General features: G+C 35.4%; 5 protein-coding genes, 1 long non-coding RNA gene and 1 pseudogene across 9 annotated transcripts in view; 5 read left to right on the plus strand and 2 right to left on the minus strand.

The window, feature by feature from the left end:
- Positions 1–25,738: 25,738 nt before the first annotated feature.
- On the minus strand, positions 25,739–42,770 carry LOC123546242 (alpha-(1,3)-fucosyltransferase C-like). Of its 3 annotated transcripts, XM_053524519.1 has the most exons (5): positions 42,545–42,770; positions 34,148–34,246; positions 32,754–32,835; positions 30,212–31,457; positions 25,739–29,671 (listed from the first exon to the last, which is right to left on the minus strand). In XM_053524519.1, the coding sequence occupies exons 4-5, from the start codon at positions 31,178–31,180 to the stop codon at positions 29,612–29,614; spliced, it is 1,029 nt and encodes a 342-aa protein (XP_053380494.1). In that variant the 5' UTR covers positions 31,181–31,457; positions 32,754–32,835; positions 34,148–34,246; positions 42,545–42,770; the 3' UTR covers positions 25,739–29,611. The 3 variants fall into 3 exon arrangements, with proteins under 3 accessions (XP_053380494.1, XP_053380493.1, XP_045188374.2); XM_053524518.1 differs by lacking the exon at positions 32,754–32,835; XM_045332439.2 differs by lacking the exons at positions 32,754–32,835; positions 34,148–34,246.
- A 20,399-nt stretch (positions 42,771–63,169) lies between these two features.
- LOC123546257 (E3 ubiquitin-protein ligase TRIM33-like) lies at positions 63,170–81,263 on the plus strand. 2 transcript variants are annotated; one of them, XM_045332454.2, is made up of 6 exons: positions 63,170–63,261; positions 75,558–75,648; positions 76,122–76,220; positions 78,049–78,139; positions 78,830–79,145; positions 80,007–81,263. In XM_045332454.2, exons 2-6 carry the CDS (start codon positions 75,601–75,603, stop codon positions 80,548–80,550), a joined length of 1,098 nt encoding a protein of 365 aa, XP_045188389.2. In that variant the 5' UTR covers positions 63,170–63,261; positions 75,558–75,600; the 3' UTR covers positions 80,551–81,263. The 2 variants fall into 2 exon arrangements, with proteins under 2 accessions (XP_045188389.2, XP_045188402.2); XM_045332467.2 differs by having other exon boundaries at positions 76,122–76,214.
- LOC128548902 (uncharacterized) lies at positions 66,631–69,396 on the plus strand (annotated as a pseudogene).
- Positions 70,685–71,946, minus strand: LOC123532845 (uncharacterized). Its single transcript, XM_045314439.2, has 2 exons — positions 71,715–71,946; positions 70,685–71,362 (listed from the first exon to the last, which is right to left on the minus strand). Exons 1-2 carry the CDS (start codon positions 71,813–71,815, stop codon positions 70,687–70,689), a joined length of 777 nt encoding a protein of 258 aa, XP_045170374.2. The 5' UTR covers positions 71,816–71,946; the 3' UTR covers positions 70,685–70,686.
- Positions 81,264–83,253: 1,990 nt separating the features above from the next.
- LOC128548901 (trichohyalin-like) lies at positions 83,254–86,551 on the plus strand. Its single transcript, XM_053524520.1, has one exon. It carries the CDS (start codon positions 84,971–84,973, stop codon positions 86,549–86,551), a length of 1,581 nt encoding a protein of 526 aa, XP_053380495.1. The 5' UTR covers positions 83,254–84,970.
- Positions 86,552–94,923: 8,372 nt separating this feature from the next.
- LOC123559819 (uncharacterized) lies at positions 94,924–109,170 on the plus strand. Its single transcript, XR_008367329.1, has 6 exons — positions 94,924–95,769; positions 95,890–96,006; positions 96,224–96,766; positions 98,866–99,894; positions 100,369–104,164; positions 104,790–109,170. It is a non-coding gene; the product is annotated as an uncharacterized LOC123559819 (long non-coding RNA).
- Positions 109,171–130,961: 21,791 nt separating this feature from the next.
- LOC123546277 (uncharacterized) overlaps positions 130,962–144,179 on the plus strand; it is a 20,763-nt gene continuing 7,545 nt past the window's right edge. Inside the window, exons 1-4 of the mRNA XM_045332477.2 lie at positions 130,962–131,110; positions 138,045–138,125; positions 138,286–138,364; positions 138,912–139,034. Coding sequence (XP_045188412.2) covers positions 138,323–138,364; positions 138,912–139,034 — 165 coding nt within the window. The 5' untranslated portion in view covers positions 130,962–131,110; positions 138,045–138,125; positions 138,286–138,322. The remainder of the gene's footprint in view (positions 131,111–138,044; positions 138,126–138,285; positions 138,365–138,911; positions 139,035–144,179) is intronic.

The raw sequence follows: 144,179 nt of genomic DNA on the forward strand, positions 1-144,179 counted from the left end.
TGCAAAATACTGATATTTACGAATGTGTTGAAACATTTGGTCGTACGATACGATACGATGTTTGATAAGACTGGCCCCAGCTGGTCCCTTGCTCCAAGATCAAGATCACTAAATAAAAATAAAGGGTCGATTTTTTGTGTCCGTACCATAACTTGTTCACGCATCCTAATATACAGTTATATATAGCAATCATTGTCTCCACTGGTACTTTTATTAAAAAAAAATATGGTTGCCATTATGAATTGGTCCAGAATGGCGGAAGCGGGGGTATAATTTAGCGACCTCTTGGATCCGATCCAGAAACGAATTACACGGACATTAACAACATACTGCCCTTTATTTGTGTGTTAAGGTTAAGAGAGGTAGGTGCAATAGTTTTTAAGAAATCACAGGAACACATTTTAATCCAAAATGACTGCCAGTCGGCCATCTTGGATCCGATCCGAAAACATATTAAATGGGCATTAACTACATATTACCCTCTATATGTATGTGAAGTTTCAAGATAGGTGCAATAGTTTTAAAGAAATCAGAGGAACAATTTTTGGTGGACGGACAGACAGACAGACACACGGACAGACGGACGGGGGTAAACCTATAGTCCCCTCCTGTCTCACCTCATCGACTTTTTGAAGTCGTCAGGAAACATTTCTTCGCGTGACTTCCAAAGGGAAGCGACAGAAGGTAATTTCTTGCGTGACATACTAGGGACCCTGTGTATACTTTCGGTTTCTAATTCTGTATTTTATGAGAGTATATATCTGTAACACCAACACAGAATACTTGCATGTAAACGATTCTGAATCATTCAATTGCATTACATAATTAGGTAGAATAGCGAGTCACAGAACCCTACCCCCACCCAATGGATTAATACATGCATAGCACGGGGTTTGACATTAAATGGCATTATATACATGCAGACTGATCGATGAGACACTTCGGTATGTATTTTTATTTCATTTACGCACTTAATGGACATAAATCGCATACTTAAGTCGCAAAATGGAAAACAGTGTTAGTCGCAAATAAGAGTTCAGATCAAATATCAAAATTGGCAAGTCGGCATACAGTGAATGTTTTAACCGTCTGGATAAAAAGTAATTTCTTTCAAAAACGCAACATCTATGCAACATATTATTTACATATATCTATGGAGTATGCATGCTTATTTCAGAAAACAACATGTATTATTGGATTGCAAATCAATTTGGCATGTTATTAACCAGTTTCGTAACTTGGTCAATTGAATTTCCATGCAATGAGTGTGTTCAGTCAACATTTTGTCAGCATTTTGTAAACATTACTTGTCTGTTTCATCTGTTATATCGCCACATACACTTATTTATGTTCAACTTATCGTAAAACTTAAATACACACACCATGTAAAGCAAAATAATTAATTTGAAGACAATTTCTTACCTGCGGCCTGCCAGTTATTTGTTTAGATCGGTCGCAACAGGAAGAGGGGGTGAACATTTTTACCAACAATCTACCTGACCATTCAATGTTCTGTCATACTGTCCTGTATGATGGATAATCAAAATATTCTGAGCAAGTTGTTCACCTTTAAGAATGAATGCCATTTGTAAAGAAATAAAATAAACAATTGCTAAAAACTGTGTTCCACCTAGTGATGTGAAATTTCAGCCTTGGGACATTATTGCAAATTAATCAAAATGAAGATGTGTAACAGTTCTTTGAAAATGGTGAGTTTTTAAAGGCGTTGAACTGTCTGAAAGTGTGCCCCATTTCCAGATTTCAATGTATATATCAATTACTGATTCAGTGTTCTGACAACTGCTTTGTAGAGTACTGTACATGTTTTATATGGTGTTCAATTTTCACGAAACGACCCTTTTTTCTATGATTTGGTGTTTTTTTTTCTCGAAATGTAAGGCTAAGCATGTTTCGATAGTTCAATGATTCAGTTCATTTAAAACATATTATTTGGTTAAATGTATGCAGTCCATTTCGTTATAAAAAGGTATATAATAGGGTGATTATAATAATTGGACATTAACCAAACAGTGCTTTATAAATTCACCCTGCGTGTGAAGTTTCTCTAGTCCGGGTCAGTTGAAAAGGCTTGTTAAAGCCATGCTGATTTATGAGACATGAACAGAGATTATAAATGTTGATATTTTTAACAGCCATTTTTTCCGCAATATTTTTATGAGTCTTTCGCTCTGGATAGTGATCAATATTTTGCGGCTTTTATGTAGTTATATTGAAATGTTATGCGGAATGTAAGAAAATGGATGATGGTAACTGATGTTATTGGGAATATAGTTTGGTGAAGGGTTACTTATAACGACCATTTTCAAATAAGAATTGGGCAGCTTGATTTATAATACCTATTTTTCCGTTTTCATTGATAATTTGGTACTTATATACTAAAACTATGCTCTAAAACTGTTCAAATGTCAGAAGAAAATAGTGATATCTTGAATTGTTACCATGGAAACGAATCATGTAAGCTATATATCTAAATGTAAAATTCAAAGGCGTTGACACTGGTCTATTTAAGGAACCCAGCTTTAGCTTTTTATCTGTATTTCAACACTATCCGCGAGAATAATAACTGCAAGTATAATGTGTTTTCCATAAAATGCTGTAAGTATTTTTTTTGGCTTTGAAATTTGTTTAAATAAATGCAGATAACACTAATATATTATTTACTTTATAAATTAAACATTTTAAAGCTAAAATAAACGAGAAAGATAATTTTGTTTGATATTTTTCTAAGAAATTACCAAAAAAAAGCAAGATATAATATACTTTAAACATCTCTCTTACTTTGAACGTTAAGATAGGTAGTGTCACATGTAAAGTGTTTGGCATTCTGCTAATAATATTACCATTATTTTCCATATTGGTCATTACCAGAATCGAAAATCTATTATCATACATAGTTGTTTAAAAATTAGTGAAAATGCGTTACCATGGAAACATGAGCACCGCGACATATACATTTTAAGCTTATATTAGAAAGCTAACGTGCATAAAACAGTAAAATTATCAACTACGCAGACTTCTACGGAAAATAGTGAAACCGAAATACACTGAAAAATGTTAAGTATCCGTATTTTCCTTCTTTTTTCAATATAAAATACCTTTGGAGTGTCATGCATTTAAAATCTAGATAAAAATTGTGAGATTGTAGCAGCTAAAACATTAACTGGCACGAAATACATAGTTAAACTAATTTGAATTTACCCTGGTAACAAGGTATACTACCGCCTTAAAATTAGCCTAATGATAAAACATAAATATCGCTGTAACTCTTTAGAAAAAAGAATTAGAGCTTGCAGAAGTTTGAAATAATAACACTAAATCTATAAATGAAATGAAATGATTAGTGTAAATAGTGTAGCTAGCAGATAGTGTGTCAATTGAGTTTTATGTTTTTACGTTTTTACTGACTGTCTTATACAATGTTCGTTATTTCCGGTGTTGAACCCGGACGTGTAGTAGATTTATGACTTACAACACTGCAATGAAATATTGATCATACATTGAAGGGGAAAAGGACCTTAACTGTAGATACCGCTAACGAGGATATTTTCGTTAAAATACCGCGATCCTAATGACACCTCACATATTATTAGGCACCATACAGACGCCGAGAAAGAGTGTTACCATATTTATATAAAACAGGTCATTTGAGGTCTGCTACAAAACATAATAAATTCAGTTTTTGAAGAGTTCATTTTCAGTTTGTTTCTATTCATTCAGTCATTGATTGTAACTGCGCACCGTTTGAGGTCCCCGACCGCTTGTGATTCCACGGAAGCAGAGGTGGGACGAAAGCTTTTATTTGCTATATTATCATCAGCAAAACCGTAGACTAATATGGATTTGGGAATGACATCAAAAAGAGTTTCAATATAGGTGAGATACAGCAAAAGACTACTGGGGCAGACTACATTCAAGCTGGCGGTCTGATAAATACCCCGGTATGCATAGTTGATATTAACCTTACAAGAAGTAAGAGGCCTTAAGTAGGACTCAACACATTGAAGAGCTGTTCACAGACACCAACTGTGCTTTTATGAAATCTAGCATAATGTCTTGGTCGACAGTGTCAAATGCCGCATTTAAATCAATTGTAATAAGGGCCGTGACTGCCTGTTTCTCCATACCACATAGAAGATCATTAACAAACAGAAGCAGTCCATATTCACAGGAGTGATATTTCCTATACGTAGACCGGTTCTTAGGCAAAAGTTTTGACAGACAAGATAAGTTACTCACAGGACGATAGTTAGAAAGCTCTAGTTCAAGACCTGAATTTTTAGCAAAGGTCTAACAGCAGCTTGCTTGTATTTCACAGGAAAAACACCTTGTTGTAATGAGCGATTCGCCAGTTTAGTGATACTGGGGAGAAGTTCGTCTACATGTGACTTCAGAATACGTGTTGGCAGAATATCCAGCTCTGAAGATGTGGTATTTAGTTCACTAATGAGTTTTTTCACTTCATATTGGGCCAAATCGGTAAATTTGTCTAAATTTTGTACATCCCTTCCTTGCAGTTCAAACTTTAGGTATTCGCTTAGGGATTGATGTATTTTTGAGATTTTTGCCGTGAAAAAATCAGCAAATTTTTCGGCCAATGAATTATTAGACTCTCCTTGAGGCAGCGGGTTTTCAGATATGGTACCAGTTAGTTCAGATACTTATCCATACATAGTCTTGGAATCACATTTAGCGTTCTCTATATTTTCACAGAGTGTGTTTCTCTTTTGACGTTTGATTTCAAAATTGTATTCGTTTCTTACTGCTTTATAGGACCCAAACTGATATATTTGATCGTAATGCCTCCATGTACGCTGGAAGAAGGACATTGAAACATTCACAAAATATTGTTATCATTAATGATCCTTCCATATGAGCCTTGCAAGGAGTCTACGTTATTCTATGGTATGGTACGGTATTAAAATCAAATACTCTAAAGGATATAACATGATCTTGGAGTTTCCTTAAGTTAGCTGATATCAGCCATTTTGTTCCGTATCAAGTTCATACAAACTGATGACTGTATGCAAACCACGACTACAGATTTAACTCACTGTTATATGTATGTGCTAAATGTCAAATACTTTAGTAGTCAATCGAAGTTGAATGATTTCACAATAGATGACTGTTCTATGGTTACTATGGTTACCTACTAGCTTATAATGTAAAAAGTTTATTTTGTTCTGATCTGAAGGGTGATATCATTCTTGTATTACATGAACGAACGTTTAACATCTCTTTACTCTAGCGTTGAAAATTGTAATTATATAATTCATTACTTAATTCTGGAGTATGAAATTATTAAATGCTAAAACAAAACGAGCATGGCTATTATCTGTAATACTCTTACTATATATGGGGCAAACGGGTAATGTGGAACAGTAAACATGGCAACTCGACATGGCATAAATCAATCGTCATTGAAAAGAGAAAGCTCAGAATATTTCACTTGTTTGACTATGCACAAATGATCAAGCATCATAAATCTTAAGCAAAACAGCACTTAAATCATGTCTACTGGAACATCAGCTTGACTTGATACTGATAATTCTTACTTAGTTTTGCGTGTAGCATAATGTTATGTTAATATAATGTAATGAGTTATAAGGCTAAGCATACTGAGTCAGAAATATCTCCCCTTTTTCTTTCCTGGTTTTTGTTCAGGTTTACATCAAAGATTTGAATGATGCATACCATTGCATTAAATCATTTAGATATGTAGAATTTTAAGCCAAACAGTATTTAAAATAACCTGCATGTGTATATGGCAAGCCAGTTGTCCAATAATTACGTGAACCCTAGTTCACGGTCGAAAAACTAGGATTAACGATCGATAAACTAGGTTTTTCGAACGTAAAACTAGGTTTTTCGAATACAAACCTATATTTTCGAGCGAAAACATAGGATTACGGTCGATATATTAGGATTATTGAAACAACAATGAATTTCGGGCGTGAACATGGGTTTACGGCCATGTACCTATGTTACGACCGTGAACCAAGTTTACGGACCTGAACCTATATTTCGAGCGCGAACCTATTTTTACGAAGTGAACTTGGGTTTACGAGCGTGAACTTAGTTTACGTTCGATAAACAGGTTTTTCAAACGATAACCAGGTTTTCAATACTAAACCTATTTTTTCGAGCGAAAACACAGGATAAGGTCGTAAACCATAGTTTACGCTCGTAAACGTAGGTTCACGTTCGTAAACCCAAGTTCATAGGATAACGACCGAAATTCATTGTTCAATCGAGAAACCTAGTTTATCGAACGTAAACCATGGTTTACGATTGATATACTAGGATTATGAAATCAACTATCAATTTCGGCCGTAAACCTATGTTTACGGTCGTGAACCTATATTTACGAGAGTGAACCTAGGTTTACGGCCGTGAACTACAGTTTACCTTCGTAAAACCGTGTTTATCGATTTGTAACTATATGGCAAGCCAATTGTCCAATAATTACGTGAACCCTAGTTCACGGTCGAAAAACTAGGATTAACGATCGATAAACTAGGTTTTTCGAACGTAAAACTAGGTTTTTCGAATACTAACCTATATTTTCGAGCGAAAACATAGGATAACGCCGTGAATTATTGTTCACGCTCGTTAATATAGGTTCACGATTGTAAACCCCAGTTCACGGTCGTAAACATAGGTTCACGTTTGTGAACTATGGTTTACGAGCGTGAACCGGGGTTTACGAGCGTAAACATAGGATAACGATCGTAAACATAGGATAACGACCGAAACTCATAGTTCAATCGAGAAACCTAGTTTATCAAACGTAAACCATGGTTTACGGTCGATATATTAGGATTATAGAATCAACAATGAATTTCAGGCGTGGGTTTACGGACGTGAACCTATGTTTACGACCGTGAACCATAGTTTACGGACCTGAACCTATATTTTCGAGCGTGAACCTATGTTTACGAACGTGAACTTGGGTTTACGAGCGTATACTTAGGTTTACGTTCGATAAACCAGGTTTTTCAAACGTAAAACCAGGTTTTTCAAATACTAACCTATTTTAGCGAAAACATAGGATAACGTCGTAAACCATAGTTCACGCTCGTAAACGTAGATTCACGTTCGTAAACCCAAGTTTACGATCGTAAACATAGGATAACGACCGAAATTCATTGTTCAATCGAGAAACCTAGTTTATCGAACGTAAACCTGGGTTCACGAGTATCTGATGTTTTCACTCGAAAATATAGGTTAGTATTTGAAAAACTTAGTTTTACGTTCGAAAAACCTAGTTTATCGATCGTTAATCCTACTTTTTCGACCGTGAACCGGGGTTCACGTAATTACTGGACAATTGGCTTGCCATATGTGTATGAATATAATCATAATTAAAAGTTATTCAATTATTTCTCAGATATGACTGTTGAAACATATGTAAATATCAGTTGTTTTGTCGTTTTAATGTTTTACTATTTGTGTAAATTCAGTACTCTGTGTAATAAAATCTGTAAAAAGACCCTTTGGAAGCAAAGAATGAAACCAAGAAGAATAATAGCAAACTCGGTTTGAATGAGTCTGTTCATGAAAGGTAATAAAGTGTGCAACACCTCTCACGCCCCCTAGTTATTGTGATAGTAAGACATTTAATTCAGTACAAATCTATATATGAGCTTCCTTAATGTGAAATTAAGGTCACGGATTCGTAAAAATTGTAATCAAGTGACTTCAATAATTAAAATTTATAAACTTTTTAAAAAGGTAAAAAGACTTATAGTTTGTTTGCGCGTCCCTCCATATTAACGAAACATTTTAACAACGTTCTATTTGCCACTACAGTCATTGAAATTTATACCAGAGCAATAAATGGTTTCATCTGTCTTGCTTTCATATTGTAATTTATTGTCAACAGGATTTTATGACACTTATCGTTTAATCAATTGCCAAAGAGAGTGGTGCATATTTGTTACGCAGCAACAGATTTCAGTTCAGGTGAAAAATAATATTACACCTGCAGGTATTTGATATTATCATATAATCGGATGTAAAATCATATTGTATTACATCATGAATTATTATTATTGTCAACACACTTGAAAGGCATCCCTTTTCAATTATATGCATGCTGATACAAAAATATGCATTAAGCATAGATAATACAGAACGAAGAAGATACCAGCACATTGACACAAATGTAGTTATAATTAAAATCAAATACGTCGGAGGTATTCCCACCTTCTTTATAGTACTTGGCGTTTTCTTGTGTACTTTTTGTGTATTTCACACTAAAATTATATGTATTAAAGGTAACTAGTTACTGAATAATTATGAATTTGTTGTTCACGTTATGCATCATTCGCTTTCTTTGGTAACATTACAAATAATAGGGAATCGATCCTAACGATTTTCGTCACGAAGGGATCGATCCCTCAACGGTAACATGCGATATACCGAATGAGATATATACTATCGAATTAAAAAATGTGTACTTCCAGCACGTGCACAGAGCGTCTGACTTTGGATTTTTTGGACGAATACGTTTTTTCCTTGTGCCTTATAAGCGTCCACATAACTTGTCCGAACCGCAACGTCTTGCACATCAGTACAAATATGGATGTATTGTATATATACACGTAGTGTGCACATGTTAATAAAAGCACATAGCGAGCACAGTTTATATTAAATGAATTATACCTCTCCGGAGAGTGTGCCTATCTAAGAGGCGGAAATTACCTGTAATACAATACAATATGGGCAGTGTTGTTTTTATTCCAAAATCTTTAAATTGATAGGAAATCGATCCTAGTTGTAGCGACGAAAATCGGGATCGATCCCTCTTCGATATACCGAATGAGATATTTACTATCGAATTAAAAATGTGTCCTTCCGTGATGTCATTAGACAGTTCTTTTCAAATATTATGGGATGAGTTGAAGTCGGATTGATTCCCGGTTGAGGCAGTGCCTTATTTCATATTAAAATGTCTGATATAAGTATCATATGTGTTATTTTCTTAATGAACGTTCACAAGAGCCTTTTTGTAATTTATACTATTATAGGTAGTGCTCACCGAGGGGAGATAACTTTTATTATTTACTCTGTCCGGTTTTTACTATTATAGGTAGTGCTCACCGAGTTGAGATAACTTTTATTATTTACTCTGTCCTGTTTTTACTATTATAGGTAGTGCTCACCGATTGGAGATAACTTTTATTATTTACTCTGTCCGGTTTTTACTATTATAGGTTGTGCTCACCGAGCGGAGATAACTTTTATTTACTCTGTCCGGTTTTTACTATTATAGGTAGTGCTCACCGAGCGGAGATAACTTGTATTTACTCTGTCCGGTTTTTACTATTATAGGTAGTGCTCACCGAGCGGAGATAACTTTTATTTACTCTGTCCAGTTTTTACAATTGTAGGTAGTGCTCACCGAGCGGAGATAACTTTTATTTACTCTGTCCGGCAACATTTTAACACGGTGGCGGTTAATAGTGAGTTTTGGTACCTCAGCGGTGTTATTGCCACAGATCGTTTCAAGGCATTGTTCCGCTGTGGGTAGAACACCCACTTTGAGTGCGGGAGGTCGTAAATTCGCAGCTTCCTCGCTTGGCGCTCAGCATTATGAGGATATTTCCAGGACTGGCCAGCCCGGTTTCTGTAAAATGTGACTGTGTGGAATATCACATCACGTGTCTACGGCATGTCAGCACTATAAATTTGGGCATTGTGTTCACTGCGTCATTTGTAAAATAGAGAAAAGTGGAAACTTCACAGGTCGCTCAACACGACAAAAACGAAAATGTTGCAGGCTCGGTTTGACTGAGCCTGTTCATAAGACATGTGCCACTGGACTCCTTTCTCTATTTTGTCTTTGCTATCTGATTGTTTCACCCTGACTATGTATTATGTATTGTGTTAATGTCATTCCCTTACAAGTTCATACATAAACTACTGTAGTGTTTCGTTTGGTGAGGCTGTGTGATTGCAGGCTATTTCTGTTGGACATTTGTTCTTTTTGTACAATGAAATCGGCACTTTTGCAATACTAACAAAGATAAAGAAAATTCAAATTGCAAATTGATTTACATCAAAACTTCACATTCTTTTCTCCTAGCAATGAAAGTGACCTGACTGTAGCGCTGGAAATGCAGTAACACAGGAGGATATTTTGAGGGTATTTTATGAGTGTTTGGATGCAGCTGTACTGCATTAACACTATAAATGAGTAATGTTCGGGTCATATTCTATAGAATAGATACAGAGCGACCTATGACAATGCCCTGGTCGATCAGAATACACCAATGCTGGGCATATAGATATGGTTTTATAATACTGTTGTTGTGCCCACTTCTTATGTGTGCGTGTGTGCTTTAAAAAAATGAGCTACATAGCCGTCACAAAATTTATCACAATTGTTAATTTATTGACGTTTAGTGTTGACTTTTGATTTTAATTAACACGGTATTTAATATATCATAGTAAGGCTAAATTTTGGGTTCATGTTAGTATGAAACGTCGGAGTGTCAGCATGTTTATTGTTTGTGCATGTTGAGTGTTTGAGCATGTAGAGTGTTTTATCATTTCAATTGTTTGAGCATGTCATGTGTTTGAGCATGCGGAATGATTGAACATGTTGCGTGTTTGGGCATGTGAAGTGGTTGAGCATGTGGAGTGGCTGAGCATGTCATGTGTTTGAGCATATGGGGTGTTTAAGCGTGTCATGTATTTGAGCATTTGAGTTGTTTTAGCATGTCATGTGTTTGAGCATGTGGAGCGGTTGGGCATGTGGAGTGTTGTTTGCGCATGTGATGTGTTTGAGCATGTAGAGTTGTTAAACATGTGGAGTTTTTTTGAGCATGTGGAGTTGTTGGTAATGTGGAGTGTTTGGTCATGTCATGTGTTTGAGCATGTGGAGTGGTTGGGCATGTGGAGTATTTGAGGATTTCAATTGTTTAAGCATATCATGTGTTTAAGCATGTGGAGTGTTTGAGCATGAGGTGTGACTGAGCATGTGGAGTGGTCAAGCATTTCACGTGTTTGAGCATATGGAATGTTTGAGCGTGTCATGTGTTTGAGCATTTCAATTGTTAGAGCACAGCATGTCAAGTGTTTAAGCATGTGGAGTATTTGAGCATGTCATGTGTTTGAGCATGTGGAGTGTTTGAGCTTGTGGAGTGTTTGAGCACGTGGAGTGGTTGAGCATGTCGAGTGTTTGAGCATATCTATGCAATAAAAATGACTTGTTTTGTCCTTATTGCACCGTACCCTTTATATTTGGGGAAATCAGGTTTCATATACAAGAGGGTAGAATGCACAAACAATTAACAGAGACATTGCGACAATACAATATATGTATGCAAGTTTCATAAAGATTATTTATCTTTCAGTTGTTAAAATTTGAAATACGAGAACTTTTACTTTGTCAACGGCTATAATTCTGTTGTTACAATAGCAAATTTGCGCATTATCAAATATGATCATATATATAAACAAATGAGTTCTCCAAGGTCTTAAATTGTTGAAGAATATCGAGGACATGTGGCAATGTGTTGTTACTTTCTTTTAACACCTAGTTATGCTGCGTCTTACAAAAGATTAACAACAGAAATTTATTCATTTTCATTTCCAAGTCATACAAAGTGTGATTTGTAACATCCACTAGATAGTTTTATCCGATGTTTTCACAATTCGACTTCTTCTTAACCGACAATGTCTAATAAGGTAGTGGCGTATATTTTAGTAAGATAGAGGGTTATGTCAAATTTCTATAAGTGCTATTTTTCATATACGTACAGGGAAACTTTAATTCGTTTAATTCTAAATTCAATCATGACTGTAATATTGACAATATTTCAGTTCAATCATATATTCAATTTACCAAACGCAACAATTTCAATTTTTGCGATGTTTTTTTTCTCAAATATTACAAAACCCTATACACAACCCCGATTTGGCAGTCCATTTGATTTTACCTTTGCATTATCGGTTTCTTTAATGTATAAACTGGATTATTCAAGAGTTTGGATCTCGGGCGGGAATTCTCAACGAGTTAAACTTTTCATTATCCTGAATTAAAGGCACTCGCTACAGTTTTTCCGGACGGGTCGATATTTACCCCAACACCGTGCCAAATTGGTTTCGATGTAGCTCACTGCAGGGTTGGTGCGGTCTTCTGCGCATGCCCAGAAGTGATTATCTTATGTCGCTTACGGCAAAAAATTCGCAAATTATTGTATGTTCGCATTCATTTAATGTACAAAATGTATAATATACTGACTAAAGTATAGGGTAAGTATCACCATGATTACAAAATATACATTTAATGTACTTTCAGTTCAAATTACTTCAATCCGACATGTACTGGTGTCTGTTATTTATACCAGCGCTCAAACTCTGCATTGAGTCACAGCTGTTTCTAATCCCGTACCGTACCCGTACCGTACATTCGTAAACTATAGGTTTTGTTTAAAAATAGTGGCGGAAACTTTCATCGTTCTATGCCATCAAAATGCTTCAGAAACACCTTAAAATCGGCTTATTAAGTTATCTGCCGTTTGAAAATTATATATATATATTTCTAAGTCATATGCTCAAACACTGAAAGAGCATTTCGTACTAACCTGCGTTGTATAAATGCCCGCCACACCCCACCTCGTTGTAATAAGATTTAAGCGAAATCTAATATGGTGACCTATCAATTTTTTGTTTGTTTTAGATTAGGTAGACATAACCAAAGGTATGTGCAGAATTTGATTAAATTCTATTATGTGAAACTCGATAAAACTTAAAACTGACAAAAATATGCAAAAATAGCCCTTGGGTCTGCTGAACAAGTATTCCTTTCTTTACAAAATCATGTTCCTTTCATTTCTCTGAGCATGTTTCAAATAGATATATTGTTTTCCGTTATAAAAATGCTTAGATAATCAAAATAATGCAGATTATTGTACTTTACTGAAATATATTTTAGGATTACAGAAATTTTGAAAAATGTTTAAAATAGCACCATATCTAGGGGCAAATTAAATTGAAACAAAGCTGGTGACCTAGTATTTTTATTTCATTTTTCAATACATCATAACATGATCTATTATACAAAACATTTCATCAAAATCTATTATTGAGAAAAAAAAACGAAACTGTAGCAAGCGTCCTTAATCAGATGTTTCATTTCAAACTTGAACGATTTGTGTTCAGAACTGTCGTCATTTGTCACAAGATCAACACAATCTATATAAATGGCACTGAAATTGGTCGAGAACAATACCGGATCAGGTTTTTGGCAAATGTTGACGTAGCAATAACTGATGTCTGTTTTGCCATTTTTACGTTTAACCACGCTATAAGTTGTGTTCAAAGGCTGAAACGTCCTAAAGTGTAATCGTTAATAGATTTGTAAACCATGTATAGATATGCTGATTTACATAGAAATCCATATAAAATGTACATTGTTTTGGATGTTTATAGAAATACTTAAAAAAAGTTTACGTGTGAATGTATCTAAGTATTTCGCTGAAGGGCAACTAAACATCTTTAATGGTAATTTCCCCACATGTCCATTTTCAGCTTGCTTTATTTAGTCATATGCTAACGTGTAACGTAACCCCTGCCTAAATAATGTATAGTTTTAAAGGTCAGGCTGTCGCAATTTTCCGGTCATTCGATCAATATGAGTCTGTATTATAATGAATTACCACTGCAGGACGAAGGAAAATATATGTAATTCTTTGCACATCCACAATTGCCTTGCTCAAAATGAGATACTTCAAATAATGCACTTGATATTATAACTGATGATTAGGGATTCATAAAGAACGGGCAATAACTATTTTTCAGCAATATTGATCTTTCATCTCGTCAAATGTAGGTTAAAGAAAAATGAGAAATTGATATTTTCCATCAATTTCCAAATATTATGTTTGCATGGATATTTCTGAACCTTACAACATATCGCAATTAGCTTACTTGATAATATCATAAAAAGTCGAACTTAAAAATTAAATGTTTAGTTAAGAGTAGTTGAAGCATGAATTCTAAAAATCAAAAACTAAAGATTTTTGACGGGTTTACAGATTTATTCTAACTGATGTACCCCTCCTCCCACACACACACCTATAAATTCCCCTGCAGTCCCCCGTGCTAATATTAACAAAGACGGACACGATCCTTCCTTTGATTTTGTATCCAATTATACCCAAATGGGAATAAATTCATTCCGTATTCAAATAGATAATTATCATTTTAAAATCATTTTTTTTTTATTTCTATTGATTCTTTAAATTCTAAAGTTTTTATTTAAATATTAAGGTGGTAGATGTGGTAACCGCCGCAGTCAAATTTAGCAGAGATGGGACAGGTAGCGGGGAGGGGTGTTCTTTATTCACATTCTTTATCTGTTGTTAGACCATGATATTTTTTTTCGCAATTCAAGTTTATTATAATTATTCTATTAATTGAAGGTTAATGATTTCTGCGCACAGTATATTTTCGATAATACTGTAGGATTTATGTGCCACATGTTTTATGTATTCTATATCAATGCTAAAAACTATGATTTATTTCATTTAAAGTTAAATCATAATGATGTTTGTATTTATGAAGAATGACAGTTACCTTTTTTTATCCTGCAATGTCAGTTATTATCTTGCACGTTTTCTCTCATGTTTATGCATGTATCTTTTTGTTATTTCATATTTCCAAGGAGTACATTGCACTTTAACTAAATTGTCACCATTTATTAACTTTACTCCATCCATTTATCTGTATTTTGTGTGAATGTTAATTTCCTAAAACTATTCCTGAAATTTATGGAGGCTGCCATGTTGTTTACTGCAGCGTGTAGAAATACATCCATTTTCATATTCTAATGCAGCATATTTGTATCATTTTGTGTAATGTTCATTGATAGGATGATAGAAACATATTTTAATCATTAACTGTCACTGAAACTTTACATTATTGTTCATTTTTGTGAAAGAAGTGCGCACTATTTGTTAGGTCAGTCGCGGTGTAAATCTGGAACTTTCAATCACCGGAATTCTCCATTTTATTGCATCAATTACATTTTATCTACCCAAATGTTACTCATCATTTTATTTAATACCATAAGAGATATATTGTCTTTGTGTATTATTGCTCACATTTTATTGTATGTCGTATTATTCGTAATTTTACTTGGAGATTCCGCTTAGCGTATTTTAGGATGAGATTTCCTACCCAACTCTGATTGGCTTGGAAAATTCCTTAGTGCAATCTGATTGGATGAGACATCTCTCCTAAATTCCTAAACAGGTCAAAGCTTATAAATAGAGCGATCTGCCTCACTTTGGAAGAATAGTTGCGAAGGCGCCATTATTCAAATTATTATTGGTCAAAACAACTAACGTACAAATCCTAAATCCAATTTTTAGTAAGTAATTTGGAATCTTTCCTAAATACCGGTTATCCAATCTTAGGTTCATTGAATTAGTATTATATAAATACAACTATAGGTATACTTGTGTACGAAATAGTTTTAATACGAACTTTAGGAAATAAAATCCTAAACTTTTATCATAGTTTTTAGGAATACGGTTTAATATATTTACTTAGGCAACTGTCCCATTTGAGAGCCGGCGCACTTCATGAATATGATTATTTTTTAGGATTTAGGATTGCTATTTGTATGTTATATGTCAGTAATAATGCATTATTGCATTTAATACAGAGTATTACAACTGATATCGTTGTCGTCTTCTATATCTTAATTGAAGTAATACTACTGCTGATGTATTGAAACTCCAGTAGTCCTGTATATTGTAGTGTATTTCATCAAGGCATCCTGACCCCCCTGGCTGAAGTACGCTACAAACTGGCTGTCAGAAATACGGTATTGATGTCAGAACATACCGTCTAACGAACACACAGTTCTAATTTTATGGGCACAATTCAAGGACAGCTGTACCTCATTACTGCAAAACAATTTATTTCTTTTCAACCACCAACCAGTAACGTATACGTCAATGATGTCTTCACCAGATCCTGAAGTCACATTTCAGGCACCATCTAATGTAGTAAGAGGTGACCCGGAAGACGAACTTCAGGTAGAAAATAGTCTTTCTGATGTTGATATGAGTGACAGAGGGAGTGTAACTGTTTCTGTCAACAGTCAACAATTACCTGAAGGCAGACGATATCTCCATCAACGGGATGGTAATAGAACTAATAATCACGGTGGTGACTATGTTCCACTACCACCTCCTCATCAAGTTAACACACAACACAATTTAAAACCTGAGACCAATATGATGGTCACAAAAGTTTTGAGCAATTACCTTTCTCTATTTGAGGATTGCCTTGACTAGCAAGATAGGTTTGGTCATTTAAAGCATCAAGCTTTGTGGCTGCAAAAACTAGACAACAGAAAACGTCAAAAGGGTGAAAGTGTTGCATCTTTAGGAGACGATTTAAGACAGCTGGCACAAAAGGCTCACTCAGATCTTGGAGCTAGAGCACAAGAAATGCTAGCACTAAATGAATTTTATAAATCATTGCCTACCGACATGAAATGCCGGTGTGTTGATAATGAGTGTACTACGGTAAATGAGGCTGTAACTGTAGTAGAACGTTATGAAAGCATTTTAGGAATTCAGAATGCAGCCCCCATTAGAGCTCTTGATATTAATTCAATGCAGAAATCAGAAACTGAAGAACTTAAAACAATGATTAAAATGCTAGAGGAAAACAATATTGTACCTCTTTGGAGTGGTGGTAAGGCATTCCAGATTTGCAGGGTAGAAGTGAAAGATACTATACGCCTGCCTGGTCAATCTAGAATGTGGATTCCCGTAAAATTTCCACATTCTAAACATCTCAGTGAAAACGGATTCCTTGAGCCATCTACTTATTAAATGGCTAAAAATGAAGTCATTTTAATGAGTGGAGTTGTTAAAACAGAGAAAGAGGTTGTTGTTAATGTCGTAAATTACGGCCAAACTTCAACAACCTTATATAAGAACATGAACAATGGTACATGTGAATCCTATTTTGAAGAACAGAAGCGAGACTCAGCTAGGGTAGCTCACGTGACTGAAACAGACGCAGAATCAACCTTACCATACTATCTTAAAGATCTATTTGAACGAAGTTCTAAAGATCTTAATGAAACTGAGAAGCAAGGTTTGGTTAAGCTACTGTGTAAATATTCAAGTACCTTTTCCAAATCTCAAGAGGATATAGGTTTAACTAACAAAGTTCAATACTCTATCAATACTAAAGATGCTCTGCCTATTCGTCAGCCGCAACGTCGTCTACCTTTAGGTAAGCGGGTAACAGAGATGGAGGAAGGCAACAAAATGCTTGAGAGGGGTATTATAGAACCCTCTAATAGCGCTTGGGCTTCCCCTGTTGTTCTTGTTACTAAGAAGGACGGCACTCCCCGTTTCTGTATCGACTATAGAAAGGTCAATGACGTAACGGTCAAGGACGACTATCCGTTGCCTAGGGTGGATGACTGCATCGATGCTTTATCAGGTGCCAAATATTTTAGTTCACTTGACCTCAATAGTGGGTATCGGCAAGTTATTACGAAGCCCGAGGATAAAGAAAAGACAGCCTTTGCTACAACGGTCGGTCTTTTCCAGTTCACTGTTATGAGTTTTGGTTTAGCCAATGCCCCTTCTACAGTCGAACGGCTTATGGAAAATGTCTTGCGAGGCCTCCAATGGGAAGAGTGCCTGCTTTATATGGACGACATTATAGTTCCAAGTAACACCGTCACTGAGGGTCTCGTAAGACTAGAGCACATATTTCAAAGGCTCAAAGAAACTAATCTTAAACTTAAGCCATCTAAATGTATTCTGTTTCAAAAACAAGTTAAATTCTTGGGTCATTTAGTCTCTGAATCTGGTATAGCTACCGATCCAGATAAGATTTCGGCTGTGCAAAATTGGCAGAGACCTAAGAATGCCAGAGATGTCAAAAGCTTCTTAGGTCTTTGCTCATATTATCGACGTTTTGTTGAGGGCTTTGCAAAGATTGCCAAGCCCTTACACAAAGTCGCTGAGAAATCTGCCAAATTTTATGGACCGATGAGTTTAAACAAGCCTTTAAAACCTTAAAACAAGCTCTATTGTCATCACCAAGTTTAGGATATCCTGTACCTGGATCACAATTCATTCTTGATACAGATGCTAGCCACGTATCCACAGGTTCTGTACTTCCACAGGTTCAAAATGGTACAGAGGTTGTCATTGCCTACTTTAGCAAAACCCTAAACAAGCACGAAATGGCGTATTGCGTCACTCGAAAAGAGCTTTTGGCTGTTGTGCACGCTCTTAATGCCTTTCATCATTACATATATGGCCAGAACATTGTCCTTCGAACTGATAACGCAGCAGTTAGCCGGATGAAAAATCTCAAACAACCAACTGGGCAAGTAGCAAGATGGCTCGAAGTTCTAGGTACGTATGACTTAACAGTGAAGCATCGACCTAGTATACAGCACAGGAATGCTGATGCATTATCCAGGGCACCCTGTTCCAAATGTGCCAAGCAACAGAGTAATAATGAAGTACTTGATGGAACCAATGACATTGTACCAGATGTCTCCGCGACAAGAATTAATCCTGATCAGTCCCTGAATATTGACATCTGTGCTGTCCATAAGCTAAACAGCACTGAAGAAGATGTCTGTAATTCCAGTCACTTCTCACGAGCTGTAACAAGAAGCCAAAAAGCACCATTTCATGATTCACTTTGCTCATTGCCTGGGTGGAGCCCAAGTGAGATCTCCGATCAGCACAAAGCTGATCCGGAGCTCAATTCTATCACGCAAACCTTAAAAAACTCTTCTGGTAGACCTAGATGGCAAGATATAAGCTCACAAACCTCTTCAGCAAAATCGCTTTGGAGAATATGGGACCGTCTATCTTTAGAAAATGGAGTCCTAGTCAGAACATGGCATGCCGATGTGTAACATCGTCATAAACAGATTGTGGTTCCAAAACTCAGATGTGCTGAAGTTATTCACCATATGCACGATGTTCCTACAGCTGGCCATTTTGGTGCTGAGAAGACTCTGGAGAAAATACGCCAAACTTTCTATTGGTCTGGCATGAAAGAGGATGTTCAGGCCTACTGTAAACGATGCAATCAATGTGCATCTCGAAAGCCAGCAAAGCCAAACCGGTCCTATTTTGGTTCTTCTTATGTCTCAGAACCTCTAGAAAAATGTTCTGTAGATATTTTCGGGCCTCTTCCAAAAACAAACTCTGGCAACTCTTATGTCCTAGTTATTTGTGACTGTTTTACTAGAAGGACAGAAGCAGTTGCCCTGCCTAACCAAGAAGCATCTACAATTGCAAAAGCTTTTGTTGACCATTATGTGTCTCGGTTCGATGTACCTATGACTATTCACAGCGATCAGGGTCGTAATTTTACATCAAAACTTTTCAGTGATATGTGTGAACTCCTACATATACATCACACAAAAAGCACGCCAATGCACCCGCAATCCAATGGTACTGTTGAGAGATTTAACCATACTCTTGCTGCTATGCTGACCATGTACTGTGCTGATAATCAGCGGTCATGGGATCAGTATCTCCCACAGGTCATGATGGCCTACCGATCTTCCAAAAACTCGACCACTCGTCAAACACCAAACAAAATTGTGTTTGGGCGTGAAGTAGTTTTACCGTTACAGGCCTGCATTGGTCTACCACATTCAGAAAACGTCCCTGATGATATCAAGGTGTCACCAGAGAATTATGTAACAGAACTTCAAGAAAATCTTAGTGTTAGACACAATAAGGCCCGTGAAGTTCTCAAAACCAATGCCATATACCGTAAACGTCATTACGATCTTTTTGCAAAAAGAAGGTCATTTAAACCCAGAGATCTTGTATGGGTTCACGACCCAACACGGCGTCCAGGTGTATGTAGCAAGCTATCTGTCCGTTGGAAAGGTCCGTGTGTAATCGTAAACAAAATTGACGACTTGGTTTATCTGGTTAAACGGTCAGCAAAAGCACCGGCCTCGCCGCTGCATGCTGACCGCCTCATGAAGTACGTTGGCTCTCAGCTCCCCTCATGGATAAAGAAAAAACTGCCTAGTAATGATGCTCATTCGAAGTAAATTTTTAACAAAGCAACAGAATGTCAAGGAAATGTGGTTGTCTGCATTTAGTTTAGCTGATGTTGGTGGCTGGTCCATTTGACAGTGTCTGTGCAACTTTTAATTCGAACCGAGAGATCTCTCATTTGAGTAATGAAGGTGAATTGATCACTCACCAGCGATTTACTCCTTGGCGTCGTGTAAAATCAACGAAGAGACGCAGTTAGTTTACCTTGACATGTTTTTGCTCCACCATTGATGTCTTCTGTTTGATATTCATCTTTGTTATCTGAGGGTTGAGTCTGCATATCTTTTATATAATAAATCTAGTCTTAACTTTTTACTTAATCTTTGCATTTCTTTACACAGGAATGAACTGAGGTGACATAAGAAAAGTGAAGTCAACCTTAGGCACATTCAGCTGCCAAGAGTGCCCGGCAATCTTCCTGTCAAAAAATGACTTGAAAAAGCATAAGAAGACAGCTAAGCATGACCTTGCAGAAAGAACCGAGGGAGTTCCGGCGGGTGGGCGATCTTCGCTTTCACATTAAAACAAAGCATGCAATAGAGCTCCTGGACGCTCCAGAGTGGCTGCTTACCATACGCACAGTCTTCTATTTCGCTCTGGAGCCATTGAATTATCTCAAGGAACACAGAGCGGAAAAGTTCGATGACCCGGCTGCGGTGTATGCAAGGCAACTTGTGACCCGGTGGTTTACTGGCAGGACACCTGGTGTGTCCAAATGGTTAGCTGGATGGGAACTGGCGAAAGGATCTCCAAACACGGGCGAAAAGAGACCCTCAACGTCCTTGGAGTTGATAGATGTTTGTATTGCTCCCAAGGAAATCAAAGCTCACTTCAGCCTAGGGGAAACGTATTTAATGGCGAAGGTGGACCTTTCAATCTCGGAGGATTTTCGAGGGATGGACAGCCTCTCACGAAGGCAGAGGGCAATCCAATGTTCAACTGAAATTCCAAGCGGCTCTTGGAAGGTGCTTAACAACACTGAGACCAAAGCTGAGAGTGCTGCCCTCCTTGGTATTCAGGAACATTACATTTATGTCCTTTTACAAGCACCAGATGCGCCAAGTACAAAACCGGCCAGCCCAGAGGGAGCTAATGACGACCTCGTGCAGGAAGTAATGAAATCGTGTGGTATACTTCCACCGTTTTCACCAATACTATCACCACCGCCAGTTCACCTGGGCCCTGCTGATGAAGGCACTTCCAACGACACGGAAGACCCATTTCCACAGGTATCAGTGCTCTCCACATCTGCCAGTTTATCTCCAGCTCTCCCTGATGTCATGATATCCTTTCCAGACGCTAGTGTATCTACACCTCTAGCTGTGCTTCCATCAAAGAAGTCAACTCCATCTCCAGAGGTACCTACTGTTGAAGTGGTCCCTCCACCACCAGCTGTATCCAGTGATGAAGTGGTCTCCCCGCCTCCAGTTCTAAGCTCTTATGTTGATGTGGGCCCTCCATCTCCAGTTGTTTCAACTGTTGAAGTGGTTCTTCCACCTCCAGCAGTATCCAGGGATGAAGTTGTCTCCCCACCACCAGCTGTAAGCTCTTGCAGCTCTTATGTTGAAGTGGTTCCTCCAGCAAACACATCACAGGAAGATTGCCCTTCAGTTGTCAGCATGTCTACTGTTTACAAGTAATACTTCAATGGAATTGACTCTTAACTAATCGGTTGCCATGGCGTGTAGTCATCGACTTTCAATAGTACATCCCATATTACGGTAAACTATCTTGCAAGCTACCGTATTACAATTGCGAACTATTTTGCTAAATTTTTGGTTCGAGTCTGAAGTATTTTAAAATTCAAACTATTTAAAGACATTTGAGAGAGTATTCTAAACCCTGTTTTATAGGGTGTGTTTCCATACTTCGACAAACGCTTTATTAAAAAGGCTTATACCAACCAAGCTTTTGAACATCCAGTTGTTATGCTCCCTTTCTGTTGGATCAATTCCCTTTAATGCTCTAGAGGAAATTGGCCAATCTATTCGCGAAAGAGGTTTACATCCTACCGGACTAGAACTGTTTTCATTTTGTCCCTGCTTTTCTGTCTGCCTGAAGGGGTTCTCTGTGCCGTCATCCTGAAAGGCATGAGTACTCGTTTTGTCTAAGTTGCTTTTATATTATCAGCTTTTTGTGTTTACATGCCAGCTTTGTTCCATTCGGTAAAGATCACTGAGGGATAATTTTTTCACTGCCATGTCTTGAAATGGGGGGGCAAAGTGAGGCTGGCACATAACGTTACTCCATGTGTTTGCACTGACCGTTCAAGCGGTGCCCTTGTTCCTTGTTTGTTCGTTTCGTCTATTGTGGCTTGTTCGGTGTGTTGTGTGCTTGTGGCTTGTGTGTGGGTGTGTGGTTTGTTGTGGTCGCGCGCGTGGGTTCGTTTGGGGCGCGTTTTCATTTCAACACTGTTCGAAAATTTTCTGAGATGTGTACTTTTCAAATGCAATTGACTCTTTACCACTGCTCAGCTGCAGGGAGTAACTCATGCTCGATTTCTCACTGGTACCACTCCGTTTACTGCTGCTCAAGTGTTGCACCATTCCGATCTTATGAGCCGACTAAGATTGGTGGTCAGAGGCCATCTGAAGTTATCTACAAGTCAACACCTATACTCTCTCCCGACATAGTTAGAGAGCTAGAACTTTGCTGACAAAGGGTTGTATGCCCTTGCCTCCACCAGCACGCCGTGACTGGAATGCCATACCAGACCAAAGCATCAAACTCTGCCATGGTCTGTTATGGCCTCCTGCTAACTGGAAATCAATGTTGGCAGACCAAAGATCATTAGCAGTCGGATTTGCTGCCCTCATCTATTACGCAGGAGAAGTACCACCAGTTTCTTCCAAGACCGCTTTTCACTTGTCACCAGTTATAACTTTTGGTTCTTCTGGAAGTGGCCTTATAAACATATCCGAGGGGAAAGGGCCGTGTTTACAACTACAAGCTGTATCCCGAATCATCAATGGACAAGATGTGTCACCTTATCAGATCCAAATGGACTTCCTGAGCTGTTTCAATACTGGCAGTGGCTACGTCAACCAAGATGTACTTCAAAAGATCAGTGCTTGCCATTAAGACTGAAATGAAATATTAATAATTCATCATTATGTGTGATAGAACTTTAAAGAAATTGAAATAGTAGAACTTTATGACAATTATTTATTCGCCAATGCATGGATTTTTAGTCTTAATTGTAATCACTTTTAGTGTTTTACCCGCAATTTAATTACAAATTACAAATTTATGTCGGTTACTTCAGGAGAAGTAAACCTTTTAAGGTAGGAGAGTTGTAGGATTTATGTGCCACATGTTTTATGTATTCTATATCAATGCTAAAAGCTATGATTTATTCATTTAAAGTTAAATCAATGATGTTTGTATTATGAAGAATGACAGTTACCTTTTTTATCTGCAATGTCAGTTATTATCTTGCCGTTATCTCCATGTTTATGCATGTATCTTTTTATTATTTCATATTTCCAAGGAGTACATTGCACTTTAAACTAAATTGGAGGCATTTATAACGTTTTGATCCGTTATGTTATTATTGGCGGATGTAAATTTAACCGAAATTATGAGTGCAATTTTTTACGGATGTAGATGCATATTTGAATTCTAATGATAATAATCAATTGTAGATTGATACAAGTTTCAACTTAGAAATGAGTGTTCACTTATTTAAAAGAATACATCATGTTTGAGACCTTAGTCTGTAGTAATACGTAATGGACTTTCAGAGCGGATCTGCTTCCTTCTGAGTCGCTACAATTAACATTTGTATCTTAGCAGAAGACCATCAGAAAACAAAAGAAGAATAAGTCGTGTATATGCACAATTATAATTGAGCTTATTATTCAATTTTGGCAGATTGTTACTGGAGTATGAACAGTGTAGAAGTTCGTGCACCATGTTTATGAGATTTTCTGCACATTTAAATGGCAAATTTAAACGTTTTGTCTCAGTTTGGACCAGTGAGAGCACATATTCAAATTCATCTTGTAAACAGAAACTAAGTATATTAAGATTTTATGTAAGATTGTTTTACGATAGATCATCGTATGTTAATTTCAATACTTATAATTCAGGTGTGGTACATGATTTGTGTGCGAAAGGTTTTGAAAGTATAGGTAAATCTTTAGGCTGAGGACTTTAATATACGTTTACTAGGCACTCCTTAAGAGCAAAATCATGAAATATGTAATTTTCTTGTGCATAGTGATTTTATTCTAGATGGTTTTTTCATTATGACTTTGTGAATGAATAGAGTTTTAAAATAATTTGAGCATATATTTTTAAAGCAAAACTAAGGAGATAACCGCATGTCAGACTGAAATAAGTTTTTACAGTATTTATCGAGCCATATACATGTAAAGTTAACTGTTCTTGACAATTTAATTAGACATAATCGTACATGTGACATAAAGTCGATAAAAAAGGATTTAAATGAATCTGATTTCTATACAATTCAGATAAAGCTTATAATTAAAGCAAAATAGACACAATGGACTAAGATTAGAAACAACCTAGAGTACTTTAGTATGTCCTTGAATAGTTCAGTTGTTAAGTTCGTTGAATCAGTTTAGAATTAATACATATTGCAATAAAACATGAAAGAGATCAAGGATATTCAATAGTTTGAAATGTAAATCGAGACTATCTTTTCCTAAATATTAATCAGGTGATATATGCAATAGGTTTGTCTCAAAAAATAAGTGTTGATTCCATATTTCAAGTAAGAACACAAAGTGATATATGTAAACTTAGAGGTTTTAACATGAACTCAGTGGTCTGATCGCAGTCATTCTATGGTTGGAATGTCTTATGTATATCATTGTAGACTACAATACATAGTCAGTATGATTATTTATCTACAAAATAGACACCAATAAATCAGGGTACACTAGGACAGTACATTGATTAGGACTTTTGTGAAACAGTTACTGCTCAAACAGGTACATATTTCATGATGTGTTGTACTTCCTGAGCAGTAGTCAGTACCGATGTAAGTAAAATGTATAATGTTGAGCCAGACTTGCATCTGAAATATCTAGTTACTAAAAACATGGTAAAACCATATTGTTTGAAGTTGAAGGGCCAATAAGCTAGTAAGTTATACGTTAATTTCGGTAAGCTTACTGGGAATTTCTGATAAACATTTGGATTATTCATTGTCTAATAGTTTTCAAAGCATATCGTTGAAAAATGTAAAAATTGGTTTTGCTTTTGTCTAATGATTAAATTAGGACGGCAACATATTTATAGCAATTGCAGGCATATATATGTTCTGCACACAGAATGATTACTGCTTCAGCTATTTCCGGAAGTAAGAGAACATAGTAGAAATGCTAATTGAAAGCGAATGCCTATTTTGATTCGTAGATAGTAGGGGTCCGCGCGGGGCATCCGTCTAAATGTAAGCGCATGGACATCTTACTTTTTGTTTGGAGAGTCATTTTCAGCACTTTCTAACGAATAAAATTACGGCTTTAGTATTGACAGTTCAGCTTTTTCTACGAAATGATATTTGAGCTGATAAACACAAATCCCACAGGGGTCCGTAACGGACCACGGGTACATTGATAATTTTGGAACTTCATCAACTCGCTCAAAAGGCCGTTTCTGATGTTGTCCGAGAGTGTCAGTATATGCCTCGGATGTAAGATATAACCGTATTTGAAAGCTGCAGACCTAGACATTTCAGAAATATTCGTGTAATAAATGTTGATTCTACGGAAGCATGAAACGGCCATCAGACGCTAATACGTTTTATTACGTTAAGGATGCGGAAAGGATATCAACATACAAAGTACATTTGATCAGTACATGGCTTTCTGTTTCTATGTTATTACAAAACAGACATTTACGCTATGTTTTATCATGTCAGTTGCATAATAGTAACGTTATGATATCCCGTATATTACTTAAAACAGCAACTTCAGTCACAAAGAACCGGGTCCCCTAAGAATTTATTATAGATGTCATTCAAATCGGAGAATAATATATACAACAGCTTTTTGAATTTTGAAGAAAAAAATCATTTGACGGATAGAATGAAAGAAAGTATGACATTTTCAAATGTAAGGAACAAGTTTTATATTTGTTTTGTGATTGGATCTAGACTTGGGAATACTTGTTCTTTTCTGACGAAAATAAGAATAAAGCCAGCTTCTCAGGTAAGTTTTGATTAACAACATATTTGTCTTTAATCAAGGCATTCCGTACAATTAATTGTGCCATCAAAATCTTCTTTATTGTGGCAAAACAATTCTTAATATAATGATGATTTTATGTAGTTTTACCAGGAAGGTCTATTACGTATCAGTGGTTCCAGGTTTACTTATTGTAAAGCAGTCTGTTTGCCACAGGTAAAGTGCGCATGTGCATTAAAATCAAAACATCCAGTAAAACATCATGACAACCAATAGCGTTGTAAATTCATCTATACAGTCATCAGTTAGACTTGTGGGATTTCTAGCAATTACCAGTCAAAACTGTCAAAACAAAATTCCAGAACAACATCACTATATTACCCATTTACGGCTCATAATGCATTTGATTATAATTTGGCTGCCATATTTTTGTTGTTGTAAACATGAAATATATTAATTTCTTTTTAAATCTTATTTTCAATAATTGTTGCCACATAAAACAGTCCAAGGTAAGAATGTGGGTGAACCTAGTAGAACGTATTACATAATCCATTGTTTGATTACCTCCCTTTATAATTCTAACAATAAACTTTCATGTGCAATATCAATATTAGTGCTTTTCTAGCCATCTAAGTATGCGTAACGACTATTTGGACAGCTGTTATCTTTGTTTTAACATACAATTTTAAGCCTTATGGAACTTTAATAATAAATATTGCTTTTTAACAATAAGAATGTAAAATCTTTGTATGCAGATGTATATGTGTACTGTGGCTGCTGCTGTCAATGGATTATTTTCATGTGGCTGCTGATGTCAATGGTTTATTTTCATGTGGCTGCTGAAGGCATTGGTTTATTTTCATGTGGCTGCTGAAGGCATTGGTTTATTGCCATGTGGCTGCTGATGTCAATGGTTTATTTTCATGTGACTGCTGAAGTCAATGGTTTATTTTCATGTGGCTGCTGAAGTCAATGATTTTTTTCATGTGGCTGCTGAAGGCATTGGTTTATTGTCATGTGGCTGCTGAAGTCAATGGTTTATTTTCATGTGATTGCTGAAGTCAATGGTTTATTGTCATATGACTGCTGAAATCAATGGTTCATTGTCATGGTGCTGCTAATGTCAATGGTTTATTTTCATGTGGCTGCTGAAGTCAATGGTTTATTTTCATGTGGCCGCTGAAGTCAAAGGTTTATTTTCATATGGCTGCTAAAGTCAATGGTTTATTTTCAGGTGGCCGCTGAAGTCAATGGTTTTAAAACTTTATTTTTATGTGGCCGCTGAAGTCAATGGTTTATTTCCATGTGACTGCTGAAGTCAATGGTTCATCGACATGTGGCTGCTGAAGTCAATGGTTTATTTTCATGTGGCTGCTGAAGTCCATGATTTATTTTCATTAGGCCGCTGAAGTCAATGGTTTATTTTCAAGTGGCCGCTGAAGTCAATGGTTTTAAAACTTTATTTTCATGTGGCTGCTTAAGACAATTGTTTAATATTTAATCCAGAATAAAACTTCAATGGTTTATTTTCAGGTGGCCGCTGAAGTCAATGGTTTTAAAACTTTATTTTCATGTGGCTGCTTAAGTCAATGGTTTATTTCCATGTGACTGCTGAAGTCAATGGTTCATCGTCATGTGGCTGCTGAAGTCAATGGTTTATTTTCATGTGGCTGCTGAAGTCAATGGTTTATTTTCATTAGACCGCTGAAGTCAATGGTTTATTTTCATGTGGCCGCTGAAGTCAATGGTTTTAAAACTTTATTTTCATGTGGCTGCTTAAGTCAATTGTTTAATATTTAATCCAGAATAAAACTTCAATGGTTTATTTTCATGTGGCCGCTGAAGTCAATGGTTTTAAAACTTTATTTTCATGTGGCTGCTTAAGTCAATGGTTTATTTTCATGTGGCTGCTGAAGTCAATGGTTTATTTTCATGTGGCTGCTGAAGTCAATGGTTTATTTTCATGTGGCTGCTGAAGTCAATGGTTTATTTTCATTAGACCGCTGAAGTCAATGGTTTATTTTCATGTGGCCGCTGAAGTCAATGGTTTTAAAACTTTATTTTCATGTGGCTGCTTAAGTCAATTGTTTAATATTTAATCCAGAATAAAACTAAAGTTTCTTATTCACATTTTTTTTTCTGAACAACGTCTTCGATTTATTTACGGAAGGTTTCTCTTTTTTTATTTCTCTTAACCATTTTTTTTTAAATATATATATATACATCTATCCTTTGAAAGAAAGATACATATTTAAGGTGTAAATCTGATATTTAAACAATTTCTATTGATCATTAATCGTTATTTAAAAATATATTCCAGTTAGAAAAATACATTGTATACACTGACCGTAAATACAGTGCTGTATTCTCAAAATATCTAAAATTGGAGACCTCGATACTATTAAAAAGATAAAATGTAAGAGTAAATTTCCCGGAAGCACATAGCACCAAAAACACAGCCATACATCGCAAAGTACGCCCATAACAAAAAGAAGCTGTAACTGAAAAATATTGTAGACAGGTTGCTTCAAAAATCCAGCAATAAGTACATTATAAATATATGCTAAATACAGAAAAATGAGGGTGGGATGATTAGGGGTAAATAAAAAGGTCGGATGTAGTAAAACATAAAACATAATTTCACTAGTTTTCAGTTACTACAAACAGATAAAAAATAATAAAACAAGACACCAGTGACGAATATACATCAAACACTTAAAAAAATGAAAACTTTCTAATGAAACACTAAAGATAGAATAATCCAGTTGGCACAAGTACTTCCCAGTTATGAAATATTGTTTTCTCAAGAGACACTGGTTACTCTAATTAATCATGCTTTGTAATACCTGGTAAATGACCTCTAATCTATAGCATCTAATTACCTGTATCTGTAGATGCTTACGGTTAAATCAGAAATATTCGCAAGGATTTATTTTTGCAAGTTAATTAAACAGCTCTTGCATAGACGTTTCATGAATAAGAGGCAAGTCATATACTATCTAAACGATAACATTGATAAGAAAAGATACAGAAAACATATACTACTTAGAAATCAGTTAACATGCACATTAAAAGCATGAAGAGGCAATTTAACAAAACAAACTTGTTTTAGGGACAATTGTAGGACGTCAAAACTTGTCAACGATGAAATTCATTTGAGTATCACATCATAGAACAGTTGTTCATTTTTGTCAACACCTTGAAAAAATCAGATAGACAAGTTGGATTTCGGTAGAAGCTTCTGGCATTCCAAGGAAAGACATTTTAGCCGTTTCCTATGCGCCCTGTTCTTTGTGTGCAGTGTGGAATATAAAGGATAAGTAGGGCAGGGATGAAGATTTAGACCAGTCCAATATCGAACAGCCATCTCTCAAGTAATGCTGACAGTGATGACCATAGCTGGAAAATTAAACATTAATGTAAAGAAATTTTTTTTTACATTTCATGTAATATATTTAATTGTTATGTAAGATGAAACTACGTTCAACTTCCATATCAGTAACAAATTACAGAATAATTTTAACGGGATATTTTTCCTGAATCACAAAAGTTTGAATGAAGTTAAGGTATACAATTAAAGTGATACTGACCAGCTTTAGCGTTGCCTAGTTCTTACGAATCTATGGAATAGATTCTGCCTAGTCGACTTGCGAATGCTGGTTTGTTTCTTGTATATTCAAACGTTTTTTTTCTATATATTTCCGACCAAAGAGATTAAAAAAATCTCTGTGTCACTTTCTTTCAATCAGATATATTTTTACAACTATTTTTCCTCGATAAAGGCTAAAAGTACGGAGGCCGAAGTCTAAAGAAACTCCAAAATTTATGAAATAATTGTTGTAAATGATCAAAACTTTTGTTTAAATGTACAAATGCAGTGAATCTAAAGCAATACAAGAACGAGCTGATTTCAAGTTGGAAACAAGAACGTTTATTTACCGTTTGTTTCGTACAAATATCTTCGTTGATCCATCCATCCATATTAATATAACTTTGAGCAGTTTTGTTAGCATGTAGTTCTTGACACAGTTTACAATATACCGATCTTTCATCGCGACTGTACATTTTCTTCCAGTCGAAGAAGCTGTTATAAAGCGTCTCATTGGCCCCCACCTCAACCATTCTCTCAGCCAATGCTTCAATACTACTAAAATCAAACACATTTATATAGGAATTAGGAGGTAACATTTCTAAGTTATATTTCGGTGCCGCAACAACGGGTATTTGTCCTCTATCAAATGTCAACCAAAATTTCTCAGATACGTAATCCCTACAAAAACTATTATCAAATGCTAAATAAAATTTGTAGTCATATAACTGTTTACATTCGTTTGGAGATTTTCTGTAATTACAAATCACGTTTCCAGAACAGTCTCCAAATTCGTCTACTTCAACGTATCTTTTCAGTTCTCTGATAATTTTGTACCTCCTAGCGTCATCATCACAGTTACTGATCATAGCTGCAGCAAATTTTGATTTAGATTTTAAATAATTTTCAGGTGAGGCAACATTTGTCTCTTTGTGCTTGATTTCATCAGAGGACATTTTAAACCAATTAGTAAAAGGGTAATATACAGTTGATTCTCTACGATGTAAACATGTCCAGTTAAACCCAAACTGATTCATTGATACTCTCATTGTATTCATTGGCTCTATGCTGAGTAAAATCCAGACTTGACTTGGAGTTCTCACTTCTGGCATTGGTATATTAAATTCATACAAAGTACCAATTAAAGTCCGGTATTTCCACATGTCATTAGCATTAAACAGTACAGCGTCTGCGTCGCCAACAATAGTTTTATCTCGAGTGAAAGTGCACTTGGCAGGACATCTTTTCATAGAATCCTCAGCCCATGTTTCCCAGCCCCATTCGCCAAAATAAGACGTCCAAACAATAACAGTTTTCATAGGGGATGATTTCCAGTGATTGGCATATATTTGACCACATATTTATCGAAGTTTCTGTTAAATGGTTCCGCTGGCCTTTTAGGCATATACCCTATTCCTATTATGTACAGTCTCCTTAGGAACATTGATATTACTATACAGCATGTTATTATCATTAACCAGTAACATAGTTTACACACTCGTTTTCTTCCATGAAACATTTTCATTTGTCAGTCATATGTATTATTCAATTTTTGTATTATTTCCGGGTTGATGATTATACATTGACTCTTCAGCCCTGCAAAAGAGAATTAATGATATATAAAACAGAAGAAACACATGCTTTATACCTGAGACACTAACAACTTATATCAATACTAGTATATATATGACATAACTATACTTATGTTGAATTCAAATTTGTATTCGGAAAGCAGTCGTAGATTTCGCTAGACCTTTCTGAAATTTATAAAGATTTTTGAGAGATGACACTAAATGACATACAGTTGTTAATGTAACTATTTTAAACGTCAAGCTAATCTGGAAAAATATCTAAAAGTGTATTTTCGTAAACGAAGAAAATTTATGAAGTTTATATAAGAGGTTTTAGGCTCTTACATAAATTTTTGGTACGTCTAGGGCCGTTACTCTGGTCTGGTCATGTGTTATCCCAGTTAAAACACCAGGTGCACAACTTCATATGCTGAATAACAATCTTGTGATATTTCAGGGTTGAACACATTTGGAGATATTCACTACACAAATTAGAACTGACGGACAGATGTACGGACAAGGACAAATGTAAGAAGCCCACTATAAAACACTGAGTTGGGGAGGGGCACACAAATGTACTACCAACTTTTTGTCGAAAAGATTTAGACTATACATATAAAACGATACGTGATTTCGCCCTCTATTTTTGGCCTTTTCATGACATATTAGCATGATTTAAACAATCTAAATAGATGATTGTTCAAATATTTGTGGGAATCATTTAACAATCTGGAAAGCCAAGATTTGACAACAATACTTAAAAAACAGCTTTTTACGTATTGTGAAAAAATATACACGCTCACTAACATTATTTGAAAAAATTACATACAACTAACGTCTATGCTATCGACTTTCACCAATGTTTTCTTTTTTGACGAAGGCGGATGTTTAAAATAAGCTGATATTTTAGCACATCGTGTGATCATGTATGAGATTGTAGGGGAATCTTTGTCATTCCGTCAAGAGTTACTGGGACGCTAAATTTTATACAGTCAAATTAAAATGTTAACACACATGTTCTTGGCTCTAATAACCATTCCTTCTTGCGTAAATCTGTCACCGTCATACACATATCGCATATAAAACTACATAAATTATATATATGCGTTTAGTTTAGAAAGAAATGCCCCATTCCTGATTTTCATTTAACAATGGTTTTACTCCAGAATTTGTTATACTTTCGATCGCATAATGATAATTTCGCCATTTTCCTTTAATGGCAATTATCTATGGTAGATCCATATTAAAGCTGCCTATCTCATTCTTTCATGTATTAATCATCTTACAATTAGAAGAAATCAATTAACTTCAGAGTATTTACCCAGATGTAATGAGAGTTTTCCAATATTGATTTTAGGTTCCATCTACTCGTACAGTCATCACCAATACACTGCACTTCTTACCTGATTAAATGACTGTGCAAGTTATATTCAAATATCTATGACAAGTTACCGTTTGTATAACTTATTAAACATGTTTTCGGCGGCCATAAAATAATATAGAAAATATAATAAACTAAGTCAAGTCAGTTGGAAGGAGGTAAAGAACTAGAAGCTAAATTTCTATGTAACTTTTTTTCATTGACACTGATTTGATTGTCAATTGGATAGCATAAAAGTATATAAGTTATTTATACATATTATGCATGAATAAATACCCTGTAAATTAATGATCCTAAAAAGTCATTCTGAAATAAGATACTGAGAGTTATATTATTCAAAATACTTTTTCTTACCTTTTTTATATATCACATGATTGACATCGCGGGAGTGTAATAAAGCCATTACTTAAAAATGTTAATACACTAGTGTAATAAAGCTTTGACGTCGACGTCGTTTTCAGTATAGATGACGTTGGTCAAATTGACTTGTTTATATAGTAGAATAAAGTAACTTTTTGTTGTTTCGACAGGAAAAGATAGCATGTGATATAAAGAATACATGTATTACATTTGTGACTTTCCACATTGAATTTATTAAACTCGTTGAATAAAATTGATAAAATGCTTGGCAGAGCCTCGCGTTTTATTATTTTATTAAACTCTTTTAATAAAGTCAATATGGAAAGACAGTCAAGTAATATACTCTATTTACAGTATTTCTCTAAATTACTATCAGTTACATATAATCATAAATCACTCAATTCAAACTTTTGATGTAGGCCTACCTATATGAATGGTGATTACATCATATCGAATATAGAAGATTCGGTGTTAACTGAAACTTCTTTTCACTGGGTTCTTATATCTAATCAACACAATTATAGTTCAAATGGCTACGTCTCGGTAGCCTAGTGGTAGAGCGTCCGCTTCGAGTGCGGGAGGTCTTGGGTTCGATCCCCGGCCGCATCATACCAAAGACGTAAAAACTGGTACTAGTAGCTTCCTCGCTTGTCGCTCAGCATTAAGAGGGTAGTGCTAGGACTGGTCATCCCGGTGTCAGTATAATGTGACTGGGTGGGGTATCATGTCACGTGTCTACGGCGTGATATTTTAGTGAGGCAGCACTATAAAGTTTGGCATTGTGCTTACTGATACAAGTAGACACCGTCGTTTATACGACTGAAAAATTGTTGAAAAAGACGTTAAACCCGAACACACACATGCTTTTAAAAGTTTGTTTGTGGAGGAGGACCACAGGTGCCTCTTTGAATATCATATTAAGCACGGGCGGACACCTAGGTAAACCAACCGACCATTCTAAATGACATACTCACATAAAAGAATTTTAAACTCAAAGCGAGGTTTCGTACCCACAGCGGTGAGGAACAGCAGATTCGAAGTCAGCAAGCTTAGCCAGTCGGCCACGGTCAATCCTGTTTAAAAATACACATATTGAAAAATCCCATTTATATCTTTTAACTTTCTTTTATATCTTTTAACTTTCTTCAGTATGGCAGTAATCTGGACAGTCTTGCACAACACAGTCTATGACGACAATCACACTAATTAGTCGACTACATGTCTGTTTAATCTATGTTACATATATTATTTGAGATGCTGGCAATGAGAAAGCAGGAATTAGAAACATCGCTTGCAGGTTTGCAATTCAGAAACTAAATAGAAATATTAACAGTAAATTTTACCAAAAAGGTTGGAAAACTAATTTTGACTAAACAAAACCAACACCCATGTCATCATAAACTGTGATATGAAATTAGTCATGGTTGCAGTTTCTACTTACGCTGTTCGATTCAAAACAGTTTTACAAATACTGGAAACACCATTTGACAATGCTCATCTAGACAATGCCATTCCAAACAAACTAAAACAATTGGGCTCGTCAAAGTTCGAGAAAACAGTAATGATTTTTAAGCAGGTAACCTTATGTTCGCATGCCGAACTGGAAGCTAACGTGACGATTTACGACAACGTTTACCAGAAAATAAATGTCTGAATGTATATTTATTCTTCTCAAAAAAGAATCATTACCCTGTCTCCGATTCGATGTTGAAATAATGAATTAATTACCACAGACACGTACGGAATCCTGTTCGTGCCACTTAAATTGTCGCCTCGCCAACACGCGACAACGCGATAATCGCCCTGTCCAAAAACATATGTACATGCGACATTTAACAATCCTCGCGAGGTTAAGAGGGCGATAATTATCGTCTTAATTGTCGCATGTCTTCCTTAATTCTCGCGTCGTGAAACTGAAATCCAATAGACATAGTTGCGAGAATTAGTAAAACCTCGCACTGTCGCATTGTCGCACTGTCGCTTGGGATTAAATTTCCGGACAAATTGATCGATGTAATTCTTCCTGGATATTATTTATCAATTTCTAATGACTGTCTCTGCTGGCTGAACACCGCTAAATCCGACTGTTCTTTATTTCATATAATTTTAAAAATACACTTACTTTAAAACGGTTTTCGACATTTTTTAGCATATATATTTTCAGAGACTTATTTTCCCCGTAACAAACTATATCGCTACTATGATATCTGAAAGTTTGTGACAAAAGAGACAACATCTGTTCGTCCGCATGTGCGTAATTTAGGATAAAAGCTGCATTTCCGTACTTTTCCGTATGGAAAGAGTTCGCGGTTTTCATTAACTTCAAATAATTGTAGAATGTTCCAAACATAAGATATTTTAATGAATTATATTTTATAAATTAAATCTTATCATTGTCTAAACAGATATGTGATTTATACATTTTCATCGAGGACGGTTTCGTCGGAGGACCGTCTAAAAGTGTACTATTTTTCGTGCAAATATGCATACTCCATAATAAATTATACTAAATAGAGGGTAGGGCCTTGTCAGAGAAGCTATATCTTCATAACTTGATGTCTGATTTTAATAAATAATATCTTTTTGCAAAGAACATGGCAGAACCTTGAGAAAACAGGTCAAGTCGGGTTCGAGCCCGGTCGACTGGGGTCAAGGTCATAGGTCAAAGTTCAGTAATATTTTCAAAATATGAACTTTTCAGAGCTGTTAAGGCAGTCCTGAAAACGAAAATACAATTTTCATTGAGTCTAACGACACCATTGGAGCAATTCTCTCGTCGATAGGTATAGGTCCTAGCTACAGATTGAGACCCAGTTCAGGTACCTAGTACCTAGGGGTCAGGGCAAGTTGTAGAAGGTCACCAGGTAGTGTTCGAACTTTGAAAATCTGCTTATTTTGACCACGTTTGAAAGGTTTTCGATAAAGTCCTGGCTATCATTTGATGCCATGTTTGAGTACCTCGGATAGTCGTAGGGGTTGGGGCGGGTTCGAGTCTGTACATCCCGGGTACCTACATATACTCAGTTCCAAAAGAAAGTGTGCACTTTTTAAGTTTAAATATTTTAAAAAATTCCTCGACGTTTTTGTTTCATTTTTTCATACACTAACTCTCAGGTATAACTCAAAATCTAAAATGCACACCAATTTGTTTACGAACTAATTTAAATTTTGGTACCAAACATTATAAGTTTTCATGAAAATAACCGAGAAAAAATAACTGAAAACTAAGTGCACACTTTCTTTTGGAACTGAGTGCATTCCATATATAAATATGTTGGTTGATGTCTAAGCTACTTACAAGTCCATATGATGCCATCAGCGCTCAAAACAGGTTTTAGAAAATGACCAAACTTGATATATGCGGTAGGGTGCAGACCAAGCTTAAGCGGGCCCGACCGGGGGAGACGAGAGAATTGCTTATGGGTATGTCAAATACTCAAACTTGGCTTCATTTAATAACAAGGACATATGCCTATCTTATGATATAACATAGTGGTATATGCAGGGTCACGGGACATCCAACCGGGATGTGAAAACCGTCCAATATTGATAAGAATAATGCTGTTTTGACTCCAACATTCCTCCATACTATTATATTGCATGTCCTGACCTCAGATGGTATCCAATATACCCGAATTGTTTTTAACAGAAGCCAGGACCCGTACAAGCAAGACCATATGTAGTAAGGGTATATGTGATGACACAAGGGCTCGAACCAGGGTCTTAACTTGTTAAATTAGGTCTAAAGCTGATTTTTCATTGTTCATGCTGTACTTGATTTCCATATTTCATCTCCTGTGACCTCAAGGGTTTATCCTTCCGCCTTTAACCTATCTTAAAATGTATGTTATTTAGCTATAATATTAAGTACCATTTATGTGTAAAGGGGGCTGTTTGCCTTCTCATCAGATGAAATATTATTTCTATATAAACCATGTGACCCCCAGGGCGGGGCCATATTTGACCATAAGAAGATAGTTTGCACAATCTTGGTAGAGGACCACTAGATGATGATACTTACCAAATATCAAAGCCATAGGCCTTGTGGTTTTGGACAAGAAGATTTTCCAATTTTTTCCGTATATAAGTCTATATAAACCATGTGACCCCCAGGGCGGGGCCATATTTGACCTTATGGGAATACTTTGAACAATCTTGGTAGAGGACCATTAGATGATGCTACATACCAACTATCAAAGCCTTAGGCCCTGTGGTTTTGGAAAAGAATATTTTTTTAAAGTTTTTCATTTCGGTTGCCATGGCAACCAGAGTATGGAATTCAATTCTTTGAACAATTTTTAAAGAAGACAATCCAAGGAGCATCCCTTTGAAGTTTCATCAAAATTGCCTTGGTGGTTAAGGAGGAGATGCTGTTTAAAGGAAAGTGTGGACGGACGACGGACGGACGGATGCCGGCCTATGAGCGATCACAATAGCTCACCCCGAGCACTTTGTGCTCAGGTGAGCTAATAAAAATACTAAATGCAATCACCAAATACATTGCCGCAATTTAATTTTAAGCACGTCAATATCTTAAGAGTATATAAGTTAAAAAATCAACACTTGTCATTGAAATAAACAACACTAAAATATAACACATTGAAAGTCACGAATGTTTTCTTCATGTCAATTTTAGTATCAGATTTTTTTGTAACGGGAGATTAAGGACGCTCGCTACAGTTTCGTTTTTTTTCTCAATAATAGATTTTGATGAAATGTTTTGTATTAAAAGATCATGTTATGATGTATTGAAAAATGAAATAAAAATACTATGTCACCGGCTTTGTTTCAATTTAATTTGCCCCTAGATATGCTGCTAGGCCGCTAGTTTTCTCGGTTGCAAAATTGCTAGAGTGCTAGGATTGTCTTGATGTGAACGATTACTCATTTAAGGATAATGTATAGGCTGCTAGGCTGCCAACTTATTTCCTGAAACCTCATTTCGTGGTGTTATGTTCTTATTTTGTAGCTACGACATTTATCTACATTATATTGTAATTATAATGATATATCTGCAGCACTGGACTTAAAAAATATAAAACCCGACCAAAATTTGATTTTTCCCGTGATTTTTATATGTATTGATCAGGTAAAGGTCACATCATTGAGGGTCAAAATTTATTCATCACTCATTTGGTTTAAAGTTTGTGCCTAGCACTTACTAATAATAATTTTTTATTACACAAAACTTTAATTTTTTGCATTTTTCAAAGTTTTTTAAAGATACCCACCCCAACAACCATTCACACCCAAGAATATTAGTTTAGGGTAAGATGTTTTATTTTTGAAGGCAGTTCCGTCGATGACATGGATTAAACTCGATTTCCTGAAAAAAAAAAATGAAACAAAAAATATCTTTTCTAGAATATTCACCAAGGTACACTTTAATACACAAAATATTTTTGTCTCCGTTTTTTTTCTTCTTTTTTTTTGTACTTGCTTGGGAGAACCATCTGTGTCAGGGGAGGTAGTACATGGAGGTACGGTATTGTAATAATGACACTAGGTTAGATTTTGACCGTTTTTCGTGTCTCTAAATCCCGGGTACCTACCTATACCTTATATGGATATGTTGGTAGATATCTAAGCTTTACATTTAAGCTACTTACAAGTCCATATAATGTCATCAGAGCTCAGGACAGGTATCAGAAAATGACCAAACTTGGTATATGCGGTAGGTTGCTGGCAAAGACTAAGCTGGTCCGACTGAGGGAGCCGTGAGAATTGCTCCAATGTGTCGTTAGACTCAGTGAAGATAGTGTCTGCCTTGACTGCTCATAGAAGTTCATTTTTTTTGATAATATTACCGGACTTTAACTTGTGACCTTGACCCCTGGTCGACCGGATTTGAACCAAACTTGGCTTGTTTTCTTTGGGTACTGGCTTGCCCTTTGCATTAAACGTATCATTTATTTATTAAAATCGGACATCAGGTTATGAAGATATGACTCCTCTGACAAGGTCAACCTCTATATTCAATATACAAGTATGAAGAAGTATGCATAGTTTCACGAAAAATGGTACATTTTGAGACTGTCCCACGACGAAACCGTAGTTTGTAAAAATATTCAAATTATATGACTGTTAAGACAATATTTACATTTTACTGTTAGAAGTTTTTTCATAAAAATATCTTGTGTTTGGACATTCTAGAATTAGTTGAAGTTATTGAAAAACATGGATTTTTCCGTACGGAAATACAGCTTATATTCTAAATTACGTACAGTCGGACGAACATATATTTAAGAAATAATATATCTCATCGGTGATTTGTCGCTGAATAAATCACTGTTGGGAGTTCAGATGCGAAGGAATTATATCACGAGGGCGCAGCCCGAGTGATATATTGCTACGCATCTGAACGACAAACAGTGATTTATTCAAGAGCAAATCACTAATTTAAAATGAGATATATTATTTCGATTCTAACACGTTATTAAGGACTTTAAAGTACATCCATGTCGGCATGAATTAAATATTTGCCCGTTTTCAATCGGGTTCTTTTCCAGCGCGCCGCTACGCCGCTTGACGCTATGACGTAATAATTGTGACGTCAGAACAGTGAATTGTTTAACAAATAATCAAGGCCTTCGAGTTGTTTATCGTCTGATTTACCACGGTTCAGAGTTCAGATGCGTAGGAATTGAACCACGAGGGCGTTAGCCCGAGTGGTTAAATACTGAAGCATCTGAACGATGAACCGTGGTAAATTAGACGATAAATAACAAGAAGGCATTGATTGTTTTCATTCTGACATGGTCATTGATATATTTTAATAGATATTATACTGGACTTCGTTTACGCGAGGAGTAATGTATCGAACGTCATGCGGCAATATGCCGTCATAATTGACGTAATAATGCTCTCTTACCGTTCCGCGCGTCAACCGTTGTTTATCGCAGAATATATAGAGCTTGATTTTCTTCTTTGCTTAACTGGAAATCAAATCGAGCCATGTTAGAATGTTTAATAATTCACTGTTTCCAGCCTTCTTTGTTTAATAGGAAAATGAATCGGATCGTGTTAGAATTTCTTATTTTAACACAGACTTTCAAATAGTGTCATTTTCTACAAAAAGTTTTATTTGCAGTTATTTACGTAAACTAAATATTTCATAAGCACCTTTTCCTTTTTTACGGCTAATATTTTAAGCAAAAATTGCAAAGTTTAGCAATTTTTTCCGACGGCGTGTAGAAAATTGTTTTCATACTAGCTTTTTGACAATATTTCGTCGGCATTAAATGGGACACTGACCGGATTCCGTAGTTTCCCTTTGTCAACGGTGTAGCAGAAAATTTCACCAACGGTGCTGTAGTAAGAAATAATCCCTATCACCGGGCGACAATGCGAGGTTTTACTTTACAAATTCTCGCAACTATGTATATTGGATTTCAATTTCACGATGCGAGGTTTAAGAAAGACATGCGAAAATTAAGACGATAATTGTCGCCCTCTTAACCTCGCGAGGATTGTTAAATCTCGCATGTAAGTATGTTTTCGGACAAGGCGACAACGCGATAATTATCGCGTTGTCGCGTGTTGGCGAGGCGACAATTTAAGTGGCACGAACAGGATTCCGTAGAAACGCTATAAAACAGTGTTGTCTTAAAATGAGGTCACTGACGTCATCATGTTACGTGTCAGTTACCGCGCAAAATTAATAGCTTTATCTTGAAAGTACGTAATTCTGAACAATTGTCTTATTTGAACTATTTAAAAAAGCCATTATTAGTCGAATATTTTTACAAGTCTTTCGATCTGCTATTATGTAGTAATATTGAAATGTTATGCGGAAGTAAGAACATTAACGATGGTTACTGGTGTTATTGAAATGTATTTGGTTGAAAGGTTACTTATTACGGCCATTTTCAAATGAATATTGCGCAGTTGAATTTGTTATACTAGTACCTATTTTTCAGTTTCCATTGATAGTTTGCACTTATATGCTAAAACTATGCTCTAAAATTGTTCATATTTCAGTAGAATATAGTGGTTTCTTGAACTAAATTAATGTTATCATGTAAACGAATTCCGTAACCTATATATCTAAATGTAGATTTCAAAGGCGTTGATACTGGTCTATTTAAGGAACACAGCTTCGGCTTTTCCTCTGTATTCCAACACTATACATGAGCAAGCACAATGATTTTTCCATGAAAATTGTAAGAGAAGGTTTACTGCTGTAAGTATTTTAAGCTTTGAAATTTGTTTAAATAAATGAAAATAACACGAACATGAAATAAAATATTTTCAAGCTGCTTTAAACCAGAAAGATAATTCTATTCTTTTTTTTTTTTTTATAAGAATTTACGATAAGATATTTTAAACATCTCTGTTGCCATGATTATTTTAAACGTTAAGGTAAATAGGTTACCATGTAAGATTTCATCCATCGTAAAATGATCCCCACTTGTTATTTTAAACTTTCAAAATAGGCTCGAGTTTAATTTTAAACAAATTTGACACTGGTAAATGTTTACGTTGAAAACTGGCGGAATTATTTAAGTCGGGTTAAACCAGACAAAGTGACCAACTGGTATGATAACACTTATAATGATTCTAAAACTTTGCAAGAAAATGATGATGATAATGATGACGGTACAGACGACAATGTTGATGTTTATTGAAATGACGTAGATAACGATCGATATGGAGAGCATTAACCCTTATCCTGCTGGCGGCAAGTGATTCTGCCTTTGCGACCAGTGCAGACCAAGATCAGCCTACACATCCGTGCAGTCTGATCATGGTCTGCACTGTTCGCCATTCAGTCAGTAACATTTTGGTAAGCTCCCCTTTTAACAGTTAATGGTACTGCCCAAATTGAAAGATGGACAAGTTCATTATGGAAATTTAGCAGGGTTAGGGTTAAGCGTAACATTTCCCGTCTAGCTCAAAGTAGTATGTATTTATAACTCTGCCGAGGAGCTTTATAAATGCGTATTCAAGGTACGCTCTCCGGAAAGTGTTAATATCTGAAAGGACTTACAGAAAATACTTGTATTTTTGCCTTTCCCCATTTGATTCAAAATTGGAGTAGTCGTTGTTTTAAACATGATACATATGATATGGACGCACAGTGAATTAAGTCAATTTGCCTAAGGCAGTCACATTAAACGATTCATCATATATCTTTTTTTTTCTTTATTTCGGAAAAAAATAAGACGAAAACGATGTAGTTTTAAGGTGAATTGGTGAATTTCTCTTTTCGTCAGTAAGGAGTGATCTAAAACCTATACCAAGATTAAATAAAGACATAAATAATTTACTTGTATGCTTTCATGTTTTCATTATTCATCTTGACCAAAATCATAACGTTTGAGATGGTAATTAGTACATTTTAAATATTATTTTTATAAATATTTACTCACGGTTTAATACGTCTTTCCAAAATGAATCATATCCTTGTAAAATTACAGTTTACACCAACTAAATTAATTTTTTTTTAAAGTTTAAAGTCTATTTCATGTAACTCTCAGTTTGTACATATACAAAAACATGAGACATTACATTTATATAAGTAAGAAATAACACGTGATACATGGAGGGCAACGATAAAACTTTATCTAAAAGATGAATGCGAATATGGTAACTACAGAATATAGTACGCTATGACATTATTGATGCTGCGGTCTTTTCATTTTCTATACTACGTATATTATGATATAGGGCCTATCGTGTTCACATCGCATGACTGGACATATAGATATTTGTGTAAACATGAAATAAACAGGTTTGTTTTTATACACAGTATAAACCTTTTTAGATTAAGAAGGTAGGTTACCTTGTTACCAAAGTAAATTTAAATAGGCTGAATCTAAATTTCCCTTGTCTCTGTTCCTTCAAGTACATTTTTTTCCAGGTTTGAAATACAAAGGTATTTTATATGGAATCAAGAAGGAAAATACGGAAAAAGGTGGAATCACGTTTCGAATTTCTGGTGAATGACAAAAAAGCCCAAACAATATTTCGTTCTTTCCAAAAATCTTTATCTTATAATGCAACCAAATAGTTTTTTCCCCCACCAGAAAGGAACAATTCTAAATCTTATTTACGGGGTTTGGTACCTTTATAAAAGACAATAAACTAAAACAATAGAAAAACTTACGTGACTTCAGTGAGCTCAACAAAGCAATTTCAAGCACAAATATTAATGTGGAATGTATAGTTAGTAACACACTACAATGTCCTACTAAGATACTTACAAAAACAATTCACATGCAGAATGGAGAGATAAAAATTATTTTGACAGATCGTGAAAACAAATTTGACAGGTATGTGATGACTCGCGATGCTGTTATTTCAACCTTTCAGTTTGATTTTCTTAACATGGCTCTTCTGTATTGTAGATTACAAATCATAAACAATATTATTGTAAAGAATATATTGTTACTTTACTATCGTTTTGTCTATCCAAATCGCATAAGAATTCCTTTTGTTTTCATTTGTCACTTATTAGAGCAACTCACAGCGTTGACATCATACAAAACACATCCCTTATTTTCATATAAATATTGAGGATTTATCTAATGAGCACTTGTATTGGAAACACAATTATAATACAAATTGTGTGTTGCAATAATGCTAAAATATCTCAGCCGTGACGTTTCCTTAACATTTTTCAGTATATTTTGGGTTTATTGATATCCGTAGAAGTCTGCGTAATAGATACCTTTACTAGTATGCGCGTTAGCTTTCTAATATAAGCTTAAATTGTCTTGTTGCTCGTGTTTCTGTGGTAACGCCTTTTCTCAAATTTAAAACAATTATGTATGGAAACGGGCTTTCCAATGCTTCAGTACCATTCTAATAATGACTAACATGAAATATTAGGGTTATACCACAGTCACACAAATGGCGCGGATAGCTACGTCTAGCTACGGATAGAAACGTAGTAATCCGTATCGATCCGTACCTGAGCCGTAGGGATTGGTACGGATTGATACGGATTACTACTTTAAGGTACGGCTCAGGTACGGATCGATACGGATTACTACGTTTCTATCCGTGGCTAGACGTAGCTATCCGCGCCGTATGTGTGACTGGGGTATAAGATACTGAGAATTATTATTAGTGAAATCACATTTTACATGGTACCCTATTTTACATTACGTTTAAAGTAACCGTAGCAACAGAGATGATTAAAACAGCGTATATCTTGCTTTTTGTCGTCATTTCTTATAAAAAGCAATAAATAAAATTATCTTTCTTGTTAATGTATCTTTAAAACATCTTATTTCTAACTTAAGTAATATTTTCGCGCTTATAACATTTATTAAAACAAATTGTACAGCTTAAAATACTTACAACAGAACCCCTCGTCTGATAATTTTATGGAAAAATCATGGTGCATACAGCTATTATTCTGATGGACATTGTGATTGTTAAATTACAGATAAAAAACCGAAGCTGTGTTCTTAAATAGACCAGTATCAACGCTTTTGAATTTTACATTTAGATATATAGGTCACGGGCTTCGTTTCCATGGTAACATTAATTAAATTCAATAAACCACTTATTATCCCCCGCCGATGAAATAGGGACGGGGGTATTGAAATGGCGTTGTCCGTCCGTCAGTGCGTCCGTGCGTCCGTCCGCAGCCATTTCTCAGTACCTAGAAGGTAGAATTTCACGAAACTTGAAATAAACATGAACCAACATACTGCGATTATGCCCGTCAAGTTTTTTTTGGATTGGTCAATTTCCCTTAGAGTTATTGCCCTTGATTTAATGAAAAATGCCCAAAAATGTCCGTCCGCAGCCATTTCTCAGTAACTAGGAGGTAGAATTTCATGAAACTTGAAATAAACATGAACCAACAAACTACAATGATGCCCATCAATTTTTTTTTGGATTGGTCAATTTCCCTTAGAGTTACTGCCCTTGATTTAATGCAAAATGCCCAAAAATGTCCGTCCGAAGCCATTTCTCAGTAACTAGCTGGTAGAATTTCATAAAACTTGAAATAAACATGAACTAGCATACTGCGATGATGCCAGTTAAGATTGTTTTTGGATTCAATTTCCCTTAGAGTTATTGCCCTTTAATTGTTTAAAAATCCACAGATTTGTACATAACAATTTAAAACCAACCAATTGGTAGAACTTCATTAAACTTCTTTCATTATTTTCCATGAATATTTATTATAAACATGTGAAGTTGTGTACCCACACCTGGTCACCACCTTGCCTTAGTCACACCCCCTCCCCTTCCTACCCCCCCCCCACCCGCCAAAGAAAAGAGAAATTTCATTCCTTTTTTTTTTCAAACCTTCCATGAAATTTATCAGCATGCAAAGTTGTACCGTTGCCCCACCTCACTCTCCACTCAGTCACGCCCACCACCCCGATCATGCATCCCCCACCTCCCACCCATTTTTTTCCATTTTTATTTTTCCATCAATATTAATAATCAACATGTGAAGTTTTGTACCCTCACGCGGTCACCCCCGCTGCACCCCCCATCCTGCCAAAAAAAAGCATTCATTTTCTGTTAAAATGATTTTGACTAATCAAATTATTTGCTTCTTGGTAACATCCTTAACTTTTTGCCGGATATAATTTTTGCCATTCCTCACCACAAACCTTTTCGGCGTATCCCAGTTAATCGAATTTGCTTGTTTTGAACAGTTTTAGGGCTTAGTTTTAGTATATAAGTACTAAAGTATCAACGGAAACTGAAAAATAGGTATTACAAATGAAACTGCCCAAACTTTATTTTAAAATGGCCGTATTAAGTAGTCTTTCGCCCAACTATATTCTCAACAACATCAGTTACCACCATCCATTTTATTTTCTTACATTCCGCATAACATTTCAATATACAGTAACTAAATAAAAGAAATATTGATCATTATTCAGAGTGAAAGACTCATAAATAATATTGCAGCAAACATTTTTTATAGCTCAAATAAAGAAAGTGCTCAGAATTACGTACTTTCAAAATAAAAGCACTCTTAATACGTCACAATTATAACTTCATCGCGTCAAACGTCATAGCGGCGCGATAGAAAAGAAAACAACATAAAACAGGTAGCTATTTGGTGAATATCATCAAATGCGTACATGTTAATCCTTGATAACTTGTTAGAATCTAAATAGTAGATATCAAACGGTAAATAACTTTTGAGTAAAGTCATAGTTTATCGTTCAGATGCGTATCATTATAGGTCTAAATTGTCACTGTTATATCACCTGGACTGTTCTCTCGAGATATAATTCTTCGCATCTGAACTGGAACATGAATGTATTATTTATTTAATATTATCATCCGACTACTATGGAAAGTGTCTGATATCACTTGCCTGTTTTTTTTTGGTCTGGTCAATACCTGACATCAAAATTAAGCTCTTCCAATATTGACGGACTAGTTTTTACATCAGTTTCCTTCCTGACTTAATTTTTTTCAGAGTCCAGTTTTAGTTTGGTTTCTCAACTGCGTCTCCACTTTCATCATACTTCAATGTTTACATCATCATACATAGATCGGTTCTTGGAAAGGATTATAATACACTTTAACGGTCTTGACACTATACTTAATTATTCTTGATTTATGACTAATATAAGGCATCTATTCTTATTAACTAGAAGCAAAAGTGTTTGTTTTAATTATAATTCTCGGAACTGTGTAAATTTAGTGATTTTAAAATCTTTAAATTCTCTGTGACTGAGTCTGGAGCTGGAAGTGAAATTTTCAGTGCTTGGGGCATGCGATTGTAAAGTAATTGCCGGAGTCAGATGTTTACAAATGTTGAAATAAAGCATGTTCTGATTTATACAAGAGGACTTAATTCCTTACATTGTCTTTCCTTGATTGCGAAAAACATTCGGACGATAATTGTTGAATCATCTGTCATTATATCTAATGACATGTGTAATCTTAAAACTTGCGGAAACAGTCACTTTCATGTACACATCACAAGATACCGCCTGTCAAAGGATTTAAAGGCGGAGCTACGATGAAATTTACGTCACACGTTCCACATATAGGAAGCTGTCATTGGTTTATCGGTTATCTTAACTGGCATCGCTTTACCTAAACTATCGGGTAAGCACGTGGAAGCTTTTCGAATACACTATCGGATTAATCGGGGTGTTTATTGGGATGAATTTATGACATGTCGCTTCGGCAGTTAAGGGATGACGGGGGAAATAAGGGATGTCGAATATACAACTCAAAGTCTGAAGGCATGTCGCAGGCGACAGGCGATAATAGCCTGGCGAGAACCCTGCCGGGATCAGTTTTGATTTTTACCCAGGTAAGAGTCTATCTTATTGTTAGTTTTTTATATGAATATCAGAAAGTCCAATAAACATTGTCCAAGTTGAATTCAAGATGTCGTTCAGATGTTTCAGGAACGGATTGATTTTCAAATCCGTAAAAAAGAACTATGAATTTATTTATTTTTTGCATCAGACGTCACTTTTAAAAAAATAGAGACGAGGACATTTTGTTCTAGGCAGGTTGTAAGAGTCTGAGTTTGAGTTCGGTTCCCTCACCCCTTCCAACCCATATCAACCTCGGCCTGATAACATTGATAAGTAGTGTGTTAGTGCTAGAATAGTACTTAAGTACTGTATCATTTGGCACTTACTCATGTGAGTACTGAGAACTGATTATTGCAAAAATACTCGAGTATTACTTAAATGTGGCCCCTAGTACTCATGAGTATCTTAGGAGTACCACAGTATAACAAATTTTCAATACAAAGGTTAAGCAATTGCTAATTATTATTATTACAATGGTTACTTTTAAATACCTGTTGATTCTGTTAAACAAAATCAAAGTTGTATTCTTTATACACTGGTCAAATTGGGAGTACTGAAGATAGTTATTATGTGTACTGAGCATTTTAGAAAAGTACTCAGTACTCATGAGTATAAGAACCAGTATTTTTTTCATGGGTACTGAGTACTGGCGAGTTGGTACTTCTACTCATACTACTCTGGTACTCAACCCAACCCAATTGTCAATAGAGTGTCTATTGTTTTCAATCAGTCAACGGAAGCTTGTGGTAGAAACTTCGAATTTCAAATGAATTTTGAAATAGGTTACCATGTAATTGTATTACTGTAATACATAAAAGAGAGCTACAACAACAACTACTACTACAAAAGTAATGAAACAATTACATAGAAAATAAAACACAAACGTTAAAATAAGAATTATCCAAGTAGCATGATGACAGAATATTTTCAATGTCAGGAACACCAATCAATAGTTTCAAGGTAAGATGTTATGCAGCTTGATATTGTATTTTCTGTGACAACTTAAATCCATACCGATGAGTTAAATCCTTAAGAATCGAATTTTAGAACAGAGTTATGTACATTCTTCTTGTTTTCATTAACGTATCTTTAAAACAAGCTTTTGTCAGCTGTATATAAATTAGATTATCAATAATAACTGACAACTTGATACTATACAATTAGCGTATACAGTTTTATTTGTTTTTGTGTTGTTGGGTTTAATGTGAAAGGTCATATGGCGATTTAGGAAGACACCAGTTGCCCCTCCGTGCACCATTTCATCACGGGCGGGCACCTACTTTGTATTCTTATATTTTCTGGCCCTTTGGGATCATGTGGTCCATTTAATTTATGTGTAATAAAGTTCGAAATTAGCGACCTTAGCCACTGGCTACAGAAGCTCCACAGTTTCATTTGCAAAAGAATGTACCCCAACAATGTAAACAGATTATGATTCTGATTAAGTGAAAAGTTTGTCTCTTATGAATACAGAAAAGTGTCGTAAGTAAAAAATGAAGATCAAGCATTCGATTTAATCTCCAAGCTATTTTTCAACCTGTGTTTTTGTTTTAAACCATTACTATTTACATGTACGAATGGAACAAACAAAACTTTTCTGTACCAGTTTGACTTTTAAGGTTGTTTAGATGATGTCGTTTATTCAGAAATGATACCTTAGATATTCACAGTTTACAACTAGCATTGCGCTATAATTTTGTGTACTAAAAATGTAACTTGTAGCTAATGTTATTTGACATTTATGAGATATTTTTATAATATACATGATACGTCTGAATTTTAATTATATTTAAACTCTTACAACGTTTATAATTTTTTTTTTTGTATTAAATGTTGATATAGATATTATTGTTGTTGTCTAATTTAAAGTATCAGCGACACACTTCGTATCATGTATTACTGTTCAGCTGTACTGGTGGATATTATGAGGTTATTTAACAGTGTTGAGTACAATACTGAATTCTGTTCGACGAGTACACAGCAGTAACTACCCATATTTGGATGCGATGTTACTCATTGCAGACTTGGAGCGTTTTTTTTTTGCGCATGTCCCGAAGTGATTATCGGTTGGGGTGCACGGCAAAAATACGTAAATTATTTATGTCCACACACATTTAGTGTATAAAATGTATAATATACAGACAAAAGGTTAGGGTTAGTATTACCATGGTTACAAAAATATATAGTAAAGATACTTTTCATTTAAATTGCTTGAATCCGGTGTATTCCGGAGTCTGTAATTTATACAGGCGCTCCAGTCTGCAGTGAGTCACAGTCTTTATATGGGTTATTGCTGCTGTGTACGAGTTCAGTTGAATACCTCTTTATTTCACACCATAATAAGAAAAATAACACAAAGATAAATATTCAAATATTTTAACTGGCAATCTGAAAAAATTGTAGTTCTTTACAACAAACGTTAGAAAATGACAGTCTTCTCTCATAATATGCACGTTAATGTTAGATGTTTGTGTAATTATGCTTCAGAAACACTGAAAACAACTTTTCATCAATTTTGTAGGCGAAACCATGACCGTCGGATAGGAAATATTCTAACTAAGAATATGAGTGCTCACACGTACATGTTTCTTTCAGAAATAAGAAAGTTTACATTTTTTAAAATTTTTACTGAAATGTAAAATTCAAGGGAAGTAATCCCGAACAACTCCGGAAGTGTTGTCCCATCTAAAACTGGTTTCTATGGTAACGTCACGTGATGGAAAGAAAAGCTTTCAACAGGTTATGAAATAAATATTAAATATATCATTGTATATCATATTTCTTGTGTTTCACATAGACACAGTTCTTGTGGGGGAAGACACCAGGTGTCGCTCTGTGTCTTTTTCAGGCTTGGTGGGCACCTGGGTAGAACCACTTGCCTTTCAAATCCAGATGACTTCCCTACAGGATTGAATCCTACACTACAAGCGAGGGATGAGCGCAAGTGATTGAAGTATGCGAACTTAACAACTCGTTGAGAACAAGGCAAACAGTGAAAATTGCAGACTTGGTTTGATTGAGTCTGTTCATGAGCAGTAATGGAAAATGCAAGACTGCCCACGCCCCCCTAGCATCGGTTTAAGCAGTATTCAATCTTCAAATCAAAATGAGTTGAAATCAATGATCCCGAAGGACCAGAAAATATAACAACACTGAGATGAAGTCTGGGCGACTTTTTACGGCCGCCACACAGCACTAAACACCCGCTGTTGTGAATAAATAAAATCTGGAAAGTAGATCCATCGGAAGCACCGAGAACAAGGCAAAAACTGAAATTGCAGACTCGGTTTGATTGAGTCTGTTCATGAGCAGTAATGGAAAATGCAACATCGCCCACGCCCGCTAGCACCGGCTTAAGCAGTATTCAATCTTCAAATCTAAATGAGTTGAAATCAATGATCCCGAAGGACCAGAAAATATAACAACACTGAGATGAAGTTGGGGCGACTTTATACGGCCGCCACACAGCACTTAACACCCAGTGTTGTGAAGTAAATAAAATCTGGAAAGTAGATCCCTCGGAACCACCGAGAACAAGGCAAACAGTGAAAATAGCAGACTCGGTTTGCTTGAGTCTGTTCATGAGCAGTAACGGAAAATGCAACACTGCCCACGCCCCCTAGCACCGGCTTATTATAATAAGCAGTATTCAATCTTCAAATCCAAATGAGTTGAAATCAATGATCTCGAAGGAAAAAGACCCACCACAGCCTAGTGACCTACATTTTCCTCTCCCATGAATTTCGTGCAAATTTCTGATAATATTGGTAAAATACAGCTATTCATTAAGATGACAAGTCGAAAATTTAGGCCCTCCCTGAAGTGTTTTCCAAACTTCATCTACAAAAATATTATTAATATTCAGTCAATCTCTTTTCAGTATATCTTTAAAACATAGAATAATAACTATCTTGTACTGAAAAAAACAAAACAAAAAAGTGTGTTCTAAACTCACCTTAATATATCAAGTACTGTGCATACTGCTAAATGAATTCAATAATATATTTAGACATTAAACACATTGTCTTAGCCGTATTTATGTCACTGTCAATTTGTAACCAAGATACGTGTTATTTTTTTTTTCAGGCAAAGCATATATAATAAACATCATGGAAATACAAAATAATTCATTTGTTTTGTGGCGCGTCTTTAAACTTAATTTCATCAGCATAAACTAGTGTAAAACCACATTCACTTATGGCTAGAGACTTTCAGCCGTGACTATCATAAATGCAAATCACCATTAATAGCACCTGATTATTTGTTGCAATCCTGTTAACTTATGGTATCAGTTTGTGTGGATCAATGTTTAAAGGGGAGCACACGCGTATTGTGGAGAACAATGATTCAACGTCTGTTTTAAAAATGTAAAATACATGATTTACATTGGTAACAAAAATATCGGTAGCGAAACAAAATGAACAAAGCTCACGTCAATCTCATGCCGATACGTTACAAAAGTTGAATGAATAATGGAATCTGATTCAGTCATAATTTGAAGCAACAGGTAGGGCAATCTGATTTAAATCATCTTCTATTAACGCTATGCATTGGATCTGAAGACAAACTATAGAGCGCCACGTTCAGACTACCTTTCTGCCTTGCTTTCAGTATTTTGAAAGTGAAAGTAAAAGTTAAAAAAAAAAACACATTACGTTTAACCTGGGATTCCAGTTTTCGATATGTTATTGTCACGCGTTTATAATTCTTATGGCTGCGACTTCGTGCTTTTTGTTTGCAATGAAAAAAATAACAAAAATAACTTATGGAAACACATGAAAAATAGTTGTTTGTCCTATTTTTTTTCCATTCAAAATTGAAAAGCGTTTGTAACAGGGTACTGGAGGTAAAATACCTGAATTATAAAGCTTCGTGAGTACGTATTCCTCTGTGATGTATTGGTCAAGAACACAGGACATTTTTCATTGCCGCGGTGGCTCGGGTTCGATTCTTCCTCGGGCCTGCTTTTTTCTTGATTATTGATTTCGCGTTTTTAAGATAGTATAGAAACAAAAGCTCATGTGCTTATGCTCATAATACAACAAAACTTCATTTTTTAAAAAAAGTTTATTTTAGCCAAAATCTGGAGCGCAACTGTTGTTGACTGGTTAAAATAAAAATAGATTGGTGGAAACAAATATAGTAATATTGGAAAAACTGAATTTGAATGGGTCGGCATCAGATCTAACATTTAGGTAGATCGAGTACTTTAGTCAGATTGATGAATAATGATATAAGAAGTGGATTAATTGCTATGGTCGCAATGTATGAGGCATTAGAAAAGTAACGTAGTAATTAGTATCAGCGTCTGAATCGTCTTCCGTAGAATTGAACATTTATTGCACGAGGTTCATTTTGAAAATATTTCTGAAATGTCTAGGTCAGCCATCAAATACGGAAATATCTTATATCTGAGGCATATAATGACACCTTCAGACTACATCAAAAAAGACCTTTTGAACGATGCCTGGCGAGATGCATAAAAATGTCCCGGTAGTCCCAAGGTTATACAGTTATTACAACGATTAGCGATTACTATAACTTTGGTTTTACTTTTTTGATAAACGTAAACTTACTGTTTAATAAGAAATCAACAACAGTTTATTAATATTAGTATCTTATTGTTAAATAATTAAATTGTAATGAATTTAACGTTGACTATTTGTGTGTTATTCGTTGATGAGACTTAGATATATATTTAGAAATAGGTAAATATATTAAATAGTTTAGACATACAGCGATTAATTGGGTTGCCCTTCGGCAATTACATTTTACATGCATATGCATTTCTCATGGTATTCATTTTTTTTTTATAAAAGTTTGGCTTGCAATGTCAAGATATCAGTTGTTTTACTTTCCAAATCTAATTACGGTATTTAAAAGACAGAATGAGGATATTTTTCTTTATCAACTTTGGGTAACCTGAAATAATTAATTCAAGTATCAAGTACCGAAAATACAATGAGGTATCTCTGAAAAGAACACTGCTGGGAAGACATGAATATGTACAATATACAGAGGTTGTTTCCTTGAGAATGAACTCATTTTGATAAGAAGTGCTTACTATTATCGTTATCATTCCTGTTTTCATATATATGTGTATGCTTTCGTGTACAGGTTCAGTCGTATAGGGGCAATTACCTATTGTAGCATTCTTACTATATCACTGTCTCGTTGCGTGAGTGCGCGTGTTTGTGCGTGTGCCTTGAATGTTAGCGTGCTAGCGTGCAAATGTATAAGTGGTGTGTGTTAGTGCACGAGCGCGCGCATTCACGCGTGCCTATCTGTATATGTCTTAGTACTCTGTTTTTGTGTGTGCGCGCGTGTGCGTGTGTGTATGAATATTGTGGTCAACTTCGGTCTACCAGTTTTTTCAAAACTATGTCTTCAGATTAAAAGCTGAACCATTTTGTTTTGGCATTTTTACTTTACTTTCTATTATGGCAATATTCTTTTCTTTTTACGCCTTTCTCTCAGATAGTGCAAGAAATGTTCGATTTGAAGCACTGTTGTTGAGTGTAGTTTTATATAGGTAATTTATGAGCGATTAAAATGAAAATTGACATAACATCCGAACGAAATTTCTTGCTAATTTATAGGTAAATGTATATTATTGTTTCTTAACATTTTAATCATTTTTTACCAGAAAGGTTGACTCACACTACATTCCCTAAAAGGATGTTTTGTCGATTCATCAATATGCTACAAACATCACAAAGGCTAGAACTGATTATTTTGCTTTTGGTTAAAACTTTGTTTGTCGACAAAATGTTATATATTTGCATTGAAAAGCTCTGAGTCTGTTGATTTTTGATAATACTGTTATAAGCGTTGAGATATGTATTTGTCCAGTTAAGACTCCCGAAGATTTTGTTTCACATTTCTTCAGCTTTGTGTTAAACGTGGTATTATTTGCTCTAAATATTGTAATTAACATGTATTTATTGTGTTTTCATCGCCCAAAGTTTTCCGAAAGAATGTATTTATTGTGTTTTCGTTGTCCAGAGTTTTCTGAAAGAATGCATTTATTGTTTTCGTCATCCAGAGTTTTCTGAAAGAAGGTTGATCATATTCCTGTAGCATACTTTCTTTAGTTTTGCAGTGATATTTTAATAAAAGCCTTGCGTTTTAGAAAGTCTGCATTCTTGATACCAAAGTCTTTTTTTTTTAATTTTACGAAATCATATTTTTTCACTGGAATCAAAAGTGTGTTCTTTACAATGTATAACCATTTTGGTACCATTTTAGGCTGGCGCCAGACTATTATTACCACAAATCGAAAGTCACAAAGATTAGCCAACTGTTAAGACTGACAACACAAAATCATTCCGTGCCAATTCAAATAGTTCTGTCATTGATATCAGTTTTACCATGGATTTGTTTAAAGATTGTTAAACTCGCCTGTTTCAACAAACACCATTATTTCAACCATCTTATAATCGTGATTTCCACAATGGAACAAACACAATGTGTTTTTGCACCAGATATAGTCTGTAATATCCTAACACTACCTTTCTCAGTCAAGATGATTCCGCACAATAATACCCTATGCTCGCCTTAGTTTGGTACGAAAAACCCTTAAAATTAAGATTTTGCAAACATCTTTCCCACACAGTTTCATCCAGTATTGTGTGGTAGTCAGCCTTTCTGTACTCTCATTACTTTGGTTTTATCAAAGTACTTTTGTTTACTTTGATGCGGCTATTGTTGTTGTTCCGTATTACTTGTTTAGTTATGCTTTCAGCTCCAGAATTGTAATATATTCTTGCCAAACATGTTTTAATACAATTGATACAATTTACCTTTAAACATATTAACGACATCTTTATTTGTGAACATTAAAGAAATAGGAAATTTTCTAGTTGCCATTGTTTCGTGGTTCGGATTATGGTGTGGTGCTCTTGCTATGTCTGATGCTACGTATAATTCCAAAGATTTTACTTTCACTTTTATTTTTCTAGCTGCAGATGTTTTATGATGTTACACGGGATTGCCCGAAGTACAGATTGTATGTCTACAGTTGTATATGCTTAATTTTGTTCTCTATAGAGTGCATAGACTTTGTATTTTCCGAATATTATAATGTTATTAATCAAGCAATTTCATATTGGCCTTGTTATTTGTCCAAGGGTAGTCGTATTGGCCCGAGGCCGTAGGCCGAGGGCCAATACGACTGCCCGAGGACAAATAACTAGGCCAATATGAAATCGCTTGATTAATGATAATATTATTATTCAACTTTCAACTGTTGGCGGTAACAGTATAAGAACTCTGTGAGTTACCTTATGACAGCTATGCACGTTCAGGTGAAAAATCGTGTCATTCTTTGACAAGTTGTTTACAGTTTAGACGTATTTTAGAAATCATGATCATTTTCGCCAGTAAAACAGAATGAGTTGTATGTAGGTACTTGAGAATAATTTTGAAAGATACTTTTAATGCGACAAAATCAAGAGTAACTAGAACATACCTTATTTTTTGGAATTCCTATTTATTTTCTTTAGCGAGTACCATACCATTTGAACTGTGATAAAAACTGCTTTAAAAGTCGTTTCCTTTTAGGCTGCAAGCAACGAGACACAACATTATACACATATGTGTTGATCAAGATAATACAACCAATCAAGCACATATTATATAGTCCCATGCCTCGTTTAATTCTTATCCGAAATTGTTTGCAGTTCACAACTGACACTCTTGTTCGCCAATTTATTCATCCACTTTCCAGCACTTGAATCGCTATTTATCATTGCACAAATAGTCCACACTATCAAAATGTCTGTTAAAGATAAGTCTCATCCTTTTAATTAATCTGAGTTTCCATATTTTCTTATTATTTTCCTTGACAACTGCTAGAATTTCTGACAGGAAACACTTGCATTTTACACAATACCGAATAAGCGAAAGTACCGTTGTAATCTCCGAAGACGTACATCCCGCTCAGTCATACTTGGTTATTAAATGAACATGTTGGATGACTTTTTTTTATCAAAATGTGAAAAAAAATGTAATCTATAACTCTGATGTAAAAGAAAATGGCGTCATTTAAAAATCAAACGGAAGTGGCTTCTCCGTATTGGCCCTCTCTTTTGAACCAATCAAAATGCTTGAATTCCGTATTGGCCCTGTTTTTTCGTATTGGCCCTGTTTTTCTCATATTGGCTCAGTTATGTTTTGTATTAGCTCTGTCTGTTTCATATGAAGTTTGCAATTGATCTAATACAGTGTGTAATATTGTAAAGTTGAATAATAATCCCTAGTATGTCATTACTTATATGTAGGAAAGTGTCAAATATTTTGCAGTGTATTCGTTGTTATCTACAACCTACCACCAGTTCCTCCAACAGTCTTAGAATTGTTGTTTGACATCAGTAACCTTATCTGAAAGCAAAAATGAAATTATCAAAAAACATGTTCAAAATAGACATTGAGACGCGCGGATAATACTTTGATGGTATAGGTAAATACTAACTGGTCTGTAATTGGAAGGGGAAAATACCAAGTTTCAATGAGAGCTGGTTTGCCAAATTTTCAAATTTTCTTTCTGTTTAATTGTATGAAGACTTGTGTGGTTATTCGTACCAAGTATTGCAAATACATAATATTTATCAATATCTTCGGTAACATTTGTAAAAAGCATTAAATATTTTTGAAAATTCCAAATCATCACAAACCATTTTATCATTTTCATTAGTATTATGTCGTATTTTTCATGCATACATTTTTAGAATATACGACTTTATTGCGCACCATAAGTCAGAGAAATGCTTCCTCCTACACATTTCTTTCTAACATTTCTGTTGAAGTTAATTACAAGGTTGCTTAATTTCTTTTCCTACATTCTCCCCAATTTTTTGAAGTTTCACATTTTAAAAACTTATTACTGTTATACATTTTCTCGTCATAAATAGCTTTTTAAAGTTATCTTTTCATACCTGGTAACTATAAATCTGTTTGGCAGAGGCATATTTGTCATTGACCTCCGAACGTGATCATTAGGGGATATATAGTTCTATATTCAGATTTAGGTTAAACGCAGTATTTCAACGGTATTTCAGTTATGTAACGGCGGGCAATTAACCTAACCCGTGTTCCTGAATTCTGTATCAGTACAAACCTGTTCTCCGCAAGTAACTTCTAACTTTTCCACATGAATCAGAGGTTATATAGTAATTACGTTAGCTGTCTAGAATGGTGGGTAGAGCAGTTCGTCGTAAAGCAACATTTTCCTCTCTTTTTAATAATTTCCCTTCACACAGTTTTTGTTACTTTAGTTTATGAGAATTTTAGCCTTTTTCATTTCAACGAAACGCCAAGCTTTAACAGTTCTCAGTCTGCCTTTCATCTTTTGCAAAATGCATAGCCATATAACTATCGCCACAATAATTTTATCTCCTCCAAGGTATACATACATATTAACGAATTATTGCTAGAAAAATTATCTTTGGGACCTTTTCTGTTATATTCTGTAAAAGAAACCCTTTTAATATTCGAGAAGACGTGCAAAAATGCATAAACATAGTAAAATATACGAGTGGGATTGATCATTCAAAACCTTCAATTATACACGGAAACGAGGCTTACCGAGAATGGCGGCTATTTTGAAACGCTCCTGTAAACTCAATATTTTTGGACTTATTAACATTGTTCGAAGTGTAAAATGGAATAAAATTGGTTTTAAATTGGATTTATTGAACGTTATTCATATGGGTAAAGGAAAAAAGCATAGAGAGAGACAGGAACGTAGACGTAGCAGTGATAACGATTCTGACGATAGAACAAAGAAACAGGTCAAATATGGCCGTAACATTAACATATATAAAGACGAATGGGATTTTCATGATACAGAGTGTGACAGTGATTCGAATGTGAGTGAGGATATTAATGTGAGTCAGGCTATTGGGCTTGCAAACAGTGTGTTACATTATAAGGATATACATAGAGGATATTTGTTTGTTTTAGTGTAAGATCGAAATATATTTCACCGAGTGAACACTATAATGCAATATCTTCACGAGTGAAATATATTTTGATCTTACACTGAAACAAACAAATTTTCTGTTTATTTTATGTGCTTTTTAGGAGTTTTAACCAAATACTATCCAGTTTGTCCGCGCAACGCACGTGCATTGCACCATGACGTCATATTGTCGTGACATCAGGATATCTTTGTAGAAAAAACTGTAAATAGTCCTATTACGTTTCCTGATTTCTTTTACATTTAAATATGATAGAACGTATATATTTATAATCCTGCTAGTACTTCTATACATCTATATCTTTACTGAAGTATATTTTGCATGGAATTTTCTATTATTTATAATTCATATTCTTTCGCATTCGAGTGTAGTTCCGTACCAGTGACAAATAAAAATGATATTTTCACTGTTTGAAAGAGTGAAAATATCAATTTTATTTCACTGATAGATTTCAGTATTTCACTGAAGAGCATAAAATAAATTTGGATATAAACAGTGTCTCAGGTACGTCAAACTCTGTTTTCGATTCACCTGTCCCAGCTCAAAATAGATCGGATCCTGTAGGTCAAAATCAACCTGAAAATATTCCTTCTCGTGCACCGGGGTCGACAATGGCAGGCAAAACTACGGACGAGAATGTTAAATGGCTAGTATCAGCTATAACAGAGATGAAGGCTAATCAAGAGACAAATCGTATAGTGTTAGAAAATAAAATTGATAGTATAAAAATGGAACTTATTGGCGAAATTGACAAAGTGAAATCCCTACGCGACGAGATCACCTAGTCTGGTTCCCGTCGTGCTATAATCGACAGTGAAGGGGCAGGTAATCCAGACTACGAGATCACCGAGAAAATGGGCAATGAAAGCCGACGCATTGACGACGTTTTGAAAACAGTTCAATCATTAGAGGGCCGTTTGGGGTCACTGGAGCAATCGGCCCAGAGCGCTAACGGTACCTCTTTGAACGGTGACAATGATCAGACAACTCAAGCTCCTGTGGGATTTAGACGAAGAAGCGGTGACGATTACGACAGATCAGTGATAGCTAGCGGGCTCGAGTTCGGAGTCGGCGAGGATACCGTGCAGAAAGCAAAGGATTTAATCAGTGCCATAGGAGAAGATGTTAGTACCAATACACAAGTGCTTAATATAACGCAGTACGATTTCGAAGGCGCTTTGACGGTCGCCCCGGTCTTGTCAAATCGTTCTTAGAAATAAAAAAAAGAAAGTCACAGTGCTCAGAAACAATATGGCGCTGGAAAATTCTGATCAATACAGTACGGTATATATAAAAAGTTGCAAGTCACATGCAGAACGGATTAAAGAAATGAATGCACGAGTTACCACAGGGACATGACTTCCGTGTGGATGCGAACGGGCGCATACAGAAACGTAAACAACAAGTGAACCAAGCTATTCCAGGAAATACACCCCAACCCTCTCAAGACCAAAATGGAAACAACTAGGACGTGCACCGATCCACTGGAACCTTGAAACTCGCACATATTAATGTAGACGGATGGACCCTTGAAAATCATTCTTTACGTGAGCAAATTATAAAATATTTGGATGCTGATATTGTTACTGTCATTGAAACACATTTATCGGGCGAAAACACAATAACCTGTGATGGATTTACTTGCTACGGATTTAATAGACATGAAATACACATACAGGCACCTAAAGCGTCGGAATGGGAATTTTTGTTAAAAACTGGGTTACGGAAACATTTGAAATTCATGTGATAGACCGAATTTACGACAGAATTTAGCACTTAAACGTACGCACCGCGAAACCGACTCTGTGCTGATTGTATTCTCATGTTACCTGCCTCTGGAGAACTCCGTTTGGGGCCGTGATAGTCAAGGGTTCTTTGCACATCTTTTATCACTGATATACACCTATAACAAAAGTGACCACATGTTCATAGTGGCTGACTTTCAATGCCAGAATAGGGAACCTAAGGGATGTAATGGAATCAATAGAGGAGATTACGGGTATAATTATGAACACAAAGAATGATTCTGCTCAGGGATTTGATCGCATACCTTACGACGTTTTGAAGTTCCCAACTGTAATTACTGTATAACAGAGACTATTTCAGTTGATATTCGATTGCAGTATTATCCCCTCGGTATGGCGTAAATCGATTATCTTTCCCATATTGAAAGACCCTTCAACTGACAAAAGAGTGCCATTGAACTATAGAGGTATCAGTCTTCTTTCATGTGTGAACAAACTATACACGCCATTTATCAATAAAAGAGTGACGTCACACCTAGAGCATAGCAATCTTCTGGCAGACGAACGAAACGGCTTCAGTCAGAACAGGGCGTTCATGCGAAGACCATATATTTACACTTCAAAGCATAATACGTAACAATAAAAATGTACATACTTCATTTATTGACATGAAGAAATGCTTCGATTTTGTAGACAGAAAGTTGCTGTTATATAAATTGCTGTTGCACAACATAGATGGAAAAATCTATGAATCGATTAAAAGCATAAGGACCTGCCAAATAGTAACACGTTAACAGACTGGTTTGATTGTGCCTCTGGCCTAAAACAAGGGTTCACGTTATCTCCTACACTCTGGGCGGTGTTCGCCAACGATTTAGTGCAAGAAATCAATGAACTTGAACTCTGGGTAAATATGGGAAACGTAAACGTTTCGATACTGCTATACGCAGATGATATAGTTCTCATATCGGACTCTGAAGAGAAACTGCAATCAATGTTGGACGTGGTTCACTCATTGTGCAAGAAATGGCGCGTCCTTATAAATACAAACAAGTCCAAATGTATTCGCTTCCGGCAAGGGCGCACACGTCTTCTGATTACGTGTTCAGTGTTGGTGATAATATATTAGAAACGGTGGTACACTACAAATATTTAGGCGTAATCTTTGATGAGAAAAACTCATTTTCTGTGAACTGTGAAACCTTGGCAAAAGGAGCAGGTCGAGCACTGGGTTCCGTGATAAGTAAAATACACAGCTTGAAAGATGTCGGCTTTAATGCATATGAAAAACTATATAACAGCTGTGTTGTGCCAATTCTAGAGTATGGGGCTTCAACATGGGGATTCAAGCAGTTTCAAAGCATTGACAACTTTCAGTATCGTGCTTTAAGGTATTTCTTTGGGGTCCACCGCTTCTCTCCAATTCTGGCTATGTACGGTGACTGAGGGTGGCTACCAACGGTTGAGAAGCGGAAGCTATTTATCCTACGTTTTTGGAACCGTTTACAAAAAATGGACAACGGCCAAATCACAAAGAAAGTGTTTAACTACGATTACGAACGGTGTACGAATAATTGGTCCAGTGACGTGAAAACAATTATGAACTACTTAAATCTAAATCATGAATTTACGACAAAAACTACTGTTAACTTAACAAATGTGAATGATTGTTTAAAGACAAAGTACAACACCAGATGGCAAAATGACATCATGAATGTGAATAAGCTACGAACTTATCGCCTGTTCAAATCCTCGTTTAAAAAAAGAGGAGTACTTAACACTGAAAAAGTACTAGCGTTCGCTGTTGTGCCAATTTCGTTTTGGAATCCTCCCGTTAAGGTTAGAAACCGGCCGCTTCGTTGGTGAACGTCTGGGGGAAAGACTGTGTCTGTTTTGTGACAATAACCAGATTGAAAGTGAAACTCATTTTCTGGTATCTTGTGATAAATACACAACCTTGAGAAATAATACATTTAATGATATAAACACTTCACAGAACAATTTATCTGAGACTGATCTATTAAGTTTATTAATGCAGTCATTTACTAGAAAAGTAGCAAAATATATTGTTAAAGCATTCCTATTACGAAGAAGTTTATTATATCGTTAAAATGCATACTTTTAATTATACTGTATGTTTGTATCATATCCACTAGTTTTTGATTATCATGTAAAATTAAGGGACGTGAAATTTGTAGATATAGTCCAGATATACTCCATACCTTAACTAGAAGTGTTCTTTTTTAATTTTCGTTTCGTTTCAAGACCAACACTTCTGTTACAATGTATTTTAACAGTTCAATTTCACATCTCATTCTTATATCTTTCCGTTTCGTATAAGGTTGATGTTTGTGATAATTGTACACATATAATGAAATAGTTAATCGCACATGAATGTATGGTAGTACATTTTGTGACAATCATTGCAATCATAGACTGTAATATAGCTATAGTTAAGGATGAGAGACATAATTTAATAGAGAAAGTCGCTTTTTAACGTTGGTGTTACAAAAATGCTATAAATATAATCTGTCTAGTTTTACTTCATCAGATAAAACTTCTCATTTACATTTAGTACACTACATTTTTCTATTGATTATCCTAATACTAAGCCTTATTGCTCGAGTCATATCACTGACGGTTAACTAAAATTCATTTAATTAAGTCTTCATTCATATGGGAGCTTCATTTCATTGTTTTATTCTACGATTGTTACAAATTTTATAATCGCCATTCTTAGAAATTCAAGTACAAATAATTTTGAAAATTGTAAATACATGTACGTTATAAACAAGGTGAAATATGGGTCCATTGGGCCGGGTGTAAATTTCATGTTTCTTGTTTGTATGTATCATATCATTGTTGTTACACATGTCACTATAATAAATAAATGTCTTATATTATCTTATCTTATACACGCCTGCTTATCGTCTTAATCATAGTTTATTTTACATTGTGTATTACATTTAATCTATACTTCAAACTCACACGAACTGTATACACATTCAGCACAGAGTTTATATACTATAGAGCGGTACACATATGATGTGTACTTGACTGTTCTATTTTCGTTGATACAGTGAAATCACATGGCGAGGTAAGTTTATCACAATTTATTTTGCATTTATCTACATTATTCATACACGTTATGTATTCTTTTTGCTCGTTTTCAGTTACCATGGCGATTTCTCCGAAACTGCTGACTCGTCATGCATAGTTTAAAATCTATGTTATATTGAATTTAGTATTCCCTCATTCCCCCACACATACTTCTGCCCCATCTTATATTTGTTTTATATCTCATAATGTTTCTTGTCATCATATTGCAACCTAAACAACCTCCCCTGCTACCTAAAGAAAAAACACATCTCTCATGTATACTTATTTTTACTGGTTTATATCTTATAATTTTGATATTTTTGTAAACATTTTCAAATAGTCGACCTCGCAGTCCGCCAGCTCTTGCTTGATATTGTATCTATTTTAGTGTCCCTCATCCACATCCTCCATTTCTCCACAAACCACCATACATACCCTCCTCTCCGCCCTTGTATTTGTTTAGCTGACCTGGGCACGAAGTCTCATTAAGAGCTTTTACGGTCGTTTGATGTTCGTCGTCCATCCGCCCGTCATTTCGTTGTAGGTCATCTCCTTCACAGTTAGGCCTAAAAAGAAATATTATTTGTTTCTGGTTATATGCCCCCCACCTCCCCCAAAATAGGTAAGGTAGGAAAGTGCTTTTTTTACAATGAAGAAAGAGCAGCATATAAGCGAAAAGTATAAAAATAGCGAAAATATCGAAAAAATATTCAAACGCTATAAAATCATTTAGAGTCGCGGCAAATTTTTAGGGTAGGTCGGTATACTGGAAACAAAAAAGTTTTAAGGCCTTATTATGGTGGACGCAACTTGACCCTGATGGTTGACCTTTGTATTATAAAACATAATGAGGCACAACCTATTATTAAAAGGAGTGTACGTTATACGCTTCATCTCTTTGCATTCATATATTTAAAATTGACGTAAATTTATCCTGATATAGATTTACTGCAGTGGTGTAAGCGCTTGAATTCAAGTACTGGTTTTGTTAAAGCCCTGCTCCGCGGTTATTCAAATTCTATTGTGTGTATGCAACGCATGATTACAATAGGTAACAGTTAACGGGCACGCGCCAAACTTTAGCACGCAAAACCACAAGTATTTTATATAGATTTTTGTATAAAATAGACTCATTTTTGACAGGCGTCACTGTTCATAGTCAGGATTTTCATGCTTTTTCAGTGACAATTTAAGGTTAAAAGGTAGGAATGGAGCAGGTCTTGAAGTTATAATAGAGTAATAGGTTCGAGCCCTGTTAGGGATTTTTTAAAAATTTTTTTTTATATCTTTCAGCTTTTTTTCTGTTTTTAGTCTTTTGCTATTTCATTTTTATTATATTTTATGTTTTTATTATTTTTATTTTATTCATTTTCATATTTTTCATTAAAGACATTAGTTTAATCATACATGAACAAACATTCCAACGTCCGTGGCCTCTGCTGATATTTTAGTAAGGGCTCGATTTGAAGTATCTTTTTCAAAATATTTAGTATTATTTGAAATGATTTTTTCGGGCATCTAAGGAAAAAGCCATTTTCAAATGACAGTAATGTACGGTAACACTACTTATATACAAAGTATTGTACATGTCAAGGAAACTTTGCTGAAAAAAAAAAACGAACACGAGCTGCACGAGAAAATGGAAATACAAATTTGTGTAAATATAGAATAGTGTATTGGAAAGTTTTAACTGATCCTATGTAAGTATACACCCTTTGATACTACACTGTATACAAACTAATTCCATATAAATATGCACGGCTACCCTAAGCACCCCTTATTTCTACTATGAAATAATTGATATGAATAATCAGCCTACGGTCAACCATCGCGGTCAAGTTGCAACTGCTATACCCTGTGGTGGTCACCCTTCAGATTCCTTGGGATATAGGCCATACATGCAGACATATGGTAAGCAAAGAACTTTTACAGGAACAAATTATCCCAATGTAACACGCTGAAAATACTTCAGTCCTGACCGGGAATCGGACCCGGGACCTCTCACACCTAAGGCGAGCACTCTTCCACGTCGCTATAAAAGCTACCTCAATAGCAAGGAAGTATAAGTGCACCGTTATACTCTACCCTACTACACCAATACATAGCAATGTTTTGCATCATATTTAATATGAAAATCATTAAAAAACAGATATTTGGCATAGTCTGAAACTTGAATGGTAAATCTCACAAACTACTAAATATATACTGGCACACGTGTTCAAAATGATTTATATTTGTGGGATTTGATACCCAAACTACGAGGATTATTAAATATTTAGAATGTCTCAAAAGTTTGAAAATGTTTTAGTTCACCTGAGCACTCGCTGAACGTCCTTCGTCCCTCCGTCCGTCCGTTGTCACTTTCATTCATATGACATCTCCTTTGAAACTACGGGTCAGGACGCACCAAACTCTGTCAGTAGCAAGCCGGGATAGTCCTCTATCTGGTTTTTTCAAACTTTTCAGCTTGGTCTCATTTTTGGACCGCTAGAGCTAAGAAAAGACAAATCTTTAAATGGGGGCCTCCGTGGCCGAGTGGTTAAGCTCAGATCACTTATTCCTCATCGATCTGGGTTCGAGCCTCACTCGGTGCGTTGAATTCTTCATGTGAGGAAGTGACCCAGCTGGCTTACGGAAGGTCAGTGGTTCTACCAAGGTGCCTGCTCGTGATAAACTAATGCACGGAGGGGCACCTTAGGTCTTCCTTCACCATCAAAAAGCTGAAAAGTCGCCATATGACCTATAATTGTGTCGGTGCGACGTTAACCCCCCAAAAATAAACAAATAAAATCTTTAAAAGTATAAATGGTGTAACACTATGGGGCTACGCACATGAATATTACTTGGAATTATAGCTCAATAGGGAGAGCGCAGATCTACGGATCTCGGGGTCGTGAGTTTGAGCCCTGGGTGAGGCGTATGTTCTCCGTAAGGATTTGATAAAAGACATTGTGTCTGAAATCATTCTTCCTCCACCTCTGATTCATGTGGGGAAGTTGGCAGTTACTTGCGGAGAACATGTTTGTACTGGTACAGAATCCAGGAACACTGCTTAGGTTAACTGCCAGCCGTTACATAACTGAAATACTGTTGAAAAACGGCGTTAAACCCAAAACAAACAAACAAAATCTGGAGTTACAAGATCAGGCCTGGAAGCGTGATTCACAGGTAGATATTGCTGCGCCCAAATATTCCTCCCCGAGTAACTGTCAGGAGAACATTTGCAAAACAAGTGTACGCACAGACGGGTGGGAAGGTTTTAGGGGTTTCGAGATTTGGCTAGACTTAGACAGTTAGAGACTTATAGAGTTATGGAAGTTATTTGACTTTAGAAACGAACCTAGGATATAACACATTAAATACAATGGTAGATAGCGGCGAGTTATCGTTACTTACTAGGTGGCGCAACGTGTCCCGGTCCATCATTCGGATTACTTCGAGATTTATCTCACACAAAAACAAAGAAAGTTTACTTCCGTGTTCTATAAATTCAATTTAAACGTCTTAAAATGCCGAAAACTTGTTGTTCCGTACCGGGTTGTCATGAAAGGGGAGGACATGAATACCCGAGTGATCCTATAAGAAGGGCGAAATGGGTACAGGCCGTTCGACGACTTGATGAAAACACAATGAAAATGTGGACGCCAACAAAATCGTCCGTCGTATGCAAGAAACACTTTACACCGGATGACTACATGAAGGAGACTATTTTTGGTATGATAATATGATAAAAACTGTATAATTTCTCGCCTGTAGCATGTTTTTGTATTGCAATTTGATTTATTTCAAAACGAAAGTACCAACTGACAATTATTTTGGAGTGGGAGGGGTAATGTTTCATGTACTGTCTTAATTTATTTCATCATAAATAATGGGTTATTTGTTGGGTATGTAACATGTTTGACTGTCTTTCAATCTGTCAAGGACTAAAATTCAGGTCATAGGGGTCATTAGTCAAAATAATTTGACATTGGATTGTTTTATATTTGTGACTGGCATTCTAAATGTCAAAACTTGGGAGGACCCAAATAATGGAGAATGAATCACAGTACAAAGTCATGTAGAGTTATTGGATTTATCGCGTGTATACGCACAGTAAACTGTAATCGTGTACAGTAAATACTTACGTTTAAATCACCAGCTTTGTATTTAGGTAGTGCCTAGCTGTCCGGTAACTGCATGCCTAGACTGTGCTCTAGCAGTCCGGTAACCAGACGTGTTACCTTTCTGCCCGTTTTTTTAGCTGTGCGTTAATCAAATGCGTTCATGATTTATCTGTTTTTTGGCGTTTTTTTTTTTTTTTTTTTTTTTTTTTTTTTTTTTTTTTATCAAAATAGTGTGCTTGTTATTTAGTTGATAAATTGCTAATCATCAATACAATCAATGAATAGTTGTGCTAAAATGCAGATGTAAACTAAACAAAAGACAAAAATATTGAATTTTGGTCTGAGTTAAGCCTGGTATTTGTGTACAGGTTAATATTGCCATTTTCTTTGCAACCAAGGTAATATTAAAATGATAAATTCTATTTATTACACTTTCTAAATAAATTGATTACCGGACGGCTAGAAAAACCCTAGCAGATAGGCTAGGTGTCCGGGTTCCCGCAAGGCTAGACAGTTTCTTTGTGTTTATCCATGCTTTGTACCTTACAAGTTAAAAGGCCGGATAGTCTATTTACAAATCTAGGGTATGACAAACGCCCTTGAAACGGGTATCTTGTATCTTTAATGAAGTACGATATTGCTTATAAATTAAAATAAAATCATTAAACATGTCTTTTATTTCTTATTTTAAGGATTGAAACCTGGATATGAACGGCTTCTGGCAACAGCAGTACCTAGTATTTTTCCTTGGACAACAGCGGAAGGGGAGACAGCAAAAAATGGGAAAGAAAGAGCTTTGAACAGAGATTATAGAAAAAGTGAATTAGATAGGTCTTGTAAAGAAGACCTGGAGAGAAGTTTTACTGAACATGTTGATTTCGCAGAAGAAGTAATAGAGACTGAGACATTCACAGCAACACCTCTATTTGAAGATGAATTCACTGTAAAAAGCTGTATGACCCAGACTGATGAGACACCAATGTTCTCAATTGAGAGATTTTCTTCCAACAATGAACTGATACATTTTTATACAGGTCTGGAGTCATATGCTAAATTTATGTTTGTGTTGAATTCTTTGGGACCTGCAGCATACTGTTTGAAATACATATATTTTCAAATAAGTGGTATATCTGTTGAAAACCAACTGTTTATGACTTTGATGAAGTTAAGGCGATATTCAACAAACTTTGAACTGTCAACTTTTTTCTCAGTGTCTGAATCAAGTGTGAAAAATATTGTTTACACATGGATTATATTTATGTCAAAACAGTGGAGGGAAGCCAATATATGGCCAAGTCAGAATCTGGTGAGGTATTTATGCCGTCGGATTTTAAATTAAAATTTCCAAAGACGAGAATCATAATTGATGGAACTGAATGCCCAATTAAAAAACCTAAAGCACCTAGAGCTCAGCAGTCTACATATTCAACATACAAGAACAGAAACACTATTAAAGTTCTTGTTGGCACAACACCTGGTGGATTAGTAAACTATATTTCTGAAGCTTATGGAGGGTCTACCAGTGACAGACAAATTGTTGAAAGGTGTAAAATTGTAAATGCCTGTGACCCCGGGATAGTGTAATGGCCGATAAAGGTTTTAACGTTCAGGATTTGTTTGCGACAGCAAATGTACGAGTTAATGTACCAACATTCTTCAAAAAGAAAAATAGAATGTCTGGGAAAATAGTTGTTAATGACAGGAAAATATCCAGTAAAAGGGTACATATTGAAAGAATTATTGGACTAGGAAAAACTTACAAGATCTTGACATGTCCTTTAACGGGCACGGAAACAAAGTTGTCATCACATATAACTTATGTCTGTTTTATGTTGTGTAACTTCAAGACGTGTATAGTTCCAAAACATGCTTAGCACATAGAGTACGACATAGTTTCTGTTGACAGTTGTTGATGTCAAAGAAAACACAACACTTTGATATAATAAATATGTATATATTGAATACTTTCTGCATATTATCAAACAAGAGATTAAAAACAAGTAAAATAAATCAATTTCAAAACTTCATTCTGTGTTTATTCCTGAAGTTAAACTTAGAAAATGAATGCTTGATGTAGCATCAGTACAGATTTGAAAGATTTATGTCAGACCATTTTACTAACTACGCACCCATTTGATACCGTGATATCGTTTACATCACTGACATTCAAAAATGATATCAAATGTATTCAAATATATCAGAAAATTTTTTTTAAATTTGATAATCATTGTACCATTATTAATTTTAAATCAAGTTTTATTGATATCTTTAAAACAATTTAATGATATCAATGATATCTATAACTCATTTAATAAAATCAAATTATATCAATAATTTTACATCACAAAATGGTTTTCGATATCAATGATAGAATCAGGATGATTTTTTGATATAGGTATTCTATTTAACTGAAGATATTCTTGAAAAAATAAAAATAAAGTTCTGATTCTAGCTGACTAGTCGCAGTGATTTTACAGACAGGTCAGGTTATCGCAAATAAAAACATCTGAGAGGTGTTTGTTTTCTTAATATATATATGACAATGAACTCAGTCTATATATGGCTTGTAAAAATGTTTTTCCAGCAGGACCATTTTGAAATGGCTTTCAAAGAAAGTTTTTAACTGGCCAACCATTTCTGATATGAAAGTGTCATTTCTTTCAATATCAAAATATTTGATGTCCCTAATCTTCAGGTTATCTGCTGAACAGATAATCAGTGAACATTTTTTAGCTCCAGTGCACAATAGCTGGCCTTGGATTTGATAATAGTAATTATGATTCATATTAAGAGAGTATTGTCCACGGTCGTTACAACTTAAATAAGGCACTGTGACAGGAGTGATATCTTTGTCTCTTGCAGAATAAGGACATTTTGCTTCAACAATATGCTTTGCATTAATAATACCATCCGGTGAAGATGCTAAAAATGGAAATTGTTTCGAGACCACTAAACCACAGGAATGCACAGTGTTGCCGGTATCTTCCATAAATCTTGTTATAGCGATTGTTTCATGTTTGCGTCCATGTTCCAAGGCGGCCGCTTTAATTTCTCTTGTATCAACTAAAGATCTGGCTAGTTTATCTTTATCAGTCCGGTCAGTAGACTTGCAAATTTTACCAAACATCGAGGATGGTAGGCGCTTTGTACGCTCCTCTTTCCATAATTTATTCGCGCTCTGGCCAATTGTTTTTATTTCGATATCAATAACCGTTTCATCACTGATTTTGGTAACGAAAATTTTCTGAAGGAAATTCTCTTCTGGCGAAAGTTTTAAATAGTCATGATCTAATGCAACAGCTTTAGTGTTTGCTGGTTCAAAGTTTGAATATTGGCATTTTGGATATGCCAGGGAAATTCAAGCATGCATTTCTGAAATGGTCTTGATAGCTAACAGAATTTCTAAACTGCTCTGGTCTTGGGTCAAAGTCAATGTTTGTTAATTCAGCTGCACCAGGCATATCAAGTGTATCAGCCTTTAATGGACTTCCTAAATATTTTTTACACTTATGAAAACTTTGCAATTTTTGGGTGCATGTTTCTTCCGTTTTTACTGTCTTTTTCTGGGAGAACATTACTGCACCATAAAGTACTGTGCACACATGTTTGCAGTGAGCATGTGGCCCCATACCAGCAGCACATTCACACTGTGCCTCAATAACTGACCCCCCAGAGTTAAGTTCAACATCTACAGTATAACACACACCTTTCTTCATCTCTGCATGACAACTTGATTTAATATATACAACATCCTGTCCTGGTGACATACGGAAATATCTCAAAAACTGCTCATTGTATAGTCTTTGAATACGATTATCCAGGGTTTTCTCATGCTGTGCCAGATACTTATGCACACTGTCTAGTTCTGTTTTCGGAAATTTTGAATCCGAGTTGACATCCGCATATTTTGTGGGATCTGGTAATGTCATGTTGTATTCAGGCTCTAAAGTCTCTACATTTCCAAAGTTTTGATTTCTCTCGTAAGACACTAATCTGTAAATAGAATAGGGAACTATTACAAATAAGATGTATTACACGGCAGAACAAATAAATTCGTAATGAAAACGTTGAAACCAAACCCCACCCACTCACAGATGTATGAACAACAACGTAAAATAAAAATGTCTGGAAATAAAGAAATATCAAGAAACAAAGGAAAATATATTTTCTGGTCATTTATTTAGACTAATATAAAATAAAGCTACAATTAACTCATCAAACATACGCTAAATAGCAAATTATACGCGAAATAAATGTTGACAGCGTTCATTTTCGCCGCGGCGGCATTCTACTTTCGTTTTCAAAATATCTGTTTTCTCTCTAAAATAACGGGAAATGTACGTACCTTTCAACCAATTCATTCTTACGTCCAGAAAGTCTAGCACCCCTTTTTTTCAATTCTGCCTTCAGTTGTGGAATTGTAAATGATCCGAACTTAGATTCCATTTTTTAAAAGTAAAGAACGTTTGTTTTGATTTGTCTCAGAATGATGCTAATCGATAAGGGATTCTGATGGACCGGGAACAGTGGCGCCACCTGTCGGTTGGCAGGGGAAGATAACCAACTATTATCTGCCATTATGTATATTGAAATAGAGTTACAGACAAAACACAACGCATTAATTATCTTTACGCCAATACAACATGTAAAGTGTTACAATGGTTTATTATTTGACCTTTAAGACCATTGCAAACTAGTAATCTATATTCATTTAATTACTGTTTCAGATTAACTTCATTAAGAAGAAAATGGTCTTTTTAAGCATTTTGCGGATGAGTATAGCTTTTTTTTCGTTATCGGCAGGACTCGAACATGCTCGTATATTTCCGTCAATTCTTACGGAATCTTATTTATTTCTCTAACGGCACGGACTGAATTAATTAGCAATTTGTGGACGCTCCATAATCTGATTTTGTTTACAGTCAATATCCAGTTTTACACAGCTTGAGGATCGAAATTCAAATTTTCAGATGGAAGAATTTCGAAATCGCTTCAAATTTGGACCTGAATGGAAGCTCGAAGTGCTATATCCGAGCAAGCTTTGAACTTAGAGTCTGTCGAAAACGAAAATTTAAGTAACTGATAAATTTTAGCCTTTAAGAAGAAAGTAATCACAAGTTATTATTTTATTATATTATTTATTATATAAGTTATTCTATAAATTATCGAATTTTGAAGCGGTATACTAATATTTCGTTTATGTAAGAAGATCGAAATTCAGATTTTCAGATCACGCTGAGTGTCACAGACACTGAATTTCGTGCAAACTCGGGAGATTGAAATTGAATTCAAAAGAAAACTCTGAAACAATGAAATTCTAGCTAGAAGTGAAAATAGAGTTAGCCGGAAGAATATTTCGAGCTAGTCTGAATTTCTTGTCTTTTGGCATTCTCAAAATTTGAACTGCGATCTTTAAGCCTGATCTAAATTCAATTCATGCTCAATATTCAAACTGAAAATTTGAATTTAGCGGCTAGATTTTCGAAATGTTTAGCCGGCTCGAAATTATATTCAATGCAAGATCGAAATTCAGTTGTTCCAAAAGTTAGTTTCAATCATAGCTTTCATATTGTTTGCTTTTAAATTCGAGCAGGCTTGAATATAATACCAAGAGTAATATATTTAGCTTCTTATAAACTTTAATTTCGTTATATCCAATCTGACACGATTTTAAAACTTTGAATTAGCTCTTGAGCAGATCCCAGTTTCAGTACTGCATTCGAATTCAGTTTTTTTCTTAATTTGAAGTATGCTTTTCGAGTTGGCTCGATATTCAGATTTCAATCTCTGAACAGGCTGTAAATTTAATACCAGGTCGAAACTCGGCTTTTGGAATATTATGAATTTCAGTCATTTAGCAGGCTCTGGTTTAAATGCTATTTTAAAATTAGACAATTTTGAATTTCGATATTTATGGGTAGCTTGGGATGGAAATGTGGCAAGTTATGAAGTTGTGAAGTTGAATTTCGATCTTCGAGCTGGCATAAGATTCTAATCTAGTTTGAAATTTAAGACAGTCTTGATATTAAATGTGCAACCACAGTATATACGGTGTGTCGTTTGGACCATCGATATTTTTATTCCTGAACCCCATACCTCGAAAGTCGAAATCACATAACTGCAATGATGAATGTCGAAACCACGATAGTAAAAGTCGAAACACGATGGCGAAAACACGAAAGTACGATTTTGAAAATCGAAATCACGAAACCCCGATGCTGAAAACGCGATATTGTTTCGCATTTTCACCATCGTGTTTTCATCTTCGTGGTTTCGACTCTCACCATCGAACTTTCGACATCGTAGTTTTAATTTTCACAATTTTTGTTTCGACTTTCATCATCGTGCTTTCGACTTTCACCATCGAGTTTCGACTTTCGTTGAAGAGAGTCAAAAGTCGAAAGCACGATGACGAAAGTCGAAACTGCAATGTTGAAAGTGGAAACTACGATGACGAAAGTCGAAAGCATGATGATGAAAACACGAAACCACGGTTTCGAAAACACGATATCATTCATCTTGGTTCCGTGATTTCGACTGTCGCCATTGTAGTTTCGATTCCACCGTCGTGATTTCGACGTTTATTATCGTGGTTTCGTATTTACTACTTTCGAGATATAAAAACATCGATGGTCCAAATGGAACACCGTAGTTATTTGATGCCACACAAACTATTTATAACCCTAATTACATAAATAAAGTATTACAATAGCGAGCTTCTATCTGATTGAAGAAATTATTTTTGCAAAAATGATTATTCCGTTGTCATAGTAATGTTTCTGTTGGGAATACCATTATAAAGGTATTCTTATTAATCCACTAATACACCAAATAACATTAGGTTTCGACTGGCTGACAAAATATTTTTTGTTAATTATCGTTTTCATTTACCTTTGCAAGCACTGTAAATGTAAATAAACTTGATATTTGATTAATCCGTATGATCAAAGATATAGTACAACGGTACATTGGAGAATAAGGGATTGATCGCATATACCGGAGTAGACCGAAAACTGCCGAAAAGTCTCGACGCCAAATTTATCATTTGCTTTTGCTGTGACTTTCACGATGGGTCTAATGTTTCCATATGAATATCATTGTAAGGACAGTTTCCGAACGTGCTCCAAGAAAGGGCACCCGTCGATATTTAGGGTCGTTAGAGCTAAAAATAGAATACCTTTAAATTTTAAATAACTTCTTATAATGATTCGCTTGGTGGATCTTCATCAAACTTGGTCTGTAGCATCATTGTAAAATATCTCCCTATGTTGTTTAAATAGGGATGCACGGACCCTTTGAGAGGGGCACTAGAGCTAAAAACAACAACAACAACAACAACGAAAACAACTTTAAACGACTTTTCTCACGAACTGCTTGATGGAGCTTAGTCTTCATTGAACGTAGTCCGTAGTATCATTGTTAGGTCCGCTCCCAAATGTGTCCAAATAGGGATACCCGACCCCTTATAGGGGCCGCTAGAGCTGTAAACAAAAATATTTAAACAACTTTTTCTTATGAATTGCTTTATGGACCTTGATCAAACTTGGCCTGTCTCATCAGTGTAAAGTCTGCCCCCAAATTTGTTTAATTAGGAGCACTTGGTCGCTTGCTTTTAAGGGAAGGCAAAACTAAGGTTTGAAATACCTTTTAACAACATTTTCTCATGAACGGCGTAATGGATCTTCACTAAACTTGGTCTGTAGCATCATGGAAAAGTCCGCTTTTTAACTTGTTAGATTTTGGGCATCCGAGCTATTGTACGCTCCCTCCCCCACCCGAGCTAAATATAGTAATACCTTTGTACCTTTGAACAACTTCTTCTCATGAACCACAGGATGCAGGTAACCATAATAAAGAGACTTTGCAAGACACCCTCAGCCTGCTCCAATGATCAGTGTGTTTTTCCTTCCCATTTTAAAGACCTAAGAAGCAGTAAGTGTTTTAACTGTTTGTCATAGGCGAGCGATCTTTGCCGATCATGGTTCTCGCGTTTTTTTTATAAATATCATTGCTCATAACAACAACTGTTGTCTTATAATAAACATACAAAAACTTTCGGAAATTTCTTTTCTTATGCTTGCTCAGTTGTTATAAAACTTTAAAATTAGAATGAACAGTATGATAATGTTCTAGTCTTTATATGAAGGTAGTTCAATGTTCATGTTTTCAAAATATTATTACCTTTCAGTCTTTCTCATGGACTTTGATTCAGTAATCCATGATTGAGGGAAATGGACCCACAGGCCGCCTTTGCTGACGCTGTCGCCCGCGCAAGACAGGTATGGTTCACAACAATATTTTACAGTTACGTTAAAGGGGACTTGTTCTGCTGTTAAACATTTATTCTTGATTTGTCGTTAATATAGTTTATTGCGCTCTTACATGGGATGGACTCTAAATTTTGACTTAAAATGATCTTTCTTGACATATATTTATTTTCTTTTTTTATTGTCGCACGATTTTGGGGTCAGTATCTTCAATACCTTTTATCCCTAGTTGCTATTAATTAAGTAGGTATGCGATACATGTCTGTTTAATAATCGCAAACAACTTAATTATAAACGTTATAACTCGGTGGTCTACTACATGACTACTTTTTATACTTTTCATATGAAATCAGAACTTAGAAGTAACCAGTTGGAGAGCTGCGTTTTCGAGTCTGGAAAAACGTTATCTAAGCAAGCATATTGTGTAGATTGTATGAGAAAATAATACAAAATTAACAAGTCTTTAAACTAGAAATACGTTACAGATAGCGGCAAATATCTATCAACCTGCTTTAGATGAAACGAAAAGTGCTGGAACATCACACAACAGAGCAATGGGCAAAAAGAGATTCAGAAAAGTAACGGTAAACACTCCTTTGTATAGACAACTGTTTATATAAGTAAACAGAAATTTAATACACACCGCCTATGACATATTTTACTACAGCATAACAAATGGTAAGTCTGTTTGTAAGTATATTTGTCGGCCGATAGATCTAGAGTATTTTGTTTCTGATCGATAATTAAAGATCGTGTAGACCTACAGCTGGCGAACTTCATCATAGCATGAGTGTTTGTTGTCGACAAATCATATGTCTATTGGTTAAGGTTAATTTAGGTCAAAGATGCAGGTCACAGCGTATTTTCAGACTGAAAATTCGAGCCGGGCTACCTTCTACAGCCTATCCTGGGGGCATATGTGTTTCACAAGTAGCTCTCGTTTTATTGGATGGCGTTCAGGTTTCAAGTTCAGGTTTGAAGTTCAGCTTCTCAGTTATACTATATCTTCTTATCTACTGCTGCTATACTCATTAAACCTACATTTGGAACAGTAAAAGGCAGAAGTATATTTGCTAAGGGCCATGTACTTAAAAGGTCAAGGTCTTGGTATCAGGTATTGAAAAAGTGTTGTTTAAAATTGTATGACAGCTTTACCAATTTTATCATATCTTCTTAACTGCTTCCCCTATTATCATCAGTTCTTAGATAAGGGCTGATCTTTGAAAGGGACAGACTTCATTTGATTTATGGTCAGGTATCCCATATACATGTAATGTCATTTAGGTTGCATTTTGTAGCACTGTTGGTTAAACTTTTATGACAAACTACTAAATTTCACATAATCTTCTTAAACTACGTTTCATATTGTTTTATAGTAAACCTTAACATCCTACCCCAGTTTCTACCTCCCTCTGTTGCACCCATTTCCTACCGACACAAAAATCTCACTCTAACTTATATTGTTTCTGATACCACCAATCCGCTTCTTTTTATGCGCCTTCCTCTTTTAAGATTTGAGCCCGTCCGCATATCTCAGATCTATGGATCGTGGGTTCGTGAGTTCGAATCAAAGCGAAGAATAAATTCACTGCGACGATAAAAAGAACATTGTGTCCAAAATCATTCGTCTTCCATCCCAGATTCATACGGAGAATTTGGCAGTTTCTTGCGGTGTATTGGTACAATATGCAAGAACATTAATATTTGCTACATAAATTGTCCGCCGTCCCATAGCTGAAATACAGTGGAAAAACGGTGCTAAACACAAATCAAATATTTTTTAAACTCTTTAGTACACGTCACGCGTAAACTTACCATTTCAAATAAAGCCCCACCCTCTGACTGCTTCTGCTTCTCCATAATGTTTTATAGTACATCTCTTCATGACCCATTGCACCCCCTCTCCCCACGAACACTTTTGTATCACATTCACTGTTTTCTGTTATGTTCACTTCTCTACTGGCAAACTGCCACGGTAGCCTAGTGGAAGAGCGCCTGCGGCGTAATTTTGCGACCTGCCCGAGTCACAAAGACGTGAAAAATGGTACTAGCAGATTTCTCGCTTGGCGCTCTGCTGTGACTAGTCAGCCCGGTGTCAGTAAAACAAGACGGGATCTACGGCGTGATGTTCCATTGAGGCAGCACTTGACACACACTCTAGTAGCAACCATGTTCGAATTGTCGAGCTTACTGTCCTTCTGATAGATCTTGTTATATTTCTATTGATACGTAGCAATAGGACTATTAAGGAGTCCAGCTGCTTTGTACCATAGTTCCGAACAGACCTGTTGTAAACAAAAACAAATATTTGGTGCTTTCTGTAACAAGCTACTGTTATCATTATCTCGTACACTGCACGTTAGTCACAAACTTTGCAATTAATGAGATTGACAGTATGTATTTCAATTATAGGTACAGGGGAAAAGCATTTCGCAAGCTGTGGGTGGTAGGCCAAGCGGTACACGAAATGACATTCCATCTGGCTCTGAACCGAAAGACGCTGGTGAGTAGAACTCTCTACCATGTTTAATCAGTCGTAAAAAGATAATGGAAAATACCAATGTATAGTTTGTATGAAACTCAGTACATACACATAGGTCAGTATGGAAAATAAGCACGTCTTTTTACGGGTCGCGGGGTCATGAGTTCGATCCTTGGGAGGCGGAGGGAGGGGGGGGGAGGGCTCCATGATGATTTGATAAGAGACATTGTGTCTAAAATCATGCGTCCTCCCCCTCTTATTCATGTGGGGAAGTTGGCAGTTACTTGCTGCGAACAGACTTGTACTGGTACAGAATCCAGAAACACTGATTAGGATAAATTCCCGCCGTTACATAACTGAACTACTGTTGAAAAATGGCGTTAAACCTAAAACAAACAAACAAACCAAAACATAAACAAACAAGAACAAATGGCCAATAGGAATAACAGCGTTCTAGTAATATAGACCACCCCCACCCCTAATAAATCCGGCAATAGTGACATTTACTTATAAGTATATAGCCAAAGTAAAACAATTTTAGAAAATGACAAAATAAATGAATAAGAACAAACAAACGCCGCCTTTGAACGGCAAATGGCAAAACTATTTCTTTTCAATGTAATAGTATATTTCGTTATATCATTGAAAGCCGTATGAAAATAAAGATTAACGTATTTGTTAAATCGTACATGGAAAAATTGTTTTTGACAGGCAGAACAAATGATTTACAATATACATCGGATGTCTATAAGGAAATTACCTGCACACCGTGTGGAGAAGATGGTTTGAGGGAAGAAGCAAATAAATATTGTCCTAAATGTCAAGAATATCTTTGTTTAACTTGTGCGAAATGTCATCAGCGTATGAAAGCAACACGAGAGCATTTACTGACCGAGCTGAAACAAGAGGATCAAAGTTTTGCTGTTCTAATTGAGAAGTGTTGGTACCATCCAGACAGAAATATTGAGATGTATTGTGGAACTCATGATTTGGTGTATTGTACAAGATGCATAGCAACAGAACACAGGTATATTGTTTATTACATGTACCTAGGTATTAACTATTCATTAGCAACACCCAGTTAACCCCGGACGTCTATTTCAGAATATTTTATGCACCTCCATCCAACGTCACTTTAGAGGAGCACTTAAATTCGCCTTTGGCCATACGTCTCTTTGTCCGTCTGAACTTTATGTCAGACATTTCACTGCAAGATATGTACAGGAGATAAATATTAACATGTATACGTCACTTTCTGGGTTGGTATTAAAGCAGTAAATACACATATTTCCCAGTAAAGCGGGAAATACTGGGAAGTCCTTATTTTTATAATCCTTTCATAGCAAACCTGTTCCATTTGTGTCGAGAAGTCAATGACAGAACATAGTACACTCATTAGTTGGTAGGGATCAGTGACAGTAATACACTATGCATTGCTTCAGGCATATGACATGTTACAAACAACTTAAAAGCACATGTTTGTATTTTTTTCAGTAAATCATTAATCAATTTAAATTTTTGGAGAACTTTTAAGTAGCTGTAACATGTGTTAGGAATGTCTTATTATGCCTATTGCCGGTTTTAACACATATATTTTTCTTAACAACCAAGTGTAGACATCTGTTCATATTTTATTAACATTTGCCTATATTTAAAGTGTTTAAAGATTCGTGTCATTTGGCTGCTGTTATTACTCATATCATCCTTAACCCTTACGCTGCTAACTTTCTAAAATGAACATGTGCTTCAATAACCTTCAGACATTTCGTAAGTTTGGTGTATGCCGCCATTAATCTTTTTCCCCTTGCACGTACACCAGGTACACTAGGTAAAGTGTTAAGTCAAAGTAACCCTGAAATTTATCATTCTTAATTAGCATTTTTTACAGATCGTGCAATGGAGTGACAGATGTAGAAAATGCTGCCGAAGACACTTACAGTATCCGTGAGGTGCAAAAGTTGCAAGACGAAACGAAAGTCATTTATGACAAGTTAGTAACATGTAATAAGAAGAAGGAGGATTATCTAATAGCTGCAGAGGACCAGTACTCTGATATAACAGGTAAAATTAAAGAAGTCAAAAGAAAAATGACACATCATTTAGAAAAGTTGGAAAGGAAAGCAATCGATGCCCTGAAAAAGACTAAAGCAGAAATAAGACAGGAGGTTGAGATTGATATGTCAGATATACGCACAATGATCGGGAAGGTAGAAGAGAGAAGTCAGAAAATGGAAAGGGCAGTTCAAATGGATAATGTTCAAACGTTTGTTCAAGTTAAATTGAGCCAAGAAGTAGCTAACATTGCCAGGAAGTTACATGAAGAAAATGAATCAAAATGTCAGAAAGTGATTTCTTTCACCGAAAATGAGCAAATCAGCAAAGATTTTATGAAAACGCAGTATCTTTGTGAAATTAACACATTTGAACAATAAAAACTGTACTGCTATTTCTGTTGGAGCCTAAGCTCCCATTCAAACTATGCTTTACGTAAGGGAAACATATTGCGTTGAAATCAGCCGTTTTGTTATTTGTAGATTTCAGAAAGAAAATAAACAATTATTGTGATGTTTTCATCCATTTATTTCTTTGTAAAGTTAACAAAGAGATGGATCACATATTAAGCTCATATCGTCCATTTTGATCTTTGAAAGATTCGCAAAGGTAAAGATGAATGAATATAAACAAAGAAAACAACTATTTTGATGTTACGTGTATATGTTTATTATGAAATGCATAACTTCCGCTTATAACTACACAAAGATAAATCGACAATACGAAACAATAGGAAAAACATAGGAACAAATACCTTGTCTTTAAGATAGGTCAGATGCGGAGTGTTTACTTCTTTCGTAGACGTACACTTACATTTCAACATTCTTTCTTGCAAAATGTAAAATCTCCACAGGCACCCCTTCTTAAAGTTTAGTAGCCATACTAAATTAATTATTCGTGCAAAGTAACTACACTTAATACCTTATATCGAGTTGACATCATTGTAGAAAACAGACCAGTAGTGGTATGCTGGTTACAATACCCCATTCAATCATGAAAGCTAGACAACCAAACTCTTGTCGTAAAATTCACAAAACGTATTAGTGTTTCACTTTGAATATAAGTAACAGTTAAATTATAAATATAAAATGTATCTTTTGTTAAGGTTTTCATAATTAATTATTATAAATAGTATTTGTATTTAGTCCAAATGAAAGTAGCATGCACCGTGTACTGTCAACCTGTTATGGCCGCCATGTTGGTTAAATCTGATTGCGGATATTTATTCCGGGCAAAACCTACTTTCATTTTTAACGTCATGTGTAGAATGTAAACAGATATATAAACTAAAAACTGTTTGCTTATAAGAAGCATTCTACCGAAAGAGCTCAATCGAAAGAGTTATATAGAAATTCGAGAAAGATAGAAAAAGTTAGAAAATAGTTCAACTTTAAGAGAAAAAGATATGCAGGTATTTTTATAGAAATATAGAATAGAAAAATTAAGGAGCATATATAAATTTTGATCAATGGAAAAATATTGAGGTTTTTGAAGAATCTAGAATGATTGTTAAATTATTGACCGTCCTAACAATATGTATAAAAATACTAAGGTACCTGGTATCGCATGTCAAAATACTGTCTACAGAAAAAAATACTGGAAAATATTTGTGGTGACATTTCTACGATGACACAGAGGTGACATCCGCAACACATTATTTATATTGTGGCCACAACTTAGTAAATTGTGGCCACGAGTTATTAAATTGTGGCCACAACTTAGTAAACTGTGGCCACGAGTTATTAAATTGTGGCCACAACTTAGTAAACTGTGGCCACGAGTTATTGTATTGTGGCCGCAGTTTATTAAGTTGTGGCCACAATATAATAACTCGTGGCCACCACTTAGATTAGTCAGTCAAAACGACCGTTTTATCTTTGCCGCTGTATAAAAAGGGTAGGGACAGGGTGCGCAATTATGGTGACAGATTTCTGTCAATTCTCCCCGCGACCCTGCCGAGCGAAAACACAAGAGTTAACAAGTTAAAATGGCGAGGTCGCGGGGCGAAAACACTCTGTTTAGGGGTGGCTCAGAGCGAAAACACGATAATTAGCGGGGTCGCGGGGCGAGATTTAGTAACTGATATGTCGGGGCCGCGGGACGAAAACACGATAATCAGCACTGCTTAAACGTCGAGTTTCGCACTGCACCCCCAACATTCCAGCTACTAAATTTCGCCTCGCGACCCCGCTAATCACCGTGTTTTCACTCCGGGCCCCGCTAAATAGCGAGTTTTCGCCCGTTAATTCTAGTGTTTTCGCTCGGCGGGGTCGTGTGGCAAAAAATGGCTATTTAGCGGGGGCGCGGAGCACAAACACGATAATTAGCGCCTCTAAACTGGGTTTGCGAGCCATTTTAGAACCCCACATGTGACTAGAGGGCCATTCTACAATAAGGGGCCATGGCCTCATTTTCTTTGCTGTAAATGAATCAAAGGGCCTCAGGGGAGGTAAAAAAGTTGTTTTTAAGACAATGTGTCCGGAACTGGGAGGAGAAGGGTTGTGTGTGTGTGTGTGTGTGGGGGGGGGGGGGGGGGGTCCCCAAGGGGCCATTTTGGTTGCTGAGCATATTATTCGGGGCCATCGTAGGCCCCTTAAGAAATGACTCTTTGGCTTTTGGCCCACTAACCTAAAGTAGTACACCGTCCGTCCGTCCATCCCTCGATCCATCTATCTATCCATTCCTGTCTAACCGTTTGCAGAGACTTGGACACTTTCGTGCGCGTCCATTTCGCACTCCGTCCCTAGCGGCAAAGATAAAACGGTCGTTTTTTTGATTGGCTGATCTAAGTCGTGGCCACGAGTTATTATATTGTGGCCACAGTAAATGTAGATATAAAAATGTGTGTAGACATAAACGAATGTTGTTCGACAGAAAACACTTAAATAAAGTCGAGTCCTCTGTTAATAACTCCAGAAAATTCTGGAGTGAAATCAAACGGGTATTAAATAACCCTAAATTAGAGAATATTATATCATTGGACAAATGGTATAATCACTTTAGTAATTTATTTTCGAATACAGTAGAAAATAACCATGTATGTGACAATGTATGTGTCACTTTTGATATAGATACACGTTTTAGCATTATAACAACTCGTCCATTTATTTATCTTTTAACTATGTAACGACTTAAAGGAGCATTCGACGACGACAGTTGAATCTCTATATATGTCTGAGAATAAGAACTTTGCGAGCAGTAGTTTCGCTTTGTTTAGCACAAAAAAGTTACCGACAGAACATCCATAATCATAATGCATATTACATAAATATATGCATTACTAAAATCTTATTGAATCAAATTTACCAAATGCCTGATTCGTTGAAAAATTTTCATTCTGAAAATTGTCGAAAATTTTAAAAATAACCCTCACCATCTTCTGTAACCCCCGTGACATTTTGCGCTCAAGAAAGGAGTATGAGCAGAGTCTACGATACTATGACTTATCAAAATTATGGACTATTCAAGACTTGGAAAAGGATAGGTTAGATTTGGGTTTTCCCCTACACCTGTGTTTACCTGGATTTCCCCAGATAATATATAGACTAATGACGTCACAACCATATACCGACCAGGCCATTGGATAGTTATATACGGATAATAGGAATTCCCTATTTTTGTAAACATTGACTCGTGCATACGGATTGGAATCTTTGGGTACCCAAACTAAGAAGTAAACAGCTGCAGCATTATGTCGTTCCGTCGTCGTACATGAAGGCCTTTATCGTCGTTGGAGCCCTAACAGTCGTCGTCAACGGATATAGAATGGATTCGTGCCATGGAGACATTGTGATTTTCAAAGTTTGATACTTTGACAGGTGTGACATAAACAATAAATTTGAAACTTTTGAATTTAGTGTTTAGTGTATAAATCTGGATTAGAAATATTTTTATGGATTACATATTGATGGATATACATGTAACTGGTAAGAAGTATTAGTTGAGATTTTATAATTTTACAAACGTACTTGATTTTGACACTAGGCTGTCAAATTTGACAGGTGGTTCTACCCTCACGTGACTGTGTGAATAAACACTATAGTATAGCATTTGATGTTTATAGTTAAAATTTAGTTAGAATATCTGCTAAGTGTTATAGTTTTTGTTGGCGGCTGATAAATCTTTGCAAAGGTACACTTGCACAATTAAACGTCTTACACCTGCCTTTCAAAATATTACCTTTCCAATATTATCGATAAATCCTATAGTTAATGGTGTATAATCCATTAGCCCCCGTAGCGCAGTCGGTTAGAGCGTTGTCTAGAAAAGTTGAGAACAGATTTGAGGTACAGTAGGTGTTGGTTCGATTCCAGCTCGGGCCTTGAAAATGTTTTTCTGTGTCAATATTTTTTAATATTTATTTTTGTGTGTGTGTCAAGGTATTATCTCAAGCAATAAAGTAGTATCATACGATATAATTTAATTATATTGAATGGAAATAAATTCATTACCGGCGCGTACAAATATGTGATCACAGCGGTATTTTGAACACGGAGTTTTCGTACAAGACAGGTTTATTATTTTCTGAAGATATTATTTTTTGATTGAATTCAGAGAAAAATATCTTATAAGAAGATAAGTAATTTAGAACATTGCTTTCGATATCAGGAATCGGAATATTGTGTGAAGTGATAAAAGTACAGTGAATGTGATGTGATATTTTGCATAATCAGTCGCAACTAAAGTGAACACAAACAAGCGTTATAAAGAAAACGTGTATAACAGTATAGTGATCGGTTAGTTTGGTGAAATTTAAAGTGACATTGTGAAAGGTTGTTGTGAACTTAGAATATATAAGAGATGGCTGAATATATTTCACCGTATGAATTACACAGACTTATGTTAGAAAGGAGAAGGAAACAAGCACTTCTAGAAGAAGCCATTAATAAGGAGGAAGAAGTAAAGGAAAGGGAGAAAATGCTTAAACAAGAGAGTTTGAAAAACCTTCAAATGCAAAGAGAATTGATAATGCAACAAAGAAGAGACTTGCGAGTTGACAGAGAAGATAAAGAGGATATGAACCCAAATGAAGAAGAAAGTATTTATGACTATTTAAGCGAACACGGTTTACCTCTGGATGAATTAGCAGCTGTAGATGAGTTAGATTTTGAAGAGGGAGAAGCACTTTGTAGTTCAACACACGAAGAAGCAAGTATTGCGAACAGTCTTTCAGGTGTAGAAAACCCAGAAAAAGAAATAAATTTATCAGGCGAAATTGAAAGGCTTGATATAATGTTACAGTCCTTCAGACATGAGGATGGTTTTGTAAATGATAAAGATGAACATACTGATTCAAGAGACTTTACTGTACACAAAGAAATATCTACCAATGAAATTGGAGATTCTTTCAAAGTATACCCTGAACAAATCCATTATCAGAATACTGAAGCTGAAACAAATAAATATGTTGAAAAAGATCAAGTGCCGGATGAAACTGTATCAAACGCCATAAGTCATAGAATAACTCAGAAACCAGAAAATCCTGTAATAGATAGAGATATGGTAAACGATAATGTACAGACAGGATACAGTAGAAACCAACAGAGGAGTAGAATGGAAGAAGATATTGCAAATCTAGAAGAAGAAATAGCGATAGAAATGTCCGCAAAGAAACAAGATGTTGAAATAGATCAATACTCGAAAGCAACAAAAGTGAATTACACACAGGCTGAATTGTTGGAGAGATGGAAAGAGTTAGGAAAAGAATTAGAGGAAGTAAATAATAGACAGGAGAATAAAGGTAGAGGACATGTTGAAAGGTTTCAGACAGAAACAAAGATTGGTATAAGTACCAAAGGACCTTCACAGCCATCAAGTCATAACGCACATAAACAAAGAGCAGATAAAAGTGTTCTTAGAAATGTTAACGATATAGATAGAGACATGTCAGAGAAACAGAACAGTCGGACAAGACAAAATGTTAAAGTAAAAACAGAACCTGATAGATTAGAGGAGTTACAGAGACAAAAAGACGAAATAGATAGACAGTTAAGGGAAGAAACATTAGAAAGAGATAGAAAGTTATTAAAGGAAAAGACGGAAAGGGAAGAGAAAATACGACAAGTATTAAAGAACTATAAAGAAAAGAAAGAAAGAGAAAAGACAGAACAGGAGAAGAAAAGAGAGAAACAGAGACAAGAAGAAAGAGAAATTATGGCTCGTATTGAAAGACTCAAAATAAGAGAGAAAGATATAAATAGAAAGAAAATAGAATCCGTATACGGAAATGTAAAAGTGGAGATTCTCTTATTCATGATTTCTATTCAGCAAAACATTCATCAAATGAGACTTGTACAGATTGGGGAATCAGAATCGAAACACTTTTCTATCAAGCCGTTGATAAAGGAGAAGTCGATGAATCTAGAAAAGATGGCAAACTAAAAGAGAGATTTTGGAGAGGGTTTTTTTTTTTCAGAAAGACTGAAGAATGCGACAAGAGTGACTTATGAGTCTTGCGATTCTTTCGAGAAATTAAGGAAAAAGGCAAGATTGGAGGAAGTAGAAATAGATACAGGGAAAGAAAATAGGAAAGATGTAAGTCCAAGTGAAACAACAGAAGATAAAACAACGCAACCGAAAATACACCAACCGATAAGGACTTCAGAAACAGACTCGAAATTAGACATGATACTGGAAAAAATGAAAGCATTGGAAGAGGAGGTAAAGGAGTTGAAAAGATGTCAGAATTTAGAGGAGAAAAGATACAATAGTGGTGACTCGCAGTCAAGAGGTAGAGCCAGATTCAGAGGAAATGCTGGTTAAAGTGCACGGTACAGAGGTAGAGGATATCGAAGTCCATCGCATCAAAATAGAAATAGAAACAAACTTCAACCAGAAAATGAAAGAACCCCGAAAGAGAAGTCTGAACAGAAATCGGAAAAGTCTGATAAGAAAGACAAAGAGACCGACAAGAAGGAGAAACCTCTAAACGGGTAGATGTCTCTGTCGCAGGGCAGACCAGAGACTTCCATGAACAAAGCCCTAGGAATGAATTGTATGAAAGAATAGTAGGATCTTGTAATGAAAACGAAATTGAAGTTGAAGGAAATAGAACAGTTGGACTTTTAGATACTGGTTCAATAGCAGTAGATTTTTACAAGTCCTTAGACCCTGTACCTCAACTACGTCCATAACAAGACTTTGATTTAGAAATAACCAGTGCTAGCGGAGAAAAACTTCCATACAGAGGATATGTTGAGATAGATGTTAAAATACCATGCCTAACAGACACTGCATTTTCTGTTCCCGCTTTAGTAGTGTCTATGACTGGTTACAACAGAAAAGTTCCATTAGTGATTGGCACAAATGTTATTAGACAAGCAAGATTAGAGCTAAAAGATGAAAGTGATATACCAGAAGCAATGCATTTATTTCAATTTGTACAACTAGAGCAGGTATTGCGAAAAGTACAAAATCAGTCACTTTACAACCATATGAATCGACTGTAGTGTCAGGTTTTGTGAGAAATATGAGATCATGTGAAGCAGTTGTTACTGAACCATCAGACAATGGATATTCTAGTAAAGTCAATGTATGCCCCAGAGTCGTCAAGCTGAACGAACAAGGAAAAACATCAAGGGTTCCTGTGAAAATATTTAATATGTCAGCAAAAGTTATAACCATTCCTGAGAAAGCTAATATCTGTGAACTACACGAAGTTGATGTCCTCAAATCAGCTCCCATCAGTCATCCGTCAAAGGCTCAAGTCCACCAGCAAGCAACATCTGAAAAAGAAAATAAGAAACATGTTAAACAAGTAGATGGAATAAAGTTAGAGGAATCAAAATTATCAGAAGATCAGATTAAAGAAGTCAATACATTTTTAAGTAAATGGAATCATAATTTCTCGAAATGCGTCACTGATTTAGGCTCCTGTAATCTGTCAAAACATGAAGTCAAACTTGAAACGGAAAAACCATTTAAAGAACCCCATCGTCGCATACCACCGTCTTTGTTTCAAGAAGTCCGAGAAAATTTGAAAGAAATGCTCGAAGCTGGAGCCATCCGAAATAGTGAAAGTCCATATTCATCAAATATAGTTGTAGTCCGCAAGAAAGACGGCACAATTCGCTTCTGCCTAGATTACCGGGAGCTCAATAGTTTGACAATTAAAGATGCTCATGGCATTCCTCGCGTTGAAGACACATTCCATCTAGTGTCTGGCGCAAAATATTTCACAAAATTGGATCTTAGAAGCGGATACTGGCAGATAGAAATAAGTAAAAAGGACAGACACAAAACTGCATTTCAAGTTGGTACACTTGGCTTTTACGAATTCAACCGGATGCCGTTTGGACTCTGCAACGCACCAGCGACTTTCCAGCGTTTGATGGAACGTTGCATGGGTGAAATGAATCTTCGAGACTGCTTAATATGTCTGGATGACGTCATAATATTTTCAAAAACTTTCGAAGAACATCTCAGACGCCTTGATGCTGTTTTCACACGTCTAGAAGGACACAACCTGCAGTTAAAGGCATCAAAATGTGAATTCTTTCAGTCAAAAGTAACATATTTAGGTCATGTTGTGTCTGAAAACGGAATTGAGACTGATCCTGAAAAGATAACTGCTGTCAAGTCGTGGCCAATACCATCATCAGTCAAAGAGGTTAGAGCCTTCCCTGTTTTCACTGGCTGTTATCGACGCTTAATCAAGAACTATGCTAGCAAAGCAAGACCTCTTAACGATCTTCTAGTCGGATCTTCTACCACCAAAAAGATCAAGAAACAGACAAAGAGCCTTAAAGCGAAGAAAAGGTCGTTTGTTTTGGAACCAACACAACAACAAGCATTCGACAATCTTATTGACGCATTAACAAATCCACCTGTACTAGCATATGCTGACTACAGTAAGCCGTTCAAGCTTCATACGGACGCTTCTGGAACTGGTCTTGGAGCAGTCCTTTACCAAGAGCAAGATGGATACGATCGCGTAATATTTGGCACTTAAATGGGCAGTTGTGGGCAAATTCCATGACTATTTATATGGCACTACATTCGACGTATTAACCCACAATAACCCGTTGGTGTATGTCTTCTCCAGTGCTAAACTTGATGCCACCGGACATAGATGGATGGCAGAATTAGCAAATATAAATGCCAAATTCATTACAGAAGCGGAAAACTAAATGCTGATGCCGATGGCCTATCACGGAAATACATGTACAACGAAGGAGATGAACAGGTTCTTGTATTTCTGACATCCTCAAAGCAGTTTCATCAGCTATCGAAACATCTACTGACGAATCCCCAGTCGTTTACAGTTTAGTGGTCGCAAATCCATCTTCATTAAATAGAATTGAAGTATCCCAATGTGAAGATATTCTTCCTGCATTTTTGGGATGTACTGCTTTGACACAACAAGATTGGATCAAAGCTCAATCAAAAGAGGATGATTTGTTATCGGCCATTAAATACTGTCAAAGCGACAAGTCTCAATATGCAGACAAAATAAAGCTGAGAAGATATTACCCCATGCGTCACAAACTTTTCGTGAAAGATGGTATTGTACCTGAACTAATACGCCATATCATCTTCCAGGCTTACCATGACGATCTAGGCCATCAAGGTCGTGACCGCACTTTATCCTTGATAAAACAGCGATTCTTTTGGCCAGGCATGGATAAATACACAAGGAACAGTATACAGCGTTGTGGGCGATGTATAAGGAGAAAGACTTTACCTACCAAAGCCGCAGAAATGGTTCCAATCACATCTTCAAGTCCCATGGAACTAGTGTGCATAGATTATCTCTCCCTAGAAAAATCAAAAGGTGGCTATGAGAATATAATATTTTGGTGATAACAGATCACTTTACTAAATACGCTCAGGCAATTCCAACAAGAAACCAAAAGGCAACGACAACAGCCAAAGTACTCTATGAAAATTTCTTCATTCACTTTGGATTCCCAGCCCGCCTCCATAGTGACAGAGGTCAGAACTTCGAGTCAAAGATCATCTCTAAATTATGTAAACTAACAGGAATAAAGAAAAGCAGAACGACTCCATACCACCCGATGAGTAACGGAACTACCGAAAGATACAATAAAACACTACTCAGCATGTTAGGAACATTGCCTGAGCATAAGAAACAGAACTGGAAAGATCAAGTCTCCACAATGACGCATGGCTGCAATACACAATACCACAAAATGTTCACCATACTATTTGATGTTCGGCAGGCATCCTCGTCTAGCCATTGATGCCTTCCTTGGTCTTCCTATGGACGGAGGATCGAGAAGTCTTGACAGATAAACTACGACCTCGTCTCAAGTTTGCTTATCAAAAAGCCGAACAAGAAACAAAGAAAAATAGCCGCCGTTACAAACAACATTACGACAAAAATGTTCGTCACAACAAAATTCTTCCTGGTGACAGAGTGTTGGTTAAAAAAGTTGGTTTCCAAGAGAAACATAAGCCTTCAGACATATGGGAAGAAAATACTTACCTGGTTAAGTCCCAACCAAATCCTGACGTCCCTGTTTTTGAAGTGGAAGCAAAAGGTGTACCTAGAGCAAAGGTGAAGCTTCTTCATAGAAACATGTTGCTTCCCTTCATGTCTTTACCAGTTCCGTTTGAACCTTCAGAATACCTACCTGATTCCTCAGTGTTTGAACCATCATCAGATGAGGATCCGGAACACTTAGAAGGATCGGCTTTCCATGATGTTGATCTTTCTCACGACTCAGATCATGGAGAAGAAAGCCATGTATCTTTAACCGTTCAGCGGGACCTTGACAGCAGCCGTGATGAAAGTTCTATTCGTAGGCCGAAACGTACTCGTCGAAAACCGGAACGATATTCAAGAGACGACTGGAGGAAACTAAACAGGTAGAAATGCACGGTTTCTAACATTTAAATGATATGTAGAGACAGTTGTAAATGTACAATCATCTATTGTGTTTTTAACAAAAAGACATTTTGTTCAGTGTTTTTAACAATCTGATATTATTCAATCTACCTACAACAATATTATGTATGTTTATCGTTTGGATGCGACTTGACTGTTATAAATGTTTTTGGAAATAACATGCTAATATACCAGTATACAAGTAACTTTATATAAGATACTTCTATCGCAGTAATGGAAATAGTTTTTAGTTCATGCTACATACGCAGTCAGATACATTAGTTTATTTGCATATACTCATTCATTCATTGACTCCATTCCATTCCATTCCATTTCATTTCATTCCATTCCATTCCATTCCATTCCATTCCATACCATTTGTACAATTTCATCAATTCATACTTAATCAAGTATGAATTCTGCTGTTATAAATAATTTTTTAATTTTCATATCATTGTTTGGATTTTACAGTAAACAGTAAAATTTTGTCCTAATGTTTATATTTAGGACTTATATGATATGCAGATCAGATTTCATTTAACGTGAAATTGTATTATAATTAATTATGTTCTTTTGCAGGACGTGCCGTATTGAATTTTGAAATACAATGTCGAGGACGACATTTTCACAAAGGAGGGAATAATGTCATAGGTCATAAAATAAGAATTGTCAAAGGTCTATAGCATCAGTGTAAATTATATATGATATTCCAATATTTTAATATGCATTCTCCTCTACGACCTATACATTCCAATACAATACTTTACTGACGGATGCCGTACCATAGTAAATTAGATAACCCTTCCCGTGAACCCCTTTGTTATTGTTGTCCGCCATTATCTTGTAGATGCTGGATAGGCATTGTATTGCAATAAATATATTACATATATATATTTCCAGGTACGTTCATATAATATGTAATACACACTATATATGTAATGTCTTAGTTAAGTCATACATTGTTTTATACTGCAATTGTATTATGCTTTTAATGAGAAATCGTATGTAATGTTTTACGTGGATTTTGTTATTGTTGTCCGCCATTATCTTGTAGATGCTAGATAGGCATTGTATTGCAATAAATATATTATATATATATATTTCCAGACTTCCTCATACAGAACCCATATAACATAAAAGTCCCCCGTGACATTTGGCGCCCAACATGGGACCGTGACGGCATTACACTGGTTAGTCTCCGACGCCTGTAATTGCTTATATATAAAGTACCCGCTGAAATTCGAGGACGAATTTCAAAATGGTGGGGAAATGTGTAACGGTATAGAACTTGAATATTAAAACGGGGAGAAAATGTGTAGGATGCCGGGTAGCTAAGTCGGTAAAGCATCGGAACGGTATTCCGAGGTCCCGGGTTCGAGTCCCGGTCTGGCTGCACATTTTTCTCACCCTATGACATAAACATGCTCTGAGATTGTCTCAGAAGACTGTACAAACAGAAACGTGGCATACATTAAATTGTATTACGGTTTTCCTTCCCGAATGCAATGTAGGGATAACGCATGTTTTTCGTGTTTTAGCATTGCAGAATCCCGAGATATTGGTTGGCTATTCTAGCAAAAAAAAAAAGGCGTAAAAAGCAATAAATTAATATATTGCCCCTCAACGTCATTAAATTTCCATGAAATGCGCGGCAACGTCTGCGTTATTTTTCACGTTGATTCATTTCCTTTTGAATTATCCGTTTTGGGACTGTAATACGTTTACGCTTTGCCCCAGGATGTGCTTATATATAAGGTGTTTTAAGGTTTCGATGGAGGCCTTGAGAAACAAAAATCAAACAACACCAAATCATAGAAAGAAAGAGTTGTTTGACATGAAAATTGAACAGCATGTAAAACATGTATATTACTTTACGAAACAAGTGTCAGTATACTGATATAAACATTGAATTCCGGAAAAGGGCTGCCTAAAGGGGATCCACTTCCGGACAGTTAAACGCCTTTTAAAAACTCACCATTTTCAAAGAACAGTTACACATGTTCGTTTTGATGCATTTGCATTAGCGTGCAAGTGATGAAATTTCGCATAACAAGGTGGAACACAGTTTTCAGCAATTGTTCATCTTTATTTCATTACAAATGGCATCCATTTTCAAAGGGAGACAACTGTTCCCGATTATTTTAAGTACAAATGGCATTTATTTTCAAAGGGAAACAACTTTTTCCGATTATTTTAAGTAATCTTTGAGAAAAAGTTGTCTCCCTTTGAAAATGAATGCCATTTGTAAAGAAAAAAAGATAAACAATTGCTGAAAACTATGTTCCACCTTGTTACGTGAAATTTCACCACTCGCACGCTATTGCAAATGCATCAAAACAAACATGTGTAACAGTTCTTTGAAAATGGTGAGTTTTTAAAGGCGTTTAGCTGTCCGGAAGTGGAGCCCCTTTAGGCAGCCCTTTTCCGGAATTCAATGTTTATATCAGTATACTGACACTTGTTTCGTAAAGTAATATACATGTTTTACATGCTGTTCAATTTTCATGTCAAACAACTCTTTCTTTCTATGATTTGGTGTTGTTTGAATTTTGTTTCTCAAGGCCTCCATCGAAACCTTAACAGCATGTGAACACGAGAATCTCCCTGTTAAAACACGTTTTCTCTCCTATTAAAACACCCCCGAAAAGAAACAAGAACAGCAGTTATAATCTAGAATGTAGTGTAAAGGTAAATCAAATTTGTAAGTTTATTCTTTTTTGAAAAATGTAAAGACGTTCCCGGAAAATGTTGTAAAGTAGGTAAAAGGAAATAACTGTAGAACTACAGATACGTATCATTGTTAATAGTACCTAGAGCTGTGATATGTTCAAAACAGATTTTATCAGTTCTCAACAAAACACATTCCCTGTTAAAAGACCTTTTTCGGAATTGAAGAGATGCATTTAATTGAGTTTGAGACATCTATTGCGGCTGCGTTTATATATAATATTTTATGTCTCAAACTTGAGCACCTGTAAATAAATTCTGTTAAGTAAGAAACAATGTAAAGTCTGTGCGTGGTAGTATATGTTTAGCCACCCCCTCAGTTTGGGGTCGGCAATTAGTAAATTGCAGCGTCCGGTGGTTCGTTCGTTCGTTCATTATCATTTAGTGTCTGGTCTGTAAATTTGTCATTCATGAGTGGATTTAGAAAAGAGGGAACATTAACAGTTTGGCATGCAAAAACCATAACTCTGCCCGCCTTACTTTTTGAATTATCTATGTACTGAATTATCTCCCTTTATTGAATGTTCATCTGGATATCCTATACTGTCTGTATTTTTTTTGTCATTCATGGATGAATTTAAGAAAATCTTTGCACCAATAATCAGCATGACATGGTGATGTGCCTTGTGTAAGAACCATAACTCTACTTTTATTTATTCCTTTTTGAGTTATCCCCCTGTATTAAATGTTCTTCTCAAGGGCATAATTCCTAAACTAACGTAAAGAATGAATGGAAATTGCACACAATGTTATGGGATGTTTAAGAAAAGTACTATGTACATGGACTAGACTTGTTTCGTCAGTTGTCTCCCTTTTAATGATTTTATTTGATTCATAGTTGAGATCATTATTGTTTCAATGGATAAAGAAATCATTTCGGACACAGTTAAAATATGAATACTGTTTCAGACTTAAACTCTGATGTGACATATCGGGGACAATATATGGAGTAAATGTTGTAAAGCAAGTTAATTGATTAAGCAGTTCAACTAATGTATTGAAAATAAATAATGAAGCATCCGACACATGGTATAAGTATACACTGTTTTTCATCTATGAAATCATACTTAGAAAATATATTAATGTTTTCTTAGTCACCTTCCCACCCCCAAGCAAATGTTTCCTTAGACTTATTTTGGGACATGTTACACTTGTAATGTATATACACTTTCTTAGATGCGGTTGAGATATTGTAGATCTGCACTGATGTTAGTAGTTTTTTATTATTGGTTTAAAATTTTTCACAAGCAAAACAAAACCAATATTTAGTAAGTTTAATGTAAATGAAAATATTATTAAAAAGTTTGACCAAACATTCAACAAGTTATCACATACCAGTTACCAGTCCCATTCAAATGTAGCAGTATGGGGGACACGCACTTTTTCCAAAGTAGGCTCTTGTTGTTTAGACCAGAATTGTTATTATTTGTACATTTCTATGTCTGAAAAGTAGCGTAGTAACAAATGTAACCGACGTTTTCTTTAATGGCGCGAACTGAAGCAAAAAGTCGAAAACAATATGTGCGTGATGCTACATGCGCTTGAGATTAGATGTACAAGACGTAACACGATATATTAAGCCGTTTTACTGTAGATGTAAAATGCGGGAATCATATAGTAAATATTTGTCCCTGTGATGTATAAAACATATTATTGAAATAGAAAATAAACTCAGATTACCGTAGAATATCTGTACAACCTACGTTCTGCTTCACGAAAAACAAACCAAACCCTTACAAAGAGGTCTTGTGCCGAATCTCATTCAGGTTTTTAGTCTTTAAGACGAGACAAAAACAAACTGACTTTTAAGGAACATGAAAACGAATTTTGTCTTGTATCTTTGCAAAAGTATGGTTTTTGTTCAAGAATATTTTTGCTTGAGGTTTCGAGGCATATAATGAGAGACGAATTCCTTGTGGAAGCGGAATACGTCCGGTAGACGAAAGCAGACGTTGCTTATACAATGTAGACGCCGACTTTCGTATAAATGGATGTGCAACTTTAAACCACCTTCAAGACTGTTGTAATCCGTTTTGTGGAAACTACTTTGAAGAAACAAAAAATTCTATAGAAAACTATTTATTGTGGTTAAAGGATCGTATACGTAGAACTTGATAATTTCTTATTTATTTCATTTTGATAGCCGAATTCGTTTGTCCGGACGGGTACGTGAAATGTCCCGGAAGTTACTGTATATATTCTCATCGCGTGTGTGATGGCAATGTGGACTGTATCTATGGCGAAGACGAGGAAAATTGCTGTAATTATGATATTTATTTGTTGTAAGTGTTTTGAGAAAAAAATCCCTTGAATCTAAGTTAAGGACTATGTTTTTATTTATTATCAAAGGTTTTCAGTATATGAATATGGAGATTGTTTCTAATTTGAAATTAGAACCTCACACCATAATATTCCGTGCTGTATATCATCAGTTATTTCTAAGTAATTTAACTGTTGTACATCTTGATCTGTTTCAGGGTGCGGGGATGATAATAAGACTGTTTTAATATTCATAGACGGAATGCAGACAGCAAACTATCTGAAAAAGGCCTATAAACTAGCCGGTAAAATGTATTCAAAGAATCGCACTGTCATGGTTTTCAGACACCGTTCCAAGTTAGGTTACATAATAGGCCAGTTGATAAAATCTTATAACGGGCACCCTTTAGATTATGACGAAAGTGAATATTTTATAGAATTCAAACCTGGAGAATCAGATTAGGAAGACTTGTCCTTTGAACAATTACTGGGATTACACAAGATTTTTGTCAGCGCAAAAACTCACCTGCTTATATGGATATCTGATTCAGAAATAAGCGAAGTTGAACATGCATTCTTAACCATTACAATGAAATTTATCAACAACAGTTACGGTGAAACCCATTTAGTACATGTACGTTCAGATTCATATTTAAAGACAAACACAAAAGTTGTTCCATCATCCATACCTGAAATACTTGTGAGAGACTGGAAGATTTTGAAAGCAGTTGGACCATTGTTGTTAACGAAGCAATGCAAAAGTAAGTACTGCAGAACATTCTTATTTTTTTTCTTTTCAGTCTTGGTAATATTCAAATCTGTACGCTGCAGCCTTCATATCCGTTTTTATTTTATGCTAACTAATGAAATACTGTATTCTATCAGTTAAATATTTTTATATCTCATCACTCACACTGTGAAAATATGAAATCTATATTTTTACACTGTGAGAGATATAGCTCCGCCCCCTCGTGTATTGTGTATGAATTTTATATCATTGCTTAAAACAGGATGACAATTGTAGTCGCACTTTGTTCTTTATAGTATAATTCCCGATTCAAATTATTTTACTTAATGAAAATTTCATAACGTTATGCAGCAAAAAATAAAATAAAATGGTACTTTATGTTATGTGCGTCTTTCTAACACCATAACAAGTCTGACGTCATGTCTGTTTACTCGCGTCTGTTTCCCGCGCTGAAATTAAAATTTGTTGCAAAATGCATATCGCAACGTAATTAAGCATAAAAGAAAAAGAAAATTTGTTTGTTTTTCGTGAATATGGAATATATCTCACCTCAAAGTGAGAAATTCTTCAATTTGATTAAAATATTTGAAATTTTCACACTTCTCAGTGAGATATGTTCAATATTCACTCAAAACAAACAAATATCCTTTATATATTTTTAGAATTTCAACTAGATTCTTGGAAGCTTACACTGTATTGTTGATTTAAGGAAAACTTGTGTACAATAACGTAAGCTTGTATGTTTCAGGCAGCGATAACTAAGCACTACTTACATCTGTGGAACGAATCGGGGTCTTTATTTGTATATCTTTTACGAACTTTAAACTAAACACCGGCATTAAAAATGCGTATATGTATCAATAAATTGCGTTTGTTAATTTGACTATGTGCTAAACAAATCAACAGACGTAAATATGTTTGAATTAAATACTATTTTAACGAAAGCAGACATTATTGAAACATTAATAGAATGCGAGAAAGACAATTATTATATAGTACATTTCTGCCAAGCACTCTACAATAAAGTTCTATAACCAATACAAGATATAATGAAATCTATACTAAATCTTAAATCAACAGTCTACGAGATATTCTTATATACCATGCTGATTTTATGGCTAGAACTATACAAAATGAAATGAGTATCTTTCTGTTGTTTATAAATTATACTGAAGTCCCTTTACAAGATATTCATAGGTACTTAGTTTATGTGAAGTACCCTATTAAAAGTACGTCCAGTACTTTATAAAATGTAGTTGCAAACCATTATTTACGCTGTTTTTCTTTTTCAGTGGACTATTGAAATATAACGATATATTTTCAGTTTATAAACCCAATTTTTCAAGCAGTGAGAAAATCAAACAAAATATTCACCGGTATGGAACTGCATTTGAACGCGAGAAAATACGAATTATTAATATAAGGTGATTTGCATCAAAAATTGGCTTCTGTAGAAACATATGAATGTAAAATACCTTCTAAAACGTTAAAATATGCGCCTAACCATATGAAAATATACCAGAAAGCAATACGAATTACAGAACTATCAATCTTTCCTGAACTTGAAAGTAACCATTTTGACATCCTGCGCGGATGTCTAGTAATCTACTAAAGTTATAATTACAAAAACATTTTTTCGGGCGCCTTTATATAAATACTACTCGACTTCTACGAAGAACTCTGTTCTTTTAGCGCATTCTAAAATCTCTGTTAAGTACATCATCATTATAACGCATGCTAAACTTCTGCCAGGTACACTAGTTTTATAATGCCTACTAAACTTCTGTGAAGTAATATGTTCTTATAACGTATGCAAAATTACCTTCAAGTACACTGTTGTTTTAGCGTATACTAAATTTCTGTCAAGTACACCACTGTTCTTATAACAAAGATCAAACCTGTGGTAAGCGAATATTTCTAACAGACGAGTTTTGACAAGGGTTTGATACCGTATACAGAACCTCTGTATAGTGCACGTCAAGTGTCAAGTAATGCATTTATTCAAACTCTTACCTTGGAACCTTTTACACTTATTTGTGATTATTGGGTGTTTAATACATTTTAGGTTATTATTTGTAATTTAAATTAAATTTCATACAAATATAAATATAGGTCTTGAAAATACTTCATGCAGTCATGGATACCGATGTTTGATGAGCAGAGTGTGTTTACCTCTTTCCAAAATGTGTGACAGCATTAAACAGTGCCCAGAAGGAGATGATGAAATGAACTGTCTGTTTAAATGTCCATCTTTCTGCATATGCGGAGTTCTTACGATGAAATGTTCTGAAGAAGAAGAGAATGGAACCTTTCCTTTCTGGGATATTCACAGCTCTACTCGATCTCTTGATTTAAGCACAACTAAAAGTTTTGGGAAGGCATTTCTTTTATCATACGATAGAGATGTTGAATACCGTTCTCTGATTTCACTGAACCTTTCTCAATGTGAAATAGTGGAACTGTCTTATTCTTATTTTCCCGAATGAAAAATTTAAGAATATTAGACATACCATACAATCTTCTGACTCGTTTGATGTCCTCCATCTTTCCTAAACTGACACATTTGACAAATCTTTATCTACATGGAAAGCCCCTTTTAACATACATTGAACCGGGAGCTTTTAATGGACTGAAGATGCATTCCCTTGATTTAACAGGTTGCAGTATCTCTGCAATATCGCTTAATACATTTGAGGGTCTCACCACGGAAGAACTTGATCTATCCTTTAATGAAATAGAAGAAATAGATGACGACGCTTTCAACAGGTTATCTGTGAAACGTTTAAAGATACAGGGGAACAGAATAAGTATTTTTACGAAAAATATGTTCAATGGACTAACAAATGTTGAACGACTCCACACACCTGCTGCATTCGCCCATCGTATCTTAAAGAAGAGTCTTGTTTGCCATATAAAGTGTGCCGATTTGATGACAAACCAAACATTGCAGGGGTTGCTCTGGACAATAGGCAGCCTAGCTTTGATTGGCAACATAATGTCATTTATATACAGAATTTATTTCGACAAGAAAAGACTCAAGATTGGATATGGTATATTTGTTACAAACCTTGCCATATCGGACCTCTTGATGGGCATCTACCTGTATATCATTGCAATAGCCGACAGAGTATTTAGGAATAGGTAAGCAAACAAAAACAAACCGATTCCGACTGTACTCTAAAAAAATCGACATTGATATAAATAAAAGCCGCCCACTATGTTTCTAGTAGTGAGTATATATTTCAGAGAAACCAAAAACAAAAACAAAAAAAAAAAACAAAAAACAAAAAACGAAGTGTACATGAGCAAACTGATTATTCAAGGCCTATATAGAGATTTGTTACCTCCATACGATTGAAAGTTTTGTAGGTTTTGATGCAAACACTATGAAGAACAATTGTTTATGAATTATTAGGAACATACGTAAGGAAATGAATTGTCAAATGATAATATTTCCGTGCATTTTCGTAGAAAATATGTATTAAATTGTTACTTTTAGTCATTCAGATATCCGACTGCTATAAAAGGATGAACTATATCTCTTCAAAATTCTTATCTACTTATCTAATTTAGATATGCTACACAATCTTTAGTTAATTCGTTGTATTTTGATAGATACATAGAAGCTGAGGACTACTGGAGGAATAGTTCATGGTGCCGACTGGCAGGTGTATAATCTACAGTATCTTCGGAGGCAAGTGTTCTTTTTATTGCTCTCATAACTATCGACAGGATACTTGTTATAAAGTTTCCATTCGGCGACGTTCGTTTATCTGTTCGATTGGCGATTGCTTTATCTATTGCATGTTGGGTATCTGTGTTGGTTCTGTCCATCATACCATTGATTTATGTTGAGTATTTCAGCGATGGTTTCTACAGTAAATCTGCAGTCTGCCTTGCCTTACCTCTGACACGTGACAGACCTCCTGGTTGGCTGTATTCTACCAGCATCTTTATTGGATTCAATTTTGTGATGTTCGTACTGATAGCCATCGGACAGCTTCTAATCTATCTGGAAATAAAGAAAAACACTTCGGCCGGAATAAGAATGAACGTTATCCGCCGAAATGATTTAAAAGTAGCCAGGAATTTATTGATGGTGATAACCACTGACTTCATGTGCTGGTTTCCGATAGGCTGCATGGGTAATTATATCCGGCATTAGTCACTTCGTCCTACCGCATGCATAAATCAGAATCCTTGATTAGTCCCCTTATTCTACTGATTGCATATGTATTCATCCGAGATATGTTAATTTAGCATTTCGATTGTTTATGTTTCATTTACAAATTACTTTTAAGTCATCTTGCTAACTGTGTACGCAAGAAAGTACGAATAATTGATTATGATAAGTTACCTTATCTAATCGGTTGTATATGTAAGTCTGGATTAGATATAATACCCCACTGGCGTCATCGGCAATTCCATTCGAAACTATTGTTTACTTCACGTGTACTGTGGTTTTATCTATTACATTATCCTGCTGACTGTACATGCATCCATTGTTATTACATAAAACATATATATACCTGTAAAAGTGAATGGACTTGGAACTAGATTCTTTTATCATATTATATTTGATTATTTGTGTTTCATTACACGCTTGATTAAACCGTGATATTGTAAGAAAACCAAAGAAAAATTATGGAATGATATTAGTTACACTGCTAGTTGGTGACAGGATACGGGATAAACGCTGTCGAGGAAATCCATATCGTTCTTGCCTGATATTGATTTCACAAGACAGCGTATATCCCGTATCCTGTCACCAACAAGTTGTGTAATGATTTTATCCTGCCGACAACCCTTTACTTCTATGCTATAATCGACACATTTTGTAAACTTACGAGGCTACTTACAGAGCAGACTGGAATCCTGCAATCATATGTTTGGTGATCATGTTTGGTTTATACTTGATTAACAACAGCCATAAAATGCACAATGAACTGTATTTGGACTGAATCACAAAACACAGATGGTCACTTAAACAGGTTATGAACTGGTTTTGATCAGAAACACAAAAAACTTTATGTTCCCTCCTTTCGAAAATCAGAAAATGTCAGAAATGTCTTGAAACTTCCACTTTTATCCCGTTTCCTGTTAAATCCTTTATCTTGTTTGTAGATTAAAGGATCCTACAACAAACTGCTCAGTAACAAATATGTTAATTCCTTTGCTTTACGACGATTTCACTAAAACAAGATTCCAACCATGGTAACCGTGGCCGTTTCTCCCATACAGAGTTATTGTTCTTCTACTTTCGCTTCTTACAGCTAACTTCACGACCCTTAACTACGTAGGAGATTGAAAACGGCAAGATAACACTAAATTTTCTCTCGGAAACGATATCTATAGCTGGAGCTAATAATATGACTTGATTCAATTACACCAGCGATGAGGAAGCATTGTGTTTTAATCAAAATTCATATCGGCAAATTACTAGCTGGATATGGAATATATCCTGTCTGCACGTGACGTCTCTTGACCGGTAGAAATGCAAGAAACTTGTAGAAGGCGAGATAAATAGTATTTCGTCGCAAGTTGAAATTCGTTAAGGAAGCAAGTGGTAAATCTTTAGAATTTTTTTTACTATGAGATAGCCTTATAATGTTGTAGGGGTCTGTACAATACAATGTATAAACATTGAATAATTTATAAACATTGAACGCAGCTAAAAATAGCAACAATTTGACTGGGTCCGTTCAACACTTTAATGTTTTACCAGCATTTAGTATTTCGTTTAGAGTCATACCGACACAATTTAGATCCTATGATAACTTTCCAGATTTTGGTGATGGAGGAAGACCCCAGGTGCTCAACCGGGCATTATTCCAGTCATGGGTGGGCACTGGGTACAATCACCGACCTTTTGTGTAGCTGGTCACTTCGATAATATTATGTATGACGATTTTATACAGTCTAATTAATTTTCACAATATTTTGCAGGACTCATGGCTAGCAATGGACATGACATTCCTGGTGAGGTATATGCTTGGACTGCAGTATTGGTTCTTCCAATCAATTCTGCTCTTAACCCATTCTTGTACACGTTTTCAGCAATTATCAGTGCAAGGGTAAATTTCAGTTTTGATTTGATGTGTAACTATGATATTAGTAACATTTACCCAGTATCATGCGATATATCAACAACTTGTTTTGATGTTTTGACATTATGTTATGTTACAAAATGTTTGAAGAAAGTCATACTTAAAAACTTTACCATGGCAAAATTAATGGAGTTCTATACATGGGATTGTACTATTTGTAAGCTTGTTTTATAAATACAGATGAATAGCTGCCAATGAGTGTGATAAATGTTATATCTGAAAGGAGTCTGACGGAACATGTTTGCAGCGTAATCACTGATTTCAAGATTATATACACTTACAGTAAAACAGTGATAGCTTGAGCTTCAATAGCTCGAGCTATTCATGTGGTGTCCGACCAGTTGCTCGAAACCCAAGATAACTCGAGTATTTTAATTTGTTTATCCACACCGCCCCCTCCCCCACTGCGACCCTAAGCGATCGGTATTATACTGAAGTGCTTGCTCTCACAGAAACAACAGATGACAAGCCCTATTAAACCGAAGACTATTCGGCTAAAGAAGGTATTTACATCAGGATTGAAAGCGTTATCTCATCTCTGCACTGTGTTTATCTCTAGTAAATACATATATTGCTTTTCGGGCATTTAATCCGAGCATAGAAGAACAAGCACATGAGAACCTTGCAAAAGGTAAATACAAATAAAAATATCCATAACTAGAAGATAGTTTATAAAACAAGTTAAAAGTGTATAAATTTTATTGAACAAACTTTTGTTATGCTATGGTTATTCAATGAGAATAAAAAACATATCGCGTTTAAAATTAATTTCTAGAACCAACTTAGTCTTATTGCTTGTATGTGAAATAGTTCGGTGTATATCTCAATGCCGTAATACCTAATGAATGTAACAATCTACCTTCTATTGCTTTTAAGGGATAAATTGTCCACTGAGGTTATAATTAAGTGCCTCGTAGTTAAAATATTTCTAGATTTTGCTTTATTCTAGTCAAGCAAAAAGGTGTTATTACGGTATTATAATGTTTAACATAGCAACGATTCTAGTATTTAAATAAAGTTTACGCGTAATACTTTCCAGATAAATAAAATATAAATGCATTTCTATCGTAGCTTTTGGAAAGAAATTTGTACGCCTACTTTCGTTGTTTACGAATCGAGGAAGGCAGACCTGGCACAGAATCAATCTATCAGATCTCATGACACAGAGGCCATTAACAATGGACGAGGTCGTATGGATTACAGTCAAAATCACCAGAGTTTTATCTTCTCTGCACGATGAATGTTTGGTTATAAAATCTCTGGACAAAGAGAATATTGTCATTCAGATTTCCTCCGACAGAAATGTAATTTGTTACGTTTATTTACAATCTGCTTTTTGCTTACACCAAGGTGTGGCGTGTGTGTCTTTACTAGAATGTATATCTGAGGCGTCCTTTAATGAATGTAGGCTTATTTCTTTAAACTACAGTTTGGTTGTTTGTTCAAGTACTAAGAGATATATTTCTAATGTGTGAGACAGGCGAGTTCTACATTGACATTCTAAGTATACTCAGTACTAGAAATGACAAGTACTGTACTGAAAAAAATCCTTACGATCATTTCTATTTCTCTAGGCTAATATTTGGTGCTTTTACAGGTTTTATATATTAATTTACTGATATTATTGTCTACAGTACCATCGAAAAGTGTTCCGTACATGACCAGTTACACAACAAATAGTCACAACAAGTAGTCACACACGGACACGTTACGATGCTTCATTTGTTATATTATTTTCATACTTTTTCCTACGGCTCTATTCAGTAATAGAGTAACAGTATTAATACTTATTCCAAAGGAAAGCTTAATACAACGTTTATTATAGTTTTATAAACAACACAACTAGATTATAATGCTAATTAAAATTAATTAATATTGCAAGTTCGTCTCTTTTAAGTCTTGAACACTAATTTCTTTCCTCTTTTTCAGACAATCAGAAACTTGTACCTGAATCATCAACCACAGGTGCATCAGGAAAAAATGAGAAGGCTGAAGACATATTGTCTCTTGGTTATTTGATAAAAGAATGCATTGAAAGTTTAAATATTCATGCTTGATCTTGTTGTCTGGAACAACTGTTACAAAACATAAGTTTATTAATGTCATACCGTAGAAATGTTGTATTCAGTAATATTTGTTTGATTCCTTTTTAAACATTTTGTTAAAATTAACGGAAAGATATTTTGTCAGTTTATGAGTCTTCGTGTGCATATATTAGACCAGTTAAAACATGGTTTACACTTTTTTTCTGTCGTATATACGTAACATTGTTTAAGTGTGCTAGATTTCTTCTTGACGAATAATTGTAACACTTCATACGGGAAAATTAGGCCCATCGTGAAAACCACCACAGAAGCCGATAATAAGTTTGGCCAGGTAAATCGGTAGTTTCCGGTATACTCCGTTATTTTAGGCCGATGTCTAACAAGTAATCCCTTCTTCGCCAATGTACCGTTACATTAATACTTTTGATCATATGAATTAAAGGAATATTTTCAAGTCTAATTTACAGTGATTGCAAAGATAAACTAGAACATAAATTGGAACTAATCGAAAACTAAATGTTATTTGGTGGATTAATCAGAATACCTTTATAACGGTATTTTGAACAAACACATTATTATAACACGGAATAATCACTTTGCAAAAATTATTTTTTCTTACAATCAGATAGAAGCTCGCTTTTATAATACTTTAATTGATTATCATGATTATAAAATAAAGTGTTTAAATAGTTTTTGTGTGTAATCAAATAACTGCACATTTATTATTATATCGTGGGCCGTGTCCAACTAGCTTAGAATCTTATGCCAGCTCGAAGATCGAAATTAAACTTCACATGATAACTTGTCGAATTTTGATCTCAAGCTACCCCTGAAGATCGGAAAACGTCTAATTTCAAAAAAAGCTTTTAATTTCGGGCCAGCTCAATGATCGAAATTCATAATATTTCAAACGCCGAATTTCGACCTTGATTTTTCAAAAATTCAAATGCCAAGCAGGCAATTAGTGTCGAGCCAGCTCAGAAATCGTACTTCAAATTTGAAAAGCTGAATTCAATGTAATACTGAAAGTGCGACCTGCTCAAGCTCATAATTCAAAGATTAAAAATCGTTTCAGAACGGATATATCTAAATTCAAGTTTTTAAAAATCTAAATCGATTATTCCCGGTATTATATTTCAAGCCTGCTCGAATTTTCAAAGCAATCAAATTTAAAGCTAGGATTGAATGTGAAACTAACTATTTTGATCTTGCATTGATTTTACTTGCGAGCTCGCTCGACGTTTCGAAAAATGAAGCACTGCATGTCGATAAAAGTCAAATTTTCAATCTGAATATTGAGCAGGTATTCAATTAAGAGCCAGTTTAAAGATCGCAATTTAAATTTTCAAAATGACGATTGACTAGAAATTCATGCTTACTAAAAATATTTGAATTTCGATCTTCCAGCTGGCTCTAATTTCATTTCTTTCTCGAACTTCGGTGCTTTCATTTGATTTTAATTTCGATTCCCGAGTTTGTTCGAAATTCAGTGTCAGCGAAATTCAACGTCGTTCATTCGACAATTTAAATTTCGATCTTCTACTTCTAACTTGCCCAAAATATGCCGCCTCAAATTTTAACGTTTTGAAACTTTTAAGTGTTTTCTTCTTCCACGCTCGAAATTAAATTCAACCTCGAAATCAGTTCCTTAAGATTTCCATTTTCGTCAGACTCGAAGTTCAATGCTTCGAATGAAACACTGAACATTTCAGTTTCGAGCTTCGAACAAGATCCAACTTTGATGCGAACTCGAAATTCTTCTTTTTGAAATTTTGATTTTCGATCCTCAATCTGTTTAAAATTGACTATTGGCTGTAAACAAAATCATATTATGGAGCGTCCACTAATGTCTAAATCCGTACATGTGTGCAGTTTAGCGGGTGAGAAGAAATCAGTCTTTACCATTAAAGAGCTTAAATTCCGTAAGAATTGACGGAAATATACGAGAATGTTACGAAAAAAACCTATACTCAACTGAAAAATGCTTCAAAAAGACTATTTTCTTCGTCACCTAGAAAACTGAAGTTAATATGAAACAATAGCTAAATTAATACAGATTACTAAGCCGTTTGCAATGGTTCTTAAGGGCAAATAAGAATTTCTTTATTCTTTGTTAAACAGAAGAAATTTCAGCAAATTATGCATATTTTACTATGTATCTAATTGTAGATAGACAGGCATAAAGTATACGCAAAAAAGACCATTTTATTTTAAATTCATTTCAAAAATAAAATATGCATAAGAAAGACAATGCATTGAATATTATCACATCGTTTGCAAAGGTAAAATACCTTTAATACATTTTCCATATAATTAAATAAAGTAAAGGACTCCTTCTTTGCGCTATATGAAATATTTTCACACGTGCGAAAAATCGATGGGTCTAATTCTTCCATATGTGTTCTTCTGTACAATTGTATTTGCGTTGTTCATAGTTACGTGCAACAGCTTTATATTCGCGTTGTTCATAGTTATGTACAACAGCTTTATTGTTACAGCTTTGTATTCGCGTTGTTCATAGTTACGTGCAACAGCTTTAAATTTATTGTTACAGCTTTACTGAGATGATTAGTTGATACAATGTATTAAGTGTAACATTTCATGGTATGTCGTAACTATGTCGTATTCAATTATTTGTATGCGACTGATTCTTACATGTATAAAAGTTTCAATTTATAAAATTTATTATAGTTTGTTCATTTAATCAGTGTTTTGCTGTTGATATTGTCCTTTAATTTTCTATAAAACGCAAAAAGACTATTTTAAGATAAAAAAATCAAGATTTTGAATACAAATATATCTATTATCAAAACTTAGCGTTAATGTATATAAAGGTATACACATCTAATTTAAATAATGTTTCGGACCACTGACACCAGAACAGAAATAATATGCCACTGTACATGCTATACCCTACCCATAGGTATGCTATAAGAACCATGGTCATGAACAAAAAAATATACTAACCCATTTCAATCGCGCATTTCTCGCCTAAACGCACAGTTCGATAAATGGGTACTATGCATATTGAACAAGCGGTAATTTATCTTCCATCGTGCACCAGTCACATTGTCTCAATACTTCATATTGCGAAGATACTTCCACATATCAACGTTACAGAAAAAAACTTTGATGAACTCCCCTAGTGAACTTCCGGTCTAGAGGTCTCAGCAGTGTGCACATGTTTGGCGAAATGTAAACAAACGAAAACAGAATGCAAAATATTCACAGTTATACAATAAAACTCGAAATGATGAATGAAATTAATCTTAGAAATTATTTTGAATTTGAAGTTATACAGACGTACACATTTGTATTATTTATATAACTGACATTGCACATTTATGTTGCATATTTACATCGAAATATAACGGCTTTGGTGTTACTCTGAGAAAAGAAATTTTGAACAAAAGTCACCAGTGAACAATGGAAGATAAATTACCACTTGTTCAATATGCATAGTATACATTTACCGAGCGAGAAATGTGCGATTGAAATGGGTTAGTATATTTGCTCGTACATGACCATGGTTGGTGGTAGGGTATAACAGGTGCAGTGGCATTTCCTTTCTGATCTGGTGACAGTGTTTCGGACATCAAGATTGTAACTCAAACTCAGTGTTGTCTGATTAGTCTGCTCATGAACAGACTCAATCAAAGCGAGTCTGCAATTTTCACTGTTTGCCTTGTTCTCGGTGCTTCCGAGGATCTACTTTTCAGATTTTACTTACTTCACAACAACGGGTGTTAAGTGCTGTGTGGCGGCCGTAAAAAGTCGCCCCGACTTCATCTCAGTGTTATTATATTTTCTGGTCCATCAGGATCATTGATTTCAACTCATTTAGATTTGAAGATTGAATACTGCTTGGGGTCGTCGGCAATTTTGCATTTTCCATTACTGCTCATGAACAGACTTAATCAAACCGAGTCTGCAATTTTCACTGTTTGTCTTGTTCTCGGTGCTTCCGAGAGATCTACTTTTCTGATCTTATTTATAGTTTCTCATAAAGGTGTTTTAAGTATTGTTTTGTAAATATATGTATTAAACCCTGATGGCAACTTCTGGAACAAGAAAAGCTGTAATATAACGATTACAATCGCAGTGTTGAAAGAACTACAACCGGAGAATAGATGTTGTAGATGAGAACAGTAGTAGTAGTTTCCAATGACATTTTTACTAATTACTATTTGTTGCATCCAGAAACTTACTCCTAAATTGCAGGAGCAATGATGAATTTTGCTGTAAAACTTATATTCTTGTATTGAATAAAGTTTAATTGGGACGTAATAAAATTGCTTTATGCTTTCACATTGGATTATTTTCCTCCTTTACACAGGTGTTCGTAAGGTTTTACTTTTATAGGAAAATGGCATACGTTTCTCCCGAGCGTGTGCATGTTAGTCGAATTAACTGCTTGTATGGTTATGTCATACAATTGTTTATTACTGGAGAGGTTAGGTCCGCGTAACAAGACATTGTGATTTTTATCCATCGATGTGGTTATGTGAACATTACTAATCGAACGATGTAATGGTCAACTACTGGAGTGGTTATGTCAACCTAACAATATCTGATACCTTACTAAGACATAGAAGTTGATATCGCACTAGTAGTGTGACAAATTTAACCTTAATAAGGCACTGAAGTGTTTATTGTATTATGGTGGAAAATACTATCTTAGCCGCTGAAGTGGTTGTTGCACGCGCGGTAGTGGCAAATATTATTTCACTAATTAGTTACGTGAGTAGTTGTGCCAACTGTAATAGCTCTTTGATAAGTATTGGCATCTTAATTAGAGAATGTATTAATTATGCCCACTGAAACAGTTGTGAATGTATATAAATATCCGGTGAATTCGTCACTACATAGGGTGTACCTGCAAAATTAACATAAATATGGCCAAAACAGGCCCGTAACTGCATTGAGGCTATTGGAGGCACTTGTCGCCATCAAAAATGTTTAAGCGTATTTTCATTTACCCCAAATTTGAATCTTTTAAACTGACACTGAGACTTCTAAGACATTGAGCTACTGTAAACCAAGAAATGGTGTCGCGTTTTTTAAGTTAGCGACTTTCGCGTTCAGTGTGTGTCTGCAAAATTTTGTAGTCGCGAAACTACCATCTATCGTGAAAACGCGAAAGATTGTAGTTTTATTGGTAGTTATCTGCAAAGCTTCTCCCCAATATACGCATGTGTGTATAATTACTAAAAAAGTTTTTACCATGTATAATAATTTCATTAAAATATATCAGTTACTTGGTTAATAAATCCTATAAGGTTTTAATAAATAAAGAACAGCAGCAATTATAGTTAATTTTGATTGACAGGTGAAAACCAAAATGACGGCATATGTAAAACTAGCTATTGGATTGTAATTTACATGTAATTCCCTTTTCATTTTTACAGCTGACTTTGCAAAATGGGGTAAAGCATCAGCTTCACTTGTCAACGGTTAATATGATCAATAGAATCATCTTCTGCACTGCTCTTTCTTTTTTCATCTTTTTTTGTCAACGTTACACAATTCCGTATAGACATATTGGACTGATTTCATGTACTAGTATATGCCAACAGTGTATTGTGGAACGTGAATTTCGCTCACGATCACAGAGCGTGGTGGGATAATTGACCAGTTATTTGCGCAAGTTATGTCAACTTTTACCTTTAATTTTCCCTGCAACTGTTTGTTACTTACTTCAGTTATTCGCGTCCGGTGTATTCCGCGAATCTTTGTAGCCGCTAAATTGCCTGTCGTCATAAAAACGCGAAATATAGTGTTCGCGAACGTTTCTAGCATCTCGGATTTCCAATAAAGTTAAAAAATGACACAATGTTTTTCACAGACTTGTGCGCCTAGATTGTCAAATCTGATTATGTTGCATATATATGACCACCTCCGCCCTCTGCTCAGTTTTGATAAAGGCGGAAGAAATCTCCTTCTTGTATTGTTCAGGTAAAGTTGATTTTAAAGTCGTATGACAAGAACGAAGGTTTACAGACTTCAGTTACACGTTTTCCTTGGATGAAAGTGGATTGAGGTGGAACATTATCGTACCAAATATGTAGTAAATACTAGGTGTTGATATTGATATTGACAAATTGGTATGTCAAGCGGATAGGTCACAGAAAATATTCTCCTGCCCTAAACTTATACTCTGGGGATATTTCCTAGACATTCTACTCCTTAGCGCTGATTCCCAGGACATATTCAACCCCGGGCTTAAGTTTGTCCTAAAAAATCTACTCCTATTACCAACTTAAAATTATTGCCTAAGCTAGTTTGCTGAACATGCCAACTCGTCATCAAGGCTATTTAGTGTATTTGAGTGTAATTTATCCATACTTAAAACTTGACGTCTCAGTTGTCTGATGCCCTGTTAAGTTTCAGCATAATAAGTTATAGAACATTTCTGCTGTATGGAAATCAAATGCATACTAGACCTGTAATAAGTTGCAGTGTCATTTGCAGATAAAGAGATTCATAGCCTTGACACAATTATGAAATAAACAGTTGTCTTAATACAGTAAAAAAAATCACTTTAGCGGTTTTTTTTTTTATCTGAAAACCAAAATATTGAAAAGATAAAAACCAATACTTGACGTTAAGGTGATGCTTTGTTGACCCGTATAGTATGTCACAGAGCGAATATATAACACGAGTGAAAAATTCGACCGAATATATCAACTGGTCGATCCCGCTCTGGGAGTGTGGTCGGGATGATCAGTCTTCTGTCTTTAATTTGTATAAATGTTTGATCAATTACCGACCGAGGGGTTCGAATAGTTATCGACTGCGTTCGTGTGGCCGTCGGTTTGCGGTCGAGTTAACATTGACAAGAAATTGGGAAATGGTCGGTAACTTATTGAGCCCGATCGGCAAGAGGTCGGGATGATCGTTATAGGTTTACTTTGATCGGCAATGCTCGGACTTTTTATCCGACATTTTTGATATGTAAAAAAATCGAGTAGCGGTCGGTTGGCAAGGGTTCGTGAAGAAAGCATGAAAGAATCATGTAGCAATCGACATTTGATCGTTGAGAAATTGTCTTGATCGGAAAAAGATCGAAAAACGATACACGATTGCTGTATGAAATCGCCACCCGATCGATGAGATCTGCTGTCCAGATTAGTTCGAACCACCACCACTACCACTACCACAACCACTACTACCCTTTGAAATTTCTTTTTCATGCCGCTGAGCATCGTGCCATTCCAAACAGTGACGTCATAAAGATAAAATACGTTGCCTGTTTTTTCCTATGAGACATCATGAGTTCATTCGACGCACATTGAAACTCAAACATCGATGATCCCCTGTGTATACATTTTCTCGGAATAACATTGAGTATAAAACATCACTATACATTTTATCGGTATAACACTTGGGTAACGGTGTTCGGGAGACATCCGTTAGCATTTCATTCTTCGCCATGTAGGCCTAGGCTGTGATTTGTGAAGAGCCGAAATGCAATGACGGGATTATCTATAAAAGTCCCAGTCACACGTGCGACCATAACAATACATTTATTGCAAAGCGATCAACTTAAAAACAGAGTAAACTAAATATATTTGCATGGCTGGCTCCTGCAGGGGGTCCGGTGGTGGGTGGGTTCCTACCCCCTTCCTGGAATGAGTTTAACAAAAGTATAATTTGTAGTTTCATGCACTTTTATATCACAACGTACGGTAAATGACATATACGTTTAGGTGTAAACTGTCAAAAATTACCAGGCGAATATGTCACATTAGACAAATGTCAATTTTACGGTTGAATATATCACACACGTGTTATATATTCGATCTGTGACATATACGGCTCAACAGTGCTTCGTTCATTGTCCGCCTTGATAAACTTGAATAACAGAGATTTACGGAGAACATGTTCCGAGTTGGATTAAGTATCAACAGAACAGTAACTGCCAGAAGTTTATATACATAAATTTAGAGACGTTGATTGAAAAAGTATATCTAAAGGGGCATAAAACGAACTAGAGTGCATGTAATGAACCGATGCTCACTACAAACCTGGAGCGGTCTTCTGCGCATGTCCGGAAGTGATTATCAATGGGGGCGCCTCGCAAAATTACGCAAATTATTGCATGTCCGCACGCATTTAGTGTATATTATGTATGATATACTGACTAAAGGTTAGGATTAGGATTACCATGGTTAAAACTATATACATTAAAGGTAGTCATCATTCAAATTGTTTTAATCCGGTATATACCGGAGTCTGTAATTTATCACAGGCGCTCCAGGTCATTTTTCAGTCACAGTCGTAATGAACGTGGTCCGGCGTAACAAGTTTCCGTCAGTTTAAGCTGTGGTTACACGCCTGAAAAAAAAACTGATATTGTAAGACGTGTTTCTTTAACATCAGCTTTTAATTTTAGTTCGTTTAAGGTTAGAAATTTGTTGTCGAGAAGGCATACACAATTTTAGTACGTATTGTAAACATGACATTTAGTAGTCATTAATAAATGTAAATACCTTATTCCCAAATGCTCTAAGGTAGACGTTCAGAGTACACCATGATGAATCATTGAATATCTAAGATAGATCACATATCATGGAACTATTTATCTTACACCCATGATACGTCTCTACCATTAAAGCGCATACTAAGGTTAAAGCAATAACAAGGACCTTATAGTTCAAGTAAGAATAACTCTGCAGTAGTGTATGTATAGATGTGCAGATGATACACCAAACACAAGCAGAACGGCAACAAATAAACAATGACCACAGCGAGGTACCGACTGGATAGGCCATTGGGAAAAAAACATGGATTAATTAATTAATTAATTGTGCGTAAAACCTCGCTCTTAATCCCCAGTATGTTCCAAAGCCTTAGAACAGTGACAATATTCAGGATTTTGAAAAACATGCTTAATACTAAGGCAGTTATTTACTGTTTAATTATTTTTACTAAAGCTTCAAACAGTAGCAACAGTGGCATCTTTATAACTTTTTGATATACTATCATATGCTTATCTGTATATTGCAACTTTCAATAAAAGTCATTTTTCACTTACTAAAAATACGTTTCTTATGTTTTCAAAACGTAAAAAGGATATTTTCTTCTTTGTAAAATTGAAATATTAAGAAAATTGTCAAAAGATACATTTGTGATCTCATACAATAGTAATACGCAACACGCTGACTACACAGACCTTACAAATAAACGTAAACAAAATTACCTAGAACTACAACGATAAATTCAAACTGTCTAGATACAACAAAAAACGATTGATCTTTAATATTTTCAAGAGAAATCAAAACATATTGCCATGGTTTCAAATAAATGAACATTTATTTTCTTAATAATCCGGTAGTCACATATTGTAATAGTTTTATGAATATTGACAGACTATATTAATAGTAAATACAGTGCATTCGCGGTGCTACGAATCTCAATTTAACGAAATACCGGTATACTACGAAAAGGTGTTGTGGTCCCGGTTGATTTCCTTCTTATTTCTATGTTACAAAGTCGCGGTTTTACGAAAATGCAATTTTACGAAAAATGCGCTCCTACGAATGTATTGTTATGCCCTTAAAGCCTGTTTTCAACTTGTTTTAGTTGCGATTTTACGAATACCTATATCGTCAAAGTTTTCACAACTTCCATAACGGCGTGAAAAACGCTTAAGAGTGGAAAGTGTCACTATCAGTTAGCTGGGCGTAAACAGTAATTAAAGTGAGAAAACTTAGTAATTAAATTCGAAATATATACGCTGTACACTATGACACAATTTAGTGGTTGTTTTCTCTATAACTGTCAGATCGGATGGCATACCAGCCATACTTAATTTGATATCTGTACGTCTCAGTCACTGCATAAAGAAAATAAAAAATCTAAGTCCTGATAAAAAAAGGTGAAGAGAAAAAAAAACTTCTTTTTCCATCTGAGTTCAGATTCGAATAAGACTTGTAGAAAACCCAGTTGTACATATAAAACTGGTATACATGTACTCCGATACGAAAACCACATGTTTAAATGCCATGGTTACGATGTGTAAATATTAAGGTGCTGTATAGCGAAATTTCCTATACTGCGCTCGAACGAAAATGCGATACTACGAAAAAAACGGCCGGTCCCTTGGCTTTTCGTAGGATCGCGATTGTACTGTAATTATAAGTCAATGCCATTTTTACGAAAATCAGTGTCAAAGAAGTCAGGGTATCTAGTTGACAGGTCAACTTCATTAACGGTATAATTTATATCCAACCTTGCTTTTACGTGTATTTTATGTACCGCATTTTATAAATGAGTGTGATGTTAAGACCATGTTTCTTCACGTTACTAATCATATATTTTTTTCTGAATGTTGCAGAAAATCCAAACATATCTAATATGTTTTTGGCATATAAGATATGACACGCTTTTTGTAAATTTCAGTTATTTAATGTTGGCTAGTTATTCATTTGGTTCCATTTTGTGCTAAAGTACCGCAGACCGCAGACCGCAGTTTGTATGTTTGCTCTGGGTTTAGCGCCGATTTTAACAGTAATATAGTTATGTAACGGCTGAAAATTAAATATATATATAATATATATTTTCTGGATTCTGTACCTGTACATACTCCGGAAGTAACTGCCAACATCCCCACATGGATCAGAGGTAGATGACAAATGATTTCAGACACAGTGCATAAAAAAACGAAAATTGTCCTACAGGGAAAGCAACGTTAAAACATGCAGCCTTGCAGAAGCTCTTGACATCTTAACATAAATATTAGGGAACCCGTTAAAGCATGCTATCTTTGTCTTCGTATACATTACTTGAACTATCTGATCTGTACAAGTCACTATATATTTCGTTAAAGGACGTATTTAAAGTTCGTCAACGTGCAATGTGCCGTGGCTGCGCTTCAGAAAATAGAATTTTCCCTGTTATTGGCGTGTTGAGTAATGTAAGTAATTCTGCATGTATATGAAAATATACAATCGTTTTAACTGCATAATCTAGTGGAAGCGCATGAAAGGTCAGATATATCATATGTAAGTAAAACTTCATGAGGAACAAATTAGACATGTTGGTGCGTGGTTCGAACCTCACTGTTTGATTTATTTTGTATTATATTTAATAATTGCTTGTGTTTTGTTTTTTTAACTAATTGTATTTGTAATCGATGTGGCTTACAACAAACCAATACAGTTTTTTTTTTACTTTGGAAGGGAGGAAATAGTTTGAAAATATTAGCACTGTTAAAACATATTCCACACTGCAATTATTCTTGCAGACAAAGTTCAACATCCAACTGCCCTCTGCTTAACAGACTTTGAAGATGATACTGAAAGTATTCAGCCACAGCACGCGAAAGTAAAATGTAGACCTCGGGACAATCGATCGTAATATAAAATGGATAATTAACCCTTACCCTGCTAAATTTCTATAATGAACTTGTCCATCTTTCAATTTGGACATTTTCATTAACTGTTAAAAGGGGTGCTTACCAAAAAGATACTGAGTGGCTAACAGTGCAGATCATGATCAGACTGCACGGATGTGCAGGCTGATCATGATCTACATTGGTCGCAAAGGCAGAATCAATCGTGTCCAGCATGATAAGGGTTAAATATTTACTGAAAACATGAAAACAAGGAAACCCTCGTAAATCTTGATAGACTTGAAACAAAAAAATGAATATCGTATTGTAACGGCCGGCGGATGTCAGGAAAAACACACAGTTAATAACAAAGTTTAAAGTAAAGTTCCAAAATTTAATGAGGCACGAAATACGCGCTTAAGTTAACTAGACTCTATGTCTATTCATTTCAAGTAAGCACAATAAACAAATAAACAGTTCAATTTCACATTGAAATACGTATAACTTAATTAATATAATGTGGACACAGCTCAGGATATACAGTATATCGGAAAGATGGACGGATGGTTTCAAAAGACTTACTGCCTAACTTGCAGTTTGAATTTGGCGCTCTTACGCAAGAATTACGTATACGAACAAAGTGCTGACGCCATTGTCCGCCAGCCAATATATAGCCTCCTGGGATGTAACCACGTGATGTAACTGACCAATGGCTGAAGGCCCGGTGAGGAAGGTGTGTCCTGATAAACCAATCAAATACAGACCGGGCACCGTTCTCCAATGAAATCACAGAACGGTGACCGGCCGGGATTCCAGGACACCAGTCTCTCTACGGAGCTTCAGCCAGGGTTTCTCACAAATAATGTAAAGATAAAAATAAAAATAAAGTAAACCTCAAACAATTCCTTGTTTCATAACAAGTATTTTGATATATAACACTCTAAGAAAAATGAAGTAGTTTAATTACAATCATGGAAAAACACTTTGAAGCGGGGCTGTTAGCCGACGCTCAGATAGACCGATAAAAGATTTTACATTGGCACATCAGAAAATCATAAAATGCAACAAATATGGCCTAAATCTAATTAAATCTAAGGGTGGCTGGAATAAAAGAATGTATACTGTTGCTGTTTACATAGATACCTTACACCTTTACCAAGTAAATGTCACATAATCGTAAATATTTCTCTACTGGTCTGAAACAACAACAATAAGAATAGCAGCCTCCATGAAAGAAGCTTTTTGCACTATAGAAAATCGTAAATATAAGAAGTTAAACTGTATATCAAGTGAAGTGACTTGACAATCTAGGCAGATATACTAATACTGTAAGTAAGTGAATAATTTCTGAGAGTTTACATGCCTTATCAGTAGAAATGAACAAGCTGGGAGGTAAAAAATGTACATGTACAAAAATACAGTTCTGCTGGGTTTTCTTACAGTATAGATTGAAAGTAGCACAAATAAAATGTTAAACAGAATTCATCAGTATTGGACTCAAACCTATTTGCATAGATCCGAAACCTGACCATTCTAACCACTGAGCAATCCTCATTTTCGGAGTACTAGCAAATAATGTAAGATACGGAATAAAACGCCCTTATAACTGACTTACCGTTCAAAGTTAAGTCGTCTAAATGTCAAGCTCAGACGTCAGTGACGAACTATATGCAGATCACAGTAATAATTAAGAAATAATATATCCCAAACAGGGATTTGTCATTGAATAAAATCATTGTTTGGAGTTTAGATGCGAAGGAATTATATCAAGAGGGCGCAGCCCGAGTGATATAATAATACGCATCTAAACGACAAACAATGATTTTATTCATGAGCAAATCACTGTTTGAGATATATTATTTCAATTCTGACACGTTATCAAGGATTATTATGTACGTCCTTGACGATAACCATCAAATATATGCCTGATTTCTGACGATTTGTATTCCAGCGAACGGCTATGCCGTCTAACGCTATGACGTAATAATTGTGACGTCAGAAAAATGAATTGTTGAATAATAACACACAGTTTTCAGCCTTCTTTGTTCAACAGGAAAAAAAAATCGGAGCGTGTTAGAATTAATAATTACCCCATATATTGATGACGTAGCATATATTTATAACAGCTAGCCAATCAAGGTATACCTGGACATAAGCTATAGAACTAACGTTATAGTTACATATTGTCAGGTCTACTGTATACATGTTTTCGAAAATCATCTTCCCTTTAATTTGAGAAAATATACTAATATAAAGTACGAAAGTTTTACAATTTTAGACTCAAAGTGTTTTTTGTAACACAATTGATGTCAATGTCCAAGTTTCCTTCATTATAATTTTTTCGTGCCTTATATTTCATAACAATGCTAACACTTGGAAAACTTCGATAACTATTTCAGTAGCATCTCGTGATGTTTCAATTTGAGATTCCTTTTAATAATCAACCTGTCTTCCTTATATGTCATGGGCAGCGTGAACTTATCTTAATATTAATTAAGTAAGATAGGTAAATCCATCAAGGTTGAGAGATCGTAACTAATATGTATTTTTATACAAAAGAGATACTCTCTATCGTATCAGAGTGGGTGGGGTTTCTTTTTATGATAAATTGATCGGTTGGATCTCTACAGTAATTCATGTTCGATTGAGCATGTGCCCTCTAAACCCACGTACATGTAAAGAATTTCGGTTGGCTTCTTGAAAGCGTACGCAGTAAATGAGAGAGCTTTTGTCGATAGAGAATATAGTTTATAAATAAAAATTATTAAAAGGCCATTCTAACGGTGAATACCTGTCTATGTTAATGTACCCTCTGCATTTAATAGTTATAATCCTGAATGCATTATATAACGTAAGTAATTAGCTGCAGTTACTAATTTTACATTTTGATTTGGTATCTTGTGGCTAAGTGTCCATTTTAATCATCATAGGGACAATTACAATATCTGTAATCACTCTACCAATCCGACCTGAGGGACAGAGCAGAAGAAAGCTCCTAGTATAGAACACAGAGAGAGGATACAGGCATGTCTGGCTAATTTAGCCTAACTCTTTTTCTTAACGTACCCAGTGTAGAGCACGGGTACACGTAAAGCCCTCTTGCATAGGAAGTACAAGTACTGGGGCCTCCGTGGACCGTGGCCGAGTTGTAATTGTAACCTACTTCGAATCACTTGACCCTCACTGATGTGGGTTCGAGCCTAACTCGATCCTCACTAAGGTAGCAAACTCGTTGACGGAAGGTCGCTGGTTCAACCCAGGTGCACGCCGGAAATGAAATAATGCAAGAAGGGGCACCTTGGGTCTTCATCCACCATCAAAGCTGGAACGTCGCTATTTGAAAAAAGAAAAAAAAAGAAGAAAGTAGAATCTATTACGAAATGACCACTGAGTAATTTTGTAACCAAAAAAAGGATATTAGTGAACGCTGCACATGCGCGATCCAATGAAATTAAATGTAATAAGAACAAGCTTAGCTTTGGAAAAAAAAAGCTAGTATGCGGCCCGTTGTCGATTTAATTTTGTGAAAATAGTTATTAACATGTTCTAAACTTTTAGAAAGTTCGTTCAAATATAATTCTAACACGATCCGATTCATTTTCCTATTAAACAAAGAAGAAGGAAAGCAGTGAATTATCATAAAACAAATCACTGTTCTGACGTCACAGTTATTACGTCATGGCGTCAAGCGGCATATAGGCGCGCTGGAAAAGAAACCGACTGAAAACGGGCAAATATTTAATGCATGTCATCAAGGATATACTTTAAAATCTTTAATAACGTGTTAGAATCGAAATAATATATCTCATTTAGTGATTTGCTCTTGACTAAATCATTGCTTGTCGTTCAGATGCGTATCTATTATATCACTCGGGCTACGCCCTCGTGATATAATTCCTTCGCATCTGAACTCCAAGCAATGATTTATTCAACGACAAATCACTGGATGAGATATATTATTTCTTAATTTTATGATATGAGGATTTGCTTGATTTTAACAGAACTATTTATCGACGCTCGATTACAACATGTCAGACGGTTGCTCTCCTTAACATGTATAATCAGCACGAAAATAGTATATCGGATCCTGTATCTGATACAAAATTACTATTTTTTACAGTTTCATAATTCAATTTCTAATCACGTATAACGACGTTTGGGCACAAAATAGAGACCTATGTTTAGATTTTTATGATTTTGGACCAAATTTTCGCATGAGGTGATAATTTCGCCAAATCTGGTGCCGATCAAATCCCGTATTTGTATTATTAAGACATGAAATAGCGATGAACTTGTTAAATCCGTGGCATTTTAGATGAAGTAGTGCCTATTTTACCTTTTGTGCATTAAAACGTTTGCTAAACTCATGTAAAACACTAGGAAAACGTGAAAACTTGCACATGAGGTGACATGTTTGGCAAAAAAAAAAAAAAAAAAAAAAAAAAAAAACCGGACATGGGGTGGCCTCAGTAAAACGCAAATTTCGCGATATTTAGATATGACTTCGAAATGGAAATGCGCAGATTGTCTTTACTAAAGGTTTTCTGAGAAATAAATGTAAAAATGGCGGAAATGAAATAGTTCCCCTAATAGGTTATAAAGCAGTAATTTGGTCAAAATGTGCTTCCGTGGTGTAGTCGAAAAAGGTCCCTAATAAATAGAGCCTCATTTTTCCATTTCTAGCGCATTTATGCGTACACCGGGAGACCAAGTAGGCATTATTTCACTTGTGGAATGTATGTTACATTAAATTAGACACTTTTCATGCTTATATTCACATGTTTTCGAGTTGAACACGAAAGTAGGGTGTTTATTCTGCGGACCGCATTCTGAAAGGCGGCAATATGAGGGTACCTTGCATTTCACTGCATACTATTCAACACCCCTTTTTCTTTTCGTTTTCTTGAAGCAAATGTATGGATATCTTGTGGAAAATAGGTCTACGAAAAAGTGAACATCTAGAAACTGTATCAAAATTGATCTGAAGTAGCTGAATTTTATAAGAACGAAAGAAAAATTTCTTTTATTACTATATAGCCTGAAAACGTACAAAAACGGCAAAAATACGCAAATTATTGCATCTCCGCACGCATATAGTGTATAATACGTATAGTATACTGACTAAAAGTTGGGGTTAGGATCATCATAGTTACAAAATATATACATTAACCACAGAAGCTCGAGGTCGGAAACGCAGATTTTTCGGATAAGATCCAAATTTTCCATAATCTCAACTTTTTAAAATTTCTCACAAACTCGGGTATACTGAAAAAAAAAAAAAAAAAAAAAAAAAAAAAAAACAAACAAAAGGAATGGCATGCGCCATATTATCTGCAACGTTCAGTTAGAATAACGTCCCATCGGCGCGGCTTTTAGCTTCCGGTTGTAAACAATATGGCGGCATTTTTGTAAACCAACAAAGAAAAATGTAGATTTTTTGGAATTTAACCCGAATTGAGTCAGATATCAAGGATATAATGTGCACAATATGTTGAGAATATTTATAGTGACTGGAAATTAATCATTTGACGGTGATCATTTATCACGAAAAAATACAATAACTGTATAACTGTTATCGGGAATTAATGCCGCGCAAACAGAACAACAAACGAAGGCGCAATAAATCCTCTCCTGGTCACCTTAAAACCAGTAAAAAATACAGAGTTGCAAGTGGAAGTGACAGTGGGGAGGATTCTGAGTATTTTGAACCATTTGACTATCCTGATACCGATATTGATACTGAAACACCCGTTACTTCTTCATCAGTACCAAACATGAGTTCATTGTCTCAAACTGATATAGAAGCGCTGGCTGACAGAATAATTCCAGTGCTAGTTAAAAAGCTTAAAGATGAACTTACGAAAGAGGTTCACATTATGATCAAGGCAGAAACCTCAAAGCTGAATGAGGATATTCAAACTTTACACGCTGCAAATGTATCCCTGACAAACGAACTTAATGAAACAAAAAGAGAACTAGATGAACTCCAGCAATACGGTCGCAGAATGAACCTCGACATCTCAGGCATCCCAGGGGACACAGGTGAAATAACAGAAGATGTAAAAAGGAAAATCTTGAACCATGCTGCGACATGCAATGTGCGTCTAAGTAGTGAGGACATCGACAAATGCCACAGAAAGGGCAAACCAAAAGATAACTATAACCGCAAAGTTATAATAAAATTCACAAACTCTGATACAAGAGATCGTGTTTTCAAGGCAAGAAAATCCTTCGGTAGCGGAATATTCGTGATGGAAAACCTGACTCCTTTGCGTGAGAAATTAGCATACGAAGCACGACAACTTGTACGAGCAAAGGTACTAGAAAAAACATGGATAGCTGGATGTAGAGTAAAAGCCCAGCTTCCAAATAAAAATGCAAGTGTAATTATCAGAGACATGTACGATATCCAGTGCATTCAAGAAGGAAAGCCACTTCCAGCACACTCTAAATAAGTACGTATTAACTGTATTAAGCAATAACACATGGGACTGAGTACAGTGATATCTTGTATTTTTGTTTACATTCATCAATAGTCTGACCTATATTTAATATGCCGAAGAAGGTATTCATCGCTTTTGCTTACATTCCACAATAGTCTGACCTATATTTATATGTTGAATAAGGTATTATCAAAACTCGCCTTTTCTATTATGAAAAATACCGTTATATAAACTAATCAACTTACCTGTAATTCTGTAAGTGAAAATAGTCCAGTGTCTCATAAACGGTCATTGTAGCAGACGACAATATTAGTGTATATACAATGTGTCTATGTTCAAGCAAATAAAAAAAAAACTGCACTCCTATGATCATAAATTATATAGTTCTTGTTCTGCATAATCTTTTTTTTCCCAGTATCAGACGATAAACGGTCGTTGTAGCAGACGACAATGGTGACATACAGTCATATAGTTTTTCATGTTCAACAGCATTTTTCACTTTTTCAATTCATTGGTGACATACATTTACATAGTACTCCATGTTCAACTACACTTTTCACTATTTGTAATTAGTAATATGTATGTAGTTTTTGTTATCCAGTAGCAGATCTTAACAGACGACAATATTATTTTTAGGTCGTTGTAGCAGTCGACATTAGTGACTTACGTTGAGCAATGTATTTACATTATTTTCCATGCACAGGCAACGCACTTTTTGCTAATTTTTAGATCAGAAATGTATGATAATCGGTCGTCGTAGCGGACGGCATCTGTTGTGTATATACTTACATGTACATTGTTTTCCATATATGTAAAACTGCACTTTTTTGTTTACTTTTTCTCCTATCCGTATTGTAAATCTATGCAGATCTAGCTTTTTGTTTCGGCTATGCTCTACATTCATTCAAACAGTTTTTGTAAATTCACTAGTTATTATTTATGATCCGTAGTCCACGTCTACATTTTTTGCTTCGTTTTTTTTTTCTCACCTATACATTTGTTATTGTCTACGACCCGAGGTGGTATCACTCCATATGCCATATTACTATTATAAATCATGACAACAATTTATCATAAAATGTGATAGTTCGTATTTATATCCATTATGAATACATGTTATGTACTCCCGAAATTACGTTGCTATTTATGTACACTGATACAGTTATAGTGTTATAAATAGAATTTGGATTTCCAATATTCATGAGAAATACTATAAATATATAACTGGAAAGTCCTAAACCAGTTACTATAACTTGATAACCAAAACAAGTTAGTATTGAATTAGTATTATTATTATCATACCAGAGTTACAGGTAGGAATGTATGTAATACAATAAGTGGCAATGTGTTGTATAATTCTATCCGTATATATAATACGGAGTGATACTAAAATTCTACTTTATTATTTCTCTCTGTAAAAGTATCGAATATCTACCTTCAATTAAAAAATGGTATGCTTGTAAAAACGCGAAGGAATTGACTATAATATTGCCCAAATCGTAACAGAGAAATACCGCTTTGTTTCTGTTTGTTTAGATTTGTTTTCTCATGCGTACTTGGTGAGATATTCTTTTAAATATTCAGTTGTAGGTTAATGAAAGGATTATGAAATAAATTAATTGGAAGGGAGATTATTAGGACAAAAATGCCAACTTATGCTTGGTAGGCTTATCTATCTTGATATAATGAACTGTACTGTATATTTTTATTTTGTCTTTGCTTGCTATTTCGATTTGCAGATTAATAATTTTGAAATCGAATGGAGATAAGTAAAGAAAAGGGTACTTGACTGAGAATATTGATGATTTTGTTAATTTAAAAATGTTCCCCCTATACTTGATCTTAGACAATATTCATTATGCAATGATCACGCGATTAATTATTTTTTTATTATGTTTTTTTCTCGCCTGATACGGCTGGCGTATATTATATACTATATACTCAGAATGATATGATTTTTAAACATGTACTATTTATATTTATTTATTTATTCGTTGTATAAGTATGTGATGGATTGTTCTTTATATATTTTTTTGTAACAGTTGATGAATTTTACGTGTAATACCTGAGCAAGATTCAACTTAGTAGATTTTTTTTTTAAAAACTAAAACTAAAAAATATAAAAACTACCATTTAGTATTAATTTAAGGTTTAAAAGTAATGATAAGTGTAAGAAATATCCAAATAGTAAAAAGATAATTTATTTCCAATTGATGATATTTCAATCCTTTTTTCTCTCATTTCGGGTTAATGTTTGTCTTCTCTTATTTCTTTCTAATTCAATAGTTAATATTGCAATGAACTGTGTAACAAGCGTTCTTGAATCGTGCTGTCCTCATGTTCTCCTGCTGCATCTATGTGTCCCCGCGTCCTGGTCTGTCTCGGTTGTTTTCTGTTAACCATTCTATGCATCCGTTCGTCATTCTTCGACCTCACTACCCTGACATTGTATCCTCATAGGTAACGAATTAGGAGCCTGGAGAATGGCGATCGGATTGCATTACTTTAGGGGGCGTGCTTGTATAAAAGCTGCATTTTTTAGTTACAATTTATGTTCGTTTTTTGCGAAATACCTGCATTTTCTCTATCGAGACATCATTATTAAGTTACACCTTGTAACCCAACTTGTATGTAACTCGAGTTTGAAATTTTCATATAGCTCTATTGCTTTCATTTTCATGTACGTGTCTTTGATTGACACTTCTGCTCGTTCAAATATTGATGATTTTGTTAATTTAAAAATGTACCCCTATACTTGATCTTAGACAATATTCATTATGCAATGATCACGCGATTAATTATTTTTTGTCTGGTGATGTCCATCCCAATCCTGGGCCTAGTCTAGAATCCAATGGTTGTTTTTCTGTACTACATCAGAATATAAGGAGTATTCGCAACAAATTAGATTATATCAAAGACAATTTTCTTGACTTCGATGTTATCTGTTTTACCGAAACTCACTTATCGCAAAATATTTCTGACTTGCAGATGAAACTTGAAGGATTAGGAAATATGTTTCGGAAAGATGTTTCATCACACTCAGGTGGTATCCTAGTATATTGTAATTCAGGATTACAACCAAAACGATTAAATGACCTTGAAACTATTTTACCGGAATCTCTGTGTATTAAAATAAAAGATCATAATAAAAACTTTATTATTGCTACAGTCTATAGGCCACCAAACTCTGCTATCGACTTCTGGCAAAGATGTGATATTCTTGTTGACCAGGCCTTAGAAATATCAGATAATATATTTTAGTTGGCGATATAAACGAAGATCAGTTAAATGTAACAAATCGTAAATTTAGAGACATACTTATTCTTAATAATATGACAAATGTAATCAATACACCAACTCGAATAACACACAGTACAAGCACCTTAATTGATGTAATTGCATTAACAAATACTGTAATACCGCTGGATTCTGGAGTTTTTGAAACGCCGTCAAATATAAGCGATCACTTTGCTACTTATGTTTATGTAAAAAGCAGTTTTCCAGGCCAGGACATGTTACACCCGCCGAGTGTGGAACTACCACCAAGCCGATTTTGAAAAGTTAAATAACTCGATAAACACCACTGATTGGTCAGCTCTTAACTCAGACTCTCTAGACGTAGCCACATCTTTTTTTGAAAAAACATTTTTAGATCTAGCTAAAACATGCATTCCTACTAAAATTATACAAATCCGCCCCAACGACAGACCTTGGTATAATTCATTTATTCGTACTACATCTAGGAAACGTGATCGTTTAAAGCGAATTGCTATTCAGTCTGGGAAACCATCAGATTGGCAATGTTACAAGAAAATAAGAAATCGTGTCAATAATATGAAAAAACACCTACGCGAACAATTTTATAATACTCTTGAATTTTCCATGAATGATTTAAGTTCTACAAATCCTAAACAGTACTGGAAAACAGTAAAAATGCTAGTCAAAGAAAATTCTAAAGCCGAAGAAGAAATTCCGCCCCTTGAAAACGAAAATCATGACACAGCTATTTCTGACGTAGATAAAGCTACATTTTTAAACGATTACTTCGTATCAGTATCAACTCTCGACGATTCCAGTTCTGTTCTACCTGAGTTTGTTGCAAAGTCTAATACAACTCTTTCCCACTTTACTATTTCTGAGCAAGACGTAATTGACGTTTTAGATAACTTAGTTGTCAACAAAGCCTGTGGGCCTGATGGTATTAGTCATAAAATGTTAAAGGGATGTTCGAAAACCATAGCTAAGCCACTTTGCACTTTATTCAATAGATCTCTCATCGTAAATAAATACCCGTCTTCATGGAAAATTGCTAATGTAATGCCGCTTTATAAGAAAGGAGAAAAATCTTTACCATCTAACTATAGACCAATTTCTTTGATCAGTTGCGTAGGTAAAGTAATGGAACGAGTGATTTTTAAGTATTTGTACAATCATCTAAACACCAATAATCTTATATATAAAAAATCAGTCAGGATTTCTTCCTGGACACTCCACTGTATACCAACTTGTAGATATATAACCAGATCTGTACATCTTTAGACGAGAAGAAAGCAACCTGTATGGTTTTCTGTGATATATCGAAAGCTTTCGACCGAGTTTGGCATAAAGGCCTTATATTTAAACTGAAGCAGTATGGTATTTCAGGAAACTTGGTCAATTGGATAACAGATTACCTGGAAAATAGATCGCAAAAAGTATTTGTAGGGCAATCGTTTTCAAATAATAGGTTATTAACTGCAGGCGTACCTCAAGGATCGGTCTTGGGCCCTCTTTTATTTCTTGTATACGTAAATGATATTGCTGATTCTGTTATAAGTACCGCTAGACTATTCGCTGATGATAGCTCACTTGCTATATCTTCACCAGACTCCGTTTATATAGAAACTGTTTTAAATTCAGATCTAGAAAAAATTTCCAGTTGGGCAAGTCAATGGCTTGTAAAATTCAATCCTTCTAAAACTGAAGTCATGTTTTTCTCCTTTAGAGATATAGCTCAACCTTCGTTAACCTTTGATAATACCCCTCTAAACTTCGTTGACGATCACAAACATCTAGGTCTTACAATAAGTCATGATGGCTCTTGGCACACCCATATAAACAATATCACTTCCTCAGCTTCAAAAGTACTCGGCTCGATGAGAATGTTAAAATTCAAAGTTAAAAGGTCTACTCTTAACAACATTTATTATCGTATCTAAGACCTCTACTCGAGTATGCTTCAGTTGTATGGGATAGCTGTACTCAATATGAAAAGGACACTATAGAAAAACTTCAATATGAAGCAGCTCGCATTGTTACTGGTTTGACTCGTTCCGTTTCCATTCAAAATTTATTAACTGAAGTTGGCTGGGTTTCTCTTGCAGACCGTAGAATTATGCAGAAATTAATATTAGCTTATAAAGGAAATAACGGACTGCTTCCAGATTACCTTATAGACATTTTTCCTCCAACAGTTCACAATTCTAACAACTATGAACTTAGAAACAACACTAATTTTGTAACATTGCCTAGACGTCTCGAAATTTACTCAAAATCAGTTATACCCGATTCAGTAAAACTATGGAATAACCTTGACCTCCCGACACGCAATGCTAACACACTTACATCTTTTAAGAGCAAATTGAAGAGTAAATTTAAATCTCCAATTGTTCCGTCTTTTTATCTAATAGGAGAACGATTCTATAATGTAGTTCAAACTCGTATTAGAAACCGATGCAGCAACTTAAACAATGATTTATTTTATAACCATTTACGAGACTATCCCGATTGCTCTTGTGGACATGGTATTGAAGATGCGGAACATTTCTTTTTTAAATGTAGCCATTATGCCGATGCTCGTCGATTGTTATTTATCAATACTCGAAGATTTCATCCTCTTAGTACTCACAAATTACTTCATGGAATTGATTCACTTACTATTGAGGAGAAACAAATCTTTGTTTTTAGAAGTACAAAGTTATATAAAAAATACACGTCGTTTCACTAGCACTGCCTCCTGATCTTTTGACTATATATCTGTTTAGAGGGCTCTGGGCTGGGCTGGATGTGGGTATTCTGCAGCGGATGCGATGAGGTGCACTGATTGATTTTACGCTTGTCTGTGTTAGTTTTATTGTTGTTGTTTTTTTTCTTTCGATTGTTTTTTCCCTGCTTTTCTTCTATTAAATTTACTGTCTTAACTCTTCTTCTATATAAGTAAGTTTATAACTTAAAATTATATTTTGTTAAGCATATATATTTTTTCCATTCCAGACCAAACAAAAAAATCCGCCGTTTAGTTTAATCTAACATTAATTTGACAGCCAGGGACGGACCGATTTCTAATGTTGGTAAAACTTGTGGTCCAACCCTTTTGTATTATCGCACATTCGCAAAGTTACTGAATACTTCCTAATGTACAGTAGTAATATATATGTCTTGTATAATGATAGTTTGCTATTGTATATATATATTTACATATGTATCTGTATAATAGTGTCTTGATGTACATTACCATAATGTCTTGTGTGATGATTACAATAAAATATGATTAAACTATCGGCGCGGCTTGATTTTTATTTTATAATTGCTTTTGCTTTGACGTCAACAGGCGCGCTATTAAAGCGAGTTACATTCTGCCGGATGTAAACAAACGTAGTTGTCTACTTAATTAAAATCATGTTAGAGTTAAATCAAAGAAAAAAATAATGCCATACTTTCTACGTCAGACAGGTACTGGTAAATCATACACGTCAACGTCAATGTTTACGTTTTGAAATTCTGAAATTAATCTGGTGTACAGGTTTCAATTATGCAAGCTTTCGCATTATATATAAATTTTTAAAAAATATAGGAGAAGACTACAAGATAATATGTTTTATCGAAGGCCGGTTCGCAATGCAGTAACTAAATTGCCATATGTTAATGCCAAATTCTTAATGATAATGCCAGATACTTAGTGCTATTTGCTAAATACCAAATGCCATATGACATGATGAATGAAAAAGTACTTAATGCTGAAGCTAATGCCAAATGCTTAATGTCACATGCTTTGAAAATGCTTACTGCCAAAATTCAATTGTAAATGATAATTGTAAAATTCTTTAACTTTTTGAGTTAGGGATCTGTATCTGATAAACTTATAAATGTTACTAATAATAATTTGAAAACAAATATTAATGTGCTGCTAGTCTGATCTGAGGGAATAACATGTTTTCCAGTCATGAGAACATGTGACCAGATCTGTTAACTTTAAAATATTTAGAAAAAAGGTTTTTTAATGGAATAAAGTTAAATAACGAAGGCCAATGACTACCGGAAGGAAGCATTTAATCTCATACGCAAGTATATCGTCAGCTCTGTATTTCAATCATTACATAGCAATGAGCATTTTGGCATTTATTGTCATGAATTTCGCATAACAATTAGCATTTATGTTTTAACAATTACCATTTGACAGTCGATATTTGACATGAAGCATTTCACAATTAGCAATAAACATGGAACACAGGCCTCCAATAGTTTTCTGTTACTACTTATCCTTTTCTCAAGCCACTTGCTGTTTAGTTCACCTATCCGATAACAAGACGTTTTAATCTTTTCTTTTAAAATAATGAAAACAACGATATTATATATCATATTTTAAAACACACAGTAAGGTAATATCGTTTTAAACATTGATTAGTTTTGAGCTTAGCATCAAAATTTATTTTCCATTGTAGATTCAGACATTTTGGACACTGGCCAAACTTTCAATAGTGGAGTGTGTGCTCTGTTTGTTGTTAATTCATGTGCGTGAAGTTAGCGGCCTAGCAGCGTGAAGTTAGCGGCCTAGCAGCCTAGCAGCCTAAATATTATCTTGTCCACGTATTGAAGTCACTGGCCCGTCAGAGGTGTATAAGCGAACTCACGCATTAATATCGGACTGCGCCGTACTAACACTCTAGCAATATTGAAACCAATCATGTTTGATGCAAGAAATTTTTTTCAGTCAAACACACAAACTGCAAAATCAGCTAAAAACGAGACAAATTGTAGTGGTGGTGTATGACGTAAGTTTCCATGACAAATTCTGTCATGCTATTACTTCATTATGAAAATGCTAGATCTACCTAAATATCAAGCACAGATCTGTCATGTGGTTTCAGCAAAATAATTGCAAAGAAAATAAGGAAAATAGCAAAGTATCTAAAAACTATTTGAATCCGCCATTATGCGCTATATTTCTTTCCGCGCCATTTTCGTATTTAGTGTCTGTATGCCTATAAATAGGATATGGATTTTCCCGAGTAAACAAAAATAGCGACTGGAGTGGTCGTTGTCCTTGACAAGTTTAATTAAATTTAACACATACATATATTATATGTAGGACATGTTTGGTCTAGGACAGTGTAGGAATTCCTATGTTTTAGATCGACACGGAGAGTGAAAAGAATGTTGTTAAGCATTGTAAGTGTTTTATAAATTATTACATGTTCATAAACATTGAAAACATGTCTAAGATTTTGTACTCTTGGTTTTGCTTAACCACTTAAACTATTTTATTCGATAAAATGCCTATTTTCATACATCATATTTTTGTACTGGTGTTGTACATTAAGTTTTAAGCCATAAAAAATCACGATACATTTTGATATATGTACAGTGCTTTAGGGTATAGCGGATTTTAGGGTATAGAGGATAGATTGATAAATTTTAAATTTAGACTTGAATAATTGTATAAAGTTTCATATCATTCTTTTACTGACATGCAAACAGACATTCTGACATACATTTTAAATATTTGCTTGTTGTGATATTTTTCATATGTCATCAAATGTAAAATAAAGCTATCCCCTATAGACTAAATCAGTGTATATGTAAAAAACGTCAGTAAATGAAAAGTATTTGATAGAAATTTAAATAGCTGAATGTTTTTGAAAAGAGAATACATTATTATTCTGATTTATCATAAAGAAATCTTGGAAAGTTTGTTAAGATGTGGATTTTAAACTAATAATGGAAAAAATGACCAAAGCTATCCTGTACACCCTAAATCAGCGCATATGTAAACAATGGCTTGGAGAGAAAAAACACATGAATTTCTATTTAAAGCTGAATGTTTTAAGAAGAATAGATGTTTTCTGTCTGATATACTGAAAAAAAAACTATACTATTTTCATTTCTTTGAATTGGAATGCAGGAAAAATTAGTTAGCTATCCGCTATACCCTAAAGCACTGTATATGTGTTGCCGATCTGGAACAGATGTTGGGGAACCTCAAGGGAGAAAGATATTTTTCTGCATAAAAGAAAAAGAGGTAAGACTTTAAAATGAAGGAGCAGTTTACCAATTAACAAGATTTATATAATAAATTAATACTTCATTTCCTTGTCTACGCAGACGACAGTTTCTTATCTGTAATCACTAAGATAATTTTTTATACGCTTCTCTGCGTCTGTACACTATTTTCTCTGCGTCTTTACACTTTTTCAGTTTGTACACTCGTGTGTAGTGTGTAGGTTATCTATATCAGATACTTAAATGTGGCGTGGTTGGCCTTATTCGGGATCCCAGTATATTTTATGGTTTGATTTTTAATAGTGTACATCCCTCATCTGCATTTTACTGATTTAAAAACTGTCATAAAATAGTAGAATAAACATTAATCTTTATGTTGAACCTAAAAACGCACACTCTTTGAATAAGGGACTTTAAATGTTCAGAAATTGATCTATATTGTTTATGACTGTGTATTTTATCTACCTTGTGACCATTACTCGATTATTCATCCCGCCAAAATTAAATCGACTCTATTGGATGAACGCACGTATTGAGTGACAATATACATGTACTGACTAAAGGTCAGGGTTAGATTTAATATAGGTTTAATAGTGTATACATTCAATGCGTGCGTACACTCAATGCTGACCTTATACATCCTGTCTGTCACTTTTCATAGTTCTGGCAGCAAATTAAAAAAAATTAAAGAAACTGTTTGTTTATCAGATATAGTTTTTACAAAAGAAATTGGGTAGGAGGAGGAATAAAATAAAAAATCTTCAATTCTTTGTGCGTAATAGAATCTATAAAATAACACCACATATGGTATTTTGGTTTTCTTACAAAAAAGGAGTACAAGAACATAATTATCAAATATCCACAGGGGTCATACATTTTGTAGACCCGTTTATAAAATACACTAAGTTTTGTTTTTCTATCAGCACAGTGCCGAACTGTTGAAATAAAAATGCCAATGGGAGTAAGGGACAGAGAACTCGGTAATCTTAAACTTTTTATGCATTCCAGATTCGTACCTTCAAGAATTAATTAAAAGAACTCTGTCATTTGTTTTTAAAATTCACTAGTTAAGATATCTTTAATGACGATATTCTTGTGTAACATATGCCCCTTTAAAGTACTTGATAGAATAATATTATAAGAGTAACTAGGGACATAACTCAAGAAAAAATAATAGGACACGGAAAATACGACAATAAGCCCATGTCCGCTTCATGTATACCACATTTGATTTGAACTGGTTACAAACTGTATAGGAGGAGTTGAGTGCACAAGGAAGTATGACAGATATGAATCCTCCTTACTAACAACACGTGCCTGTACAACTTCTGTTTCGTAAATGGCACTGATGCTGATAAAGCAAGTCGAAATTTGAACACGAGCATTTTAAGGCTAGATTTACTTAAATTAACTTATTCCAGACAATGTCTTGAAATCCGCTTGAAAGAATGTACGGAGTTCTTTTATCATAGGCAAGTATCTTAAAAACAAGCACACTATTTTGCAATATTATAGAACATATGTTTATTTACGACTGTAAGAAGCTTCATTAATGTATTCAGTTTAGAATAGAAAATGTATTCACTAGAATATTATCAAAATTGTAATTTTCCAATGAAAGTTTGTATGAGTTACAAATTTTTCAAATCAAGCGCACTACCCTATATGTTTTTTTTTTCTTTGTCGGATTTTCTAAGTATATTCTAGAGTTTTTAAATATCAGGATTTAATCGAATTCTACATTGTCGAAAAAAGAACTACCTAAAACCTGACAAAAAACAAATATACTTTGCAAAATGCTTTGTGTTTTGTGTAAACGGGACAGAACAAATGTCACATGTATTAGTGTTTGTACTTTATAAATATACAATAATGTTAAATGTGTTTTTGAGTATGAAAACTACTTGGACATCTTACCTAGTAATCTCAGAAGTTATTTAACCAAAATAAGGCTGTCCTCTCACTCTCTGAGAATTCAAACAGGCCGGTATGGTATAATGAGAAGCGAGAGAAATCAGCGTTATTGTATATTTTGTGATAAGCATGACATTGAGGACGAATATCATTTCATTTTGATTTGCCCATGTTACTCTGATTTTAGAAAATTATATATTAAGAAATATTACTATGTTAGACCAAGCATGTTTAAATTCATTGAACTATTAAGAACTGATAAGAAAGCAATTTTATCAAACTTAGCAAAATATGTTAAACACGCTATGACTTTGAGAACATCTGTTACATATATATAGCAGCCCATCCTCTCAGAAGTTTAGAGCAATATTATTATAATTATAACATACACTTGTTGAAATGTGACTTTATTATATGTATTGTATTTGTAAATTTGTTTTATGATGATGTGCCTGTGGTACAAGTCAAATAAAAAAAATATCTGTTCTTTATTTCATGGGAATAAATATGTTCAAGAGTTTAAGTTTCGGAGAAGAAAGTTTGAACATCACCAAATCATAGAAAGAAAGCATTGTTTTACATGAAAATTATACAGCATATAAAAGATATATATTATTCTATTAAACCATTGTCAATTGATTCGTATGTATTGAATTCCGGAAAGGGACTGCATGAAGGGGCCACACTTCTGGACAGTTCAGCGCCTTTAAAAACTCTCCATTTGTAAAAATGTCTTCGTTTTGATGCATTTTCAACAATACTTAACATAAATATGTAAAACATCTTTACATTTCTTTACAAATGACATTCCTTTTTAAAGCGTGACAACTCGTTTGGAATATTTTAAGTATCCAATTCTATCGGACCGAACAGTAAAACATGTATTGGACAGTAAACTTGTTTGCCAAGATATGGTTCGTTTACTAATAATTTCTATTGTTTTGTGATATACTGCTAAACCCTAAACTAACAAAATGCCAGTTTATCAGTTATGCGGTAATCAAATGATGATGTACACAATCTAATTTCAAAAACATTACGAGAAAAACTTGATTAACTTTCGCAATGTCTGTGTTTCGTGTCAGTCGTTTTGTTGTAGCTAAGAAATAGAGAAAGAAACCTGAGGCCGCGTCTGTAATGACGTGTTCAAACCTTAACAAAGGTCTGTAATGACGTGTTCAAACCTTAACAAAGGTCTGTAACGGCGTGTTCAAACCTTAACAAAGGTCTGTAACGGCGTGTTCAAACCTTAACAAAGGTCTGTAACGGCCTTAACAAAGGTCTGTAACGACGTGTTCAAACCTTAACAAAGGTCTGTCACGACTTGTTCAAACCTTAACAAAGGTCTGTAACGGCGTGTTCAAACCTTAACAAAGGTCTGTAACGGCGTGACGACGTGTTCAAACCTTAACAAAGGTCTGTGACGGCGTGTTCAAACCTTAACAAAGGTCTGTGACGGCGTGTTCAAACCTTAACAAAGGTCTGTGACGGCGTGTTCAAACCTTAACAAAGGTCTGTAACGGCGTGTTCAAACCTTAACAAAGGTCTGTGACGACGTGTTCAAACCTTAACAAAGGTCTGTCATGACTTGTTCAAACCTTAACAAAGGTCTGTAACGGCGTGTTTAAACCTTAACAAAGGTCTGTAACGGCGTGTTCAAACCTTAACAAAGGTCTGTAATGACGTGTTCAAACCTTAACAAAGGTCTGTAACGACGTGTTCAAACGTTAACAAAGGTCTGTAACGGCCTTAACAAAGGTCTGTAACGACGTGTTCAAACCTTAACAAAGGTCTGTCACGACTTGTTCAAACCTTAACAAAGGTCTGTAACGGCGTGTTCAAACCTTAACAAAGGTCTGTAACGGCGTGACGACGTGTTCAAACCTTAACAAAGGTCTGTCATGACTTGTTCAAACCTTAACAAAGGTCTGTAACGGCGTGTTCAAACCTTAACAAAGGTCTGTAACGACTTGTTCAAACCTTAACAAAGGTCTGTAACGGCGTGTTCAAACCTTAACAAAGGTCTGTGACGACGTGTTCAAACCTTAACAAAGGTCTGTCAGGACGTGTTCAAACCTTAAAAAAGGTCTGTAAGGACGTGTTCAAACCTTAACAAAGGTCTGTGACGACGTGTTCAAACCTTAACAAAGGTCTGTGACGACGTGTTCAAACCTTAACAAAGGTCTGTGACGACGTGTTCAAACCTTAACAAAGGTCTGTGACGACGTGTTCAAACCTTAACAAAGGTCTGTGACGACTTGTTCAAACCTTAACAAAGGTCTGTGACGACGTGTTCAAACCTTAACAAAGGTCTGTGACGACGTGTTCAAACCTTAACAAAGGTCTGTGACGACTTGTTCAAACCTTAACAAAGGTCTGTAATGGCGTGTTCAAACCTTAACAAAGGTCTGTAATGACGTGTTCAAACCTTAACAAAGGTCTGTAACGACGTGTTCAAACGTTAACAAAGGTCTGTAACGGCTAAGGTCTGTAACGGCGTGTTCAAACCTTAACAAAGGTCTGTAACGGCGTGTTCAAACCTTAACAAAGGTCTGTAACGGCGTGTTCAAACCTTAACAAAGGTCTGTAACGACTTGTTCAAACCTTAACAAAGGTCTGTAACGACTTGTTCAAACCTTAACAAAGGTCTGTAACGGCGTGTTCAAACCTTAACAAAGGTCTGTAACGGCGTGTTCAAACCTTAACAAAGGTCTGTAACGACTTGTTCAAACCTTAACAAAGGTCTGTAACGACTTGTTCAAACCTTAACAAAGGTCTGTAACGACCTTAACAAAGGTCTGTGACGGCGTGTTCAAACCTTAACAAAGGTCTGTAACGACGTGTTCAAACCTTAACAAAGGTCTGTAACGGCGTGTTCAAACCTTAACAAAGGTCTGTAACGACGTGTTCAAACCTTAACAAAGGTCTGTAACGGCGTGTTCAAACCTTAACAAAGGTCTGTAACGACTTGTTCAAACCTTAACAAAGGTCTGTGACGACGTGTTCAAACCTTAACAAAGGTCTGTAACGACGTGTTCAAACCTTAACAAAGGTCTGTGACGACTTGTTCAAACCTTAACAAAGGTCTGTCATGACGTGTTCTGTGACGACGTGTTCAAACCTTAACAAAGGTCTGTAACGACTTGTTCAAACCTTAACAAAGGTCTGTAATGGCGTGTTCAAACCTTAACAAAGGTCTGTGACGGCGTGTTCAAACCTTAACAAAGGTCTGTAACGGCGTGTTCAAACCTTAACAAAGGTCTGTAACGACTTGTTCAAACCTTAACAAAGGTCTGTAATGGCGTGTTCAAACCTTAACAAAGGTCTGTGACGGCGTGTTCAAACCTTAACAAAGGTCTGTAACGGCGTGTTCAAACCTTAACAAAGGTCTGTAACGGCGTGTTCAAACCTTAACAAAGGTCTGTAACGACGTGTTCAAACCTTAACAAAGGTCTGTAACGGCGTGTTCAAACCTTAACAAAGGTCTGTAACGACTTGTTCAAACCTTAACAAAGGTCTGTGACGACGTGTTCAAACCTTAACAAAGGTCTGTAACGACGTGTTCAAACCTTAACAAAGGTCTGTGACGACTTGTTCAAACCTTAACAAAGGTCTGTCATGACGTGTTCTGTGACGACGTGTTCAAACCTTAACAAAGGTCTGTAACGACTTGTTCAAACCTTAACAAAGGTCTGTAATGGCGTGTTCAAACCTTAACAAAGGTCTGTGACGGCGTGTTCAAACCTTAACAAAGGTCTGTGACGGCGTGTTCAAACCTTAACAAAGGTCTGTGACGGCGTGTTCAAACCTTAACAAAGGTCTGTGACGGCGTGTTCAAACCTTAACAAAGGTCTGTGACGGCGTGTTCAAACCTTAACAAAGGTCTGTGACGGCGTGTTCAAACCTTAACAAAGGTCTGTAACGACGTGTTCAAACCTTAACAAAGGTCTGTAACGACGTGTTCAAACCTTAACAAAGGTCTGTAATGACGTATTCAAACCTAAGTAAAGGTGTGTGTTGCCCTGTTCAAACCTGAGACAAGGACTTTATTATCATGTTCAGTGTGCATTTTGAGTTCAAGTCAGGATTTTCAGGTTATGTATATATATTATGTGTGTTTGAACATCATCTTAATATGAATATAACGTATCAATAGGTGTGAAAGATTAAGAAATAATTTTTGTTTTAGTTTTCAGGACAGAGAAATGAACGGCGACCTAGTCCGTTGTCAAATGCCAGAGAACTTAAATACGCATTGAAAGAGAGAAAGGTGAGTTCGTTTTGTATTCTCAGCTTACCATTTATCATATCCAGTCTTACAGAATTATTGGGATTTAGAAAATAATTTAGTAACACTTTGAATTGTTTCTGTGTGTGTACAAATGTGAGAAGATACATTTTGTATAAGGCTGTTTTTTTTCTTTTGACAGGCTGCTGTTAATATCGTAATTTGAAAAGGAGACAAACATGGCATCGAGATCGTTTTGGACAGGAAATTTTGAGGAAGAGGTATCTAACAATGAATTCAATTTCTTCAAGTTAAATTCACTTGTATATAATGCCTTTGGAGCTACTTGTTCAGCGTACCTGTGAAAAAGTGAAGGTCTTCATACTCCGTGATTTTGATAAAACATTACATTTTGCTTTTATCATTAGAATGGTTGGAATTTCAAACGTGTAAGTGTATGTATAGTAAGACAACGTGTTTTCTACATCGCTCAGGTGTGCACCAGTAAAATTATATTTAGAGGGGACAACTTGATCTATACGTCATTAAAACATGTAACTTCAAGCTACTTTTCTGCACAACGTAAAGAGTATAATAGTTTGTGGAAAAGTTGTATAGTGAAAGAACGATATTGTCTAATGAAATTTATATCCTTTAAGTTTTTATCGTTTAGGTAAAAATTATATTGCGTCAAACATAGCGAATAAACATACATGGATTGCACTGAAGGAAGTGGCTTTGCAGTTTCCGTAAATTTATTAAAATGAAGTTCATTTATTCAAAATATATTTAGTAGAAACCAACTGGCATTTGACCTGATTCTTTCAGTTGTCCCTTCCTGTGTCAGATCGTCTGCGGTTTACACCACCTTCACCCCCACCTTCACCTCAGGCAGTTCTAGAGTCGGGAAATATACCAGAAGAAGTACAGAGGAGACGACAGGACAGGCATGTATGTGGAAAATATATCTTAATTTCGATTCTAAATGATTAAGAAAATGTCTTCCAAATGAATCTTATGGAACAAATAGGAATGTCCGTATGATGTTTTACGAAGCATTTATGTAGTTTTTGTATATAAATATAATATAACAATATTTTTATTGATAAACTAGAAACATATATGTGTTGGCGGTTTAAGACATTAATGTAGAAATTCCCTTCTAGAGTCCGCGGTTCGGATGAAGTCCATTTGTGTTCACTACTTCCCTATTAACCGTCCGTCGACCTTTTGAAGTCAGAGTCAGGAGGTGTAAAATGTTCTCAGATATTGCAAACGTTTGCCAAATCTGTAACTGTGATACCATCGTATCATATGTTCAAACTTTACAGTTTGTATCCCAGTATCATCAATAATTTGAGATAAACGTATTGTTCCTTTACTTTTCCTTCCGTCTGTCTGCCTGCCTGCTTATCTGTCCGACCGCCAGTTGGAAACTTTGTAACATTTTCCCCAAGTCAAGTTAAAGTGGCATAGGCCAGTTTCGCATTTGGCCCGGGTACGTTTTGTAAATAAAATAGAGAGATACTCTTTAAAGGCATTTATATTCAACTGGTTATTTATGATGTTTATAGAACTGAGGATACCTGCGTACGAGTAGTTATTGTGTAAAGTAAATATTTACTTGAATCGATTTTCCTAGCTCCGTGTAGACGGCTGGGTCTAAAGTCTTACCTGAGGTAACGGAATTCAGACGAAATGGAAACGTTCATTCTTTCATCCAGATTCAGCTCAAAATAGCGGAAAAAGTAAACCGACTATGAGACACTTTAAAAATATGTATGTGTTTTAGGTCAGTCATTTGCAGATAATAGGGTACAGGTCGCGCAAGGTGTGCATTTTGGGCCATTTTTGCCTCAAAATTTTGTTTCCTGAAACCTGCGTTTTACTCGTTTTTATCACAAGCAACAGAATCGGCAGGATGAAAATGTCACACAATGAAGTGCTAAGTCTATGCAATACATTCGCTCAAACTTGCCTTGAATTTATCAAAATTGGATTTTTCATGATTTGTTTTCGCACTGGTATCAGCGCAGATTTGTGGAATTTTCAAATTAACTGTCCCTTGCCCCCATTATGTTTCCAGTTGATTATAGGTCATTGCCTTGCGGTAAAATAAAAAGATCAGTAAGATAGTAATTTGTTGCGTTGTAAATAATTAACCCCTTCCATACTGTTTTGATAATTAAGCATGAATATTTCACAGACAGTTACAATATGAACGTTTAATGTGAATAAACACGCATATCAGGACATTTTATATAGGGTCTTACCATGTCTGCTATCAGAGCTACGGCATGCTGAAGTTTCGGAACCATTTGTACATGCATGTAACAAATTATGATACTTTCGTTTACAATTGTTTCATTTGCATCAATTTCGGATGTCAGAATCCTCCTTTTATTAGCCCACCATCATCAGATGGTGGGCTATTCAAATCACTCTGCGTCCGTGGTCCGACGTCCGTCCTTCCGTCCCTCCGTCCTTCCGTTAACAATTTCTCGTTATCGCATCTCCTCAGAAACTGCCAGGGGGATTTTGACCAAACTTTGTCAGAATGATGTATTGGTACCCTAGTTGTGTCCTTCTGAAAATCAGACTGGTTCAACAATTCTTTAGTGAGTTATGGCCCTTTGTTTATTTCTATAATTTACATAGATTTATATAGGGAAAAACTTGAAAATCTTCTTGTCCAAAATCACAGAGCCTAGAACTTTGATATTTGGTATGAAGCATCATCTAGTGGTCCTCTACCAAAATGATTCAAATTATTTCCCTGGGGTCTAATATGGCCCCGCCCCGGGGGTCACATGGTTTATATAGACTTACATAGGGAAAAACTTTGAAAAACCTCTTATTCAAAAACACAGGGCCTAGGGCTTTGATATTTTGTATGCGACATTATCTAGTGGTCTTCTACTAAGATTGTTCAAATTATTCCCCTAGGGTTAAATATGGCCCCGCCCCGGGGGTCACATTGTTTACATAGACTTATATAGGGAAAAACTTTGAAAATCTTCTTGTCCAAACCACAAAGCCTAGGGCATTGGCATTTGTAATGTAGCATCATCTAGTGGTTCTCTACCAAGTTTGTTCAAATCATCCCCTAGGGTCCATTTTGGCCCCGCCCTGGGGGTCACATGGTTCATGTAGACTTATATATAGGGAAAAGCTTTTAAAATCTTCTTGTCAATAACCTACAACATTCAAGTTTGGACCACCTGTATGGTTTTGAGTGGCAAGATGAACCTTGACATGAGTTGAACTTGATTTTGACCTACTGACCTACTTTCACATTTCTGTAGCTACAGCCTTCAAATTTGGACCACATGCATAGTTTTGTGCACTGAAAAAAACTTTGACCTTGATATTGACCTAGTGACCTACTTTCACATTTTTGAAGGTACAGGCTTCAAATTTGGACCACATGCATAGTTCTATGTTCCGAAATAAAATTTGACCTTCATTTTGACCTAGTGACCTACTTTCACATTTCTCAAGCTACAGCCTTCAAATTTGGACCACATGCATAGTTTTGTGTTCCGAAATGAAATTTGACCTTCATTTTGACCTAGTGACCTACTTTCACATTTCTCAAGCTACAGCCTTCAAATTTGGACCACATGCATAATTTTGTGTACCGAAACAAACTTTGACCTTTACATTGACCTAGTGACCTACTTTCACATTATTGAAAGTACAGGCCTCAAATTTGGACCACATGCATAGTTCTGTGTTCCAAAATAAAATTTGACCTTGATTTCGACCTACTGACCTACTTTCACATTTCTCGAGCTACAGCCATCAAATTTGGACCTCTTACATAGTTTTGTGTACCGAAATGAACTTTGACCTTAAGATTGACCTACTTTCACATTTCTGTAGGTACAGGCTTCAAATTTAGACGTACATGCATAGGATTGTGTACCGAAGCAAACTTTGACCTTGACATTGACCTAATGACCTACTTTCACATTTTTGAATATACAGGCTTTAAATTTGGACCTTATGTATAGATTTGTATTCTGAAGTGTAATTTGACCTTGATTTTGACCTAGTGACCTACTTTCACATTTCTAAAGCTACAGCCTTCAAATTTGGACCACTTGCATAGTTTTGTGTACCAAAATAAACTTTGACCTTAAGATTGACCTAGTGACCTACTTTCAAATTTATCAAACTACAGCCTTCAAACTTGATGCACATGCATAGTTTTGTGTACAAAGAACTTTGTCCTTGAAATTGATATAGTGACCTACTTTCACATTTCTCAAGCTACAGGTTTCGAATTTTGACCACATGCGCAGTGTTTTGTACGGAAATGAAATTTGACCTTGAGCTAGTCAGTAAGTCTTAAAATTTGGAATTCTCAAAAATGGCACATTGGTGGGCGCCAAGATCACTCTGTGATCTCTTGTTATTTTCTATTGTCAAATATTTTTATGGCCCAGTATGCGCTAGGCGATGAAGATCTGAAAATTTACTTGAAAGGATTAGCAGTTTAATGTATATCTTTCGCAAGGCTTAGTATCTTTTAAGTTGGTTCAAAAAAGAAAACTATTGAACAATGAGAAATATACATGTATGAATAAATTGTAAATCTTAAAAAACCCCATTGCCTTCCTTCGTCAAAAATACAGTTTTTTTCGCTTTTTATGCCCCCGTCATAAAATGGGGTGGGGCATATAGTGTTACCACTGTCCATGTGTGTGTTCGAGAAAGGGTGATGTTCGTGTCCGGGCCATAACTTTGACATGCATGGTCCGATTTCAGAATAATTTCACACACATGATAAGCATGGATAGACGAAACCATTTCACTAGCTCAAAGGTCAGGTCACAGTCCTTGGTTGAATTTAGCCAATTTTCACTATATAAATACTGATAATGTGGTCTTCGCGTCCGGTCCATAACTTTAACATGCATGGTCTGATTTCAAAATAATTTGACACAAATAATAATCATGGGTAGACGATGTGTCATGCGCAAAAACCAGGTCCCTAGATCTAAGGTCAATCACAGAGGCAAAAGGTCACATACAAGAATGACTTTGTCCTGAGCATTTCTTCATCACGCATTGATGGATTTCAGTTGTACACCATCATGAGACAGAATGTCATGCGCAAGAATCAGGTCCCTAGTTTTTGTTTTTACTATAAACAGCTTATATTGTAACCTTTTTTATTACTGGTCGTAGAAAAATCAAGACCACTTTCCTGTAGTACAAGATGCATGTTATATCCAATTTTGAGATGTATTTGACCTATCCCTACCTGGTAAGGATTTTTTTGTGGACTTAGACATATTTTTATACTTTTTAGCTCACCTGAGCCTAAGGTTCATGGTGAGCTATTGTGACCGCTCAATGTCCGTCGTGCGTCGTCCGTCCGTCAACATTTCCTAAAAAATCTTCTTCTTGAAAACCACTGAGCAGAATTACACCAAACTTCACAGGAATGATCCTTGGGTGGCCCCCTTTCAAAATTGTTCAAAGAATTGAATTCCATGCAGAACTCTTGTTGCCATGGCAACCGAAAGGAAAAACTTTAAAATTCTTCTTGTCCAAAACCACAGGGCCTAGGGCTTTGATATCTGGTGTGTAGCATCATCTAGTGGTCCTCTACCAAAGTTGTTCAAATTATCTCCCTAGGGTCAAATATGGCCCGCCCCGGGGGTCACATGGTTTATATAGACTTACATAGGGAAAATTTGAAAATCTTCTTGTACAAAACCACATTGCCTAGGGCTTTGATATTTGGTATGTAGCATCATCTAGTGGTCCTCTACCAAGATTGTTCAAATTATCCCCCTAGGGTCAAATATGGCCCCACACCGGCGGTCACATAGTTTATATAGAGTTATATAGGGAAAACTTTGAAAATCTTCTTGTACAAAACCACATGGCCTAGGGCTTTGATATTTGGTATGTAGCATCATTTAGTGGTCCTCTACCAAGATTGTTCAAATTATCCCCCAGGGTCAAATATGGCCCCACACCGGGGGTCACGTTGTTTATATAGAGTTATATAGGGAAACCTTTGAAAATCTTCTTGTACAAAACCACATGGCCTAGGGCTTTGATATTTGGTATGTAGCA

Source organism: Mercenaria mercenaria, chromosome 15 (genome assembly GCF_021730395.1).
Source record: "Mercenaria mercenaria strain notata chromosome 15, MADL_Memer_1, whole genome shotgun sequence".
NCBI classification, from domain to species: Eukaryota; Metazoa; Mollusca; class Bivalvia; order Venerida; family Veneridae; genus Mercenaria; species Mercenaria mercenaria.

Excerpts from the sequence above, each read along its gene's own strand:
- LOC123546242 (XM_045332439.2), bottom strand. The coding sequence starts at position 31,180 with ATGAAAACTGTTATTGTTTGGACGTCTTATTTTGGCGAATGGGGCTGG. Across the intron at positions 29,672-30,211 it reads ATATTTGTACGAAACAAACG|CTATGGTCATCACTGTCAGC; the intron begins GTAAATAAACGT and ends TTAATTTTCCAG.
- LOC123532845 (XM_045314439.2), bottom strand. The coding sequence starts at position 71,815 with ATGGAATCTAAGTTCGGATCATTTACAATTCCACAACTGAAGGCAGAA. Across the intron at positions 71,363-71,714 it reads AAGAATGAATTGGTTGAAAG|ATTAGTGTCTTACGAGAGAA; the intron begins GTACGTACATTT and ends TTCTATTTACAG.
- LOC123546257 (XM_045332454.2), top strand. The coding sequence starts at position 75,601 with ATGGACCCACAGGCCGCCTTTGCTGACGCTGTCGCCCGCGCAAGACAG. Across the intron at positions 75,649-76,121 it reads CTGTCGCCCGCGCAAGACAG|ATAGCGGCAAATATCTATCA; the intron begins GTATGGTTCACA and ends AATACGTTACAG. Across the intron at positions 78,140-78,829 it reads CTCTGAACCGAAAGACGCTG|GCAGAACAAATGATTTACAA; the intron begins GTGAGTAGAACT and ends TGTTTTTGACAG.
- LOC128548901 (XM_053524520.1), top strand. The coding sequence starts at position 84,971 with ATGGCTGAATATATTTCACCGTATGAATTACACAGACTTATGTTAGAA.